Genomic DNA, 144,179 nt, shown 5'->3' on the forward strand with positions numbered 1-144,179 from the left:
TTTGACCACTTTTCAAAGAGATTTGGCCACCCGCACGATTTTGGTGACCACCTTTTTCGTAAAAAATGGTCTAACGCAACTTTCAGTGCTGCACTTCCTCTAAACGCGTAATAGAAACTTGATTTTCTGCGCGGTTGCTGTGCAATGATCAATTTGTGTTACAGCAAGTAATGAAGCGTCGATATGAAGAAATAAAGTCGTTGTCAACGAAATGTGGTACTAATAGTTGAAAGACGCCATTTTGGCCTAATTTTTACCCAAAATCATGAAGTATTTATTGCAGAGGTAAGTCCCACTTACCTCTGCAATAAAACTTCACTGACCGAAATAGACAAAAATTATAGGGATACACAAGCACCAAAAAGTTCCTTCTGAGATTCACAATGACTGATGTAAGTTCATGGTTATTGCATAACCAACATTTTCTTAGCATTACAGTGTAATTTTTAAAGTAGAAAATTGATAATGCATGATACATAACCGTTCATCGAGGATCGATTATCGTTCTTTGTCATTTCGTGCATCGTGCCTTTGTCGTTGAGGCACCATTGAAGCATGATTTCGGCACAATTTACGCACGATACTGACACCATTTCAGTATGTACGATGAAAGTACGATTTTAAGCACGATAAATGCAAAAACATTTAAGCGGAAAGAGAGAAGCACTATAATACATCGCAAAGAAAGCACTAAATTCTTGAAAGTTGGCGTTTTGTACGTGAGATTTGATTTACTGAGCGAACAAAGAACAAGAAATTATCCGCATGTACTTTAATATAAGTCAATGTAGAGAGATGACAGGCTACTATGTGACAGTAAAATATCAGGCAAAACCAAGAACTATTACCTGACAAGCGTTTGCTACTTTTGCAGTGACTCGATTCTACTTAATTTCGCTTTGCAAATAACATAGTCGCGCTTTAGGCACTGATTCCATTGATAGTGGCGGATCCCCCCCGCCATCAGACCTGAAGCTTGTTTGAGATTGAAATTCTTACATCGGCACAACGTAAATGGCAGTTTTGTTGTTGTTGTTGTTGTTGTTGTTGTTGTTGTTGTTTGTGTTTTTTTTACCGAAACGGGTGTCGCATTTTGCCACTAAATTAAAACAGAGTGTAACTTGAAAAGGGGGTCATTAGGCAACATACGACTTTTACCTCGTGCCAAAATGCTGTTTGTTCGAATGATTTTTTTTTTCTCTGGCGGGTAGATTATGGTCTGAAGGGTTGAGTTTTGAATGAGCAGATGTTATTTGCCGCTTATTTCATAATGAGAGGTCATAACACGCATATTGATTTTCTGCGATTGTTGCCGGTCGGCATGATTTGCCCTTTTATGATAGAGCATTTTCTTTGACCTCTTATGGAACGGAAAGCTCTTAATTGCGGCTAAGTAAGGGTTTCAGGTTGTTTGATTTTCTTCAAAGTGCCTCCTGGAATTTGAATAATTATAAGCGATTTTCCTTTTGTCCGTGAATGTGATGGTTTCCTGCAAAGTTTGCTACGCTGGGTCTAGCTCGTTAGTGTTTTTAGCAGGATGTAAATTCTCATGGATAGTGATGTATAGATGGATTGCAACTTAAACTGAAGCTACATCAACTATGGAGAATTGTGTTGTGACCCAGTCATGATTGTTGTTTAAGCAATGATTTTTAAACTCCAGCTTGTTTTTCTAAAGAGTAATGTGAGTCTCTGGGATAGGCGCGCGTAGTCAGTCCTCCCTCAGGGTCTGAAAAGTGGGGGTTGGGGGGGAGGGGGGGGTGCTTCTCTCCCTGCCCCCAACGCTTTTTTTCTTCTGCTTTTCTTTGCACCGTACCCTCTATCTGGACTCCTGGAATAGAATAGAATAGAAGGGAAATTTCATTAATTGGTATGCTATGCTACTTTTCTGTCCGCTTGTCTGCTCACTAACTGACCATTTCAGTTAGAGAATCATTAACCAGATCACTTAGTATATAGGTTGCTTAGTTGATAGGAGACACAACTGAACGCTCGCCTTAATGATCATTTCGCATTTGCCGCTAGAACGTGTATTTGAGTCGTCATGATTTCCCAAATTCCCGACACAGAGGGAAAAAAATCCCACATCCCGTGTACAAATTTTGATAAATCCCGCTTCCCGGGTTGCATTCAAATTCCGTTTCCCGTCAAGATATTTTGCGTCTTCCCGAATCCCGCACCGTAGTTTGGTCAAGTCCCGGATCCCGAAAATACCCTTCGAGACCCTGCCGGCTCCCTTGATAATAACTTTTGAATTAGTTTCACAGTCTTGCGACTGTTGTGTTATTGTCACTTTGTGATCAGGCAAGTTTGGACCCCCCCCCCCCCCCCCCCCCGACTCAAAAATTACGTTTTTTTATACCCTGTATACAGTCTGCTGTCTGCAGTCTTTTTACACTGACGTATGTCATTTCTCTCTGTCCCAAACGCTAAGCATCGACTTATTTCACGCAATTAAGAAGGAGTTATCTTTCCTCACCCAAGTTTTTTTTCTTCCTCATCTTCGAGCTGAAAAAAGTTTTCTTAGGCGAACGTACTTTAAGCAAATGGACAAACGGGGGCGATAGACTCTTCGACGGGTCGACTGTGCCATTATTTTCTCGAAACGCACCGAAAGTGCACTATGAATACATCACACCACACAAAAATATTCGAAAAACAATTCCAAGCAACGAACAGCTTCGAACAGATTTAACTTCGATCCGACGAAACGAACGACAAAGGAATTCAGGCTCGATGCACGTTTATCGGTTTCTTATGCACCATGCACGGTGACAAATTTTGATCTATTTTGTTACGATTGTGATAACAAACACCTTGCACTAAGCCATTCAGTATTACGATTAAGGTAGAAAATGGTAGAATATCAACACGTTATGGTTTTAAAGACTAGACAACCCTTGTTGCGGGTCAAACTAAAGTTTGATTCTCGAAAATATTCCGAAAAACGTAACACACCAGACAGCTTGATTGGGCGCTCTGTTTTAAGAAATAGTAATTGTTAACAAGAAACTTCTTGAAATGCAACAATACACAACACTACCAAGCACATTTCTGATTACCCCGAAACTGATCCAGTAAACTAGAGCATGAAATATTTTAAGCTTCTTACCCCTAACCAAAAAAAAACTATTTTGTTTTGCTCAGTGGTCATTAGCACTAAATAGTCAGAGCTAAGCAAACTAAAAAGACCCCCCTTAGAAGCCAACTGATATGGGTTTTATCCCATCAATCGAGCGTGCAAAGATGGTGAGTGTCGTGAATAAGGTCAAATACAACCGACCAACTTCCTTCCGAAAATACCACTGCACGTCCCTCACCCCTACAACAACCAACAAGCAAAAATGCACACACACAAAAATAAAAGTCATTTTTTCTTATGGTTTGGTCGTGCATGCTCAGTTTCGGGAAGACAAAAAATGTTTCTTATACATAACAATTGTCTAGCCTCGAGTTCGTAACTATGACCCGCTGAAAACGTCTTTCTAAGGGGTTAAGTCTCCAAAGCAAATACAGCCAATGATATACAAACATTACAAAAACTCCATCATAAATCTGGAACAAGGCGTCCGAATTACGGTGTGTTGTCCATAAAAATATGAGTAAGGACTATATGACTTTTAAAAGCAAGTCTGGGACCTGGTACTTTTCCACTTCAGATATAGTGAAGTGCCAGCCAGGAAAGTGTCCTCTGTACCTAATATAAATATAAAAAGAGCGTGTACCATAGGGGAGAAATAAGTAAATCAAATATTCTACGATTTTTTTGTCACAGATTATCCTGCCAGCTGATTGCTCTTTAAAAACACTTGTCACCCAGTTTAATTGAGATTATCGGCTTCAAAACGACGCTAGTTCCTCCAGCAGTCATTTGCTTCAAAGATAAAGTTTACTGCAGCAACTATGGAGTCGAAACGTCTCTTCACCTTTGTTATTCTCTGGCTGATTGTTTGCACCGTTTGGTTAGATGAGGCTGAGGGATTTCACGTACGTCTAGCGGGGAGAAAAAGAACAAGGCGACGACGTCGTCATTCCAATTCACTTTTAGGAGGATGGCATCCAGTGACCTCCAACGTAAGTAAATGGTACCGATAGACTGAAGCGTGGTAATGAGACTACATGTCTCAACGGACACCATTGGAAGGTATCTTTAATATCAGAGTATAGTAAAACTACCGAAGCTGTTATAGCGAAAAAGTTTTAACAATTGGAAAGCAAGGTTTTAGAAAAAGATGAATGTAAGGAAAAGTCTCTCCCAGGGGGGCAGGGGGGGGGGGGGGGGTTACCTCCCACACATTCTCTTACATAAAATCCAAATGATGTTCTCACAACTTGCAAAGTAATCAGCAAGGGTCTTGCCAGCGGACTTGTGTACTGATCATGCGCATTACGCCAAACATCATAGATTAACGGTTTTGAGAAGGAACAAAAACATGGCAGTCCAAGGCGGGACTGTTTCTCACAATTATATTTTGGTCTTTCGCAAATTTGTTGATTTTATGTCGCTTTTCATACATAGTATGTGCGTTTCGTTTTCTGTTAAACAGTTTCCCTCTGCAGAATTTGGATTGTGCAACATATAGCTGCGTATAGCTGATAAGAACTGCCGAAGAGTTGAGTTATCGGGCAGTGTTTTGCTGCAAACCTTAGGAAAGTTACGGTCGCTTCAAGGTGGAGAGCTTTCAGTAGTAGTTGCGATTTGTTTATTAGAATCGTTTTTCATTTTAACTTTGAATCCAAGGTGTTGACTGATCGTAATAAACGAAAAGTGCATGAAATGTTATGAAGTGTGAATGTTTATTCAGGTATATTTGATATGTATAGCTTTAAGCTCATATTTATGAGGCTCTCTTAAATATACTTACTTAAGATAAATTTGACACTTACTCCAGTAATTTTTATCAGCATCATAGCTTCTTTTATCTTCTGATTGGTGTCCTCGCCCGGCAAAACCGATGTAACCTATAAAGATCTATAAATCGATCGAGAGCGTTGTTGTTGGTTAAGATCCAACATGGTTCAGGGGCACCCAACGAGGATATAGTTCAAAACCACTTAACATAGCATTGTTGAACGTATTTTAGTATTTAAACGGTAGATATAGGCATATTTTTATCCCCTGAAAACTTTTCATCTGTTCGGATTTCCTAGCTGAAAGTCTAGTGATCCGAAAATTATAGGGATCAAAACTTACCTTTTCGAAAATTTCAGCCAGGAAAAGGCTCCCGAAAATTCTAGGTGGCCTTTTTTAGGGTAAATATCCGTTTAAAATGGGTAATTATACCATTTTGTAGATGTTCGAAAATCCTAGGAGAGGCAGGCAAGCAAGAAATTTTACAACAAATGTTCCGAAAATTCTAGTTCTCAAATCGTCTTCCGAACAGATATTTTCCCGAAAATTGCCGTTGGGTGCCCCTGATGGTTGCGTCTTAGTTTCCCCCGCAATTTCAGTACCAAAAGACAAATACAATATGCAGGAAAAACAAAGATGCATGTTATTTGTTATATTTTTAACATTTCCTCTCCTGGTTCACTTCTCGCTTCTATAAAAAAAAATATTTACTGTGGAAAGAAAACCGCAATTTTCAGCTGACCATCACGCAGGGTGACCGCTGTGCGAGTTGTGAGAACATCGTTTCTCGGTCCCAGACCTTGCCCAGACATTTCCCTGTTCATCTCTATTGATCAGATTTATAGTCCTTGCAGTAATTCTTTCAAAAAAACGATCTTGACATTCTGTGCGAGGTAATTTTGTGTAATCTTGCTACATGCTTGTGTTAGAATTTTGGCTAGTTCGTCATTTGCATCTTTTCTTAAACACGAACTCTTAAACACTTCAGCAACTGGGACGTCAATCCAAAAATATAATATAAATTACTCCAAGTCCTTCAAGTCTCCCAATTTTGGTCATGAACAACAAGCCGGGGTGTTAAACTATCAAGAAATGGGGAAATAGTTTGAGTAAACAAAATGACTTTTTTTTATGTTGTATTAATTAATCTGTTAAGTTGTTTTTTATTGTATTTTTAGATTGCATTGATGAATAAAGAAAGACAGAAACACCATCCCATCTGAAAAGACAACGCATTAAGTAGTTAAACTCTCAATTGGCGAAGACTATTGTGCTTTTAGAGAGACTATCCATGTAATCTTTTGCGTAAGATTTTGCAGATGTTTTAGTATAGTGCATGTAGCCATTGTAGGGGAGCTGGCAGCGAAGAACGATGGGAAATAAAATTCAATTTTCTATGCATCCAAGAAATTTTGATTTTGACAAAACCGTGGTTCGTATGTCCGTGAACCGCCTTTCATGTGAGCGGATGGGAGACGTCACACTTACTTACAATCTAAGTTAAACTTGATATAAAATATCCATGCTGTGGTAATTGACATCTGCCAAAATAGGGCGTCCATTGACCAGTGTCACAAGACCTGTCACGGGCTTAAGTATACAACTCCTTTAGCGCAATTAAAATCAAATCACAAGCACTGAAGCGTTCAATTATTTGACGGATAATTCTTGGCGAAGGAAGTTATTTATTTTATTTAGGTTTCATTTCTTTATTATTTCTTTATTTGTTCATTCATTGCCAACGAGCAGCCTCGGGAAGACGAGAGGCTGCGAGGGGGCTGCCTAATAAAGCCGCGCGCTAAAGTTCCAAGGCAGAGTGAATATCAAAGTGATGTAACAAAAGGTTGTAGGGTAACGTAATGCAGAACAGAGAATGCATTGTTTTCGAGCGAACACGTGATACAGAACAGAGAATCCACGAGCCGTGTGCGTGTTTGTGAGTCCGTGCTCATCCCGTCTTCAACCAGTAGTTGGGTCGATTCATATGCAACATAGGCGTATAGGTGTCGCATTTGCCCGCTTTTTTTGTTTGTTTGTTTTCTTTTAAGGCCTAACAACAACAAAAAAAATCTACATAAAATCTTTTCTCGTTGGCACGTATAGTTAGTATTTTTTACTCTATGTCATCGTCTCATACTCAAAAAATGACAAATAAGGGCTTACAAGTGCGCAGAGCGAAAACTGAGATTCGTCGGTAATTATTCCTACAAATATACATGTAGGATATCGAGAAACTAGGTGTTGTGCTCTGGGCAGGAAAAGTTTACACAAGATCAGTAAAGTGGAAACCTTTGAAAAAAAAAAAAACTAAGAACTTTCAAACCTGGCCTCTCTGAAATGTTTTATCAAGAAAAAAAACTGGCTTTTAAATCAAACTTTCTTTCATTCTAAATATTGGTTTCCGAAATCACGCTTGATCACGTCAACTAAGCTGGACAAGTTCAAGAAAACTTGTTGACACCACTGGAAAGAGCCCCTTAAAATTAGTTGATTTGCCAAATTTGAAAGTGATACGTCTTAAGCGAGCGAAAATATAGCTCCGGAAAGTTGAGAAAATTCAGACGTTTGTAAGGTGGGGTGGGGTACAAGTTTAATGTGCCCCTCACCATACAAACGTCTGTAACATTCCACGACTTTGAGGTGCTATAATCTCGTTAGTTTTTAACAAATCACTTTAAAATCTGGCAATTTACCAATATTAGGGCGCTCTTTCCAGTTGTGTCGACGGATTTTCCCTAACTTGTTCATTTCAAGAGCTAAAAAAACAAAAACAAAAAACACGTGTAGGCCGTCTGTTATAACTTGGCGCCACTTATTGGGGGATTTGGAGATGTCCTTGACCAATCATTGCATGTGAATCTACATAGACTCCTTATTCTGCATTATACTAAAGGCTTATAATCATTGGAGCCGATTTGCATAGGTGTATTCCTATAGATAACCGAGGTTTACTCATTAAGTGCATATCGCCGATTTCCACATAAGGTGAGTGAATTAGCTACAATTCTATCCGTTTAAGTTTCTAACATCACTTCTAAGATATTAGCAGGTAAGAATTTCAATTAGCTTTCTTTTCTTTAATTTCACCTTAGTTGATAACCCCCTGTAACCTCTTTCAAAATGGTAAACGGCCTTTCCTAGTGAGGCCATTGGTCAAAAAAAAAAAAAAGTGGCTCGATAGACCTTTCCATACTTCCATACGTGAACTCAGGAACAAGGGTTTTATTTTTCGAATATACATGAAGGTTACCTTTAATTAAAGATCAAACATATGCGGCTGTACATTTAACCCTGCCTAAAAAGATCTAGGAAAAATATTTTACTTTCCACTATTCTCATAATAAGAGGCATAAATCTTAGCAAAGATCGGCCATATACGATATACTAAATTTCCCTGAGCACCAGGTAGTTTGCATCGCAGACGGAATAATAATTTTTTGCGCTCAAATTAAGTAACCATCTTTCCAGACTATGCGTGGGAAACGGGTGTTTTTTAATTGCTTTCTGCTTTTGTTCACCTCTACAACTTCCCCTATTTTGTAAAGCTTGCACTGTGCAAAATAAAACCCCATTCAAGTGGGAGTGAACAAATAATCCTAAACTAATCCACGTTGATTTATTACGTAATGGCAATAGCGAAGCTCTAACCGTTATCTAGTAGCTAAGTGTATGGCAATTAAAATCAAATTATACAAAGAAGCGTTTTCTAAAGCAATTACATGCGATAATACAATTAGGTGTCTAAGTGCTTTCTCTGTTAGTATCAACTACTTGATACAGACAAATTACAATTTCATTAATGCAGCACTAGCTTCACTCATGAAAGTTTCGCGTTATCGCTTGAAGCTTTAGGTCACTTCCATTATAATTCTACACACTCAATCACGACATTTATGCATTCGTTCTTGGTGAAACTTATTGTCCATTGTAAAAGTCTCATTGTACTTTGCGCCATTAACCGGCTAAGAAATTATTAACGCCTAAAATAAGTACTTTACAAGCCGTTTTAGCTTGCGTAGCAAGCGTTTTCGTTTGGCTTCGGAGCAAAGAAAGACCGAGGAACGGGATTCTCGGTTTTGGCCACGCGAGAAATGAAACAAGAGCCATTTTTCGCGCAATCTTTGACTCTCGTTCTTCGTTCTTTGCTCCTAAACCGCACCGGAAACGCTTGCTACGCAGGCTAAAGCCGTTTAGACCAGGAAACTATAAACAATTTTAAGGTTTAAATAATGCTGCACAAGACCTTTAATAATGTGTCAAAAAAATTAATCACTACCGCTGCTTTCGACGAGCTTGATAGGGCCCTGATGTGAGCGGTTGCAGCTCTGTTCGCTTTGTCCATAACCCTCGGACGTACACGCAAATTCATACCCCCCAACGTAGTACAAGTGGCGTGGGGGTGGATGGAACCCCTCCCCGGAGTTTTGTGATATGTGTTGAATTATTTTGAAACGAATTTACCTCTAGTGGAAAGCTTTTGATCATCATAACAAGATGAGGTATATTTTATGGGTAGTGTCGCTGCTGGAGGTCTGTGACGTCACCAACAATGGTCGCCATCTTGGCCGCCATCTTGGATTTTCCTAAGAATTAGAAATCAGGTTAAAACCTCACCTGAATTTCATCCGATTGCTTCGAGTCGTTTCGCCTCTCAGCAACGTCTGCCGGGAAACGACCGACCGTTAATGCGTTCCAGTGACGTCACTACTACCCGAAACCGCGTAGTGATTTTGATTGGTTGATTGTCTAAACATTCGCATATTTATGCATAATTGTGCGAAATTTTTAGCAGGATCATCGCTTGATATTAAGCGGATCATCCCTGGTATGCTTGCGTAGAGTTCAAACTTTTCGACAATCTTTATCGTAAACAGCAAAATTGCCCTCGTCTTCGAAACTGAAAAGCTAAATTGAACTATGAATGAAGAATCATTGCGGAGAGTCGGTTGTTACGCCGCAAAATGTAACAATTGACGCAAAATGTAACATTAACGCGAAATGTAACAACTTTTGACGCGAAATGTAACATTAACCCGAAATGTAGCAACTTTTGACGCAAAATGTGACAACTTTTTAACGAGAAATGTAACAACTTTTTGACGCAAAATGAAACAATATTTTTAACGCGAAATGTAACAAGCAAAATGTTACAGCCTTGAGATAACTGAGAGACTCGGACATGAGCCTCGTAGATGAAGTGTAAATTGTCTGGTGGTTACAAAAACAGTTTATTCATAAAGTTTTCTTATAATGTCAAATAAACTTACAAAAGGTCGTAAAACAGGTGATAAAGTTACAAGTCATGTATAACCTTGGAATAGCAGTATGGACAATAACAACAACGCTAACTTATTAAACATAACGTATGGAAAATACCCCAAGCTATGCGAAAAGAATATGACTAGAAATGCGAACAATAACACCGTAGGAAACACGCACCACTCAGCAATTGAAATGCAAGTCCAAAGTAAAAGTTAAGAAAGGTAATCTTTCAAAAGAAAATTTTGAACGTAGTCAATAAGATAGATATGAAATTTCTCATTTCTTACCGGACTTCCAGTAAATGTGAGAAATTTCATACCAACCCAGTCCTACTGCCTTAAAACTTAACCATGCCAACGCCCATTTAACACGTTGATTATCTCACGCAGTCGGATGACTGCTCCGCTACACTTTCCCTTTAGGGAAAAGGGGAGGAGGTGGGTAAAAACAGACAGCATCGGATATAAACAGAAAGCGTCTTCACTGGACGAAAGTGTGAAAAGAATTATCAGTAATCGATACTCGCCTCGATTTCATACGGGCTCAACTCCCTAGAGGGAGTATGCTAAAAATGTACCATCCTAACCCATCTAATACGTCCTAGATGTTGTAACGCCAACTTTCTTTTCAGCGTCACACATATGTACAGAAAGATATACTAAACAACAATTCGTTCGTCTGTTTCAGGATTTAGTTACTATTATCGAAAAACGTTTTGTAAGTTTATTTGACATTATAAGAAAACTTTATAAATAAACTGTTTTTGTAACCATCAGACAATTTACACTTTATCTACGAGGCTCATGTCCGAGTCTCTCAGTTATCTCAAGGCTGTAACATTTTGCTTGTTACATTTCGCGTTAAAAATATTGCTTCATTTTGCGTCAAAAAGCTGTTACATTTCGCGTTCAAAAGTTGTTTCATTTTGCGTCAAAAGTTGTTACATTTCGGGTTAATGTGACATTTCGCGTCAAAAGTTGTTACATTTCGCGTTAATGTTACATTTTGCGTCAATTGTTACATTTTGCGGCGTAACAGTCGGTACGTTTTTCATTTAGAGCCGCTATATGGTTTTGGCAGTGATTTTGTTTATGCGAAGTCTCTGAGACCAAGGTTGTAATTCGACCATCTAGCTACTATTTCCAACGTCAAGTGTAATGATTCTGTTAAAGCAAATCATTGTGTTTTTGAACTAAGTGTTCCGTGTGTGTATTTATTTCATTGCGTGATTGCGACCGAGTTTGATTATGGAATTACAACGTTCAGAGTACTGCACGCAGTTCATAGTTTGAACGTTAAACATGAATTGCGATCGTAAAGAGTAAAGCCATTCTGTACCATGCAGACATTTTGCAAACGATATTTCTTGGTTTGCCACATGAAAATCGTGTTAAACTTTTTGCAGGAATTAAAGCAAAGGAGTAGTGACGTCACTGGACGGCATTAACAGCCGGTCGATTCAGACGTTACTGAGGGAGTAATAATGACTCGAAGTATATCGGATGAAATTCAGGCAAGTTAAAACCGCAAGAAATGTTTTTTTTTGTTTTTTTTTTTTTGTGCTTTTTATGAAAAATAACACATAAATAAGCATTCTGCGTGATTTTAGCCACAAGATTTACTTGTATTGTTGAAAGAAGTTGAAAAAACTTGTATTTTCCCCCAAAATTGGCTTGACCACCTGTTACTTGTGACGTCATATCTCATAACCATAGCTACTGACCATCACTAAACATGTCTAAATATCTGGGCGGGGGATGAACGAACAGCTACTGTAAATGTCAGGTGCTGATGTTCTATCCTTTAGGAAAAAAACTCAGAAAAACCTTATGGTCCTTACTTCCGAGGGTTAAAGAAGGCAACTGCTTCAACATGTCGTTAAGCATTTCCTGTCGACCACTTTTGCTTTCAGTGTTTCTCTCCTTCTTTGCCGCTTTTTTACTGTTGGAGTATCACATAAGGAGAGTTTCAAATGTTGTTAGAGACTAAGACCACACAAAAATTGCTATGATATTCAATATCTAAAAAACATTACGCACATGAATTAGAAGAGTGTAGGCTAACGTTTGCGCTCTAATGATTTTTTTAATATGACGATTCTTCATTTTTTGTGTCAACAAGAACTGCTAGTAGTAGTTTAGAGTTTATTCTCAAACATACCGCATGTATTCAAATTTGTAACTAATGAAATAAAATAATTCGCTTTGAATGTGGACAATGTGCTTCTGGTTGATAATTATTGATATCAGTGTGACGTCAGCTTGTATCGCTATTAATATCCACCAGCATATCGAATGAATATCTTTTTATTTCTCCATAATTATTTGAAATTAATTACAGTATAGACTTTAAGAAACTGAAATAACTATTGAGATTGAAAGTTAGGAAACCCTCACACAATGATCTGTTAAAAAGTAGCTAGGACGAGTAGCTCAGAAATGAAAGAGATGAAGAAATTCAATATATTACTAGTCATAACTTGATAAATCAGCTAAAACTCCCGAAAGAAGGTGTGACTTTACACTGACTAACAAGTTTCAATGCCACAGCCATCTTGAGCACCGGCGGAGTCACCAGAATCACGCCAAATTAAGGTGGATGTTTTGCTTCCTGTCTTCTCGGAATGTCTTCGAGTGTTGTCTTCTTCCTCTCCTTCCACTGAAATCTAGGGGGGTGGGGGAGAAGAAAAAATTTTATATCTGGAGCCAAATAGATGTGAGGAGTATCCAGGTTAACTCATATTGTCCATATTGTGGATCAAAATAGCGCAAAGTTTCTCTCTTTTCATACACCTAAAATTCTGAAAACATTTGCAGTCATCTACGGGCCCTGGAAACATTATAAGGAATCACCAAGACGTCTTGATTTGTTTTCGTTTGTTTTTTTTTTTCTTCTGTTGCTGTTGTTTGTTTGTTGTTGTTGTTTTTTTTTTTGGTTGGTTGTTGTTTCTCTTTTACTGGCAACAGCTGTCCGAGAAAATGACCACCTGAAACACAACTAACTTTGGTTTGGGAGAGAGTGGGGAGTACTATTTTCTACCCAACATCTTAAAAACTTGACAACGCTTGTCGCTGGTGTAATATCTGATAAGTGAAAGAGACAGAGGGAGCATCTGGTCCACACTTTGTTGTACAAAAAATGTGTATACATACGTCAGAGATCAAATTGGCCTTTCCTCCTACTCTTCGACGACGTCGTAGTAGTAGTCGTCGCAATTTTCTATCTCCTACAAATCCCGTAGTCTCATCCAACAGAACGATGCTAACAATGAGCCACAAGGTAATAAAGATGAAGAAACGTTTGGAGTTCATTATCATCAATGTCTTTGTCTCTTCTTTGTTTTTAAAACTACTTGAATTAGAGGCCAATTCTTTGTGTCTTTTATGATGTCAATATCCTCTAAACTGAGAGATCACTCGCGGGATGTACATGTAACAGACGATCAAGTCACACGGCGAGACTCTGTGGAGATAGTAAATTCTAAATAAATTTACTAATTCGTCTTCAATACTGACAGTTATTTATTATATTTGATGAACTCGACATTCGGATCGATATATATAAAGAAATTTGCATCGGCAGAGCGGTCGGTTCGCGGATTGGGCAAATGCTAAGCAAAGTTAAGGACTGGCCTAAATTTCGCCAGGGAATCGCGTTTTGCACAAATCAGTTCAAAAACAGGTCCCACCTATGAGGCTGTGTTGTCCAGACAATTAATGCACGCTAATGACATTTATGTTCTTTGATATAGACAATGCAACAGCATGGAATCAGCCTCCCCCATAAAAAAAAATCAAAAATCAAAAAAACTCGAATTGGCTACAATTTACAAATGATTTGAAACGGCGATACCCGCGTAGTAATACAAAGGGGCAAGATCGAAAGTCAATGCCTCCCTTTATTGGACTTTAGGATTTGAACAATTTGCAACTTTCTATAATGCCAATGAAATCATTTTTAGTATAAATAGCAGGTTATTCCATTCTAAGAGGAACAATTACTTAATTAATAAGTAATTGGCAATTACTTTCAGTGTTGAAGAGCCAAGTATTTCAGACCTTGTAGGGTGGACGCGATCATAGCAAGGAAAGATAGCACGAAAAAGATTTCAACCCATAGATTGATTTCCTTATACTTACTGCCCCTTGCTTACATGCAGTTTGCTTAGATAACAGCAAGTTGCGTGCCATTAAATATTAAGAGGAGATGCCAGTAAGAATCAATTCAAATATCGGGCCGCGGACAGAGCTCAAAATTTGATTTCGCTTATACTTTGTTCATTTGTAGGCTCAGGTACTATACAGATGATTTCAAAGTTTATTTGAATGAATAAGGTTTCGTTTGAAAGAAATTTAATTTTAACTTTAAACGGTATTTTTCGTGGTTATTACCTTAAAATTTGCCAACTTTCACAAGGTTATTCAGTCATTTAGTCCATCTTTCTAGAGTATCTTTACGAATATTCAGTTAAACTAAAGTTACTTTAGTCCATTGATTCCGAAAACAGCTGGCTAACGCTGCTCACAAAAAAATATATGATTTTTGAAGAAGCACACCAACATCCTTTCTGAATTTGGTTGTGTGGCTTTCGTCAAAACAAACATGTCAGAACATGCCGCGGTACGCAACGAATCTCACCAGAAAACCTTTTGGTCATCTTTTAACTTTCTACAACTTTATTTGTTTGGGACCTTTTGCACTTTTTTGGCAAATACTTCTTAAAGTGAGCACAATTTCGCCTTCCGCCATGTTGAAATGTCTTACATCACGGAGACAGGCAAAACGAAGGTCACCGCTACAATCAAACGGCACATAGTTTCACCACTTATCACTATAAAAATCTCTAATAAACTTTTAGACAGACCAAATTCACCTGTAGAAAAGTCCGATATAAAGAAAAGCAACAAGGAACCCACCAGACTTCGGCGGTAACTGTTTGCTATCGCGTCCGTTTGCGTGACCTCGCGCTGCGACTAGGCCAAAAGCCCATTAGACTCCAACGTGCTTCGCCAAATCTCACTTGTATACCCTTCCCCTTCGCTTGAGTTGTTAACACTTACCCGCTTCATTTTTAGTACGATAAGGGCCTGTTTACATGGAGGTGGGGGACTCCACGTAGGTGAGGTAACCCGCTTAGGTGGCGTAACCCGCCTGTCCATATAATCTCTCATTTTAACTTGATTACGTTTACATGATAGGTGGGGTGACCGGTCACATGTTACCTCACCTACCTGGTGTCCTCCACCTCCGTGTAAACAGGCCCTTTGTCTCATTCCATGGGCGCTTTAAACTCTCCATGACCCAGCATCTTTTATAACATTATTCCATGTGTCATGCAATACGCATGACAAATGAACACGAAAGGGAATTTTCCTCAAAATTCTTCTTGGCATTCTAAGAAACTTTCCTGACTTAAGAAAAGCGAATCATTATTAGGAAAACGTTCAAAATCAGAGGCTGAAGTTTTCAAATTAAAGTTATACAGGTAAAGAAAATGAGCTCAGCCTTAACTTTACCCCACACACACATCTAGAAATAACTGAAAAGTATATGATACACTGGAACCTCGCTCCACGGACACCCGGATATAAGAGAAAGTCTCCAGTGACCCGACAAAAAGTTCATATATTTTCTCTATAAATGACCCGCCTAAAACGGACACCGGTTAATAAGGACAAAGGACACTTTTCTGTTTCCCAAGTCACATTAACTCTCATAACAGTAAACCCCGCTTAACAGTTTCTTTTCTGCAATTTTAAATGTTAATCGGTCGTTCAAAGAAACGATTTAGGGTAACTAACAGTATTGCTCTCCTTCTTTTTCGTTACCAGATCTGTTACCATTTCGGCTGACCAAAAGTCGCGCAGCATATTTCCTTATCCTCTACTGCGAAACAAAATTGGTTCGCAATCCTTTGCTATTCGCTGTATTTGTTCTTGTTGCTCATTGTACAAAATCAAGGGGATTCCGGGTTAGAGTGGTTTTCGTTTGAGTGTCGTAAAACCAAAACCAAAGTAATTACTCTGGCCAATCACATAGGACACAGACAATACATTGAACCAATCAAAACTCGAAGTAATTACATGTGGCTGACGCAAAGCGCGGGAAAATGCATGCGAGCGAGTCACAATTGGCTTTGGTTTTACTTCTGATTGGATGAAAAGGTGGCGCGAATCTTTTAAGCCAATCGTATCGTGTAGAAAGTGCAAAACCAATTACTTTTCGACACTCAAATGAAAACCGCTCTAAAAGAGTGTACACTAAAAGTACAATATACAGTCTACCTTGTATGTCTTGCATATTGCCTTTTTTATTGCCCCCAAGCCCCAGCCCCCTTGTCCCGCCCCCGCCGTTGGATTTGAAACCCCTTTTTTATGTTGATGGACTTCAAACGTCATCAATGGTAGCAAGCGCAAAGATAGCTGACAATGGAAGAAAGTGGGAAGACACGACTAGTTATAGTGGCATAATTATACGATTATACCTTTGAATTGCTCTATTTCCTACTAGTTAAGGTCCTGCCAGGCATATTTCAGTTTGACATTAACTTTTCCCTGACAGGACAGTGAAAAGTCAGAGACAGCGAAGCTTTTTTCGAATTCTGATGGGGTTAGCCCACACAGCACGAGCTCAAAGACCGCTGAAGGAGCGAGTTTCTCTAGAGGGCTCTGCCAGAAAATTTTGACAATTTGAGATAAACCCGGAATTCTTGTTTGGGGGGTGCCGCCCGGTTCTTCAAATTTTGGCCCTATCTCAGACCAAAAATGACATTTTTCACACCCGTTTGCAGATCTAGCCTCTAAAAAAATTATATGTCAACATCCGGCTTAGATTAAAACGCCAACAGAAAAATTTCTTAAAATCGACTTCGAATTTGGTTATTTCTTTCTTATTCATTTGGAATTGAAACGTAATGAATACATTCATTCGCAGTCGATTCCGCGAAAACCCTATATACTCGATTCCAGACCGAACCTATTCTGTTAGTTTTCTGCACAGTAACACAAATTTTCGTCACCCAATCCAAGCTCATGCGGTCGGCAACGGGAAAATGGTCATGTCATGGACTTTTCTGGTGTTTGAAAGCAGACACCTCTGACTATATAGCCATAAGATCAATTTCTGTTTCGCACTCACTGAAGCTGTCTGATATGAAGTGAGCCATGCTGGCTCTGCTCATGCCTTGTATCCTTATAAAATTTTTGTCGTGTTTGTATGAGAAGACAGGCTGACGAGATCCCAGTTGCTCGAAAAGAGATCTCAGCTAGTGGGTCAACTACAATTTATCGAGGAGACAAGGCATGAGCCGAGCCATCCCAGCAAAGTGAAGGAAAACGGAAAGTGAACTCTCGATTTTTTTAGCCCCCTACCCCTTTCGACCCCTGCTACGCAGGCGACCGATCACTTCCTAATTGAATTCTCACAAGGAAAATTAGGAATTTGTGGGATGTATTCAGAGGTGGGAAAGATGGAGAATACCGAATTTCCTAGGATTTGCCGTTTTGTAAAATTGTTGGTAAATGAGGGTTTTCTTGCCGTGAAGACTGGTTGTAAATTGCGCGAAAGTAATTCAATTATCCGGAAGCTCCTCAAGAAATGTAAACATATGTGTATATACGGAAATATTGTTCATGCATTTTGTTGATGCCAGTCTCAAACTAATCCCCATTTTAAGCGACTTTATGCCAGTCCAAAATCTAACTTTTCTCAGTTTTGAAGGCATCTTCTGACCGAACCTTTATCTGATTGCTTAGTTCTGTTTTTAAAATCCCGTGTTGACAATCTTGAAGACAGATATACTATTTTCACAAGTGTTCTGTATTTGCACAATGGCTTCAAGCAGTCAAAATAAAGATTTCGTGAATTCCTTTCCCCCTTACTGTTAAACCCAAAGGAAACGGAATATAAAGCTAAAGATATCAGTGCAGAACTCGCTCACCCGTTATTCGAAGTGAAGATGAAGTCTTATGATGGTGTCAAAAGTCTGTGCGTGACGTGTAGAAAATCAATGTCACCATATCATGCATGGAATCGCAGTCCTGTATAAAACCATTGCCAAATTGCCGTTAGCTTTAAAAATAACGTAGAGGCAGTGACATTTGTGTATCACCAAGCTAAATCTCACTTGCACTTATAATTTTAGACTCATCAGTATCCAAAAGTAATACTCCTTTTTCACGGTACTTTCTCACAGTTTCAACTGGCGGTCATCGAAAAGTCCGCAAATTAGCAAACTTCGGGGAGGTCGTATCGAAAAACTTAAAAAGATCTCAAAGAAATGAAAAGAAGACCTAAAACATCTATCCTTAAACTATACAGAAAGCTTATTCTGAGGATCTATTTTGGCGTACCGACCGATTTTTAGGCAGGTCTTTTATGTCACTTTGGAGCCATTCAGAAAAGGCAACGAAGTGCCTCTCCATGGATCTTATACAGTAAGCAATCTGTCACTATAAACAATATCTAAATTTTACCAAGGGGCGAGCTATTTCTTCATAGTAAGCAATCATTTGTTGGCTTTATCCCGCTAACTTGAGAGAGCCACGAATAAAGTGAAATTTCATTTCATCATGTTGAAGAGTTCATTTTGGTTCAAAACGGACCCAACCGATTTTATTTAATTCCCCTTATAAACGCAAAAAATTAGACCAAATTAACCCTCTTTTGTTAACTACGATACAATATTCTATCAATGTAAAACGTATCAGCGAAAACGAATTTTGAGCTGTGTCAGTGCGATTTTGGGATTATCTCCGAGTACTGACGTTGACTATTCATACCCACTGCAGATTGCTACAAAATTTATTCTGGGCACTAAATTAAATTATTCTCACTCACCTCAGAATTAAAATATCTGTACTCCGGCTACGTTTCTGGTAAAGCGCACACGAACAAACCAAGAATTTATACCAAATTTTAACTGTATGTGGCCTTTTCAATCATTACCAAACCTTGCAATCACTTTCACTCTTATAAGCTAAGCTTAGTAACATATGTCGGAAGTCAATGTCATTGACAAGAAAAACAGGCGGTTTTATGTTTCTGAAGGTACCCTAGCCCGCCACCCACTAATGGCCTTGTCAATAAATATATCGCATTCAATCCTGTTCAGAGGCCAAAACAAGAGTATTCATAATCTAGACTCGTTAACGATGCGAAAGAAAAGGATGCTATCTCTAACTGCAATTTAAAAGACACTTCACGTTTTGCAAAGGAGGGTTACCTCTTAACTTGGAACAGACAAACCGTCAGGCCGGTAATTGTCCTTAGAACTAATTATAGATGTCTATTGACGTCACTATAATAAAAAGGATAGTTTTATTGCGCACAACTATCCTTAGAACTAATTATAGATGTCTGTTTACGTCACTATAATAAAAAAGATAGTTTTAACTGCGCATTTCCGAGGCTGTGTATCTCAGTGAAAAGGGGTACCGGGATCCTGCGGGGAAAAATTATGTCACTCTCTGAATGTTTTTTCAAAGTAGCAGTAAAGACTATCTGGGTCAAGTTTTACAAATGGCAATTTAATTAAAGTACCAACGGAAATTACTAGATTTATTTTAAAGGTAAATCTAGTGATTTCCGTTCGCAAAGCTCTAACTGAACAACTCCCGGTTTTCCCTATCAAATAGCTTTCTCAGTTACGGACATATTTGTCAGACGTACGAGCGGTGTAGAATTGGTCCTTAAAGGTGCACTGTCATATTAATGCAATGTAATGCAAAACAAATACCTCCTTAGCTTGTGTAAGCCACCCCCTCCCCTCACACAGACCGATACCTCTTCAATTCAAATGATTTGTAGCAGCTCCTGGAGCTACCAAAAATATTTGTATAAAGCTTGAACAAACACTGCACCTGGACTTTAACGACATTCAATGTGTCGAGGAAGCCGTTTAGTTAAGAAAGTTCAGAATGTTAAGCTTTTTCAGCCCACACAGTCTAATTCTGATCTCAGTGGTCGGAAGTTCTAGCAACATCTTCTTCATTGGCTTTAATTGATCCTTAAGGGTGCTGGACCATACCCCCACAAAACAGCATTTTGGTAACTTTTAGGATGTTAACCATGTTAACTGGTTCTGGAATTTTCAAATGAACGGCACTCGCCATTTTTTGCGAGGGAAGTCCGCCCACTCGGCAGTGAACTAAACTGCTGAGACTTTGCAATCGCTTCGACAATCGAATCATCCATCCATTCATTCCTTTTTTTTTATTTATTTTTATTTTTATTTTTTCAATCGACAGTATACAGAAATTTATAATACATTAAAGATAATACACATTTCTAACTAAATCTTGAAGAGTAGGCAAACGTGTGAGAAATTACAGTGTTTGAATGAAAACCTGAATGTCTAATAATTTCCGTAAAACGGCTGTTCTGAAATAATCAATAAAATATCAATTGTAAACTAAAGCTACAAAGCAAAGGATTGCGCTAATTTTTTTTTTTTTTTTTTGGCGGGGGGCGGGGGGTGGGGGGTGTACCTGTGCTTAAATTCTCCAGAGGCTTGCTTTAGATTTTCCATATATTTGTCTGTAATTTTTCCCCGGACTTTCTTACAGACAAATGTATAGAAAATTTTAAAAAGTGGTTCTAGGTCTTCTAGCGCATGTAACGCCCTCAATTCTTTTTTAGTAGAATCCTTAGGAGTGAAGCTTTAGTTGACAATTGATATTTTTTTCAGAACAGCTCCATTCTACGGAAATTATTCGACATTAGATTCTCATACAAATACTGTAATTTCTCACGCATTTGCCTACACTTCAAGATGGCGTCCAAAACCGTGACAAGGTCTGTTGTTTACAAGATCAAATCTTTAAAGTGCTAAAGGCAAGGAAGCCTACATAGAAGCCGGGGGCTTATAAACTATGGGCTTCCGGGATCAGAAAAGGATTCCCACCCCCTAGCGAGGGTGGGTCAGGGTTAAGGTGTACAGTCTAACACGAGAGCTGTCACGTTCTTACATGTACGTTAAGTGGTTCGTACTTCAGTTTAAGGTAATTTAAAACATACTTGCAACAAGCAAACCTTTACGTGCTACGACTGATTTGTGAGTCATTAACATAATTATACCCTCAATGTTACTGCCTTAAACACATTATTTACTAATAGATCACTTCATGGAGCCGATTAAGTAATCGGCTCCTGATCACTTCCTCTTACGCTGCTCCCTCGTTGTAGCCTTTTTGGGGACATTACAAATGTCAGGCCAACGACTCTAAACAATAATTGACATTATCGATTACAAGAGACTTGTCGAACAATATAATTCTGTATAAGGTTTTTGATAAAACGAAACACAGACATTAATATACAAACTAGAACGCGATAAGTTCTAATAGAGCGTTCAAGCCCTCAATTCCCTTCCCCTTCCCTTTCGAACGCCTGCCACGCAGGCTATCAAACTGACGACGATGACAGCATTTAACATGGCCATGCTACACCGGACGTTTCACAACGACGATTATCAGTGTAACACAGCGTCGCAGCATTGTCGCAACATTGTTATCAAATGGTAAAAAAGAAAGTTTCAACGTTGTTGTCCTAAAAATCGTCGTCGCAATAGTCTCGTATAACATCACTTTTAAACGACTGGTCATCCCCATTGCAAGAATCGTATCAAAATTAAATGAGTTTTAGCGATATCAAAAACACATCATATATATGAATTTAAAAAAATGTTTAATTTCCCTCCGGTGGAACTCACTTATTTGGCCTAAACGGGTATGTGCCGCTGAATAGGGTAATTGATTTTCATGGTCTTCAGTCGATCTCAAAGTTTAAACAGGGTAATATAATCAATTTCACTAAGCGTGTATCGTCACACTTTTTGGTCCCATTCTTTGACCCTCACTACGAGATTACGACAAAAAGGCTCTTTTCCATTTACAAGGGTAAACCAGTCGGATCACAGTTTGGGCAAATGGTAAGGAAATTTTCAGACTAGTTTATGGCATAAGAGGGTCCAGGATTCTTCAATCCCACCCGTCATCCGGGCGTAAATTTTGGCTCAATCCGTAAACCCGACTTTCGATCCCGAATCTCGCCCTATTCTGAATCCAAACCTTCAAATAAAACCGTATCCCTGAACCCGAAAAATGTATTGGGGGCCGTAAAAGAAAAATAACGCCGAGAAAGCCTGAACTTTAATTTAGTTTAGGGTCGCCGCTCGTCTACTAGAAAGGGAGAACGAAGCGGTATAACGTTAGTGTGTAAGTTCATTCGTAAGTTCCCCATCAAAAAATGTTAATAACTACGCTTCATGGATGGCGTGTAACGTTATTTAAGATATCGACTTCAAAAAAATCTGCCTAAGTTTGACAAACGGAGCGTGTTAGATAAAACGATGAGGAATATATATTTTTTTATTTAGCATTTCAATTTTTGAAAGAAGTTGGGGGGTGCCATAATAACATGAAATGCATCTTGCACATGTCGACAACAACTCTTGTTTGTCTCATGATGTTGAATTGTTTGTTGTTTGTTTGTATGTGAAATAAATTGAAGGGCGAGTTTTATCAAGGACACATGCAGATTGCCGTTAACTTCGTCCATAAAAAGGAAGAAGAAAAGCCATTTCGTTGTTTTTTTTTGTTATATATATATTTTATTTTATTTTATTTCTTTTTTTTTGGGGGGGGGGGGGGAGGGGGGACTAGTATTTTATTTCCATAAGACGATAGTTAGGAACAAGGCATTGAGCTGTATCTGAATTCATGAAATTGAAAATGCTTTCAGTTTTATGAAGCTCTATTAATATTATAGCTTTCGTGGTGTCAGTTTAAAGTTTAAAAATATATTTAGTAGAGGTGCCTCGCTAGGTGACCTTTTATTAGCATTAGGTGGTCCCCATAGCCAATATCTAAAAGAAATCCATTCATTTGGTGACTCTAATAAACACCAAAAAAAGCCGAATCACGCCTGAGGCCATCAGTATACAGGCAACCGAGGTAGTTCAAAGTGAAACTGAAATTTTGAAGTTCCTTGCCTGAGTTCTACGAATGCAGATAAAAAAGCTGTACATCAATATTTATATCTTGAGCTGGATTTTGAGAACATTAGGTCGCGAAATAGGCCTTTTCCTTCATCTCCAACATAAACCAACATAGTTAACATAAAAACTAAAAGTGTAACTAATGCAATTCTATCCCCCCACCCCACCACGTCCTTTCTTTCTCCTCGCACTTAAAATCATTTCTCTTCTTTTCTTTCGTCACTTGTGAATTTCGGTCGTCATCGGACGCAAAAAAGCGTTCCTTCTGGCCCTTTTCGACGCAGATGGCGCCAAATTTCGCTAAGTTTGTGTTTTTAAAAATCCAGCTTACTTTATCTTGTCATTATCATTAAGGTCACAAATTGCCAAGCCGGCGGCGCCGGCCTACTTTAATGCTTATAAGTAAGTCATAACAAACTATTTGCTTACTTATGACGAACACCTTTACGGTGGAACATAACTTTAATAGTTCCGTTAGCATTACTAGAAATAAAATGCAAAACATAACAAAGCTATTTCCCCAAGTTTCCTTCTTCGCATGTCAGTAAACAACGTAAATGATAATTACCAAGGTAAAACACATAACCTGCCTTAACCAAAGACCAATAATAGTGCATTCAAAACATAAATACTAGATCACCACATCACCTCGGGTGGTCTTCCTACACATATTCCGTTATTGAATTATAAGACTGAAATAAGATGAATCGAAACAGAAACGTAACTTAGCGCCTCAGGAGGTCTTGTTCGTGATCTCATGTAGTTCAAAACTCAAAGCAGTTGATGAATCATCACAAACTTGTTAACAGCCAGAGGCAGCATTGTTGCGAATTAGGGATATGGAGTCCAAAAAGTTATTTGTCTTCATAACGTTATTGTTTATTCTAAGCTGTGAGCTGTTAAGCCGGACAAGTTCTGATGCGTTTGAGGGGCCAAAACGGAGGAAATACAGACGACGAAGGCGACTTGATCAAAGAAGACGTTTTGAAAGACGGGAAGATGCTTTTGTGTCTTCCGTCTTAAGGAAGAACTTGCACGGCGTTTCCAATTTGGTACTGTTTTGTTTTAAATTAGAAATAACAATCACTATTCTATACCACTCTTAATTACCAAAATTTGATAGCCAATTTGATTTATGAAGCTCTGAGTAGGTTAAACTGAGAACTTGGCAATTTATTGGCCATTTGTTGGAAAATCACTATAGAGTATACTTGAATTGCTGAGTTACTATTCTGAAAAAAAAGTAAGGAAGAAAAGTTAAAGTCCAGATCCTGTGTTCTCTACTTTTACCTAAAGGATAAACTTTATTTTTATCTTATCTTATTTCCTCACTATGGAGTTTTGAATAACTAATCGTTGGACAATTTGTCAGAATTTTTTTTCCTAGAGCACTTCTTTATTCTAACTCCAAGCCTTAGTCCATCACAACCTCAGTGTTGTACAGCTTTTTGTTGACTATTAGCGAGCCAAACGAATTGTGTTTATCTAGGGGTAAAAGACTGAAGAAAATAAAGGGAAAAAAGCCACATTGAATCGAAAAACATTGCGGAAGATAAATCGCGCACAGAATGGAAGAGGAAGTTGGAACACCGACAAAAGAAAAAAATTACTAACTTGAATATAGTACAAGAAAGAATACCGCTTGCTTTGTTTGCACGTTTCCATGCGTAAATACAAAAGAACAGGTTGAATCAACCATGCTCAGTACTTGTTTACGACCTGCAGGTGGAAACGTGCAAGGTATTTGGCAGTAGTGGAATTCGGTTTATGACTATGGCGGTAACATCACAATATGCCGCTGTGATGTTACCGCCATAGTCATAAACCGAATTCCACTACTGTACTTTTTAGGTTTGACTATTTTCTGATTATTGTTTGTTCTTTCTTTCTTTTCTTTTTTTTTTTTCTTTTTTTTTTTTTTATGGCGGTGGGGGGTATTCTAATCATTTAGTTATTCTTTATGCCATATTATTTCCTTTTCCACTCTGCCACGAGCCCTATTTAATTGTTATAACTAATACAGACTGCATATAATCATTTATTTAACGGGCCTGAAGAAAAAATATCAAGCACGTGGAAATTTGTTTTGTTGATATAATTATATTAATTCATTTAATCGTTTATTGATACATGAAGTTTAAAAGATATGACAATTGTTATAATCACTGATCTGTGGCATTAATTTGTTTTTAATTTGTCAATTACATCAGGACACAAGAAGAGCACAGCGTCGAATGGCAAGCGTTCCACTTTGACTCCAGATCAGCTGACTTTAAACAAACGGAAAAGAGACGTACCACCGTATTAGAGAGGCATGATTTTTAAGTACACATAGGGTTGACATACAGTGTGGATTCAGACATGATAATACAAACACAAAGGATAAAATACTGGTTAAGAGAGAGTAAGGCGATGGTCAAATGATTTTTTTGTTGTGCCAAGTTCTCAGTTTAGATTCACTTAATCAAATAGCAGGGTTATACAGCCCGAAGGTGCGTTTATTAACACAAACTGTGCATCTAAACTAGTCGTGAAACGTCAATCCAACATTGCAGGATTTAATACTTAAACCGACAGCTAATATCAATGACAGCGTGGTTAAAAGCTAACCAGCACCTCTACAAAGATGATCGATAACCTGATGCTGGAATAGCAAAGCAGTGATGAACATTGGAGTACTGACCAAACTTTAGGCTGGTTTTTCACAACGGAGTCGGAGTCGGAGTCGTAATCAGAAGCGTAGAGCTTATGATCTAGTGAAAACAGCGTTCCGATTCCGTTTACGACTCCGTCGCTTACGTTCCGCTTATGATCTAGTGAAAACCAGATTGTGGGGGTCAGAAGCAGAAGCGGAAGAACTAAACCAATCACAAAGCGTGAGAACGTGCATTGTGATTGGTTTATCCTTCGACTTCTTCTTCCGACTCCGACAATCTGGTTTTCACTAGATCATAAGCAGAACGTAAGCGACGGAGTCATAAGAGGAGTCAGAAGAAATGGAAACGTGCTGATTCTTCTGACTCCGATTCCGTCGAGCTTATGACTTCGCTTACGACTCCGATTTTTGATCTTCGCTAGGTCATAAGCGCTCTTACCACTCCACTTACGACTCCGACTCCGACTTCGACTCCGATTCCGTCGCTAGGGGATTAACAGTGTAAAGTCAGATTAAAACGAGTAAAGTCTTATTTAAAGGAAGTTGTGATAATCAAAACAGACGAAAACAGACAAGTAGGGCATATCATATAAATTTTCTTGAAGATTTTAAAGACTGTAGCAATGAATAAAAATCGTTTAGTACCGTAGTCCAGTGTGCACTGGGCCTCTTAACTAAGCTTTTTGGGGTGATTTTTCATTTTTCACTTTCGGTAACAAAATACTTCTTACAACAAATGTATATCGGAAAATCGGCCCCAATCAAATTCTGTATCTGTATCTTCGTAGGTTCACAAAAGAAAAGAAAAAACGTTAAAAATCTAGCAAGTAGAATTTCAAAAAAAAAAACAGAAAAACTAACGCTGAAAAAAGTTGTCATGCTCCATCTATCTGCTTAAGCGATAAATTCGTACCTGGATCCTAGAGTTTCAGGATTTATTCTTTCGAATTCACACTTTTCCAGCCATTTTCTCGAGGCACACTGTAGCAGGAGCCGTGTTGCCTCAAAATTAACTACATCTATCTGTCATTTTTAGCATAAGTTCCCCTGACAAAATAAACGGCTAATTGTAGATCATGAAAAAAAGGAAACGAACCGTTAACTTTGACATCGACATACACAATTCATTTAACAGACGAAAAGGAGTAAAACAAAACAAATATTATTGTGCCTGACAATCGACAAAATGCCCCTCCATTCCCCATAACGGATAAAGCGCACGTTAGATACTCAAAAGAATTAAATAGAATTTTACTTAGCTTTTATATAGATTTCATCTAACCTGAGAAGTTAACTAAAATTAATTCTAAAAATAGATTCTTTTCGACTTCATCGATAATGACACTTTAAAATAACATGTTTAAAACAAAATGAGAGTTTAATGTTTTAAAACATGTGTCGATGGTTAAGCAGAAACAAATCATTTCTTATTCAAATTCAGAACTGGAAAAAATAAGAGTTTCGTTTATTTTGTCTCGACGCTTTATTATTTAAAAAAACGAAATAGGGCTGCTTACTGCATGAGGGTTACGTAATCAATCAAAGAATCGTCTTAAGGCCTTAAAGAAACTAGTTTGGTTGATCAGGGAGTGTTGTTATCCGAGAAAAATTTATTATCTATCTTCGGGCCTCTTTTAAATTGTCTTTGATGTCCTTTCTCTCCTTTAAGTGATTCCCTCCAAGAGTATATACTCTCCAGGCATCTCCTTTCCACTTGTTGGCAAAACTCTCTTAGTTCAGCATTGGTGTTCACCTTAGGTAAAGCAAAAAGAAGAAAGAAAGAAAAGAAAAGAAAATGTATATATATGTATTAATGACAATAGCAGGAATAGCCCGAATAATTCTAAGCCGTAATTTATTAATGGAATAAATTATCTTCATGCCTTGATCCCTTGATATTTTTCATAATAAAAAATAAATTAAATTTAATTTAAAAAAATAATTTTTTTCATTTTGTTATGAGAAAATTCAAGACTCGAGTTTGAAGAACCCAGATGACTTCCTAAATGCAAAGTTTGAAAGCCATGTAAAGGTTCAAAGTCGTATACGTCGAATACCCGACCTTAAATCAAACAAAACGGCCACTTCCTGTTCTTAAGACCATTAGAAACTTCAAGTAATTGTTCTTTATTTTCCGTTATCATAAACTGCAGGTGTGTGTACTGTGAGTTTGTTGAATGGATTGAACAATAAAATAAACCCGCACGCAGGCGCAGGTGGGGTTCGGGCAGAGAAGAACTGACAATACAACAAAAGGTTACTTTAGAGAAGGTAAATAAACATAAAAAAAACTCCATAAGTCGATGATCTGAATCAAATAAGTTCAAAACAGCTTTGTTGCAAAGTCTGAAATTTAAAACGTGGTCTCTTTAAGACGGAATAAAGTTAGGTTATTTCATTTTGACAACATCTGCCATGATCACAGTTTAATTTGTGAGAAATACAGAATTGATATTAACGATAAAAAATAAAGGGGACAAATCTGACTTAAACCTATATCCGAGGTGTTCTTTGTTCGGTCCATTTTTTGCAGAGTGCTTTTTAATCAAAAAATGAGGCTTTAAAAAAATAAGATAAAATAAACCATACTTTCCTTTTAAACTGGCCAAATTTGTAAGCCTAGGAAACGTTTCAGAAATTCGTTTTTAAAAAGAGAGGAAAAGCAAGCGATTACGCATCGAATGACGTTCAAACGCCTTTATGATATTTTATAGATTGCTAAGAATAATTGAATGCTTTTAAAATAATTCACCTGAAGATTTTAGAAAATATATTATACAATGATATTATTTAAATAGCTCTTTAGTTAATTTAATAATACGCCAAGAAACCGAAGCCAATTAAGGAAGGCTTTAGGTAACGTTTCATTTATACAAACAGGGAACCAGTATAAACAAAAATAAAAAGATGGTATCTTCAATCCTCAATGCGTGTATGAAAAAGGAAGAAACAATTAACGCCTTTCCATGACAAATTTTCCAAAAAACAAACATTCATGAACTGAACACCAGAGTAGGAATTAAAGTCAGTGACTCAACCGACAAGTATTTGTTTTTTCTTAAAAGTAGAACAGCAGGTTATATGAAGCTGTTAAATAAATCTTAATCTTAACATGAGTCTGTCGATGACATCCTTAACTGAAAATATTTGTATGTTGACAATCGTTTTCACTATACAAGTAAAAGGTGTTGGATATGTACATTGTAAGCTTGATGTGGGTATGTCTGTGATGTCAGTTTACATGTACGTAGTGATACTGCCTAAGTTTGTGAGCTTTTGTGGATAAAATCCTGAGGAGTAAGCATTTAACGACAACTTTTATGTGGAGTTACTTTGCGCTATCTACCTATTTTTCTAGTAGGAAGTATGTACAAGTTACTTCAAATACCTCTGGAGCTAAATCACGTTTTCCATGTCTAGTGTGCGCTAAAAACGACAATGATGGCGGTAAGAGAAGAGAAAACAGAAGTAGAAACGTCGTAGCGAAGATTTTTGTCTCCATGATCAATTACGTTTCCAATACTCGTTGCCAGCTTTCGTCTTACGTCAAAAGCGATAACCAATTGAAAACAGACTGTGAAGTTCTCAAAGCCAAAGTCCTTTTATAGTGTAACCTAAGCTGGCCGCAGGGTAAGAAAAAGCCAAGACAGGGTTCCGGGCCTCGTGATAACAGAATACTATTTGAAATATTCGATTCAATTATATTGGCTTCCCTGGATGGCGTGCTTGATCCCAGTTTCCCTCCCACTCACAGCGATTTCTCATTAATATTTTGAGCAAAAGATAGCGTAGGTAAAACGACACCAACGCCTACTTTGTATCGAAAGAATAAACTACCAAAAAAGGTATTTAATCAATAAATATTTTACGCTGTTTTATGGTTTATTTTACACTTTCCTTGCCCTCTTTGCAATGTTTGTAGCACGCAAATTACAACATTAACAAAATAACTGACAGAAGCACATCGGTTGTTTTAGAAATGCTTCTTGTAACTTGCTGTTTTAAAGGAACTTACAAACACCAAAAAATATGATACACATGTAGACAAGGGAACTTTTAACTTATCTTCTCCACTAGAAACACTATAACAAAAAGATTTTGTTAAGACTTTTTTGGAAATATTGTGATTGCCTGGGCTACATTAAGTTCCACTGAGATAAAATAGGACAGTACCGATGTGAAAATATTTTGGTCGCTCAGGCATTTGTTTTTAACTGTTACATTTATTTTATTTAGTTTCATGCCTATACTTTAAATTATTTAAAAATCACACTTTCTCAAAAACGTTAAAAGGAAAAACACACGTCGGGAAGGAAAGATTCAGTCAGGCCCAGGAAAAGCTATGGTGTATCGTAAGTACATGGTATTGTATGAAGGTACACTGATTTTATCTCTTATTAAAACATTTGCAGAAAAATAAATAACTTCTTTTGTCACAGCAGGGTTTCTTTAACTAATCCTTAAAATCTGCAAGATGTAAAGAGATTTTATTTTATACATTCACATTTCCGTAAAACAAATCCCTCCTTAAGAAATGATCCTACGATCCGCAATAAGACACTTCCTCTTGCTTCAAAGTGCGGCTCTGGTGCACGTATACTTTCAAAGTATCATATCGGATATGAAAAAACGTTTTCACCCACACGTTACTGAAATATACTCGTTTTCATGTAAATGCTTGTGCGCCATACTTTACTTTGATAAAAATGCTTTTCCTCATTACAATTTATAAGCTATTTTAGATCATTATAGAACAAGGTTCGGCAGATCAAAGGAAAAAAGGACATAAAAGACGGCACGACTTTGGTGTAAGAGTCATTTATTTTATTATTTGCAAAATGCAGGAGTGTTTTCCCGACTGGTATTCATTTTATACTTTCGCAAATCCCCACGCCTTTTGTTCCATTGACTCGCGAATTAATTCCAGCAGAACGCTTTGAACGTGAAAATCCTTACGCTCATATATTGTGCTAGGTCTCAGGTATAATCAAACGTCTTATTACGTAATACACGCCCTCTACCTCTTTCGGCATCAATTAGATATTTTCGATTCAAAATCTTTTGGATATCTGTATAAGCCAGATGAAAAAGAAAACTGCTTTTCCTCTCTTCTAATCTAATAGTCGATCAAGAATTCTAATCTAATAATTTACCAATCTTTAAAAAATATTTGGCGAAGGCTAAAATGACATAGGGTTATTTTACAAAAAACTAGAGAACATACAATATAACTGCAAAATGTGAAATAACAAAACTTTAGAACAATTTCAGATTTGAGAACTTGGGTATATCCTTTTCGACTGACCTTTGTCCCTAATTATACTAGGCGTCATTTGCTTAAGTTCCACGCTCATTAAAATAAAGCCTGATAAAAAACGGAAAATTTGATATAAAGATTAATTTATCACGTTTATTTAATAAGTGACATGAACCGCAACTGTAGTGGTTTCTTTTTTTCAAGTACTAGTGTCCTTTGGTTCATTCTTTGTTTCTTCATTTCATTTTTATTTTTTTGGTATTTATTAGAAAATATTATTTCGTATCTAAACACTGGTCTCGTTTAAAATCCTAATTTAGAGATTAGCCGAATAATTCGCTTCCTCTTAAAGATAGTTTCAGTAGATAACTATAATTAAATCAACGAAAATCGATCAACGTCTTCAATTTTATCCATGTTGTCGTTTATTGTGAGGTTTGTCGACTGATTTTTGGTATTCTAAAGTTTTGCAATGGTGATTAGGATGCGGGGAGTTAAACAAAACAAAAAATCGCCACCTTTTTTCTAAACTGCGGACCCAAAGTTTAGGCCTTTTCGGAAGAGATCCTTCCGATTATGAGTAAATCGTACTATCAAAATACACCAATGGGTAGTTACTGGGCTTAACTTATAATCCCCGCACAGTCAACATCGATCATGAATAAAATGCAGCAAGAGGTCTAAACGTCATGATCAATATCAAAGTAACTATCATGCAACAAGGGTTTAACCTTATCACACACAAGCTATGCTTACTATAGTAACGGATCTTTACCCCAGCATCGTTTGTTAAACAAGGAAAGCAAGAAGAGTTTAAAACACACATAATTATTTAACCGAGGCAAAAATTTTTTGAAAATTAAAGGGAAACATTCTATGAAGATAACTGTTTTTAGTCAAAAGTTTCGCGTTATTTTCCTTTTGAAACTCCTTTAAGCTTGTAAAGTTAAAAGTTTTAAAGCAAATGTTATGGATTAGCTCGATTAGTGCAAGTAATTTTAGTTGTACGTTTAATTCATCCGAAAAAAAAAAAGTATAAATTGAAGTTCTTATTAAATGGGGCGATGCAACTTGAAGTAAAGCAACTTTGCGAAGCCTGATAATGGAAGAGGTTAAACCTTAGCTTGACAAGCTTTTCCGTCACTCATTGACAGCCAAAGGTACTAACATTAAGTGCAGTTTATCGCAATAATAATTTCAATCAAAAAATGAAAAGAAGCAGAACTCTAATAACTTTTATTTTCAGTAATTCTGGTTTTTATACAAAATGTATGTTGCCATGAAAAAAAGGTGAGGAAATTTCCTCAATAGCACTTATACAAAGGCAGGTACTACTTTTACAATTAGCCTGTTTAAAACTAATAGTTTCACTTGTGGTTTATTTTTCTAGAATTACCGTGGTGAAAATAAGGGCTGGAGTTTTTTCATGATGAATTCTTTAAAACCAAACATGTTGTCTCTCTCTTTGCAATTCCAGGTAAATTTATTTGTGTCTTATAATGGCCCTTCTTAAAGTTAATCATTGAAAGCAACGCTAGTCATTTGATGTTTACTGACTTGAAGCGGATTTAGGTGTTAACGAGCATTAATAATTGGAGATGCGCGAAAAAACGGTCAAACATGGTCGCCTCATTTAAGTGTTTTTTTGTATCTTGACATAATTGTTTGTTACAATTTTTATTAACAATTTACATTAAGTACAATCTCTTTCAACGGGCTAAGCAATAAATTAACACGTAATAGAATATCCAGAAAAGAAATTATTTTCCGTAAAGAAGGAAATAAAGTTAAGTCGATTATATGGTTTAATCGTTTACGCCGTTGTGTGAAAAGCAGGTCGATTAATTCGAGCGAAATCGCCAAGTTTTTCTCAGAGCTTATAAAGTGCGTTCAAAAGCGATTTTGTTAGAATCATCTCCGAGATAGAGCTAGTCAAGAGTCATTTCATTTATCGGCAGAATGACCAAGATAGGCAGTGTAGTGGCCTTGTCCTGTTTTCTTCTTCTTTGTCAACAATTGAGGCAAATTGACAGTTTCGCAACCAGTTTGATGCCAGGTCAAGGGAAAAGAAACCTAGCTTCCGGTAATGTTTACGACCCGGAAAACGAACGAAGTAAACTTTGGGGAAAGGATGTTGGTAAGTAAATGCCTTGCTATTTAAAGAGGGCAGGCTAGGATTTGAAGGTAAACATGTATATATTTCACAATAGCAGCTACAGTACTAATTTTGGTCAATTAAACAAATAAAAGAAAAAAAACGGTTTTAAGGTTTTGTCATAAATCTTCTTGCCCTCTTTTGGGGTTTTATCCTCACTAGCCGGTACCCTGGTATTAGTACGAGGCGAGACATAAGCCTGTAAACTTGTAAAACATGTAAAATTGACTTAACTTTCGACATTTGAATTTGAATAATCATTTGATAGCACTGACGTTTGTAGTTTGTTGACAACAGCAATATCAAGGAAACGAATATCTGGGAGTATTTATAAGTAAAGTCTAAAAGTCGAAGGTCGGAGTAAATTAAGCAATTTGGGGTTTTTATTATTTCAAGTGAATGATAAAGTTAATATTTTAAAGGAGCTCCACTCATAGGCCTAAGCGGTATATGTGGAATTGAAATTTCCTACTGACAAATTATTCCAGAGGACTAGCTTCGTTTTTTCCTTTTTAATTGAAATTTAGTAATCCCAGTGGGTTATAAGCAACATTAGTATACACACACTTAGAGCTCTTCGCGATTCAAGCAGTCTAAAAAAAAAGCGAAACAAAACAAAACTGAAAAAAAGTCGCTTTCATAAACTGGGTGTTTGGCCAAAGTTTCAGAGTAAAAACTTTTTGAAAATATAAGAATATCGTGGTATGAAGGAACGAAAAGAGTTGATGGTGTTCGAACAGCGTAATTTACTGTAGCTGACTTCTTATATACTGCAAACAATGTTTACCAATACAGAGCAAAATTAACGAGGCTGCTTTGTCACTGTTTTCGGGATTTCCTCGCAAGACCAATTTTGCCCATAGATAGAAGTTAATTTATGGAGAAAAAAAGGAGAGCAAATATTTTCGAAAATTGTGCGTGACAGCAAGTTAATAAGGTAAAGAGCACTGCAGATAATTAACACTCACCTCGATCGTGGCCGCTGTTGACAGCATTTGCAAGAAACGACAAAAAAAATCATTCACGGTGGGTTAACGGAAGCAAATAAAGCTATTAATACGTTTCTTCCCAGAGAGAATAGTAATTTAAACTTTCGACGCTTCCTTTTAAATCACTGATGCTAAAGCTTTCAAAAAGATTAACTCAAATTATGACTTGCCATGTTTGAAGATACTGTAAAGATCCAACTTTCAACCGTCGTCCGGTTAGCTCAGTTGGAAGAGCGCTGGTCTGCTGAACGGAAGGTCGTGAGTTCAGACCCCGGTCAGACCATCAACCAAGGTCTTTAAAAAACTGGTGAGATCGTGCTAGCTGTGAAACCTCTTTCTCGGTTCAGATGATCGCGTCATTGGGCGGTGACTTTCTCAAAAGAAATGTACAGAACTGAAAAGCGCGAGAAGTCAATAGCGGGCAGAGTGGCTGTGATGAATTATCCTCTGGAACAAATCTTAATGTGCCTTTTCTGTAAAGACGTTCAGTTCAGTCTAAAAGTTGTGGGGAGAAAAAAAAATATATGAAATAGAAATTTCTTTAAAAAGTCGAGAGTTCTCTGTTTTGAACAAAGGAGTGTTTAAACGATTTTGACGCCATTTTATTTTGTGTGTTGTTGTTTACAGACTACAATCGTTTGGCCAGAGTTCCTTTCGCGGCGCTTCTAAGTGGAGAACACCATCAATGGCCAAGATTCGGACGATCAGTGACCAAGAAGAAGCGACTTTAGATGTATTGTATAACTTGAAAATAATTCAAACAATTAAGAAGATGTCATCACGAGTTTAGACGAAAGAAATGTGTAGTAAAAAGAACAAACTTCAGGAAAAGATGTGTTTCTTATTATTATCATTATTTTATTTTCGTTCTCTGAAAATTTAGTAAAGCAGATAAACATAACAATCTTGGCACCAAAAAAATATATTAATGGTCAAAATAATTAACGTAAGTTGAATGCTTTGGTAGCCTGTAAAATCCCAAGGCACCAGGACTGCCCTCCCCTCCCTCCTCCTCCCCCCCAGGTTCCCCCCCCACCCCTCCCCAACGAAGGCAGAGACCAGTTGTTTTAATGACAATTTATTTCTGGAATTCTTTTTTATCACGACAAAATAAAGAAACCATTGGCTTCAAAAAGGTGTCTTAGAATGCTATGGCATTTTAAAACTATGCTTTTGATTACTTTACAAATTCTAGAAAAAAATTGGTGTTAACTAGTCAAGACCAGTTCTGTAAACCCATAAACTCATCCCCTTTTATGGCTGCCTCAACAACCAATCAAAAGCTTTCAAAATCCAATGATGATTTTCTAGAGTAATAAGCAGATGCTTCTAGTTTATCCTTCTAAACATTTAGACAATTTACAGAGAACAGGTTAATTTTAAGGTGAAGGCTGAGTGGGTCGTAAAACCGTCGATGATTGATTTCCTACTTTTATTAAGAATTCAGGAAAGCAGATTCACCGTCGGTAATATCATCTTCTTCTGTACCGCAGATTCGCTTTGCTCTGGCACAATACTCCCTCTTCCTGATGACTGCCTACGGAAGTAGAAGTTAGATACTCGCAATGTTGCTAGAAATTCTTATTACCAGAAAAACTGTATAAGAGGAAACCGCCACTAGGACAGACACTCAAAATGCCTTTTGGTTTTTGCTCTTAATAAATCCCCCTTTCTATTACGGTTCTTCCCAATTTGTTATAATTTTACCCATCACGCGTCTTTCTGTTCATTAACTGATTATAATAATGAAACTTATGCTGTATAACAAATGCTCACGATGTCTGAGCTTTATCTTCAACTTCCTTTAATCAATTATTAATGATTTTTTCAAATTTAAATTTGGTGGCAAATAAAAGCATATATATAAAACTGATGTTCGCTAAGATCTTTAAAACACGTGCGTCAAGATATATAAAATAGCTCGTCGACTCTTCAAAAAAAAAAACAGGATAGAAATTATTTCTAGGGCTGCCTTCTTTCCGGCTTGTAATTAATGTTGCGTGTTAACCGCTCTGTTACCAGAGGGGAAGAATCAAAATCTTACGAAATAATTAAGTCACAATTCACTGCAGGTTTTTTTTTCAGTCTTTGACCTAAAATAGAAGCACTGGAAATCTTTGTTTTGGCCTGTAAAAAGAAGATCACTAGGATCGACGAATGGAACATCACCTTAGGAGTGGACCTTTTACCAACGCGTTCTTCGCGAAATGGAGGCCCCCCTTGAACCGATCCTGTGGCAATGATAAGCACCAACACCAATACGACAAAAAGCCAGGCCTTCTCCATGCTTGGTAGTTTTCGTTAATGTGTAGATAGAATCTGTGTGTAGATATAAAGACCGGAAACTAAAACCAAAACCGTTTCAAGCTATCCGTATTAGTTAATAACGAACACTCGAGTGAAACTGCTTATTGTGATGTAAAAGGAAATCACACAGTATCCAAGTCCGTCTTCCTTGTTGAAGCTTTGACTCGTCTTCTGCTAAATAGTAGAATGTTTACAATGAGTATTTCTGATTTAAGCTGAAATCGGTCTAAGTGACTGAGATTTGTTTTGGTTTCGTTGAAGGCTGCCTATACGCACGTTTGTTTAGAATAATAATACGTAAATTGCCCTCCCCTAAAAATGTCAATTCTTATAAAGCTTTTTTTCATAAGCCGGAAAAAATATCTACTCAAAGCGAATCTTACCTGAAAATTGCAGTTTCCCTCTTGCCCAAGAGGAAAGGAGTCGTAGAGCCTCTAACTTAAAGGACTTTCAGTTTGGACTACAGAGCGTTGAGTTTATATACCTTCTAATAACAAAATATACACAGCCAATGGCCGATCATTTCTCATTTAAACCTCCTTGGTGCCAAACTGGTCGGACAACTGTAATTTCAATTAATGTGATCGCGGGGGTTTGTGAACATTTCAAGCCCTAATTGTTATTGATGATCGAAAGCGGGCATTGGTAGATAAAACAGGTAGAACAGGTCTTTAAAGCCTAAGATATTAAGGTGTTTTAATTCCAAGTTTTAAGTTTTAACCAATACATGGGCAAATGACTGATTGTCTTGATTCGATCCTTCTCTTCGTTTCAAATAACTTCTCATTGTAGTCGAAAACTTCGTGTACTTGAATCTTATATATAAGAAAAAATGAATAAAAGCGGTCTTTTACGGCGCCTTTGTAAAAGTATCTTGCTGATTACAATCGTGGACATAACTGATTCCGAGATTCCAAGCATAATTAAAACAAGAGAAAGAACTGCGGCACATTAATCAACAATTAACTGACAGTTGATTACCTTGCATCCCATAGCGCTATTAAAGAAAATGTAAGTTTGCATTTCTTGATTCAAAAGAGCTGTTTCAGAAAGAACAGGCCTTAAATTGCCAACTAGTTGAGATTGTTAAAGTTTAAACAAAATTGTTCTTTAGACTAAGCAGTTATTTAAGGAGAAAAGTTGAAATGAATATGTTTCAGTTTGGTTTTTCTAGGTTGCTCAAAGAAGTCAAACCTTCACATTAAAAACGATTAAACTATAGAACTACCGGTTTTTCAGTGCTAAAATAATTCCTTCAATGACAGGTGTGTCTGTGTAATCCAAAAGTCTTTTCTTATTCTCCCGTTTGACTTAATGGCTTTGAAAACAGTAATTTGTTCGGAGGTATAAGCGTGAGTAATGAAGCCATTAATTAATAAAAAGATAACATATTCGAAGTACTTTATGGCGAGTTGTATGCAGACAATTAAAAGCTGTTTCTGCTATTCTTTTTTTTTTTTGTTTTTCGCAGGGAAACTGATTTGGCTGATTGAAACGGCCCTTCAAGTTAACTTGGGGAGTTGGTCATGGCGTTTTATGATCAGTTTAATTATACGTTTTAATTTCACTGACTTTAAACAATAAGACGCTTAAAAAGTTTGAAACTGTGGGACGGAGTTTGTACCATTTCGCTTTGTTTATACGCAGTTTTAAAGACTACTGAGCTCAATAAAATAATTGAACTCAATAACACTGCATGTGTAATTTTCGTTCGCTTAGATGTCCTTAAGTGTGAGCATTGGAAAAGAGTGAAAAGCAAGAGGACTTTTGTGCTTTTCATAGAATGTTCAAGCCAAATTCCTTCTACTCATTATTTTGAAGTTTATTTAGTTTCGCAGCCGTTTAAATGATGTGGAAGTAAGCTTTTGTAGATTATGTTTTACTGTTTTCCCGAGACAGGCTCAACTGACAGCTGAAAAACAGCGTCACTGTTCTAATTTCTTCGCTAATGAGCAGGTGTGAAAGAAGCGATAAGCGAAAGAAGCAACTCTAAAACGTGAAAAGACTTTCACTTACACGGCAGTGTAACGTTATATAAAACGCCATAAATAATATAAATTATCACAGTCATCATCCTTTCGATTTTAAGAAAAAAGCTAAAAGAGGAATATGCAGAAGATGAGACCGCGTTACAGTTTAGTTTTTGAGTTTCCAAATCAGTCATTCATTCAACTACCGATTAAAGTTGACTCACTGCTAGCTACAAGTGATTAAAACATTTTTAAATTAACAACACGTTCTAAACAAAAGCCAGAATGGTAACTTTTTTCAGGTGAGTAATATTCTGTAGTCACAATATAATCATATATGTGATAGTTATATACCAGTAGTAATCCTAGACTAGTGAGTGCGTTCTTAGCTTTACCATCGAGCATTACATGTTGTTTAAAGGAGGGTAACATCATGAAAACATTTTTTAAAGAATGGAAATGTCTTCTATGCTATCCACCAAGAAAGATTGACGTGAATAACAATTTCTTAATTCACCTTCGATAACAAACGTCCAAAAGCAAAGGCAACTTCGAAAAGTAATACTGGTTTCCTGAGTCGTGACACAAATTGAGGTTTACAACGATCATAGCAATATAGGTTTTTAGGGTATAAATTATTTTGGCATTGTGCGAACTGTTCATCTTCATTCAGTTCGTGTAGGACAGTTCGTGTTTTAAACTTATATTGCTTGGCGAGATGGTCTCGTCAACAAAATCCCACGCAGCAACAACAACAATACCTTTTTTCGCCTTGTACTTAATTAATTACATACACACTTGAAAGAGAAAAAATATATATATATATATATATATTGATTTGTACTTAATAAGGCAAGGAGCTGAAATAATCCTAAGATTTTCTAGCCAGTTCTCCAGAATTTAAAGTTTTATAGAATTGAGATAGAATTTATTTCCAAAGAAGCAGTTTTAAAATACAATGTATTAAGAAAGAAAGAGTATATGCTTAAGTTATGTTAACTATGTTGTTCTAACAGCAAATGAGGTTTCAATTGTTTTTGGAATTGGTATGTGTTTAGTTCTTTAAGAGTTATGGGAATTTTGTCCCTCGTTCCCTGTCTTTAAGTCTTCTCATTAGCTTGTTTCAAAAACATCATCGTATTTCCCATTTAAGAAATCAACTAAACGTTTTAACTCCTGAAACCCGTTGTTCAGATTGTCTAACTTTCGTTCTAAGGGTTCTATTGCTTCTTTTAAAAGATTCCTAATCTCTTCTCGTGTAATACCCATTTTTGCGGCGTTTTGGACGGAAGGCCGTTCAAACCCACCGACCGCCATCACGGCAAATGTATCACATGAGATAAAGCGTTACATTTATGAACATAGGAATACACGGGTAAGATTCCGCAAACTTTTCCGTGCCGGTGAGAAATAAAACTGCGGATGAATGAATAGACTCAAACGTACGGATAAATTCTTCAATAGCGCACAGACGCCACGAATGTTATCTGGTGTTTCTTTGTGTCTTTGTTGAGGACGTTTTTAGCTCGATTTGACCGATGTAACATCTGCAACACCGCCGAGAAAGGTAGGGAAAAAATCACCAGCCCAGAACAACTTCAAATTTCATTCCCTCACCCAATTTCAATATCTCCGTGCTTTCGACATCAGTTGCGTCATCTGGTTGACCCTGAACTAAGAACGGTGATGCACATACAGGTGTGACGTAATTCAAAATGGTGCCAACAATGCAGACGAAAGATAAAAAAAACTTGGTTGAAAGGTCACCTTGGGGATCACAGGAAAACCGAGTACCACAGGTTTCTCAAAATAAGGAGTTGCGTTCTCCTTACGCCGAACGCAATGATTGATTATTTCTGTGTTATTTCGAAAATTTATTTCTTTTAAAACAGCAACTCTTTAATAAGCAAAATATGCATTGTATTATGCATAAGCAGAAACCAAGTAATTGGAAGAGTTGTAAAATACAATTTAGAATAAACATGCAAATAAAGAAAATGGTAATATTCTTACTACTTGTAAAATATTCTTTGCCATTAACATACATGTTTGTGTAGCGAATGAGTAAGAGGCCCTCTAAAAGAATATGAAATCTAGACTAAGCCTCAAGCAAAACAAACAAGCAAACACAAAATAATAGCTTTGGTAGAAAAGGTAGCTCAAAATAAATAAAAAATCTTCCTAAAACGCAACGCGACTGGGACATAGAGACTCCGAGGCTCTCATAGTACATGATGTAAACGGCCTCTTCCACTTACGTCGCTTCTTCATTGATTGCGAAAGCATAAATGCATATAGCTGTATTCTTACTGAATCGTTGTTTATGTTCTATTCATGTATCGATTTACTGACTTATTATTTTTGTGAAAGGTTTGAACCCAGGAGTCGTTGCAAAAGTAGGTTGAGTTTTCAGGATCGTCCGGGTGAACGTAGTCCTGAATAGGACTGTTGTTGTCGACAGTGACTGACGTTTCGACAACCTGTGCGGTAGTCATCTTCAGAGTCAAAGTGAGTTGTATCACGTCAGTTGATGGTATTATACTCTAGTTATTGATCTGATTGGTCAATTACGTAGCGATGTTATTGGTCATCTTTCAGTTAAGCCGTGATGTTATTGGCTATGAAGACTCGTAATCAGTAATTGGTGCGTTTCGATCCGTATATTGTCACAGTTAAACACTCGTCTATTGTTAGTCAAATTGTCATTCTCTCGTAGTTAGTTTTGCTTGATCTGGTCAATAAGTCGTTTGTACGGCGCTGGTAACTTTTGGCTACGATTCAGTGGCGTTTGTTCTAAGGTAGTATCCCAGCTTTCTAAAGTAAGACAGTAAGACGTTGGTAGAGTACGTTCTACATGTCGCAGAGTCCCAGTTAATTGTTGTTGTTTTTTTCTTTGTAAAAAATTCTTTAAGAGTCTAAATCATTAGTATCTGGTTCTTTAATCATGAATATATCAAGAAACTTAACAGACTCTTTCCACCACAAAAAAGGAGTTGTAACACGAACTTTAGCTAAATTCAGGCTTGCACAGCCAATTGAACAATACAACATAAAAAAACGACATATTGACGCATGAAAGAAAGGTTGAACTAACGAAACAAATACTCACCATGATGGAAACGGTTTGCAAACCGTTGTTGTTGTTGTTATTGTTGTCGTTTTTTACCGCTCCGCTTAACAGTATATCAAATTTCAATCTCCGTTCTTTGAAACTTTAACTTTAATACTGGGAATAAATATATTAAGTTTGTCACAACGTCATGATTTGGTTATTTGCAAGTAAATCCAGTCTGACACAGCCCCATTAAGTCAGCAAAATACTTACCGATTTCGTCGGACTCGTTGCTAGGAACAAAGTTAAATTTGGTGCAACTTCTAAAACTCCGGAGAACTTTTTTTTCTTTTGTCTTTTAGGCTAACATCATTCCATTTATATATTCTGCGACACCATTTAAGTCGTCATGGACCAATCTGATTAAGCATCTAAGACGTCCAGATTTTCATGTTGTCCAAACATTGACAGATAACTGCAGTTATTTTTTTATGAGTGTCAAGACAATTCCTAATTGTTAATGATTAAACGAACTGAGCTTTGGCAAGTGAATAACAACGCCGACAATCGTTTAGGTGTTGATTCCTTGCGTGTGGCAAGAAAAATAATATGGAAAAAAAATTGCCCATGGCTGCTTAAATTAGTCCTCTTCGTCTACTTTATTTATTTATTTATTTATTTATTTATTTATTTTTCAGTAACTTTTAGCGACATTCGTCTAGCTAATAGCGTCAATAAATCCTTCTTTACTAGTTATGGTGATCTTCATTAACTGATTTGGTGGCAAATTAATCAACAACAAGCGACTTATGTCAACTATTAACAAAAAACCTCTTTATGTGTACACCCGTTCAACCGGGCTGGAAATAACCGAGCTGAATCTTTTTCATATTGTTCATATGAGCACGTTTTCTTATTTTCTCATGTATAAAAAATACAATATACGCGAGAAAAACGGCAAATTCTAGGTTTCAACAAAAAAAACAGAGCTGAAAAAGTCCACAGAAATGTGTGTCAAGCTTTGCGTCGAAAAAAATTGAAAAGCGGTGCTTGATGATAAATGACCAGAGGGAGGAGAGACAGGTTTGGGACGTCAAGCTGTTTTATTCCTAGCTGAAACATTTTGTTTCGTTTTGTTTCGTTTTGTTTTGTTTTGTTTTGTGTGTTTTTGTTTTTGTTTTGTTTTTTTGTTTTTTGTTTTTTTTGCGGAAATACGAAAGAAGGGAGTAAAAAAGGAATGTCTCAGATTTTCTTGTAAAATAAATGGACATCTACGTTGAACGCTTTAAAACCACCTTTATCTTAAATGTGCAGTTTTTTTGTAACAAGTCACGATTACTTCTTTCATCATAATCATAAGCAATTAAGAATGGCTCAATGACAACATTTTCACTGGGAAGAGAATAGAGAAGCATATAGATTTTATACTTAATTGCCTCTTTAGCATAAAAATGAATGATTTATGATAGCTTGATTATGAGATATATGATCAAGCCAAAGACTTTAAATGATGGTTATACAAAATTTCTCGAAGTAAAATCACTTCAAATTCAGTTATCTTTAGGGAAAGTCTTAAAACAGATTACTTTTTCGTCGGTGCCGTTCTGAAAGTGAGAACTTTCTTAAAGGATGATTGAGATTACTTGACTTAAAAGCAAGGGTAAGAAATCAAAGGAAGACAACAGAAACTAATCAACACCAAAAAACATTAACAAAAAAGGTTTTTCGGCATTCTTTGAAAATGCTTGAAGGCGACAGACTGAAGGTGAAATTTAATTTATTTTTAAAAGCTGGGAGTGTCTAGAAGAATAGGGGCGCAATATCTGATATTCAGCATGTAATGGAAAACTCAACTTGAATGAATCGAAGTCATCGGCGATTCCTGTTTAATCAAGCACACAGACGTATGGGTGAAAATTTCATAAACAGCACTTCTCAAAAGTTAGTTACCATTCTCTGGCGAGACATGAGTCACTCCTCACGACCCCTTTTATATATAATTAGTCTAAATCTAAGCGTTTTATTGCCATAAGAGATACCCATCACACATCTTTACTGTAGAAAGCCAAGAGAAAAAAATTAAAAAGGTAATCCTACTGAACAGAAGCGCTAAAACCAAAACAGTTGTCCGTGAGACGTCACAAACGATATTCGATGAAAAGGCGCTACCGTCAATGGCTTCTCGTTTCTGATTTGTGGTTTACATCGAAAGATTTTTTTTCTTTCTCTCTCTCTCTTTTCATTGCTGGTTTATTTCAAAATTTAGCTCGCACAATTAAATCCCCGACAAAATAATAATAATAATAATAATAATAATAATAATAATAATAATAATAATGAATAATATGTTCCCAAATACGTCGAGGATAAACGTGAACTTTTATAGAGTAGTCAGTTTTCCAGTCTGGCTGCAAAATGATCCACAATGTTTAACTAAAAGAAGAAGGAGTAAGCCTTCCTGAAGGTTAATTTGTGCTTTAAAACGGGAACTACCTTCTCTTCTGATAGAAAATGTTTCGATGAAAATAATAGTTTGCGTAATATGGTGACATTTTCACGAAAATTACATTCTTTGTTTTACCAATTTCCTACGTATTAAGTATCAACCACCATGAATTATTTTGCAGAGAGCCTTCGGTGATTTTAAAAACGTAGAATAGACGCCTAGCTACTAACAGTTCATTGCAGGTTCTTTATTTATTTCCTTTTTATTTATTCATTCATATTCTTGATCAAAAGAAAGAGCCTTAACGCGTACAAAACTATCTTAAAACACTTTTTTTTTCCTTTTAACTCGTCTTTAAACTAATGTTTGAATGAATAGCTGCCGTTTACTACTCTCCCCCTACAGGAACACTCGAATAATGAAACGGTCAGTTCATGCAATATAGTATATCGCAGTCTTATGCCGGCTTAATATTCACATTTGATCCTCTAGCTAAATGGCTTCTTTCTTCTTTATGTCGAGGTAATGGAAGTTATTCGGGGCTGAAGTCTGCCAGGGCAGGCTCATCACTCAGACTGTCTTCGACAGGACTGCAGACACGTCTAGCTTTTGCACAGTACTCTCTCTTCTTGATCACAGACTGGCAAAATGAAAGTATGAATTTAAACCACAAGTCACGGGAAAATATTGAACTCTTTTAGTATTAGGGCTTTGTTGCGATAGACTGGCTTAGGAATTGCGATCAAAAAGTAAAGTAAGTAGTTGCTTGTTTATTTTTCTAGTTTTTTGTTATCATTATTACTATTATTTTATTTATTTATTTATTTATTTATTTTTTGCTGTTGTTGTGATCTTTTGGCCTTTGCCTTTTCTTAAAGTGTATAATTTCTTCCAAATGATCTGTTTTTCTTTCAAAAAAGCGATTGAACTTTCGTTTTCCAGTTGATGATAACAAATTTAATCCCTTTCTTTCCAAACAAAATCTGAGCCTCAGTCTCTCTTTTTTAACACAAGATTTGTCTTGCATTTTCAGTACAAAAAAAACAATGAGTTAACTGTCATTACAAAATCTATCTTTTTAACGGGATTGCCGATTTTGCCTTTTCCAGTAACTGATGGAAAATTCTACCTTGAAACTCCTTTTCTTGCCTTGTCTGAGACGCATATCTGGCGGCTGCTCCCCGTGACATACAATGGCTACGGCTGCCAACATCAGAAGTACAGCGCAGAGAAGCTTCTTATTCATTGTCTATCCCCTGAAATGAAAGCAAATACAAAGTGTTTGCCTTGCTTCTCATTGTTTTCCATTACCATGATTTAACTACTAAATACTGAAAATATTGTGACCATCCCAAGGAAAGAATTAGCCGTTGAAGTATATTATATATTATGTAAACTGAATGCCTAGCTAGGTGAAAAAATCAATTTACCAGAAGATTATAATGCCAACAATGAACTTAACATGATCAGTCTCCAATAAACATTTAGACTTTCGACTTACCTTGTCGTCCAAAGTGCTTCTAAAGAAAAAGGAAGGCAATACTCTTATTTTTACAACGTTGTTGTGTGGTTCTGTCATCGAAAACTCCCTCTTTTTATAGTGACTGGCATAAAACAAATAACCAGCTGTGCGTATGCCCCAATCAAACTTTAAGTGAAGCGCCAAGCGGCGCCCACAAATACCAGTTGTTAACATCGCCGTCATTAAGAGGGCAAGTTTTTCGACGCTCCTAAGACGCTTTGTAAAGGCAATAATTGGGCCATCATTACTATCCCATTTTTAATTTATTTCTAGAAAGGAATAGACGAACTATCAACAAAGGAAAGAAGACAGCGAAACAGGCTATAAGACTTTCAGTTTTAGTCTTAACTAAAAACAAATTCTACTCAGTGGTCACAAAAATATCGGTCGTCTTCTGCAAGACGCCCAGTTGAGTTTTGAGGGCACTGTGAAATCTCTCATAAGACTCAATCATCTCTAATCTTTTTTGTGTGTTTTGAAGTACAGAATAAAGGATGTCTTTGCGCAGGATCAATTCAGAGGAGTTTAAAGCACCGTGACATCGACAGAAAAGGGAGACAGAAAAAGGAGACAGATTTCTCGGGTTTTTTGCATCGTCGATACTATTTTTTATGTAAAAATTTAAACTTCCGGCCAGTTAAAAATTGTAATTCTCTCGAAACAGACCAGACGTAGTGATTAGCATTCAAGACGCTTATTTAGCAAAATTGAGAGTATTCTCGCCATTATATGTTTGTCTCAAAGCGCCAGCTAGACTTTCTCATGGGTAACTGAAACCTCCAGTTTGTAAAAAAATTAACAATTTTCTTAGCAAGCACACTATCGTGATTAAAACAATAAGCAATTAAACTTTTGAGGCATCTCGTTCACCTGTACTAACTTGTTAGCACAGATTTACCAAACACACTGTACTCACTTTTTATGATGGCCAGAACTGCTTTCTTTGTAAATAAATATATCCCGGGCCTTTGATACAATGTCCTGTACCAAAGAGCTCAATTAACAAAAACGTGCAGTGTGTTTGTTAGCACTGTTTACAGATTTTCAATGCATTCAATTTTTGAATGAATAATAAAACAATTATTGAATTCGGCTTTCGTATCATCTGAAGAATAAAGGAGACCACAAGGCACGATTTCTTCTTTTATCGTCACCTTTCTTCTTCTTCTTTTTTTTTTTTTTTTTTTTTTTTTTTTGTGTGTGTGTGTGTGTTTTTTTTTTTTTCAAATAAAGCCTTTACACTCTTTAAAGTGTAAATTTATCAGTAGCACTTGGAATGTACAAATTTCCGGTGAAATAGTATTTTCATCACGTTTGTGAAAGTGAAATGAACACTTCTGTTGGATTGGCATGGGAACATCCCAATGACAAAGGAGCAAAAAGAGTTGATCCTTAAAATGCCTCTTTAGCATAAAAATAGATAATTTAAGATGGCTTGACATATGCTCATGCCAAACACTGTAAAATTACAGTCATAAATTTCTTAAAGTAAAATCACTTCAAATTGAGCTTTGGAGCAAGTTTTGTCATTAAAACAGACTAATTTTTCGTCGGTGCCCTTCTTATAGTGAAAGGATGATTGAGCACTGATCTATCTGCAAATTACCCTCCTCCAAACAATGGTAAGAAATCAAAGGAAGACAACTGCAACAAGTAATAAACATCCCAAAACAACAACAAAAAAAGGTTTCTCGGCATTCTTTGAAACTGCTCCTAGGAGAATTCTACTTTGACAAAAACAGAACTTGATTTAAAAACCTGTATCAAAGAGCTTTAAGGTATGCTTAAGCGCTAAACCAGAAAAACGGTTGTCTGACGTCACAAACTATATGCAATGAAACGGCTCGAACATTGTAACGGTTTCTCCATTCCGATTGGCTGTTTACATCGAACAATTTTTTTCCTCAATTTTCAAATTTTTGCCCGCATAATTAAATGCCCGACAAGATGATAATTATGGTGTTATATGCGCAAAGAAGTTAAGGATACAGGTCAACTCTTATCGATTAACCAGTTTTCCAGTTGGGTTGCAAGATGATCCAAAATGTTTAACTAAGAGAAGTAGGACTAAGTTTAATTTGTGCTTAAAAAACGGAAGCTACCTTTTTTTTTCTGTAGGAGATGTTCGATCAAAATAATAGTTTGCGTGGTATGGTCACATTTTCACGAAACTTACATTCCTTGTGTAACCGTCATTCCTATGCATAAAGTGTCAACCGTAATGAATTATTTTGCAGAGAGCCTTCTGTGATTGAAAAAAAACAGATAGTAGACTGACCAGCTATAAACAGTTCATTGCAATTTATTTATTTCTCTTTTATTTATTCATTAATATTACTTATAAAAAGAAAAAAGAGTCCTAACGTATATAATACTTTTTTAAAACAACTTTTTTTTTAACTTGTCTTTAAACTGATGTTTGCAAAATTCCAAGCCGTGTTGGATGGATAACTTCCGTTTATTCGGGGTTGAAGTCTGCCAGGGCAGGCTCATCATTCAGGCTGTCTTCGACAGGACTGCAGACTCGTCTGGCTTTTGCACAGTATTCTCTCTTCTTGATAACAAACTTTGAAAATGAAAGTATAAATTTAAACAACAAGTTACGGAAAATATTGAACTGTTTTAGTAGGGATTTAGAGCTATAGAATGACTTAGGAATTAGCTAACAAAAAGTAAAGCAAGTAAATTGTTATTTTATTGTTGTTATTATCATTTTTTGTATTTTTGTTGCCGCTGTTGTTGTAGCTGTTCGTATCTTTTAGCCTAATTGCTTTTTCTTACAAAGAAGTTAAAATTTTATCGGAAAAATCTATCTTCCTTTCATTTTTTAAAAGAAGCGATTAAACTCATCGTTTTCCAGTTGATGATAACAAATTTAATACCTTTCGTTTCAAACCAAATCTGTTACACAAAGTTTTCCTTGCCTTTAAAGTTAAAAAAAGCTATGAGTCAACTGTCATTACTTAATCTATCTTTTTACTGGGATTGCCTATTTTCATCTTTTACCAGTTACTGATGGAAAATCTACCTGGAAACTCCTTTTCTTGCCATATCTGAGATCGAAATCTGGAGGGGGCTGCGCCCCGTGACATACAATGGCTATGGCTACCAACATCAGAAGCACAGCGTAGAGAAGCGTCTTGTTCATTGTCTTTCTCCTGAATTGAAAACAAATACAAATTGTTTGCCTGGTTTGTTGTTATTTTCCACTGCTATGTTTTCATTAACCCTAGACTTTAAGAGGAAAATTTTGAACATTTTGTGACCATCCAAAGGGAAATAATTCAACACTTGAGTAAAAGCCGATGAATTGACCAATACAATAAGGTGTGTGCTTAGCCAGATTTAAAAAAAAGTCGGTTTAACCAGAACAAAGATTATACTTCCCACAACAAATTAACATGATCGGTCTTCGAAAAACACTTATACCATAGGAGATTTTCGAAAACGTACCTTGCCGTCCAAAGTTTTTCTAGGGATAAAGGGGGCAATACTCTTTTTACAACAATGTTGTCGTGTGTCCCTGCCATCAAAAAGTTCCTCAATTTATAAAGACTGGCATAGAACAAATAACCAGCTGCGACCCAATCAAAGTTTAACTAAAGCGCCAAGCGGCGCCCACGAAATACAAGTTGTTAATATCGCTGTCTTTAGCAGGACAACTCTTTTGGCACTATCAAGACGCTTTGTAAAGGCAATAATTGGGCCATTACTATCCAATTTATAATTCATCTCTAGAACGGAACTGACAATCTAAAAAAAAAGAGAAGCAGAGAGAGAAAAGGGTCACAAAAGAATTCATTTTTGACGTTAACTAAACGAAATCTTTTCGGTCCAAACCGTCATCATAAAAGTCGTCTTCTGCAATTGCAGGCCTTAAAATTGCCAACTCAGGGATGTAATAGGCTGCCTAACACCACAACTTGAGGTTTGAAGGCACTGTGAACTCTCTCAAAAGGTTCAAATTAACCTTTCTAATCTGTTTTGTCTTTTGAAGTAAAGGGTAAAGGATGCGGAGAATCAATTCAGAGGAGTTTTAAGCATCTTGAGATCCACAGAAAAGCGAGACAGAAAAAGGATACATTTATAGGGTTTGTTTCGCATCTCAGATAACATTTTTTATGCAGAAATTTAAACCTCTAGCAAATTCAACCTTTGAAGGGAAATGCAATTCTCTCGAAACAGACCAGACGCAATGATAAGCGTTGATTCTAGACGCTTATCATATAACATAATTGAGAGTACTCGTGTCATTTATGTTTTTGTTAGCGCCAGCTAGACTTTTCTTGGTTAACTGAAATCGGCAGTTTGTAAAACGTTTAACAATTTTTTTAACAAGCACACTATCATGATTGAAACAATAAGCAATTTAACTTTTGAGGCATCTTGTTCACCTGCACTTACCTGTTGGTACAGATTTGCTAATGTACTGCACTCACTTTTCATGCTGATCACTAGAATTGCCTTAACCGAAGGGTGAGTTTGTTTTTGTCAATAAATGTATCCCGGGCCTTTGATATAACGTCTTGTACCAAAGAGTCCAATAAACCAATACGTGCAGCGTGTTAGGACTGTTTACAGATTTTCAATCATTCTTTTAAAAACAATTATCTCGAAGCTAAAGGTAAAACGCGAGCTCTGACTGGCAAAAAGATGACTAGTGAGCGAATTGGCATTTGAATCCCAGTCTTCATCGTTTGACTGTTTATTTCAAAAAGTTAATGATGTTATTTTATTGGGACAAGATTGAAAAGCAAACACGTTTAACTTTATTTATAAATTGCGCATAAATAAAGGCCTCTTTGTGTGTGCGCGCCAGGTCAACCTGGCTAGTAACCCAGCTGAGTCCCTTTCGTACTTTTCATATGAGCACAATTTCTTATTTTCTTATTTTATTTATTTATTCATTTATTTCGTAGGAAATGGGGGATTTCTCTGTACCTATGCTGGGCCGATTTCTTACACAGCCTACTGAACACATTACAAAAAATAAAAGTTAAAATATACGCTCCTTGCCGAGCGAGTCACTCTGTTTAACCGAGGACACACATGTAAGCAGTTACAAATGTAATCGAATGCATTGTTACGGATAACACTTTCTTTACAGCGATGAAGGTACAGCGAGAAATAGGGCAAATTCAATTGAAATGTTTCAACAAACCTAGAGTGATGAAAAAGTCCACCAAAATGTATGTAAAACTTTGTGGAAGAAAGCATTGAAAACCGCGCTGAATAATAAATGAAGCAGAGGAAAGACAAACGGTTTTTAAATGTCTAGCAGCTTTATCCCAAGCTGCAGCAATTTGTTCTTATCATTCATTCAAAATATTTCGTCGTTTCTGATTGGCTAAAATCCCACGCATAACCAGCTAGTGTCGACTAAATTTGGAAGAATTTTGCGATACTGAACTCATGACGTCAATCGTGCAGCAAATTTGTCAGCTAAGTGAACCATGACCGAGAAAACCTCCTGGGGACGAGTTTAAGTTGCTTTGGTAGTGAGTACAAAATGGAGGAACATTTACTGCGAACTATTGTCTAAAAACATAGCAAGAATAGTAAAGAGGACGTGTCGACCGACGATATGTGCTATTTGGAGTACATTTGCAGAACTGAACAGCCCTTTATCTTCTAAACTTCCCGATAAACTTGCACTATCGAGAGGAACTTAACATCGAAGGAGGTAAGCATTAATTAGCTTCTTTTCAAACTAGGAATTGTTTTGAATGAATATTAAAACAATCATCAAATTCGGCTTTCGTATCATCTGAAGTCTTTTTTTTTTTTCAAATAAAGCCTTTACACTCTTTAAAGTATAAATTTATCAGTAGCACTTGGAGTGTACAGATTTTCGATGAAATAGTATTTTCATCATGTTTGTGAAAGTGAAATGAGCACTTCTGTTGGATTGGCATGAGAACATCCCAATGACAAAGGAGCAAAAAGAGTTGATCCTTAAAATGCCTCTTTAGCATAAAAATAGATAATTTAAGATGGCTTGATATATGCTCATGCCAAACACTGTAAAATAATAGTAACAAAATTCTCAAAGTAAAATCACTTCAAATTGCGCTTTGGGGCAAGTTTTGTCATTAAAACAGACTAATTTTTTGTCGTTGCCCTTCTAATAGTCAAAGTATTATTGAGCACTCATCTATCTGCAAATTACTCTCCTCCAAACAAGGGTAAGAAATCAAAGGAAGACAATAATAACTAATAAACACCATAAAAACAGCAACAAAACAGGTTTTTCGGGATTCTTTGAAAATGCTCCTAGGAGACGCAATGATATACTGATATGAAATTCTACTTTGACAAAAACAGAACTACCTGTATCAAAGAGCTTTAAGGCATGCTTAAGCGCTAAAACCAGAAAAACAGTTGTCTCACAAACTATATGTAATGAAACGGCTCGAACATTGTAATCGAACAATTTTTTTCCTCACTTTCAAATTTTTGCCCGCACAGTTAAATGCCCGACAAGATTATAATTATGATGTTATGATGATATATGTGCAAAGAAGTTAAGGATACAGGTCAACTTTTTTCGATTAATTAGTTTTCAAGTCGGGTTGCAAGATGATCTAAAATGTTTAACTAAGAGTAGTAAGAGTAAGTTTAATTTGTGCTTAAAAAACGGAAGGAACCTTTTTTCTGTAGGAGATGTTCGATCAAAATAATAATTTGCGTGGTATGGTTACAATTTCACGAAAATTACATTCTTTGTGTAACCATTTTCCTATGTATAAAGTGTCAACGGTAATGAATTAATTTGCAGAGAGCCCTCAATGATTAATGAAAAAACAGATAGTAGACTGACCAGCTATAAACAGTTCATCGCAATTTATTTATTTATTTCCCTTTTATTTATTCATTAATATTACTTATAAAAAGAAAAAAGAGTCCTAACGTGTACAAGACATTTTTAAAACAACCTTTTTTTTTAACTTCTCTTTAAACTGATGTTTGCAAAATTCCAAGCCGTGCTGGATGGATAGCTTCCGTTTATTCGGGATTGAAGTCTGCCAGGGCAGGCTCATCATTCAGGCTGTCTTCGACAGGACTGCAGACCCGTCTGGCTTTTGCACAGTATTCTCTCTTTTTGATCACAAACTGTGAAAATGAAAGGATAAATTTAAACAACAAGTTACGGAAAATATTGAACTGTTTTAGTGGGGATTTAGTGCTATAGAATGACTTAGGAATTAGCTAACAAAAGGTAAAGCAAGTAAATTGTCATTTTATTTTAATAGTTTTTGTTGTTATTATTATTTTTTGTATTTTTGTTGCCGCTGTTGTTGTTGCTGTTCGCATCTTTGGGCCTAATTGCTTTGTCTTACAAAGAAGTTAAAATGTCATCTGAAAAATCTATCTTTCTTTTATTTTTTTACAAGAAGCGATTAAACTCATCGTTTTCCAGTTGATGATATCAAATTTAATACCTTTCGTTTCAAACCAAATCTGTTACATTAAGTTTTCCTTGCCTTTAAAGTTGAAAAAAGCTATGAGTAAACTGTCATTACTTAATCTATCTTTTTATTGGGATTGCCTATTTTCATCTTTTACCAGTTGCTGATGGAAAATCTACCTGGAAACTCCTTTTCTTGCCTTGTCTGAGACGCAAATCTGAAGGGGGCTGCGCCCCGTGACATACATTGGCTACGGCTACCAACATCAGAAGCACAGCGCAGAGAAGCGTCTTGTTCATTGTCTTTCTCCTGAATTGAAAACAAATACAAATTGTTTCCCTGGTTTGTTGTTACTTTCCACTACCATGATTTCATTAACCCTAGGCTTTAAGAAGAAAATATTGAACATTTTGTGACCATCCCAAGGGAAATAATTCAGCACTTGAGTAATAGCCGATGAATTGACCAATACAATTAAGTGTGTGCTTAGTCGGATTAAAAAAAAAAAGTCAGCTTAACCAGAACAAAGATTATACTGCCCACAGTGAAATTAACATGATCGGTCTTCGAGAAACACTTACACCATCGAAGATGTTCGAAAACGTACCTTTTCGTCCAAAGTTTTTCTAGGGATAGAGGGAGTCAATAGTCTTTTTACAACAACGTTGTCGTGTGTCTTTACCATCAAAAAGTCCCTCAATTTATGAAGACTGGAATAGAACAAATAACCAGCTGCGACCTAATCAAAGTTTAACTGAAGCGTCAAGCGGCGCCCACGAAATACCAGTTGTTAATATCGGCGCTGTCTTTAGCAGGACAACTCTTTTGACACTATCAAGACGCTTTGTAAAGGCAATAATTGAGCCATTACTATCCAATCTATAATTCATTTCTAGAACAGAATTGACAATCTATCAAAAAAGGGAAGCAGAGAGAGAAACAGGCCAGAAAAAAATTCATTTTTGACCTGAAATAAAACGAAATCTTTTCGGTCGAAACCGTCATCACAAAAGTCGTCTTCTGCAATTGCGGGCCTTAAAATTGCCAACTGAGGGAGGCAATAGGCTGTCTAACACCCCAACTTGAGGTTTGAGGGCACTGTGAAATCTCTCAAAAGATTCAAATTAACCCTTATCTTTTGTGTGTTTTCAAGTAAAGGGTAAAGGATGTCTTTGCGCAAGATCAATTCAGAGGAGTTTTAAGCATCGTGAGAGGAACAGAAAAGCGAGACAGAAAAAGGAGAGATTTGACGTTTTTTTTTTTTTTTCGCATTGCAGATCATATTTTTTATGTAAAAGTTTAATTTCTGTCTGACGTCACAAATTGTATGAAATGAAACAAAATGTTTAACTAAAAGAGGTAGGAGTAAGCTTTCCTAAAGGTTAATTTGTGCAGCTCAAAAAACGGAAGCTACCTTCTTTTCTGTAGGAAATGTTAGATAAAAATAATAGTTTAGCGTGGTAGGGTGACATTTTCACGAAAATCACATTCTGTGTTGTAACCATTTTCCTACACACAAAGTGTCAACCATAATGAATTATTATAATCAGTTTTAAGCATCGTGAGGCCGACAGGAAAGGGAGACAGAGAAAAGGACAGATTTGTAGCGTTTGTTTCGCATCTCGGATAACATTTTTTATGCAGAAATTTAAACCTCTAGCAAATTAAAGCTTTGAAGGGAAATGCAATTCTCTCGACGCAATGATTAGCATTGATTCTAGACGCTTATCATATAGAAAAATTGATAGTACTCATGTCATTTACGTTTTTGTTAAAGCGCCAGCTAGACTTTTCTTGGTTAACTGAATCGACAGTTTGTAAAACATTTAACCATTTTCTTAACAAGCACACTATCATGATTGAAAAAGCAATTAAACTTTTGAAGCATCTTGTTCACCTGCACTCACTTGTTGGCACAGATTTACTAATATACTGCACTCACTTTTCATGCTGGCCACTAGAACTACTTTAACCGACGGGTGAGTTTGTTTTTGTAAATAAATGTATCCCGGGTCTTTGATATAATGTCCTGTACCAAAGAGTCCAATAAACAAATACGTGCAGTGTGTTAGGACTGTTTACAGATTTTCAATCAATCTCTAAAAACAATTATCTCGAAGCTCAAGGTAAACCGCCAGCTCTAATTGACAAAACGATGACTAGTGAGCGAATTTGCATTTGAATCCTAGTCTCCAACGTTTGACTGTTTATTTCAAAACCTTAATGATGTTTTTTTATTGGGAAAAGATTGAAAAGCATACAAGTTAGGTCAAGTTAACTTCATTTAAGGCGTTCCAAACTAAATCGTCCTTTTCCAATTTTGTAAAATTCCGCTAAAAATGGTGATATTCTCTATTTTTCAGCTCGTTCTTTTTTTAAAATACAAGTTATTGCCTATTATTCTGACTTAATAAATTCACCTTAAATCAAACCCGCTCTCCTTGGTCAATTTCTGGCGGACTTGAAAAGGATTCCGCAGGATATATCACGGTTTCACTTTTTTCTCATGAAATAACAGTTTGACGTAAGTCCGATTTTCCGACTTATAATTCTTACTTTTTTCTAATTAAGACTACTGTTTCTTTTAGTCGATCTTATTTTTATTGTGGCCGACGATGGATATTTTTTGAGTCCGATTTTCGGACTCAAAAAATAAAGGTTCGAATTCCTCCCTGACTCGAACTAAATTTCCTTCCCCTTCATCACCCTGATAACTATAATTATCCGCTAAGCCGAACTGTTTATCGTTTCCCTTCAGAGTTCGAGTTACCGGGGTTCTAGAGTATTTTTATTGGGATAACCAGCGGGAGTCTGTGGGTCATCCATGTGTCATCGGATTCTATGTGAACTGAACTTCGTAGATCACAAATTCGTTGGAAAAGCCATTCACCAGATAAAAAATTGGATTTAGATTAATTGTCGATTTGTTTTGTTTCAGGAACGGAAATGCGTTTTAATATAAAAAAATCTATTATTGGATTGGCCGAAAGGAGCACACCCACATAAAGTTCGGCTTATAGCGAAGTCAAGGGAGTTGAGGATTAGTAAGTTTTCCTTCAACTAAACAAAGCTTTATTGGAATTTAAACAATGGTATTAAACGCACTTGAAAGAATTCGTCAAACACGTGGCGTGGAGATAAACATCAACTTGGAACTGACAAAAAAACGAAAAAAATTGTTTTTGCTGTCTTCCTTGCTTGTTATGACGATGGTAGCTTTTTTTTATAGAGCCGTGGCGGGTGCGATGTTTTATAATAGTAAAGAGCACTCAGTGGCTTCCTCTTCTGCAGAGAGACTCCCGGAGGACAGAGGCTCGTAGCCTCGCGCTCTTAAAAATTCAATTTTCGTTCTGCCGTACCTTTAATATGACGGTTTTGAAAGCCATCTTCATGGGTAAAGGGTCTTGCATGGGAATGTAATGTCGGATGATTTTCATAGAATGGCTGTTCTAAGGGAAAAAGATTTGTAAACTTAAGGTGTTTCGATACAGTTTTTCAGAGGCCATACCGATATTTTTCAATCGCCTTAAAAGTAGTTTTTACCTTGTCCGATCGCTATAAAATTTTCACCAGTAATTGGCTATGGATTGAAATTTGTGAAAATGTAGTTTTAAGTAAAATCGATATTACTATGACAACAGTAAACAAAAAACTTTGAAATTGATAAAAGCCGAATTTTGTGTGATCTAGACCTGCTGCTGAAAGTCCAACTCTAGGAACTTAAAGTTTGGTGTTTAGCAGACAATCTCCGTAAGAAGTAAAAAATTCTGTATGTTTGAATTCGAATAAAACGAAAATATATTTCAAACCTTAAATTTTCAATAGCCGTGATAGTTTATGTAATAAAAACGTTATAAATGACTCAAATTATTCTTACGTAGCGTACGAATGATGCTTAATATCATGTTTTGATACTAGGAAATTTTGGTGTACTTTCGTTCATGCGATCGTGAAAACTAACCCATTTTCTCACCACCTGTATAAGTGCAACTTCATTCAGAATTTGGACTTTTAGCGCTTTCTTGTATATCTCCGAAACGACTCGAACGAATTTTTTTCAAATCTATTCACATAATCTTCATAATGTATATAAAGATGTCCGAAAGTCTCATTAAGATTGATTCACTGCAACACCTTGAAATTTCAAGACAAACCTGTCCTACCAACCGGTCAAAAATCTGCGTTACAACATTCACTGTTTTGACGTTATGCTAATTCTTCCAGAATAATGCGCACTATACATACCTCCATGACTAGTACATCTTAGTTTGAATTTATCGCATCTTTTGAATGTAAAATATTGGCAATACTCGCACTGAAATGTACTAGTCATGGATATATGTATTGTCCGCATTAATTTGGAAAAATTACCATAACGTCAAAACCGTGAATGTTGGAGCGCAGATTTTTGACCGGTTCGTCGGATAGGTTTGTCTTGAAATTTCAAGGTGTTACAGTGAATCAATCTTAATGAAAGTTTCGGACATTTTTATATACATTAGGAAGATTATGTGAAGAGATTTTGAAAAAATTCGTTCGAGTCGTTCCGGAGATATACAAGAAAGCGCTAAAAGTCCAAATTCTGAATGAAGTTGCTCTTATACAGATGGTGAGAAAACAGGTTAGATTTCAATATCGCATGAACGAAAGTACACCAAAATTTCCTAGCATCAAAACATGATATTAAGTATCATTCGTACGCTACGTAAGAATAATTTGAGTCATTTATAACGTTTTTATTACATAACCTATCACGGCTATTGAAAATTTAAGGTTTGAAATATATTTTCGTTTTATTCGAATTCAAACATACAGAATTTTTTACTTCTTACTGAGATTGTTTGCTAAACACCAAACTTTAAGTTCCTAGTGTTGGATTTTCAGTAGCAGGTCTAGATCACACAAAATTCGGCTTTTATCAATTTCAAAGTTTTTTGTTTATTGTTGTCATAGTAATATCGATTTTACTTAAAACTACATTTTCACAAATTGCAATCCATAGCCAATTACTGGTGAAAATTTTATAGCGATCGGACAAGGAAAAAACTTCTTTTAAGGTGATTGAAAAATATCGGTATGGCCTTTGAAAAACTGTATCGAAACACCTTAAGCTTCACGGCAAAGGATTGTACTAACAGTTGATGGGGGCCGCACCTCTACATAATGCCCGGTTTACACTACACCATTTTTACCGTACCAAAAATACCGTGCCAAAATTTTTGGGCCCGCATAAGTCCCCTAGAGACATGCGCAATTCAATTAGAAGCAAAGATGGACAACGAAGTCTTTGTGCTGTATCTCTTAAAAAATGCGTTTCACAAAGTTCAAAGCTCAACTAAGGACACCGAAGAAGAATCGTCTAGCATAAAAAAAAGAAAGAAAACAAGGAAACCTTTGATGTTTCTTGCGGCTATCGATAGGAGCGTTTGATCGCTTTTTTTCATAATTGTACATAATTCTTTTACGTCGCTTACTTTCCAAGAACGTCTGCGTGAGTTTGGTGGAGAACGAGCAGCCATCTTGAAATACACGCAAGAAAACCGCTAGCCTGTATGAATTAAGGCTCAAATTTAAAGTGTTTACAGTACTTGGTCTATCCGAAAGGTGCAGATTTTTTCAGCACCCTTCCATTTTCACCCGTGCTCGGACTACCTCGCCGAAGGTCCCAGCACGGGTAAAAATTTTGGTACGGACAGGTTGTTTACACTGCAAATTTTATCCGAGCCGAACCCTTTTTTTGGGGACCCGTGCCATTTTCACCCGAGCAGTGCCAAAAATTTTCTATAGTGTAAACCGGCCTTAAATCTGTCCGGTGGCCTGCTTTAGATTTCCAGACGTCTGCCTAAATTTTTCATGGGAAATTTTAATCGGAAGGAAGAAAAATTTTTTAAACACAACACTGTATATTTTCAAGCGGTTACCTAACCGTCAAGATGGCCTCCAAAACCGTGATTACCGTAATGATTCGATTTAGCGCCCTTCTTGCAATAAGCGCCCCCTTTCGAATAAGCGCCCCCATTCTGCTAAGATCCCCTATTCTAATATTATATTAGAGTACGAGTACGTATCAACCGAGGTTCATCTTCCTTTGATTGCCCACAAACGAACGGTAATGCCACATTACAAAAACAGTGGTTCTATGTCCATGTGAATGCATAAACTCTTCAAGCGTATGATCTCTTCGTCAAATTTTGTGTCGACTGCTCTGCTCATCATTCTGGCGAGGAAGGATCTAGGGACAACAAGTCCGTTTTCCAGTCCCCTTCATCCAGTCACCTTGACTTGCACTTTGTCCTCACTGCGGGCTTTTTTAAGAAAGGTGAATGTAAGGAAGGAAAGTTCCATCGGCACATGCCCAACAAGTTTGTTATCAAGGTAAGTCCGTCACGTTAGCTGTCAGTATTAGTTACTGTTACAGTTTCTGTTACTGTTCGTTTTTAAAATAAATATTCAAGTTTCTTTTAAACATTCGGATGTTTCTCAAAAAAGAAATGAGTCCTGTCCCGAATAAGTGCCCTCCCTTGAGGCAACAAAAGTAAATAAGCGCCCCGGGCGCTAAATCGAATCATTACGGTTAGACCGTTTTTTTACATGTCTCGCGATTAAAACACAGTTCCAGCCGGACCGAGGGAAAAATTGTATAAAAATGATCTGAAGAGAAACAAAAATTAGTATTACTTCGAGTTAGCATGAGGTTCGAGTCAGTAGCGAGGGTTCCAGTTATGGGAGTCAACTGTATACATGCATTTCATTTTTAAAAGATTTTTCTCTTATTCTGGGTTTTAGAATATTCCGTATATTCCGTGCTTTGTTTTAGAATATTCTGTAAATTCCGTGTTTTAGTATAGTCCGTATATTCCGTATTTTAGAATACTCCATCTATTCCGTCATTCCGTTCCGTCATTCCGTCAGTCCGCCATTCCGTCGAATTGGGTCACCCACTCAATGCGTGATTTCCTCAAAGTTTAGTGGACTTTTTCCTAGAAGTGAATAAAAGCCCTAGGTAAATTTTTACATCATTGGAAAGAAGGACATTTTTACTTATTAGGAAAGTTAATCATTTTGACTCATACCCCATAGGAAAAAGTTTTGTTGAAAATCTGCGTCGAAATGAGGTTTTACTACAGTGAAATATTATTATTATTATTAAAACTTTGCCCGGAATTCAAAATAACCGTTATAATCCTGTTATTAGGCTTAAATCATTTGTCTATACCTCCTACGTACAGAAAGAAATTTAAAAATCCCTGAGTTCTTTCTGCGCTTTTGAGAAGCAAACGTCTTGTACACTTACTTGAGTTACTTGTCGACGGATTTTATTTTGGTCATTTTATGGCGATAGCCACTCGTTACAGTTTTTGAGAATGTTCTGGAAAAGAGAATTTTTTTCAACAAAGAAATTACACCACATTTATTGACTCACTATAAGGTGTCTCTGGGCGAAATATGAGGATAGGCATTTTTTCCATCATGTGCCACCTCTCACTCGGTCACCGCAAAGTCGCTCTTAAAACCCCATTTACACGTGCTAAAAAATCGGCACGGCACGCCAAATTTTTGGCACCGTGCCTCGTTTACCCGTGCCGAGACTACCTCTGGGAGGTAGTCTAGGCACCCCTTAAATTTTGAGCACTGGTGCCACATTACATTTGGGACCGATACGTTTACACATCGAAAATTGGGAGTGCTGTGCCTTAAAATCGCCAGCACAGTGCCAAAAATTTGGCGTGCCGTGCCGATTGTTTTAGCGCGTGTAAATGGGGTTTAAGTGATTAATTAAAGAACCTTGAACGCAAAAAAATTGCCTTTTTTGTTGCTTTTTGCATCAATTAAAATCATTACTAAGAAGGGAAATTGGCTTCCAAAATAAACTCCTAACCTAACTGATTATTTAGTCCAGGTAATCTTTCAAATTGTACACAATTGACCTTTTTTTAAACGCAAGTCTGTTGCACGATATAACTCATTAATTGAAATCCGTAAATTACCTTTCTTTCCTTCATAATTAGTGGTTTTCTGTGGGTAGATAATGCTTCCGTGACATTTGTCATAAAACCGGCAAGAAATTTTCCATGCAGTGGGTTTTCATCCGTATTTTATCTATTTCCTTATTTCATACATCCTTACTTTTCCCTATTATAGGAGAGTTTATATAATTTAAGCTTCACGTATACGGCAAACGACAAAGGTCAGATTCAAGTTAAATAAGAAACTTTCAAAATAGAAAATGAGCGGATAACAACAGCTCAAAACGATTGTTATGGATAAAAAATTGTGTGAAACTATTAATTTATGTGACTATAGAAATAATGAACAGTAAACGACAAGTAAAGAGGAAATTTGGTCACGTGGTACAAATTTGCGTTTGCCGCTTGACGTAATCGTGATGCTTAACCCCTATAGTGACCAATTTGCGTCCATGAGTTGGCCTAAATCATAGTTAGTAGAGGAGACAGGGGCACCCAACGACAATTTTCGGCAAATATCTGTTCAGAAGGCGATTTGAGATCTAGAATTTTCGGAACATTTGTTGTAACATTTCTTGCTTGCTTGCCTCTCCTAGGATTTACGAACATCTAAAAAAGGGTATAATTACCCATTTTTAACAGATTTTTACCCTAAAAAGGTCACCTAGAACTTTCGGGAGCCTTTTTTCTGACTGAAATTTTCGAAAAGGTAAGTTTTGATCACTATAATTTTCGGATCACTAGACTTTCAGCTAGGAAATCCGAACAGACGAAAAATTTTTAGGGGATAAAAATATGCCTATGTCTACCATTTAAATACTAAAATACGTTTAACAATGCTATGTTTAAGTGGTTTTGAACTATTTTCTCGTTGGGTGCCCCTGAGGGGACTGGTTATAAAAGCCGGAAAGCATCAACGCTGAAAACTACGGTGCTGTAGTTTTTGTTGGAAGCTCCCTGGCCGTACACAATCCTTTGTTTTTTGTTCACAAATTTTGGCTGCATGAGCTGATAGTTGTGATTAAAACAATGAGCAATTAAACATTTCCGACATCTAGTTCACCTGCTTACTTGCTAGGAGAGTTTGGTAGAACCGCTCTATCCGGCAAGTGAAGTGTTCTTGTAAATAATTGAATGCATTCTGCCATTTAACGCCCTGCAGAGATTAGTCCAAATACATTAGTATAATTTATGCCGTTAACAGCTTGACAACTAGCCTAAGAAAACAGCCGATATTTGGCGAAGCTACTTTTGGTTTCCCCTCCAAATGACGTCTGAGAAACCAGCGCAGAAATTCCACACTGATGGAGCGTCACTACCCAGATCTGGGTAGCGCTTTTGATTGGTTGAATCAAATTTCCCACGCGGCACGACCAATCAGACGCACTACCCAGATCTGGGTAGTGACGCCTTATCAGTATGGAATTTCTGCGCTCGTTTCTCAGACGTCATTTAGCGGGGAAAGCAGTGGTAGCGTTGCCAAATTGTCGGCTGTTTTCTCAGGCTACTTGACAACCACTGACAAAAATTATCTGAGCGCAAGCTGAGAACATGATGACTACACCGTGGCAAGCGTATTTGCATTTGAACGAGTCTCCTGCGCTTTAGAGTTTTACTTTTATGTAAAAACTTTTATTCGAATTGGTATATTGCTACAGGATTAAAGAGTACCAAACAAGTTTAACTTAATAAATCGGCTATGGAAAGGAAAATTCTGAGGTTGCGAAGTCTAAGACGTATTTCCGTTTGCGGTATTTGAATCGAGTGTCTTTCTGCTAAATTTGATTCGTACTCGTGCTTCTCGCGCGTCGAGTTTAGGTTGCGGTCTCCTGAAGTCGAACGCAATAACCTCTACTCATTTTTAGTTAATAATTCTTATTGCGGTGTTACTGTTGAACAGGTTTGACAGTGCAGCCTAGCTAAACTAACAAAGAGGTCCTATTTTTGCTGTATATGATGACTTCCTTGGACACAAACGGACTTAGTGTAAATCCCATTTACACCTCCATAGGAGTCAATGACATTAAACGCCGATTTTACGAACTCGCTGTTCTATCATTGATTGCAGAAATGAATTCGCTTTTTTATCGCATTCGCTTTATAGAAGTCAAATTCCTGTTCCTGTTTTGGTGGGTCGGATTCGACACGGAGCGTCAGTATAAGATGAAACTTTTTGGCCTCATAGCGAGTTCATCTCTCAATGTTAAAACGTATTAACAAATTAATCCATACGGGAACTCTCTTAACGAATCGGAGCAGCAAATTAAATGGTTAGAAGCCGAAAAAAATACATTTAATATTTGGAAGGTTTACTTTTTGATGAACCGAACATACTAAATAAATCTTTAAAATTTATGAAAATCCTCATAATGGCAGCTACTTCCTGATTGGTATGATCCTCTTGCTGCATGTCCTGTTAGGCGACTGTATTCCACGGAACGGCAAAAGAGATTAGACTTTTGGCCTCATGCAATTTAAAGTAACCTGATATCGTAAACAAATTTAACTCATATGGGAACCCAATCAAGAAACTGTGGAAGCAATTTATGTGGTTTATAGTCCCGCCATGAATTCTATAAAAGGTCCATTTTCATAAACCAAACGCTATAAAATTGAAATACGCGATAAAAAATAAAAACGTCTTTTCGACTACTTTAAGTCTACATGTACAAACAAAGAGTCATCGCTCAATACACAATAACTTGGTATCAGATGATTGCTCACACGTGCGGTATTAACCGATTTCCCCTGTGGGAATTAGGTATAACCAAGCGTAGTCCTGCCTTAATTTCCTCAAAATCTTTCCTTAGAAAGTGTATTTCAATTAATGAACTAAGTACACTTTGTAAACGTAGAAAAATAAAACAATTTTCATTAGGGGAGCTTGTTTCTGATTCATAGGATAATTGCGAGGCCTTAGGCAAGAGTATGGTTTTCTCTTTCCTGCTCTAGATTGGTCCATTGTTTAATTTCAAATAGCCTTCCCTAACATGCTGGCTTGATAACCAGATAAAGTAATTCGAACGTCCACCTCCTACAAAAAGCATTGAGAAAAAACGACTTTTCTTTATTTAGATAATAATAATCGCTCATTATATCATGAATGAACCGTCATCAAGAGATCCGGAATTCATTTCCATCAAAATAAAGACACACTTCAAAAACTTACACCTGGCAAACGATATTGTTTGTTACTGACGATTAATCTTGGAAACTGCTTTGGCAAGTCATTTATCTTCAAGATACTATCAGGAGTGTTCGTTTAATACACGTATATCATCCAACGTGAAGTTTTAGTCGAGATGAACAACATTAATACAAGCTTCAAAAATTCCACTGAATGGAACGTCCAAACAAATGATTCATGCTTCTATCTGACTAGGTTTCTTATTTATCAAGAGCCATTGAGAATTTCTTTTATTATCAACTGTGCGTTAAATGTATTCCTATCTATCACAGCCATTGTTGGAAATACGTCCATCCTATGGGCTTTGAAGCGGTGCTCCCCTTCACTCCGCCCTTCTATAGTGACCAATTTGCCTCAATGAGTTGGCCTAAATCATAGTTAGTAGAGGAGACAGGGGCACCCAACGACAATTTTCGGAAAATAAAGACGATTTGAGATCTAGAATTTTCGGAACATTTGTTGTAACATTTCTTGCTTGCCTACCTCTCCTAGGATTTTCGAACATCTAAAAAAGGGTATAATTGCCCATTTTTAACAGATTTTTACCCTAAAAAGGTCACCTAGAACTTTCGGGAGCCTTTTTTCTGACTGAAATTTTCGAAAAGGTAAGTTTTGATCACTATAATTTTCGGATCACTAGACTTTCAGCTAGGAAATCCGAACAGATGAAAAATTTTTAGGGGATAAAAATATGCTTATGTCTACCATTTAAATACTAAAATACGTTTAACAATGCTATGTTTAAGTGGTTTTGAACTATTTTCTCGTTGGGTGCCCCTGAGGGGACTGGTTATAAAAGCCGGAAAGCATCAACGCTGAAAACTATGGTGCTGTAGTTTTTGTTGGAAGCTCCCTGGCCGTACACAATCCTTTGTTTTTTGTTCACAAATTTTGGCTGCATGAGCTGATAGTTGTGATTAAAACAATGAGCAATTAAACATTTCCGACATCTAGTTCACCTGCTTACTTGCTAGGAGAGTTTGGTAGAACCGCTCTATCCGGCAAGTGAAGTGTTCTTGTAAATAATTGAATGCATTCTGCCATTTAACGCCCTGCAGAGATTAGTCCAAATACATTAGTATAATTTATGCCGTTAACAGCTTGACAACTAGCCTAAGAAAACAGCCGATATTTGGCGAAGCTACTTTTGGTTTCCCCTCCAAATGACGTCTGAGAAACCAGCGTAGAAATTCCACACTGATGGAGCGTCACTACCCAGATCTGGGTAGCGATTTTGATTGGTTGAATCAATTTTCCCACGCGGAACGACCAATCAGACGCACTACCCAGATCTGGGTTAGTGATGCCTCATCAGTGTGGAATTTCTGCGTTCGTTTCTCAGACGTCATTTAGCGGGGAAAGCAGTGGTAGCGTTGTCAAATGTCGGCTGTTTTCCTCAGACTACTTGACAACCACTGACAAAAATTATCTGAGCGCAAGCTGAGAACATGATGACTGCTCCGTGGCAAGCATATTTGCATTTGAACGAGTCTCCTGCGCTTTAGAGTTTTACGTTTACTTAAAAACTTTTATTCAAATTGATATATTGGTGCAGGATTAAAGAGTACTAAACAAGTTTAACTTAATAAATCGGCTCTGGAAACGAAAATTCTAAGATTGCGAGGTCTAAGACGTATTTGCGTATGCAGTATTTGAATCGAGTGTCTTTCTGCTAAATTTGATTCGTACTCGTGCTTCTCGCGCGTCGAGTTTGGGTTGCGTTCTCCTGAAGTCGAACGCAATAACCTCTACTCATTTTTAGTTAATAATTCTTATTGCGGTGTTATTGTTGAACAGGTTTGACAGTGCAGCCTAGCTAAACTAACAAAGAGGTCCTATTTTGGCTGTATATGATGACTTCCTTGGACACAAACGGACTTAGTGTAAATCCCATTTACACCTCCATAGGAGTCAATGATATTAAACGCCGATTTTACGAACTCACTGTTCTATCATTGATTGCAGAAATGAATTCGCTTTTAAATCGCATTCGCTTTATAGAAGTCAAATTCCTGTTCCTGTTTTGGTGGGTCGGATTCGACACGGAGCGTCAGTATAAGATGAAACTTTTTGGCCTCATAGTGAGTTCATCTCTCAATGTTAAAACGTATTAACAAATTAATCCATAGGGGAACTCTCTCACCGAATCGGAGCAGCAAATTAAATGGTTAGAAGCCGAAAAAAAAAAACATTTAATATTTGGTAGGTTTACTTTTTGATGAACCAAACATACTAAATAAATCTTTAAAATTTATGAAAATCCTCATAATGGCATTTACTTCCTGATTGATATGATCCTCTTGCTGCGTGCCCTGTTAGGCGACTGTATTCCACAGAACGGCAAAAGAGATTAGACTTTTGGCCTCATGCAATATAAAGAAACCTGATATCGCCAACAAACTTAACTCATATGGGAACCCAATCAAGAAATTGTGGAAGCAATTTATGTGGTTTATATATAGTCCCGCCATGAATTCTATAAAAGGTCCATTTACATCAACCAAACGCTATAAAATTGAAAAACGCGTTAAAAAAGAAAAATATCTTTTCGACTACTTTAAGTCTACATGTACAAACAAAGAGTCATCTTTCAATACACAATAACTTAGTATCAGATGATAGCTCACACGTGCGGTATTAACCGATTTTCCCTGTGGAAATTCAGTCTAACCAAGCGTAGTCCTGCCTTAATTTCCTCAAAATTTTTGAGAACTAAGCACACTTTGTAAACGGAGAAAAATAAAAACATTTTCATTAGGGGAGCTTGTTTCTGATTCATAGGATAATTGCGAGGCCTTAGGCAAGAGTATGGTTTTCTCTTTCCTGCTCTAGATTGGTCCATTGTTTAATTTCAAATAGCCTTCCCTAACATGCTGGCTTGATAACCAGATAAAGTAATTCGAACCTCCACCTCCTACTAAAAGCATTGAAAAAAACTGACTTTTCTTTATTCAGATGATAATAATAATCGCTCATTATATCATGAATGGGCCGTCATCAAGAGATCCGGAATTCATTTCCATCAAAATAAAGACACACTTCAAAAACTTACACCTGGCAAACGATATTGTTTGTTACTGACGATTAATCTTGGAAACTGCTTTGGCGAGTCATTTATCTTCAAGATACAATCAGGAGTGTTCGTTTAATACACGTATATCATCCAACGTGAAGTTTTGGTCGAGATGAACAACATTAATACAAGCTTCAAAAATTCCACTGAATGGAACGTCCAAACAAATTACTCATGCTTCTATCTGACTAGGTTTCTTATTTACGATCAAGAGCCTTTGAGAATTTCTCTTATTGTCAATTGTGCGTTAAATGTATTCCTATCTATCACAGCCATTGTTGGAAATATGTCCATCCTATGGGCTTTGAAGCGGTGCTCCCAATCACTCCGCCCTCCTTCGAAAGCTCTGTTGTGTAGTTTATCACTATCTGATTTGGCTGTTGGTGTCCTTGTTCAGCCCTTGTACGTGGCTTACAAAGTCGCCGAAATGAGCGATCACTTTCGAATCTTTTGTATCGCTGGAATTGGATTCCATCTATCTGCCAATGTGTTTCAAGCGGTTTCTTTTCTAACGGTGACAGCCATATCGTTGGACAGGCTATTGGCGCTGTATTTACAGACAGCATACAATGCAAAGATCTACCAAAGGCGAGCTTGGATTTTGGTCTTTCTTTTGTGGTCTTCAGCAAGTCTTTGGGTGGTCACATGGTTCATAAATATCACAATTTATCAGATATTTAACGTTACCAGCGTGTGTATATGCCTTGTAATCTGCGCATCGGCTTACATTAAGCTTCAGATTCGCCTTCGAAAGCGGCAAACTGTAATAAAGTGTCGTCTTAGGACTCATGACCAAAATGAACCACAAGGAATTGTGAAGATTCACACACCACATCTTCATTTGTACCGAAGATCTGTGACCACGATGTTTTACATTTACATTTTACTGATTCTGTGCTACGCACCCTACTGGCTGATGTTCATTGTTATACAAATAACTGGTAGGAGTTCTACAAAAATTGCTGCCCTAAGTTTTTCAATGACGCTCCTATTCGCCAATGTGAGTGTTAATCCGTTTCTTTACTGTTGGAGAATTCACGAAGTTCGAAAGGAAATCGTAAGGATACTGGATAGAATGAGATGTCGAAAACAACCTTAAATTAATAACTTCCAACATGATTTTAATGGAGATTTTGACGCCATCCGATGTCATTAGTTTACACCTTAAACTTAATGAGGCAGGACTTAACTAACACCGTCAATTATAATTGTCAATTGCAAGGTCTAACAGTCTTTCATTAGTAAAAGGAAGAAGCGACAATTTTAAACTATGCTGTTTTTCGCTTTAAAGTGCACCTTTCAATAGTGCGTCCTAAAGAAGGAATCCCGATTCCTTTTTCCAATCAGATTTTCTTGATCCCCGACCTATTACGATCCCAACAGTAGCACTTTTTTCCAATTTTAAAAATTTCAGTTGTCATCACTTTAGCCACTCAGGACAACATTTTAAATTAATTCCGGTTTGGAATAATAATCAAATAATACCTTATACGCCTTAATCATATTTCTAAGAACACTTTTAAATCTGATTGGCTATCAGCAGCCCTGATTTTCTGTTTCTTATTTGTAGGGAAAAAAAACTCTCAAGATCTCTTGTGTTTAAAACATGCATTCAAATTATTACAAACTACCTCAATTTTTGTCGTAGTTACAGTTGACTCCCGATAATTCGAACTCTCGCTAACTCGAACCAAAGTCGATTTCCCCTGGATTTCCTTCTTACATTTACTGTAATTTTACCCTCCGTAACTCGAACCCTCGTTTACTCAAACCTTAGCTTCTGCTAACTCAAAGTAGTTTTTGTTTCCCTTCAGATCATTTCTATACAATTCTACCCTTGATAACTCGAACCATGTTAAAACGCGTGACCAGACAGGGAAAAAACCGTGTACTGAAATCCGAAACATTGAATTTATTTCAAAACAACCGAGTCATTCTTTAATTTGTCTTTACTATTTTGTCCCTCCAGTTCAAATTCAGTGTCCATCCCTGTATGCTTTGTTGCTTAATTGCATTCCCTCCCCATCCATTTGCTTTTTTCCCCACTTCCGGTTTTTTGCTTCAAACTCCCAATCACTCGAACTCCCAACAATTCGAACTTTTTTCGATTTCCCTTGAAGGTTCCAGTTATCGGGAGGCGACTGTATGATTAATTGGAAACAGAGTTCAACATTTGTTTATAAACAAATGAACATGTGACAGATCTTGCTCAAGAAATATTGAACAGTACCGGAGAATAGTAGGTAAAGCGTCCATGGGACGGCTGGTGGCCCTTACATGGTCGCATTACCGAATAGTAGGACAGAGAAGGAAACGCCCAGTCCAGTCCAGGCCTTGGGATATGTGAATTTCACCAAAGTTATTTTTAGACCAATTAAACGCTTCAAATTAATCTCAAGTTGGTTTCCGTAGAGGTCCGCAAACTTGTATTCACTGCTGTCAAGAGAAAATTCAACAGTCGCCATAATGATTGCATTTTGCAATCTTTACTTTGAGAGGCGGTTGCCCGTGGACTTGATGAGTTTTCTAACAAACGATTGAAATGTGCGGACGTCTTAGGACTTGAACTTCCGTTTAGAAATACACATATCCCACCAACGCCCTCCGATTCACTCTCTTGACAGTACCTCAGGCCATGTTCAATTTTGAAATTGGAAAATTCAGCACCGTGAAAGTTGAAGTCGTTGAACGAGGACAGAGATGAGCTCTATTTCGCCCAACATCCTTTAAAAAACTTGGCGAGCCGTTTTCAAAAGAAACAAAGGCCTGAAGTTGGCCTGACGTTGGCCTGGCTAGAAGGGTGTCTCCATCATCGAGAAGTTGGTGACCTCGCTAGGCTGGTCACCCCCCTAGCCGGGCCAATTTAGTTTCTCGTGTAAACGGTACTCCAAATTTTGTAAGGAAATGTAGGAAACGTTGGCTTACCTAAGATAGTTTGGATAGGTGACCCTTTTGTATGGGGCAAGGTTTTTCTACGTCCAACAAAAGATCTTACCACAGGACGTGGTATTATTTTGGTTCTATAGACAACAACGGTATACTTCAATATATTTTATCTTCATCTATGTTTAAAGCTCAAATGTATCTTCGTGTTGGGTTTTCGTGACCAAAAAGGAATGATTATATGTTAAAATTTCTTTTATGCATATACCGCCCTATTTTCACCAAAACAATTTTATTGACTTTATCCAACAAAGATTCAGTAAATAATAACAAATATCTAACTAGTAATACGAGAAACGGAAACAAAGAGAACACAAATAAATAAGGATTCTAAGTCATCCCTAATTAAGAGAAGCTTAAGTACTTGGATTTATAGCAATTAAACAAGGCGCGAAGATTTATGTTTTCATGGAACACACCAAGCATTTAGAAATAGTGCTTCACAAAGGCGTATTGTCAAAGCAGCCGTTTGTTGAATAAATTAAGGCCCGTCAAGATAAAACCCCAAGATGAGAAAATGATGAAGAGTTACATTGCATAGCCTATAATATCACGAATCAGCTGCATTCAAGAGACACACTCAAAAACTAACTAGTTTAAACACGACTATGATCCTTCGCACAATTGGCATCAATTAGTCATTCATGACTAAGGAGCCAGAGTTTATTCGTCTTCCTTTGGTAAATCAGTCGTCTCAGTTAGTGTCTCAAAAGACAAGGTCGCTCCTTCATTAACTACACCTTCACTGCCGTGGTTAAAGTCACTCGAAGATTTGGTGGATAAGTTGTCGTGATTACGCCACACTTTGCCTTCGTTCATTCCATGGTTCTGCTCCATTTGTTTTAGCTTGCAATTTTTATTGTTCTTCTTGCTTTTTCTTTTGTTGTTGCACAAATCAAACTTTTTTGGACAGTTAAAAGCTCTTTTTGCAGCGTTCCTGAATTCCTTGCTCAGGAAAGAGCTTACTACAGGATTTAACACGGCGTGCAGGAAGGCTAACAAGTCTACACAAACCATAAGAATACCAAAGGGGTCGTAAGATTTCATAAGAGGTACAACATGCAACAGTTCAATAACCGTAAAAGGAGTTAGACAGACGAAGAACACTATCACTACAACTAGAAGCATCCGGATGATACTACGCCGCATTTTCATGACGCTACAAATATCGAATCGTGATCTCTCACGATATCTCCCTACAACGTCGGAGAGTTTCTTCGAAACTTTCGCGTACGTAAAAATCAAGATCACAAGAGGAACAAAGTACAACAAAATGAACTTGGGTACGTGATAAGCCAGAAAAACTGGCAAGTAGTCATCTGGGCGGCTCTGCATGCATACTTGTTGGCCGCGGTGTGACATTTCGACGGAACTGAGAAAAAGTTGTGGTAGCGACAAGATTAACGACGTAATCCACGCTAGAAAGATGAGTCTCCCACATTTGAATTTAGCTTCGTGGCCCTTGAATCGTATGGGTTGACATATTGCTAAGTATCTCTCAATGCTAACAATGGTCAAGCTTATTATAACAACGTAATAAAATACATGTAGCACATAACGATGGACTTTGCAAAGGCCATCCCCTGATTCCCAAACGTCCTTGAAAATGGACACTCCTTCCAAGGGAGTTTGCAATGCAAAAAGCAAGTCCGCTGCAACCATGTTGCAAAGCAAGTTATTGGTAATATTTCGTAGTTCTTTCGCTCGCCAAAACACGAATAGTATAGCTGAGTCCACGACGAAAGCAAAAACAAAAAGTACAACATAAGTGATAAAAGCAAGAGCGTGAAGCCAGGAAGGTAAATCGTCAGCATACAATTCTTCTGTGGAGCTCGGGAAACTTGTGGTCGAAAGCATTGTTGTTGCATTGCTGTTCAACACCATACTAACGTCGTTTGTTCAACACGAATGATAATTCTAGAGCATCGGGACCAATATCACACACAAAAATCAAAGTGAAGTTTCGGACGGCTTACACCAAATTTTACTGTGGTACACGGTCTCTCAGCTTGGCTCAGACTTCCAAACAGCATGAGACACTCAATCGGCAGTGAAGCAGCGAATGAAGGACAACAGCTTCAGGCTAGACTTCTTGATAGTTCGAAAGGGTCGCTCTGCTGACAATTACGCTATCGTCACCTCCAAGTTTAAGTGTAAAGCACGAAACAGCTCGCTCCTTCAAAGTCACGGCACCAAACTGCAAATTTTAGCGCCAATTCTAGGGCAGATTTGTTTGCCGATGCCAGTCTATAAGCGCTCGAACGACTTCTTTTTGTTAATCCTAATGTGATATTAAGCGTGGGAAACACATGATTTACGAACTGAACAAATAAAGTTATTCACTACGGATATGATTCAGCATTGTTTTGTTTTAAATGCTTTGCCTCGGTAACCATTAATGGCCTACTTAAAAATAAAGTTCATCTTAACTTTGAATTACCTGTATGTCGACCTTAAGTTTACGTTTTGGCTGAAAACGATGTAAGAAGTTTAACTAAACTCAAGTAACCTCAAGTCCAACTAACAGTATGTGTGAGGTTTTAAACAAAACAAAAAGGCCGTAAGGACAACAAGGTCAAGGGTGATTTCACTTTCATCATAATGATTTACTGAGTAAGGCAATATTGTGACGTCAATCAGCACTAAACGCTGATGACGGAGCACGAAAGAAATCTAATGCAGCGTCCACACAGACGCGTTTTCGCTAGACAATGTTAACATCTGACGTGTTCACACGGGTTTGTGATGAAAATGAACGTTTTTGAAAATTACGTTGTGGAAAGTAAAGTTTTAAGGAAGCAGAGGTCAATAACCTCGTCAATAACAGGCAAAAACGGAAAATTCAAGGAAAAGCTGGGAACGTAAACTTATCACAAGATATGGATTTTTATGCCGTGGTGTAGAAGGTGGAAAACGCTATAAGGCAAAATACTTTTTAAACTTTTGGGGGGAGGGGGTTTGTCTGTCTGTCTGTCTGTCTGTAACTTTCTTTGTTTGTTTGCCAGTTTTGTTTTCTTGTTGTTGTTGTTGTTTCTTTTTTACAAATAAATGGCAGAGGTTTCGTTCGAAACATATTTGTGTAGAAGTAGTGCTGTCAGTGTAGTAGTAGTAGCAGTGAACAGTCAGTGAGTCGTCGTCATACTATAGTAGTTGAGTAGTAGTAGTAGTAGTAGTAGTAGTAGTAGTAGTAGTAGTAGTAGTAGTAGTAGTAGTAGTAGTAGTAGTAGTAGTAGTAGTAGTAGTAGTAGTAGTAGTAGTAGTAGTAGTAGTAGTAGTAGTAGTAACGTAGTAGTACGTAGTAGGCCTATCAGAGACAAGATTCTAAGTACATACATACCCATACATACATATACATTTATTTGATAAGCAGGTTTGAAATAAGCAACTGTACAGCTGATGTGGACCGACTACTACTAAGTCTAGATAAGAGAACAAAGATTTCCAATACAATTATTTAAGATAAAAGGACGTCAGTAACCAAATAATTTAAAAATATCTAAATTCAGGGTTCTTATTATAGTTCCTTTTGAAAACTGATGTCCCTAACGTAGGTCTTAATCGATTTTAACTTTCTTTTAAAAGAGTGAGGGTTTTCAAGCTGTTTGATATGTTGCACGCAACATATTAAAAGTAAACTTACAGTTTTAATCAAAATGAGTTTTTCTATGTCTAGTTTCAGTAATTTGACTAAGACACCTCTTTTTGACTTTTTTCATCAAAATGGGCAAATGGAACGATCGGTTGATGACGAGTCACGTTTCTGCAGTAGGTCTTGGACGTCTCTAAGTAACCAAATGGATCTTTCCTGAATTCGTGAAATAAACTTTGGTTCACATATTTGGCAGGTGCCCCCTGTTGGATGATTTGAATAAACTCTTGCCAAGCTTTTCTAGTTCCTCTAAGCGATCTTGGATAACTGCGATGTAATCGGTTTTCAACGGTCACTGGAAAAAACAGCAGCGGTTGTCCACCAAATTTCAGCTCCACTGCTGAACAGACATTTTTGTCGGTAAGCCACCAGTTCACTCTTTCGTGTGTGGTATCAAATGGGAAAATGTGGCGAGCGGCGCGAGCTTGAAAGGCGTTAAACACAGGGTCAAAGAAGATCGTTGGATTGGCCACGGAGGTGCTGTTGGTAATTCCACAGTTGGTTTTGATCTTGTTTCGAACTTTCTGCCCTTCTTTTTGCTCCTCAAAGTCAACAACACCAACTGCTGGTTCATAATCTAAAAGCCAGTCTCGGAAAATTCGAATTGGCGAAAAATGTTTCATATCCAGGGTGGCATCACTGTTAAACTTAGACACATCGTCGTCAGTGAATATGAAGTATGTATAGCCTGGCCTTCTGTTCATTGCAGCAAAAAACAGCTTATTTCGTCTGCGTAAGAAAAACAAATGGTCGTGAAACAATTTCCTTTTCTGTCCAATTCGTGTCAGTCCGATACAGCTGAAGCACACGTGTATGTAGATGGAAGAGATGCGTGCTCAGTATGAAGAAGGATATAATACATGTCACAGTTAAGAAAATATAAGCTAAGTAGTGGCGAGCCATACTTAACAGAACATTGGGGCACGTGCGGTACAATAGAATGAAATTAAGTTTAGACAAAGCAGAGGTTATACTCGATTTTGAAACGTTTACATAGTTTTAAATTGCTAACCTGACACTCGGAAACAATTTCAATTAACAACCTGTATTAAAGACCTTTTCGCTAAAAATAAGTATGCCCGAATTTTCATTTATTATCATTAGTATTAGGATGATGATGATGATGATGATGTTACATTTTCGTTAAAAAGGAACGCACATTTATACTTTCCTCCGCCTACGTGGCGTCAAGATTCTCACACCGCCAGCCAATGTTTATTTTGACTATTGTTTGTTTCATGTGAAAGATCAGTGAATTCGAGAGCAAAATCTAAACAAAGCAAACAAAAAACGATTGAGTAATATTGAAAATTATTTTCCGTTGCCTAGCAGCCTGCGTAGCTGGCGGTATTGTGTAGTAGTAGAGTGAGATTTAGCGGCGGAGAGGAGGATCGAATAGTATCCCATGATGCATTTTTCCAGAAGCATCACGCAATATCGCAGTCATAGCAGATTCCATCTTGAAATAAGGTCGTTTTCTCGTCGGCTTTTTTGTCACTCGATTTCCAGTAAAAGTTAAAAATTACATTATTTCGTTATTTGACATGATTTCTCCGATTTGCAATGGCTTAAGAGCAAAGTTTCCACTTAGTAACATTTGTTTTCACGGTTTCAATTAGTCTTCCCATCACAAAGTGTTCAGTGACCCACAACCGGGTCATGAATATTCAAGATTTTTTGGAATATATGTTGAAATCTTCCAAATGTGGACCTCACGCCAGCAAAATGAAGTCCTGAATATTGTACAGGCCAAGAAGTACCCAGAAGTACCCAGATTTTGAAGACTTTTTTGTCGACCAAAGATGGCTGAAATTTCGAATCTTTTATCACATTTCAACGCCATGCGTCATAATACATGTTTAAAGCCTGATGAAGCTACAATCTGTTGGGCGCTTTTGAGAGCGCTTTATGCCGAAGCAATCACTTTGTATTTTCAAAGAGGTTATTTTTAAAAGGAATTTGACTATAATTATTTTAATTCGAAGAAGGAGCGGTGTATAATGGTGTGTTTCAGTGTGAAAAGAACCCAGAGAAAGGTACCACGCAGCATGCAAGCCGGCACAACGTAAACTGAAGCCTGCTCAGAATTTGAAAAAAAAAAAATCAGAAACTTTATTTATTCAAAAGAACAGATCAGTATTCTGGCCAGGAAATTTCCTTGATGATTGCTTGAGTCAGAACCGGGTAGACTGTGCTTCAGAGAATTGTTTGTCGCATCAATAGGTTAAATTTTATTTGTAACTGCCATTGTAAACTTCAGCTCCTTTGAGCGCGATGCTGTAATAAATTCTCCTTTGGTAATTAGCTTCACAGCGTAGCGGATGTTTTGTTGGAACCACTTTATAGATCAGTCATAGTTTTGGTTCTCCTCTGGCCTGGGTTCTCCTAGTGAACCTAGCGAAGCTTATCAATTGCGAGTCTTATAATTTGTGTTTACAGTGCGACCGAGCGCGGCACAAGTAGTTCTCGACAGATCAGTGAAATACATGTAAAACCCTTCTCAGTCAAAGCAACGCTGAAATTCTCCTTTACAGCACAGTGAATATAATCCAACTCGATAATCTCAAAAGCAGAAGCTGCTGAACCGAAACATGTTTGGAAACCATCCACATCGAGCACTGCGATCGATGTTCACTTCGCGCGTGCTGAAGAGTACTGATCATGATGTGTCACGTACGCAGTGATAATATAACATGAATTGAGGTGCATCATGGGATACTATTCGATCCTCGTCTGGGCGGAGCCATTCGAGTGAGAAATATCGCGTGCCAGAGAACCATGATTTTTCGAATGCCGCCCACTTTTGTCACCTTAGCTGACCCCAATTAAATCAGCCAATCAACGAGAAACCTGCAACTTGAAACTTCCGATTATTTTCGCGCGAGACAGTTTAGAAATACTAAGCGTTGACAGGCTAAACACGACTCCTAAGCTCGTGATAATGTGAAACGTGACCTTGTGAGTTTGCTTGAACAGAGGTTTTTTTATTTTCTCGGCTCTCGCGCAAGGGTTACTAGTACTACACAGTGTATCATTCTAAACTTTGACTGAGTAAATCGTTTTTTGCCACACTAGCCTTAACATTAAAAGGTCATGAAGCTGGTTTGTTACATGCATACTGAGTAACCATTTCCTGTGGTTTATAAATCTGTAGGTGTTCCTGATAGGATTTGATCTCGGATGCAGTTGTAAAGTGTTTTAATTTTCTTTGACCTTGTTTCTTACGGCTAAATAAAGACAATTCCAGCGCTGTGAAGTTTAAAGACGCCGTTTCGGCAATTTGGTCATCAATTATTCCACCACCCAACATACCAGACACCGGAAATGCGAAAGATTGCCTCGAATTGCCACCCACAAATTCTTCGATCTTTACATTAAAAAACGTGACTTGACGACTTTATTTGATTAGTTTCACAGTACCGGATTGTTTTCTATTTCGTTTTGTTTGTATAGAGCTTGTTTCACTCATCTGATTTCTTCAAATTTGAGTTGCAATCTATGTTTATGGTCCTATGATCAATTGGTTCACTTTGATAAAGAAATTAATGCAAACGTCTATCGTCATAGTCTCTGGGAGTATTATAAACGCTTCCACTGTTCATTTGAATGGCATTTGACACCTCATATGACGTTATATATCGAAACCTGTATTAGGCGGACACTACAGCATTCCCCTAGGGTGTCCGCTTAATATAGGTTTCACTGTATTCAAATACCGGGGTTTTCTGGCAGGCGGTATTTCAACCGCCTCGTCCCTACTCCCTTTTTTTGGAACACGGCTCCGCCGCCAAAACTTTAATCTCGCATCCACACAATACCTAGTCTCCTTCGCAGCCGTTATTAGGGTCGTCACTCGTCACGCAACGCTCCTCCCCGAGGAGCGTTGCGTGACGAGTGACGACCCTAATAACGGCTGCGAAGGAGACTACACAATACCGCCCGCTACGCAGACTATTGCCTAGCGTTGGGAAGAACTGAAATAGACGGATCTGAATTAGTTATTGGAGGTTGCCAAATAATGGATGACATCCAGGATGTTTTAAATAGCTTAAATTAAGTATGTTTTTTCCTGTCCGAACTCGAGTTTCCTTTTTGTGCGTCGAGAATTTATACGCATGTACAAATTCCAAGATTTTGAGCCTGGAGTGTACAAGCAATGAAAGCGATAGCAGTCATTAGTATTTCCCATTACCAAATTGGTGCATAGTAATTTTCGGACCTTTTGATTGGCTCCCCGCATAACTAGGATTGTAATTGTGATTGCCACCGATACTTGAGCACTGAAAGACGTTTTCCTCCTAAATACATTGAAGACACTTTTTTAGGCTATCCAGAGCAAGGGATGGCGCAGTGGTGAGAGCGCTCGCCTCCTACCAATGTGGCCCGGGTTCAAATCCCAGCGTCGACGCCATATGTAGGTTGAGTTTGTTGTTGGTATTACCTCCAAATCATTATTTATTTATTTATTTATTTATTTATTTATTTATTTATTTATTTATTTATGTATTTACTTACGTTTTGACCTCTAGAAATGCCTTCTAAGCAGCGGTATAAAATTTTTACCTGTTCGGTCATCCTAGCGGAACTTGAGTCTTTTCGAAATTTCAAGGGCTTCAGTATTTTTTCTCCGAAAATTTTACAGGCAATTTAAGTTATTACGAAAGTGAGAATTTTTTTCTGATTGGTCTCTCCATAACGTTTTTGAACTCGAAAATTTTAAGTTCCCTTTTTTGTGCGAAAAATAGCCCAATCTGGTGAGTGAAATGTGAAAATTAATTTTTCACGGAAAAGGTACCTCTTTCGTATACGTTCAATAGACTAATGGTACCCCTTTCATATACCTCGTTTAGAACTTTGCATCCCTTTGAAATGCTGTAAATGCATTGTCATTTATAATAATTAATCACAAATGTAAAACGTTTTCCCGACTTTATAAATCCATAAAATTCATCTGTTCGGCTCCTTGGGCCCTTTCACAGACCCAAATGACAGATTTCCCTACCCTTTCATATACTTCAACGAGTGAAATCCCTTCCCTTTCGTATACCTGAAGCCTGAAAACGGTACCCCTTTCTGGCGGAGCCTCCCCGTATCGGCCATTATAGGGAAAACACCCCCTCCCACCGCCCCAGGGGAACCGGGTCTTTTTGGTACACCAGGAGGAGACGAACCACTCGATGCCATGCAGCGCTTCCTTTATTAAAGTTAAAGAAATATTTTTGTACAGTTAATTCGCCATGCCAACGCACCCTTAGTAAACTTTATTTACATGTATGTAGATACTAAAATAAGCAGGGACCTTCAGTTTCAGTTCCAGTTTCAGCCTTTCCGTCGTTGGATGTAAGCCTTCCCCATTGACCTCCGCTGTACCACGTTTTGCGCAACACGATGACGGTGTCTTACGAAACTCTCTAAATCGTCCCTCCATCTCGTTCTTGGTCTTCCTCGGTTCCTTATGTGTCCCCGGGGCCTTTAGAATGTAATGCAGGTTGTCCAACAGTTGTCTGTTCTTCTCGCCACATGACCAGCCCATTCCATCTGAGTTTGCTTATAGTTTCCATAATATCTCGTACTTTGGTTTATTTTCTCGAATCGATTGAGCTGTTTTAAGCAGAGACCTTACATGCAATTAAATTACCCCATTAGGTTCCTCGAAAGAATATTCCAAGTGCCAGTTACCAGATACGAACTGAAAAGCGCCTCGGAAGGAGATTTTTTTAATACTAGGTGTTTCCTTAGTGAGAACATGAGTCGTTTGCTTTAGAACTGGAAGTGGTTGCTAAGTAGGAGTTACAATTAAACCTATTAATAGAATCACTTTATTGGAATCAAATTGGTTAAGGTGGCTGAACACTGTTTTGGCAGTTTGTGAGTATATTTCATTTGCCAAATTATGGCAAGAGAAAGGTTGCAGCTCAAAAGCTGAAATTTGTCAAGTGAAAAATATACTGATAAAAGATTTTGATTGGCAGCTAAAAGGTGCCGTTTTCGTAGTTTCCATGGCAACATGAACGATTGAATACAACATTAAAATTTCACTTTTGCTCAGTTTACATAAAATTCGCTCATTAGATTTTCCTATAAACTTGCACACAGCTTACTATAATTAATCATTACCATTTGAAGCTTATTTTACTAAGTTTTAACAGACGGGTTTTTAGATAATCAATAATATAATAGTGCTGTAATTACTATATGTGTCCCAAAAGTCGTCTGTTCAACTTCCTTTTTAAAGTTCTCATTATTTAGAATACGATAAAATTAAAAATTCTGCCAAATATCACAAAATTTTAATGAGTAGATTTTGAGAAATCGTCTAATGTGTACCATTGCTTTTATCACCGCCATGTTTGTTTGTCTAATTTAAAACACGCCGTCGCGCGACTTACCGCTGACCGCCCACAAAACTGTGTTCAACCACCTATTGTAATATGAAACTTAAAGATAAGAGAAAGGTTTGGAGCTAACAATTAGCAAGCCGGAACAGCGACGGCAACAAGAAAATCATAAACATAATAGGTTTAGTACGCAATTAAAAGAAGAGCCCTGCACATGCAGCACATTTTATGGTGCAATAATTGCTTTACCTTCATACGATCACTGCGCGCATAAAACCACGACCTTCCTGATTTTTAATGAGGGTTGTAATCATAACACAGTGGATTTTCCTTTCCCTTTCTGAGCTTAATTCCGTTCATTTAAAATTCACCTACAAGAATATTTGCCTGCAACCTCTCTTTGGCGATTTGAAAAAAAAAAAAGAAGATGTTGTTGAGAAGAGAAACAATTCTTACTCAGATAGGTAATTTTACAGTTTTATAGCAATTTTTCGGTTTTCCATTTTTTAGTTACTTTGTAAAAGAACTCATTATAGTTGACTGGTAACTGTTAAGTCTTGCAGGAATAAAAATAATGAAGCCTGTGATCTGACACTCAGCAAAACTTTGGATTGGATAATGCCGTTAATAATACTGTACCGTCTCACGAATCACCGACAAAAACTCGATCAGTTTTTAACAAACGTTTGCTTAGTGTTACTCCAGCGAATGAGGGGAGAACGAAATGAACTTGCAGAAGAGCTAAAACGTAGACGGCAATCTAGACACTTAATAAATTCCATACTGCATATGAAGCAGCGGTGAATCGAGCCGTACAAAAACGGGTTGATGACGTGAGTAGCGAGTACCAGGTTCGCACAGAGAGAAAACAGCCATGGATACTCCGTCACGAGTACCTCCCAGGTCTGATAAAAAAAGACGCGGAGCAGGTGAAACACGTGAATCGGAAGATGGCACAGCGCGAAGATCGCTATAACGGCTATCATTTTGCGAATCACACATTTTCGTTGCTTTACGAAAACCCGCCTCGCAGGAGGAAGCCTTTTACCGTCAATAGCGCGCAGTTTAAGGACGATCTTAACATAAATGACAAAAACAAAAGCTAAAGGTACTAAATACAATAGAACAGCGTCAATTGGTTGGAGAATTTTCTCAAAATTCGGTTGTGGCCAAACTATGTCGCATATGTATATTTCCTCCAATTTATCCTCTGCCTCCATCTCGCTAGACAAAAACTCTTTTTCCTCAATACCATCAAGGGAATTCACATTAATGGTTTGGAGAAAAACTAACTGAGGAATGCTAAGGATGAAAGCAGCCACCCAAATCACTATAATAAGATACCTGACAAGACTTTGTTTGATCGAGTTGTAAAATGTTATAAGGTATCTCTCTACGGCTATGGTCGCCAGGGTCGCAAGCGAAGCATACATACAGATATGTGTTAAGGAGAAAACCCCCTTGCAGAGGAGGACCCCAAAGGGCCAATGAAACTCCATAGCCTCATACACAAGGTAAAACGGCATAAAAACTGTTAATACTAGTAGGTCAGCCGCAGCTAAGTTAACCAATAACGGTACAGCAGGCGACAGCGAACCGTTGGATTTCTTCCAGAGATAGAAAATTGCCAAAATGTTGCTTGGAACGCCAAAGACGATAAAAATCGTTTCTACCACCATCTGTAAGGACATCTGGAAAGTGCTGTCGTTCTCCGACGGAAGTGTCGGTTTTGCTTCGAGACTAGGAGACGGCCCGTTAGATTCAGAATCCATCGGGTCTGGATCAGCGTGAAATAGTCCAAATTATGCTGTAAAATATTATTTCAATGTGATGAATGTAAAGACTTAAAGTAGCATAGCAGCAACCTAGACTAAAGTTTTATTATTAGGCGACGTTCACACTCTAAATCAGAAAGATCTGTTTTAGCCCTAAAAACAGGGCCGTTTCGGTAAGTAAAATACAGTCCTATTTTTGGGTCTAATTTGGCTCCCTTAATTCAGGGCCAATACAGTCCAATTAGCTAGGGCTGATTTGGTCCCAGGACTGAAATGGGCCCTACCGTGGGCTGGAATAGCCTTTTGATAGAGCTTTTTTGGCCTAAATTGTGCTCAAATGGCTCCAAGAAGGGCTGAAACAGACTTTGGCCTGCAGGGCTGAATTGACACTTTGGGGCTGAAACAGATCTTTTTAATTTACAGTGCACATCAGCTATAGCGGATAGCTTGTCGTGTAAATGACGACCTGTTCGACATGTAACTCTCCACTTTAGAGCGGCGTGGCGCAGCTTCGCTCCAGTACAAAAATCGCCGAAATCACCGTTCTTATCTCGGTGTGAACAGTAGCCGCCTTATCCAGGGTGGTTTTCGTGCATGCGCAAAAGCTATTCCAGTATAGTGTGAACAGCCTAGACAAGTTTGACAGGGCGATCTGTGAATAATATTCACAAATGTAAATCCTAAATAACTACTTGAAAATGTTACTTTTAAAAAAGGTTGTTCATCTGCCCTGGCAAAGTCATATTATATAATCATCATAAGACAAATTCGAAAACTCACAGCAAAAACAGAACACATCTAATGTTTCGTTCGACTTGCTCAAACTTCATTAGCGATGTCAAGTCAGATTCGCTTAATTACTTAACAGAAAGGTTTGCTGAAGAAGTATATAAAAATATTTGATTTGTTTAAATTGTTTTGCTGTAAGGTTTTTTATCTGTTTAATGATGTGGCTGTATGTGAGAACCAAAAATTTTACCACGAAGACGTGTTCGCTTCTTAACTACGCCATACAATATTTTTGTTTGTTAGAAAATATTTACAAAAGAACTTCTAAGTACAAACTACAGAGAAAATGCTGCTGTTTTAATTCAATTTAAATTTAGCTCACCTTCAGTGAAAGGGTTTTTAAAAATGTTTTGGACCAGTTTGGGGGAAATTGAAAATAAGCAGTTTAAAGTCAGAAAGGATAATGATGTAGTGGTGACAATCAACTCATGTCTTCCAACGCTATGAAAAGAAAGAAAAGAGAGCAATTTACCTGACTAGTATTTATCAAGCGAAAATTGTCATTCTTCTACATTTTCTACTACGAGAGAACGTCTTCCAACTGACTTTCTTCCAAGAACTCTCCTTTTTGATAGAGAAATACAAACGAAAGTCGATTGTTTAGACAGCAGGCAGAGCATCAAGGCTCTCCCGTATTATTCAACAACCAGCAATCAACAAAGACCATTAATGCAGAATTCTAAGTGCACTTAGCGGATAAGAGACGGAGATGGAGAGAAAGATTTACATTCAAGGAATTTAATTTCCGTTACGTATTTGCAAGCAGACAAACGACGTCTGAAGACGTTCATCCAGGTCTGGTCTGTTTCCAAACTCTTTACACCAAATTTTCTCTTTTAAATTCTATGTTTAATCTTCTCTGGCGATTTCATCCTTAGTTTTAATAAAAGAAAACAGGGATCAAGCTAAAAAGCAAAGGTCTTAGAAAGACCGGTTTTGAAAAAATGTCTGCAATCAAACACACAGTGTCAGTCTAATTAAAATACTTATTAGGAAATAGTTTTTGATTGTTTAGCGCTTGCTGATCTTCTATCGATAAACGTGCCTACTATTAGACAATATATGACGTGAAAACAATGTACTAGCGAAACATCCGTTCTTTAGCTAAGTAGACGATAAGATTACCGAAGATTAAACACACAATTAAAATTTACGCTGACAGTTCAGCACGCTTGATTGTATGGCGACCTGAGACAATTAAAGAACTAAAAGTAAAACACAAAAAGGGCCCACCTGTTACTTGTATTACGCTTTTTTTAAATTTATTTTGAGCACGTACAGTGTCGTCGAAGAGTATATATACATGTAAAGAATAACATTTTAGGAATATAAAAACAGAAAAAGAAATCAAATGACTAATAAAAAAAGTACCTATCTATAAGTTGTTTGGTAAGCGTTGATCGTTGTTTTTTTCGTAATATTTATTACAAATAGGCGCTACCCACAGTCTCTCAAACTTTGCAGTAATGAGCAGTTGAACACTCAAACGGCCAAATATCCCTCAGCGGGAACGAAAATAGGAGAGTAAATGCCCCACCCGGGATCTTCCCCCGTAATAAAAAATGGTCTGCAACCTTTGCCTCTTCTTTTTCGCTAGAACCCATCACCTCCTTTAGCTTGATGAGGACTAGACTGACTAATAACGCCGCCTCAAACCATACGGTAGACAATTTTAAATTTAAAAAGTTATTCTGATTTTTAAAATTTCCGTGTTTTTTTTTTTTAAATAATTGTAAATTGATTCCCTTTTCTACCAATTTACTCACTCTCGTTTTTAACATCTCTTAATTTTTTAAATCTCTAGAATTTTTAAGATTTTTTATCATAATCACTATTTGTACATAGGCTATTTATCCTGATTGTTGTAGTTTATTATTGTTAATTTTGTTTTTAGAGGGCCACTAGGGAGAATACTCAGTTTCATAGTAATTGGTGTCACCCTCTTAAGATGAAGGTTATATATTCTTTGTTAGAGTTGTCGAATGCGACTTTTTCACAAGTCCGAACACATAATGAAATCGAGAGTGATCGTCGGTGGTATTGAAGCATGCTGCACGCGGCCAGCAACAAATTTTTAATACGTCCTACCAGTAATAGCCTGGGAACAAAACAATACCATTAGATATGTGATTTCGATGGCTACGCTTGTGGGCCGCGGACCGATGGAGGTTTACTGCCTTTTCAGTCGGTAACGGTGGGGAACTGGTGAAGGGGCAACTTTTTTAACCAACAAATACTTCCTAAAAGATTGAAAAAGACCTTAAGATGCGGGTAAAATTTATCGAATGATTTTGCGGCTAATAAGACAAGCAGCAGCTGCAGCAGCAACAAAACACATTTAAAGTTCGCTCTCTGCCGGTGTCAGGCTTGACTGGTGACACAATGATTTGATCTCAAACAATGCGCGCGAAAACATCCGCCTTAGATTCAAAGGGACAAAAGATCAAGAGCAAATTAAGATAACAGTTCAACAAGAGAAATTGCATAATTCTAGACCAAGGCCTTAAAAACTGATTCCTGTGTCCGCTTAAGTATATTTTGAACACGTTCCCTTGTCGAAGAAGGGCAGTTTTTGCTGCTTTTGTACTTCTGGGTTTGATTAAGGCTGTTCTAAACACATATGGGTTGGTTATTTAAACGGAATTTGCCAGTGTTTAACAAAACCGCGTTCTAAGCCATTTTCAGGTTGCCCCAACGCTTTTATCTAAACACTATTTATCGAGACAAATTTCATTAAAGCGAATGGCGAAAGGAAGAGATCTGGAAGTCCAATGATTTCTTGAAGCACGACCTAAGTTAGACTTCGTTTAAATAACCCACCCATACTATACTTTCTTGTTGGCTTCGCAAATATTGGCTAAGTGACGAGAAATGAAGAAAAGCTAACTAGATTACACAACAACAACGTCTTGTAGATTTAAAGAGTTAAATCATCCGACATATCGGAGACGGCAAAGCCGGAGGAGGGATGACGATGGAAGCTTAAAAGCCCCCCTCCCCTCCCTACTTTGTCCATAGACTTACATTAACCTTCCCCCCGCACCCACTCCGGCACAATAGAGTCTAACAACGACTCCGTTGCACTAATGGGAAATCGACTATTTGTTATCATAAATTATTTCCCCCACGATTCCTGTTCATGTTGCACAGGGTCACTAATAAATCGGCAATAGATTACCCAACTGAAACGACTCCTATAGAGCAACCATGGACTCGCGCCTCGTTCGGAAAAATTCGCTTTTCTAAGACGTCGCCGGTCCGTTGCTAACCAGACTACAAAAGCCGACTCTCGAAAGACTTCTGACACGATCGCATTACGATCGCTCAAGTTCACTGCGGGCGACAAGAGGACCCCGCAATGCTAATCTCCAGTTCGAGGTAATGGCACAGTTTTTTTCTTCAGTGGTGAAAATTTGCAACACAGGATATGACCATGAATTTGTATTAAGACGACAGACTTCAACATGAGGTTAATTTTATTTTTATTAATCCCTCTCAGAGTAAAATAAAATTTCGACCGACACGTCTCTTTTGAGATCCCTTCTAAAAACCGTTTCACATTATTCATTCATTTCAACGCAGCAGTCGTCAACTATATCACGGAGCTTTAGATCGGTAAATCATAACAATAGATGCCTATTACTGCTGAGTTTTTCATAATTTTACAGGTAATATATGACGTAAACGTCGATCTAAACGAGGGACATAACTAACCAATGAGATACCCTCAGAGATCTGTTCGTTGCAACGAATATCTGTTACCATGTTTTCAATAAGACATCCACTGTATTTTCTATACATTGAGAGCGAAATCTCACGAAAAATAGCTAAAAGAACATAATGTTAATATGTATGACCGTGGATGACTGGCGAGTCAGTCTTAAGGTTCAGTTCGTCAAAGGAAGCAAGAAATATTCTTGGTTTGCAACCACACGCAAAGGAAGCCATGCATGTTGGTTCACAAAACAATTCAAATCTCTTTCACAGGATGTGTATGATAGAGAAATTAGTTTCCCGTGCAGTGAAAAGTTATAGCTCTTGTCGACCAACAAGCTTCGAACCAGCAATAGGTCTCCTTCAGGCTAGAAGGTACACGTATGATTTGTAGTATAAATACACCACATGTACTAAATGAATATATATCTACTACCATCACTGCGACAAATATCTTTTCCCTGTCTCTCCTTTAAGTTCAACCTCGTTCCCAGGGTTCTCTCCTCGCAGGACGAGTAGGAGAGAACCTAGGAACTAAATTTTGTTTCAAGTTCTCAGTGTTGCAGAGGCTGTGTTTCCTTTTGTATTTGCTGTGTTATTTACACTTTCTTTTAACGTTTTAATCAGCTATTTTTAAGATTCAATCGATTTGGTGACAGTTTCCACTGTTTGAATTTTCATAAATTTCGTGACTCAGCTTCAACAGCCCCAACAGCGAGGCAAAAATGGACAGAAGTGACAACGGACAACACCATCCAGACATACTATACATGTACATATTAAACATTACATATCAATACTTATAATTATTATAATTGTCAAATATTAACTATAATTTATAATTATAAATTATAGTTATAGTTATCATCACAAAATATGATGAAAATGAATAACTATAATAATTATAATTATTGATTAAATTATAATTATAAATTATGATTACAATTAATAATTATAATTGACCCATATTTATTATACCATTGAGCTAATTTATGCCATGAAGACAACGAAAACAATGAAGAAGACGATTAGAACGCAGAATATTTTGACAATTAACCATCTGTTGGATGTCACTGATTGGAAATATTTGAGAAGTTCTCCATGCGCCGCCTCTACATTAAGTTCTGTTGCTTCCACGTTGGCATCAATCCTTAAAAAACATTAAAACCAAAATGGTAAATACTTTGAATGTTAATTATTTAATAGAATATTTTGTGAAGTTAACCTAATATGTTGTATATACCTCCAGTTGTAATTTTAGTCTTTTTCAAATAACAAAATCCCTTGTACTTGAATTTATATGTAAGGTGTTTCTTTCTGTATGTTTTTGTATTTCTTCTTTTCTTTTTTTCTTATGTAATTCAATAACGCCTTTAGTTAAAGTCTTGTCCTGCCTAGATTAGCATTATAGCTATTTGCAGGACATGAAGTATTGTAAACTTTATATTTCTTTAAATAAATACATTGTTGTTGTTGTTTGTTTATTGTGGAAGTGCACGTAGCTACTTTAGCTAGGTTTAAGGAACTCCACTTAAATAATTGGAAACAAAATAATTTAAATAGAACAGGAATTAAAATCCTACCTGGCAGGAGGCAACCAGTCGGATAATTATAAGCATGACCGAGGATTAAATTTGGGACGACCCAGAAACAAATTCAGCTTGTGGTCAGAGCTTTCCTGCTAGCGGAGGTCTCTCTGGCGGATGTAGGGGAGGGTTAGACGTCAGTTAGGAGGGTCAGTTAGACCAAGCCGAAAAAATTTTTTTGGAGACCGCCCCTACCTTCCTTATCTCAGGGTCTACGTTGTAGATGTATATTCCTAAGTATTGTACACCATTTATGCTTACTGCAGCAGTATAAATGGAACACAATACAAATACGGTTGCCACGATTAATCATCAACGTGCCATACGGAAATTTCATGTTTTCACCAGTCGCTGAAAAAACTGGCCATTGTAGAGAGGTTATTTTGGCAGTTGGGGACACGCTTTAGTGGCTGTTGCCGTTGTAGAGAGTCAATGTACGGGCCATCTGCCGGGACAAAGAAGTGGTTGTTGTAGAGAGGCGGTCGTTGTGGAGAGCCGGGTGACCGTTATTGGAGGTTCGACTGTTGTTGGGATTTTTATTTGAGATGGTAGTCAAAACAGAAACCAGCCTTAACAACGATCAGTTGGGGGGTTTTAAAAGGAATACAAAGTTAAAGTAGTCATGCACCAGACCTTTCAATCTGTTCCTCCTGCTCCTTGACCATGTGTGCAAGTTCTTGGAATATACTGCCCAGTTCTACTATGGTTGACTCAATGTTTTCCATGGCAGTTGCCCGAGATTGAATGTACTCATCCTAGCCAAAAAAAAGCAGAAATACAAGTAGTTCGCTGTTGTCATTCTTTAATTTAAAATAATTTATTGGTAAGATGGAATCAGGGTTCCACCATAAAAAATCCAGCCCTACTAAATTAATCATAAAAGTCACGAGAAAAAAAATGATCGCCAACTTGAAAAAAGTCTTGATTGTTCAACAAAATTAATTCTTTCATCAGTAGAAAAGAAACGTATAGAAAACAGTCCATAGAATAATATTCGAAATACAGTCACACCCCGCTTTTCGAACAACCGCTTTATAGTACGGACACCCCATACACTGTATTACCAACAGTTTGCACTGTTCCTGGGGGAAAGGAAACCCTTGCATTTTCTCTAGGAGGAGAAGTCGTTACATCACATTGCCCTGGTAGCAAAATTTCTGGATGACAACAACCGAAAACGTCACTTATAAAGTGAATTTGCACTGTTTTAAACTTCATCGATCTTATTCAATTTCATTTAATTTGTCAAATGTTGGCGAAATTTTCTGGCGTTGTGCTCAGCTATGTTGTAAAGCGGGTGCGTGAAATTAGGAAGTTTCATGTCGCAGTCATGCAACGACGGCTAAGAAACGTACACAAAAGCGTGATGCACGTGCAGAGTTGTTTTTTTGCGGATATAAACCCATTGCCTTTTTCCAGTTCCCTTTGCCGTCGCCGGCATCGTTGCCTAAGCTCCATATTGTTGTGATCCAGAAATTTTGCTACCATGGTAACGTGACGTCACACTTCTCCTTTTAATACAGACACCCCATCAATACGAACACTTTCTATGGCCCCTCAGTGTCTGCATTTAAAGGGGTTTGACCGTACTGATTATGATAGGGCCGGCACATATCGTGAGACAATTGTGGGGCTACTAAGCCTACTATGTAAGTGATCCACGTCGATGGCCGCTAAAATACCGGGTGATATTGATGATATTAAGGTTTCAAGAGTTAATTCACTGTGTAAACTAACCTGTTGTTCAACTATCTGCATTTGACTCATGTCATTAGACATGTGTGGTCTGCTATCTAAGTGATCGATATCAATGGCCACTGCATCACTGCCTCCCCTTGCTGCATTAGATCTTTGTAGGATGGATCCCTGTATTGCTGTGGCCTGCAGACCGTCTACTGCGCTACCTTGGGAGAACTGCTCTCTTCTTTCCTTCTGCTGTTTAAGGTTCTAGTAAAACAAGGGGATTCAGGTTGTTAAGGTTACCGTCAACTTTCAGAGGGTGCCTACATGTGTATCAGAAGACCTTTGCCTGGACATAGTACTTTTGAATCATTATTGAGGGTTCTGGGTAACTGACCACCTACATGTCCTTTAAGCCAACATTAACACTTACTTCTCACTTAGGGTAAAATGCTAGCTTAGAGGGTGGGTAGTTTCCCCTACATGTGTGTTAGAAAACCTTTGCCTGGACAGTACTTTCTGATCATTATTGAGGTTTCAGTGTAACTGATTACCTACCCCTCCCTTAAGCTAATATTAACACTCAATTCTCACTTAGGGCAAAATGTTAGCTTAGCGAAGGGGTAGGTGGGCAGCTTCCCCAGACACCATAATTGATCCATAGAATGTCATATGACTGTACATTTACAGTGTAAATTATTGGCTCTCACCTCAGTCCTTACTTCAAGGACACCTTTAAAATCTTTTGACATCCTCGCCAATTTTGACTACAATGAAAAATAACAATGAACAAGTCAAAATTTTGCTCATAAAATGTAACAATAGTACTGTAAAGGTATAATGCTTTGAGATTGGGGCATTGCTTTGAGTCATGTATAAAAATTTTGTCCTCAGATCAGGTTTTAATGCATATGAATTCTAAAAAAATCTTACTGTACACTGAGCTTCTGTAAATTGAATACCCCCAATTGGTTTTTCTGTAAACCCTGTGTAAAAGTAATTCATTGCACGGTTTTCAATAAGGTCTTAAGTAGGTAGCAAAAGCTTTGGAACAGGCAGAAAACGAAATAAACTCGCACCTTGCGAGTGCCAAAGGCACAAGATGCTAGGGGGTGGAAAAATTTTGAAATCTGGGACTTTAAGAGTGCATTTACAGCATTCCGGAGCAAAACTTGGAGAGTGTTTGAACAGAACAAAGACAACATTAAATTCTGGTTTTTGGGGGAGTAATTTCCAAAGAATAATAGGTGGAGAGTTGACATGAAATAGCTGGCGAATTTTGCTGGCTGCCTGCTCTTATTGAAAACCCTGCATTGCAAAGACTGAACCTGTAGGGAGAGCACCACTGTACTGGAGTGGGTCTGTAAATGTTTCCCTTGTGAGCTGGCTTTGGATCTCACAAGCTGAAATAGAGACGAAATGTAAATAATGAATGCAAAAAATAATTATAAATAAAATATAATAATAATAATAATTAATAAATTCACACGAACACATGAACAAAATTAATATACCGTTCAACAAGTTACCTTGTGCAAGAAAACACTTACATTGTACAAAAATTTGTCCATTTAAAAACAAACAGAGCAAATGTTATGATAACTTCCTGTACAGGCGAGCATTTGAATATCAAACCAAAGTAACAAACTTGTATTGTATTACTTAGGACACAAATGCAATATACAGAGAACATACAGAGTGAAATAGATCTAATAACCAACCTCTTGTAATTGGGCTATTTGCTGATTGAGGCTATTGATATCCTAAAACATAAACAAAGAACAACAATGTTTTCTGTTGCATAGCATATTGTTATAGCTTCGGGGAAAAAAAACAAAACAAATATATATTCTCCCCCAATGAGAGCTTTTTTTCATTTCACCTCTACATATTTCTCTAAGCCCCAACTCTGCTAAAAGTTGAGTTTATATTTATAATCTTGAAGATATTGGCAAGTGTACAAATATGTACAGCAGATTGATTAAATAAGAGAATTGCTAAGTTATGCATTAAATTAGGTATGTTAAGCATCTCTAGGAGAACAACGGCCAGATATTAGGTAAAAACTCAAAATGGCAACTGCACAACACATGTTGAATCAAACAAAACAAAACTTTTCATAATCATGGACAAAATTCACTCCATAGCTTAATTATAATAAATTTTATTTCTTGACTACCAATATCAATGACTCAAGCATCCTTTCACTATGATTAAAAAATGGAGGTTGGCTGGTAAAAAAATCAACTTTTGCTGAATGCGTATTGGTTCCAATCTACATGTACAGTAAAGAGTGAAGTGACTGCCTTCAGGAGTTCTTTTGGGTACAGTGTACAATGTACAGTATGTGTAAACTCCACACACATGAACATGTACAGCTGTATGTTGATGCTCATAAAGGAGTCACATACACCTAGTAATAAAAGCAAAAAATAGCTTGCTAAAGAGAACACATGTATACAGTTTTTGTTATGACTGTTGTGCACTAACATGTAAGCATGAAACAACATAAACTGTTTTGTCAAAGAAATTAGAGCGTGATTTCTTGCAGTGAAAAAAAAAATTGTTTACAGTTTCTATGGAAACTGTTAACATAAAAATTAACTGAAAAAATAGACAAACAGTTTAAGAGTTGATGCAGGAGTACTTAAGTCAATGCTGAAAATGACTGTTGATGTTGACTGTATGCAACTAAAGACAGCACAGCTGTAATAATCATTATAATTAAAAAAACAACTACGTACTGGTCTGTACCTGCTTTATTATATAAGTCAGCTCTTGGATTTCCATTGGTCTGTCATCAAACAAGGATTTTTTCTTGGCCACTGAATGATTGAAAAGAAAAAAAATAGCAATGTTTTCCCGCAATTTTGATGCCATAAGTTACATTTTATATTTGCTCCATTGAACATTAGATGTTTATCAGGGCTTCTGATATTTCGCAGAAAAAAAGCAAAATTTTGCAGGATTTTCTGGGGCAAATTCGCAGAAAAATTGGCCGAATTCGTGGGATTTTCGTGGGAGAAAAGTCAAAATTCGCAGAAAAATCCGCTGATTTCGCCGGATTTTAGCGGAAAAAAGTCAAATTTCGAAGGATTTTCAGGAGCAAATTCTTACAAAAATCGGCCGATTTGACGGGAAATTTCGGGGCGGAAACTTCGCCAAGAAATAATCAGTAAAAAACAGCCGATTTTGCTGTTTTTTTTTTAGACAAATTTTGCTAAAATCGATCAATTTTGCGTCAGTATGACCAGCGTTGTTTAATGTTTTTTTAACAGGGATAATCATTTGCTCTTTCAACAACAGTTTGCTCGTTGGTAAAATCCAACTAGTTGGTCAAAAATATCAAGCACACAGCACTTTTCGCTACCAGTGGGCTATAACATACAGTATAGCCTAGTAATAGCTAAACCAATCAGGATGCAGCATTGATAATAGACCACTAGTTGGATTTTACTAATACACTGTATATTATATTTTTCATTATAGTGAACTACAATGAGAATACACATCCCCAGTGCAGTATGTCTGTAAATAACAAATGCAGCAACACTCAGTTACACCGTATTTTCCAATCATTTTTACATCTTTTTTGCAGAACTCAACATCTACTATTATTGTGTGGGTAAAACTTACCGGAGAATTTGTTATGAGACTGAGTTGAGATCGTTAGAATGCTGCATCTGAGTTATTTCTTGACAGTGGACTGATTTGTCATTTGAGCTGTAGTCAATGACAGTACAGAACATGGAACTGATTTTGTGATGGTGCAATCAATTAATTTTTTTTTTTTTTTATCTTTATCTGTCTCTAGCACATGGTTTTCCTGGAAACTTTACCAGGAATACATTAAAACATTTAAAACTTTCAATGTTATTGCAAAAAAAAAAACCTTTTCCATGGTATACTTTGTACTATTGTAAACCATAAAAATGACATCAACATCTAATCAAAACTTCGCAATGAAACCACTCACCAAGTTTTGAACATTTTGATATCATTTCTGTGGAAACATCATTTGCCACGGAAAATTATTTTCTATTTTTCAAACATACAATCATTAAGACTAAAGCTATGAACAAACTTACAGATAGCAAGCTTTTCCAGTTTTGCAAATGTGTTACTGATGTCCTTGCCAATGTGTCTGAAGAGCAAAATGAGAAAAGTACAGTATAATAATTATTTTGTATCATAATTTACTATCTCATGCCATTGTTTAAAATTAACTGCAAAGTATAGGTTACATGTTTGTGCAGCAAAATGATATCAACCCACTAGCATACAGTGTATATATGTATGTTTACAAAAGTGTTTAATTGAATAAATCATTTATTTTATTCAATTTCTCAGATTGTAATAATGACTAATAAGATTAGTGATTAATTAGTTTATTCTGTAAGATCGCTTAGCAGATATCAAGCAAGTTTGGAATCATCAATTGAACCTGGCATTCATTTCCAGTGATTTAAATGTGCATAAAACACCATACACGATGTGTTAAGCACTCTTAATGTAGGGCTTCTGATATTTCGCGCGGTCGCGGACCCGCGAAATTCAGGTATTACCGCGAAATCCCGCGAAATTCTCCCCAAAGCGCGAAATACTGCGAAATCCGCCAGAAATATTTCCAAATACTTGTCGGCAAAACATGTTTAATACTTATCTTGGCCATTAGACCTGTTTTATTCACCCCAAACGTCCAAATTTATCTTGAAACTTAGTCACTGCAACGAGTAAACAACATCCCAAAACTACCAGGCGTTCTTCAGGGTTCATACAAAACATTGCAACCATTTTTCAAGGACTTTTCAAGGACCACATTAGATTTTCAAGGACAACCTACTAGGAATATAATTTCACAGATTGTACAAAAATGCATATTCCCAGTATATTCTAATAAGACTTTAAGGCTTTAACTGTTTGCTTCACCAAATTCTATACATTTTTCAGTTCACTTGTTTTAAACTGATAGTTAATTATTGCATAAAACATGGAGCACTTTATGTAAATGACCTTTACATTCACTGAGCTACGATTTATATTCTGTCTTGGACAACCAAAAAGCATCAAAAAATCCTTTCCAAGCTACTACATTTAAAGTTGAAGAAAATTCAAGCTCTTTTCAAGGACTTGCACAGAAATTTAAGGACTTTTCAAGGAAAAATGGAATTCAAGGACTTTTCAAGGACTTCCCCTAAAATTCAAGGACTTTTCAAGACTGTGCGAACCCTGTTCTTAGATTAATGATGCGAAAAACTAGGCACTAATCATAATGTTAATAGCTTTAGCATTCGCTCATTTCTCGAGCGAATTGTTTTTGAAAGAGCAAATGATTATCCCTGTTAAAAAAACAACGTTAAACAACGCTGGTCAAATTGATGCAAAATTGATCGATTTTAGCGAAATTTGCCAAAAAAAATCCAGCGAAATCGGCTGTTTTTTACTGATTGTTTCTTGGCGAAGTTTCCCGGCCCACCGAAATTTCCCATGAAATCGGCCGATTTTTCTAAGAATTTGCCCCTGAAAATCCTTCGAAATTTGACTTTTTTCCGCTAAAATCCTGCGAAATCGAACAATTTTCCGGCAAATTTTTAATCTTCTCCCGCGAAATCGGCCGATTTTTCCGTGAATTTGCCCCTGAAAATCCCTTGAAATTTTGCTTTTTTTTCTGCAAAATATCAGAAGCCCTGTTAACAGTAGAATTTGTATCATAAGTTTACAAAAAGAAAAAATCAATACTTTCTTACTTGGCAATGACAAAAAACTGGCTTTTTTGAAAACCATTTGGTCTTTGATGATCCAATCTTCCACCAGTAAAGTTATTTCCCTGAAAAGCAATGTAACATGTAAGTACATACAGTAAGTACATAACTGTGTACAGTCAGGCAGGTTCCAGATGCAATCTTTTAGATTCTGCTTCTCCTTAATTTGAGTTCTTTTTCAAATTAATTTTGGCACCAACAGAACTCTGATGCTTCTTGTATAACAGGATCTTCAAGGAAGTTTCTTGGTAGATCCAGTGCTAGATACATTTTTTAGACCATTTAGACCCACAGACAATAGGTGTCATTACCTAAGGGTACTGTAAAATTCCGAAAATAAGCCCCTCCATGTGTAAGCCCCTCCAATTAATATAAGCCCCCACACCGGTAATGCAAAAAACCCTCCGTTAAATCGCCCCTCTAAATATAAGCTCCCCGGGGGCTTGTACTTGGAAAATTGCCCTCAAATACAAAGTAAAACAAAGCAAAAACTCTAAATTTTACTTCTTACTTTACGGCTAGCCCTATCAATTTTGAAATGCAAATTTCCCTCTATATATAAGCCCTTCTGAATATAAGCCCCTCAAAAAGGGCCTTTGAAAAATATAAACCCCAGGGCTTTTTCGGAATTTTACAGTACTTACCATTAATTTTACTTGAAAAAACTGGAAATTTTGGTTGGAAAATAAAATGGTTCAAGCCATTCTGCTTGGGAGGCTTCAGAAAACACGAGCTGTGATATGAGGTGATGCAATTTTTCCATTTGCTTCGTCTGTTAAGCTGGTTTGGACATACTTTGGAGTAGGTAGCTCTCCCATCACATCAAATTTTATACAGTAAAAAAGATTTGCACCCAAGGTGGTTTGTGTAAAATTAATGATAAGTATACTACGTGGACGTAAACCAATCAGAACTTCTGAACAGATTCTGGCCAGAACTTTGTCATAAGTATAGAATATTGGGGGCCATAAAGCAGATGTTTTCTCGCAAAACATTCAGCGGAGGGATGATGAGAGGTGGCTGAACCTGGGACATTCGCGTTCCCATAAATACAAGTATATTGATTTTTTTTCTTCACAAAATTTTGTATAAGTTCTGCTTTTTATTCTTAAGGAACGACTATTGGTCCTGAGGGAAATTGAAAACAATACCAAATTTTATGCCAATTTATCAGGACCTGAACAATCCATGAAAATCGATGATCGGGAAATCAATCGATCAATCGATGACAATTGATTAATTACTGTTGATTAGCATCGATTGGCATCGGCCCATCAATGATCAATCGATAATCACACTTAGGTGGTCGCGAACTTCATCGATTGCCATCAATTGGCACTAAATTCATGTCTCCGTATCTTCAGGTATCGCGGGAGTGTACGCAGATCGTATATTATTTTTAAACCTCAGTAGCAAAGTTTGAGAATATTTGTTCATCGATGTGGCTCCTTGAAAAACAGCACAAATAATTAAGACAATTAACATATCTCGTTGTCAGTAGTACAAACTTGATTGATTTAGCTTCGAGTTCATTGCAAAGATTCAACTGACCTGGGACGCAGAAACGTCATATATAACAGAAAATGTGTGCATTAAATTGAACATATTTTACGAATACTTAGCTAAACTGTTGGCTCCAAACGTTACATCACGCATAAAATATTTCATACCTTGCCTAATTTGCCAGCTGTTTCATTGAAGCATAACAGTGGCGTTTGTTTTTCTTACACACAAATCCGTAGTACATTTCTATGAATTTTAAACTCGCACGAAACGTGTGGGCGAATAAACAAGTTTACGCATTGCTACTCGCTAGTTTTTTCCCAAATAAAAAGCAATGATATCAGAACTTTATTAGTACTCGATGAAATTGGCAATTGAAATGTTTGACTGAATAGGTAATCGATTGATATTGCATATTGATAACAATCTATTATGTTAATTCATCGATTCCCATCGATTATCGATTGATATTGATAATCGATGATAATCAATAATCACAAAAATTTTTGTGATCAATTGTCCATCGATTATCAATATCAATCGATTAATTGATATCGATTGTCATCGATTGTCATCAATTGCCATCGATTATCGATTTCATCGATTGTTCAGGTCCTGAATTTATGGGAAAGAAAATTGGGGAATGTGAAAATCATAAATTTACATGCTAGAACCAACTTTGCTTCCCATGGGAAGTTAGCCCCACAAAAAATTCCTCACATTGAAGATCAATTAATCAGTGATGGCAGTTATTGGGAGACAATGGCTCTCCAGGATACCAAACCATTATCATATACTTTATTATTATCAACAACTCAGGTCATGCAACCAATACTGAACATACATTTGACTGCAACCGTGACTATGATATTATATAAAGCTCAACTGGAATTTTCAGAGATGTAGGGAGAATGATTGAACACCGCAAAATTTTCACAATGCAGTTATGGTTGCGTGGAACTATATTTTCCAAAACAAAAATGCACATGAGACACCGCACATTAGACGATGACTTAAACCTTTCAAGCTGGTACAAAATTAATCGCTTCACGAACCGTGATTAAGGAAACGTCTCAGCCTGGCTCTATAGCGTCTTCTTGTAGAGCCGAAATTCAGTTAGGGAAAAGGACGAACGATATCTCAGTGGTTTAAGTTTTAGCCACATAATTATACAACTCCGGCATGCACCGGCATTTTCTTGTTAAAAATTATGCTTCACTATTAAGGTTTATTTTCAACCCACCTGTCTTGATTGGAGTGATTTTACGGCGGAGATAAACTCCGATGTTCTGTCTCTACATGTCGTCATGTCCGCTGCTGCTGTGTCAAAGCTGATTTCGCTTGAAAATTCCACTCGAGTAAGATCGTTTTCTTCACCGCTCGACCTGGTTCGGCGGCGTCTAGCGATCATGGGGGCTTTACACCAACGCTGTTATTATTCCTCATCACTCACCAACAGAATTTCCATATTGCAATATTTCATAAAAACAATGGTTTAAGTTATAGTTTCAAGTCCTGAGTTGATTAGTAGGTCTAAAACCGAAGAGAAAAACTGAATTTTCCGAGGAAAATTTCGTCACTTCTGTGAAGGAAGCAGTATCTTTCTGAAATGGTGACGTAGAGCTTTGAGGATTACCGCTGCAAATACATGTATATTTGCGGGCTCACTGGAAAAACAACATTTCTGAGAAATGTCATTGAATCGACAACTTCGAACGGAATTTGTGGAGAAGTTTGTGCAAGGAAACGGTTAAATTATGTTCCTTACCAATTCCAGCGATTTTTGTGACTCTCTGGCTACTTTCGATTGCGCGCAGGACCTACAGTGATGGCGAAAAACCAAGCGATATTTCCAGGAACCCAAGTATCTCCGCCAGAGTTTGACGATTTGGAACAGAACTATGGCCGGTCTATCACCTTTTACTCCTTCACTAACAACACGAACCCAGCTACGATTGTTCCTGCAATTTCACATGTTACTCACCTGAGTTTAGCAATCGTCTTCACGACTTTGTTTGCGCTGTTGTTCTTGATGATCATAGTTCAACTTTTTCTCATCTTGTACTTCGGTCATCGAAGATTATCGTACCAGAGCGTCTTCTTGTTCATCTACTTGATTTGGGCAGCTCTGAGGACTACCCTTTTCTCATTCTATTTCAGAGATTCTGCAAAGGCAGACTCTTTGCATGCGTTTCCTAGGTGGCTACTATTTGCTCTTCCAATCTACTTGCAGTTTCTAACGCTGTCGGTTTTAACTGTTTACTTGGCGAAGGTAGGAAGGGTTTCGTCTTGTTTTCACCCTGATCTTAAGCCTAAGTTTAAGTCAGTTAGAGCACAGCTAGGGCTTATTCACTTCAGTCCAAGTTCGTACCTGTTAATTCAGTTTTCCTAGGTCCCATGGGGTTTAATACTTCCATGGTGCATGCCAAGGTACATATGAGGCCCCAACTGTTAAGCCCAAAGTTCCATTAGACTACCCGTACCTTTTTTTTCTCTACATCAAAGGCAATTCACCCGCAGAAAGCTGCCCCAAAATTTCTAATCCAAACGCTCCTTGGCTCAAAAAGGTCTTTTCATCCCCCCATCAAAACTCAACCTATACATGTAGATACATCCCCACCTCCTCAGGTTGAAAGGAAATTTGTGTATGTTGGCCATTCATGTATCTGTTCACTGAGTTCCTCTTGAAGGCTGTTAAGCTTTAAGGGCATTTAGGGAAAGTTCATTTAATATGACAAGGGGGGGGATGAAGATATTGAGGGGGGGTTCCGAAAATTTTTAGACACCCGAAGGGGGGGCTCTGAAAAAATTGTTGCGCTAGGAGGGGGGGCTCCGAAAATTTGTATACTTCAAAACCAACACATGACATCATCATACAGATCGGATGGTTTTCAACTCAACAATTTAATGACCTGTGCAACTCAGCTATTAGTTATATATCACGTGGTTTACAGATATAACAAATGTAGTCTCAGTAATTATTACACTCTTGTTCATCCCAAAAATGCTTTAGAAAATTGTATCACAACTGTATCTCAAGTTTGTCATAGTATAAACCATTGAAGACAATAACGATAAATATATTTAATACAGTCTAGCGATCTTTTTTCAGGGGAGCAAAGGAATTGAAGGAGGAGGTGGGGGGGGGGGGCTCTGAAATTTTTTCGACTACCAAGGAGGGGGCTCCTAAAAAATTGAACCGCTAGCGAGGGGGGCTGCTAAAATTTCAAGCTTCGAGTTTCAATATCTTCATCCCCCCCCCCCCCCCCCCCCCCTTGTCATATTAAATGAACTTTCCCTTACCTAGTGTACCGGGCACAGATGACGTAAAACAAAAGAACAAAAACCATGAAACCATACCACGCAGATTTTTCCCTGAACACAAAACAAAGAAGTCTTTTGTTTTAAATGTCATCTGTGTCCAGTACACAAAGTTTTGATCGCTTCAAGTGTGAGCCACTTTGACCAAAAAAAATCTGACCATATAATGTTTACCCTGCTGGAGTGGCATTTGAGGCTGTGCTGTGAGAAAAATTAATGATAGGGACAATGTGACAGCAACAAGAATTTCCAAAAAAAAAACAATAGGTTTAATGAGCAAGCCAACAACTTTTCATGTGGAGCACTCGTTTTTGGATGACTATGGTGCGAAACTGCCTAATTTCATGTTTTATGGAGAACGCGAACAAGCAATGACAACATTTTTTTTTTCTTTCTGAACTTGGATATTGCCCCTTATTCAACTTCTGGAGGGTTCACCTACATTTTACAAAGTAAGTGGGTAGGAATAATCGCGATATAGACTGAAAGAATACAATTTTTACTTTTTAAAAGACGTTCTCATAGCTGTCGGGTTTTTGGATTTTAAAGCCCCTAATTATTGTAGGGAACCCAGTGTTTTGAACCTTTGAAATTCAGTGTGGGGCCCAGCATAGGTTTGCTATTAAAAACCTAAGATTTCTTAGTTTCCTGAGAGCAAAGGTAAATGGTACCAGGAGCCGCTGGGCACTGCTAGAGTAGAGCCTTGTTATTGATACAATCATGTAAATAACATATGTCTGGTAGATGACATGCAAATGAAAAGATTACAAGTGTTAAAATTGTGTCATCTCTTGTGAGTCATTAAAAGATGATGATGGATGTTTCTTTTTGGGCAGGTTGTGTTTAGAACAAGAAGAACATCTTTTGAGCCAGTAATGTTTATGTAAGTAGAAAAATGTATTGTGCTGCAAAGTCAAAAGAAAAAAAAAGGCCTGTCAATGATTCAGAGAACTACCTAACACGTTGTAGTTACACAAATTCATTTTTTTGTTACAAATTCGTTTCCGACCTTCTACAGAGCTGTTGATAAAGGCTGGGTGCCAGGGTTTATAACCTTGGCTACTATGACCTTGATCCCCAGCTGCCAATTCATACAATGTAGGAAACATGGAAGAAAAAAAGGAAGTTCCTAGCTGTTCAATTTTCTGTCTACTAATTGCATATACGTGTCCTCAATGAATTGAAATTTTAGTGACAGCCCACTTTCTTTCTAAGAATAATTTATGAGATATTATATTTGTTTATTATTTTTGTTCAACAACTTTCTCAGGCCATCAAGGGTCAATTATTATTAAGCTGCCTCTTTTGAGTTTCTGACAAACAATCTTTGCAGATGTTGGCAAACATTTTTGGATGCAAAAAAATAAAATAATCAATGTTAAAACATTCATACATCTATCCATAGCTTGATGACTGTATCCTGATTTTTTGAACTGTGTCAACTGGGAAAGGCAAATAATGCTTCAAATAATTGGGAGGTTTGAAAGATTGGGGTTAAAATTGTAGTTTTTGACCAATTAAGGGATGTTACATGTGGGTTTGGTTAAAATTTATTGGGAGCTCCAAATCTCTGAGGGTTTGAGAAAGTAATCAGGATTTTACTGTACTCTCTCACCCTTTCAGCAATAAGCTAGTAGTTAAATTCCCCTGAGAGTTGACAAACCTTAGCATTCAGCCCAAAAGTATATATATACAACTTTAATCATTACATTCATGCATAAACAAAATCTTGTTGACTAACTGCAACCTGTCAAAAAACCATTCAAAGAAGTGTAGCAGGTCAACAATCAAATTTAAAGTTGATTAGAAATTGGCTGTGTCTCCAGGGACACGTCTCCTTGCCCAGAGACAGCATTACACCTACACGGTGTCTTACTGTAGCTTTGTTTCCTTCAACAGGAGATATCTGCTTGTGTCATTTGTCATGGTGAACGTAATTTTCTTGGTCATCAACATCGCAACTGCAGTTGTTTGTCCATTCCAGGACGCTCATCAAATTATGGTTATAGTGAGGGTGGTAGTTAATGGTCTCCTCTTTGTTTTGGTGGGAATTGTGCTCTGTGTTTGCATTATTAAGGTTTGCATTCATTAATATAATAATTGGTTATTTATTCATGACATGTATTTAACCCTTTAAACCCTAAGATCAAAATGTGAATTCTCATATGTTGTCCCTTTAAGGGGTGGCGAATGGTACCTCGAAAAACGTGGGTCTCAGAAAATTTTGTCAGGATCTCGAAATCTCGGAAGCGTTTATGATAAGTCTCGAAGTCTCGTTTTTTCATGGTTAGTTTTTACTTTTTTGAGCCTCGAAACTTTTTACCAAAGAGTCTCAGGCTCGGATTTCTAACTAGGTTCTCGGTGTCTTGGCGAGTCTCGGATTTTACCATTCGCCACCCCTCCTTTACATTTCCTACAAAAGTAGTGGGGAGAAGTTGGTAAAATGTCAAGCAAATTCATCTTGTGTGGTCATGTCTATAATTCTCATGAATACTCTGTTTTACTAAGCATTGATATTACAAGGAGAAATTTGATGCTGATCACTCTTAGGGCTTAAAGCGTTAACGCACATTTAACAGTTATTGAATGAGGCTCACACCTTCAGCTATTCCTCCCACATAAGTATAAGCATTACCAGGAAAATTTTCTTTATCCTACCACTACAAACTAAGCAAAGAAAACAGTGTCTAGGATATCGTGGAATGAGGTGCAGATGGTTATTAGTAGAACAAGATTTTTATCTGAATTTTTGAGTCAACTTTTTTTGTAGTTGTCATATTTCTTGCCCTGTTTGAATGAATCATGCCCATATGGAGATAATTTGAAAGATCTCTTCCCTTGCATAACAAAGACGTTAAGGTTGTCTATATTGGTTAAAACTGATGATGTCACAAGCCAGGGGTAGATCTGGGAATTTTTTACTGGAAGATCGGATTACGATAAACACTGTTGACAAGTTGTTCGAAGCTCCATCCCTTAGTACTTTCCTTACTACATATTATCCTCCCAAAATTATAATTTTGAATATGCCTGAAATTTAATTCTGCCAAAATGTGATGTGGCATGTTAGAAAAAAAAATTAACCAGTTGAATTGTGATGTCCGATCCTGTTGATGCTAGAATTTCGGTGTCAAACAAGTGCTAAAAAGAAGCTTTATCTCAATGAGCATACCTATTTTTCTTGCAGATAACAAGAGCTCCAGCTCTCAATTTGTTAATCGAGGGACAGGTACATGTTGGTGTTTGTTTATATTTTGGTTGTTGTTGCTGTTTTTTTTTTTTTTCATTTTTTTTATTGTGTGGTTTTTTGTGGCACATACAGTGCAGTTTAAAGTAATACATCAACTAACATAATTGTGTTTTCTAAAATCTGCATTTTTAAATTTAATTATACAATGTTGAATTTAAGTTCTGTTTACTAAGGTTAGCCCTCTCCATCAGTCATCGATTTGAAAAAGACTCGTTCTTGGTGATTTTTAAGTGAGGTGTTTTTGCACACCTTGGTATTATTACTTGCTGTCAGTAGTGGAGGTTAATTTTTTGACTTTTGTTAATACTGAATTAAACTGAAACACTGACAAAATAATGGATTACGTATAATGGGTTCAAAAAATTTATTTACTATTATCTTTTATACGTATGTTTGGTTTTCCTCTTTGTTTTGGAAAAGGTTAACAGTCATTAATTCCCCTTGACACTGAGTCGAGGGACCAAATGACACATGAGCAGCATTATCCATAGGCAGATATCTGCATCGACATGTTAACGTCTCTGTGACATGTCCTAAACTGAATATTTAATGCGTTGCAATCACTAATTTAATATGTACAAGGTGTGCAAAGGTGTAAAGTATACAAACATCCGTGCGATAATATGGTGCAACGAAGAATGTGATACATAGTTGTGTAACAGACGTAACAGCCATAATGACCTCTACACCAATCAAAACTTCGAGAAGAAGAAATGGCTTAATACCCTTCCACTTTAAAGCAACCTTAAAGATAGGTGGATATGCGGATACTCAGGCACTATGTATCCGCGTGTCCGCGTACCGGGTATCCATCGATATCCATTTTGTCACTACCTATCCGAGTTAAGTATCCTCGTATCCACATAGTAAATATCTTTTAAATAATATTCACTGCGTATCCGCGTGTCCGCTTCGATATACACTTAAGGCAGCATATAATGAAGCTTATAGTATGTCTATAAAAAAAAGATGTCAAGAAAGAAATACCAGACGGTGTATAGCCCGTGCTTCTTGTAATAACTTAGCGTAGCAACGCGTGTGATCAAATGACAGATGTTGGTACATATTCCACCCGAGGCTGTAACCTCTAATAATGGAGGAGAACCAGCAGAAGCTTGATCAGAGAACAAATAGCTTTTATTTTCTGTTCAAGTCCCTGTTGTTTCTACTCAAGCTCCTGAGTTTATTGTTCAGGTTTCTCCATCTGTGACGTGCAATGGACTTTTATTTGAAGTGTTGAGTTTCCCTTGTAAAAGAGCTGTCAAGTTCTCTGAGACACTTTTTGTGCTATCTTTTGATTTTTTCCGATGCCTTACCGGCGCGCTAATTTGCGGCTTCATGTCTTCCTTCATATTCTTCTCTTTCAATGAAATTTTAAAGAAAACAATCTGAAAAAAAGACTTAAAGCAACAACAAATCAGCGATCACTCTTCCACTTCCTCTCTTTGAATCCGATTGTCGTCATCCAGCCACTGTTGCTTTATTCGCAGGTTTTTTATAATCACTTCTGTCTGCCCGCTGCAGGGTTGTCCCTAGGATTTCAAGTTGCCGGGTAAATACAACAAGTAGGCGGGTAATCAATCAGCTAGGGATTTCTTTTGGTTCTATTTTTCTTCTATTTTCCTATGGAAGGCCACGTTCTTAGTAGCCGGGGGAAATCCCCGGCCCCCCGCCTCTTAATGACAGCCCTGGCCCGGGCTGCTGAAAATTTCTCAGCATAGTACCGCTTGTGATAAAATGACAGATGTTTATACATATTCCACCCGAGACTGTTACCCCCAGCAATGGAGCAGAAACAGTAGAAACCTGAAGAGAAAAGAAATATATATATATTTTTCTGTCCAAGTTCTTTTTTAAGCTCGTGGGTTTTCTGTTCATGTGACTCCATCGGTGACGCGCAGTGGACTTTTTACATGAAGGTGTTTTCCTTTGTAAAAGAGCTGTTAAGTTCTCTGTCAACGTTTAGTGTTTTCCTTTGATCATGAAAAAAGAAGACATAAAAACGCTGTCGGAGAAGAAGAGAAGAAGTTCTTTTTCCGATGCCTTACCTGCGCGGTAAGTTTCTTTAAGTCTTGCTCCATATTCTTCTCCTTTAACTTTATCGATCTATCCAGATCGCTGAATTTTCGTTAACACTCTTCCGCCGCCTCTCTTTGAATCCGATTGTCCTTCTTCAGCCACTGTTGCTTTATTCGTAGGTTGTTTATAATCAATGCAGTCTGTTTTGTTGGTTCGTAGAGCTCTCCAAGCAGCTTGTCGTCGCTGTACATAAACTAACTATGCTATCTTAAGTCGACGGAATCTGTTTTCGACTAAGGATAGCATAGCCAAGGTACAATCTTTGGCTAACAAAAATAAGATGTATCTCTTGAGGAAAAAGCATGGAAAGACCTAAACTACCAACAAGTGCAGTGTGAGCACTGAAAATGCTTGATTGAAAAATGAATGTCCCTAAATTTCTCGCTAAATTTTTTTCATATTTTTTGCCAAAAGTGGGGGTTTAATTCAGTGATGTCATAAACAGTTGCTCATGTTGATTTCTTCTGCGCGCTTAGGCGCACGCGCGCAGAGTTTTTTCTTCAGCGATACTTTTTGTCAGCACTAGGGCGTCTGTGGTATTATTAACCTATTCTATTGTGGGGCTAGTATCGCGTAGTCAACTTGTTTCTCTTCCTGTTTACAACAATTGCTGATGGCGCCATCCATAGCTTGTGAGTTCTTCATTTCGAGTAGCAAGCAAGGGAAAGAGCTCGCAAGCTAGCGGCAACGCTGCAACTCATGTGCCCCTCACGCGTGACTTCGCACGGTTTACCCCAAAGGAGAGCTTAATCACCGTCTACACCATCTACCAAGTGTGACGTCACGTTACCATGGTAGCACTATTTCTGGCTGATAACGAAACTGACGGCGACGGCAAGAAGAACGGCAAAAAATATTACGTTTATATTAACAAACAACAACTTTGCACGTGCATCGCGCTATTTTGTACAATTCTTTGCCGTCGTTGCACCACTACGACAGGAAACTTCCTAATTTCACGAGCCCGCTTTATGGAGTAGGTGAATACAACACAAAAATTTTCTTTTTTTTTTTCTAAACTTAGATACGGTCCTGTCGGATTAAACCCAACATTTGACAAATTGAATGAAATTAAATAAGGTCATTGAAGTTTGAAACATTTCGAATCAACTTTATAAGTGACATTTTGGTTTGTTGTCATCCAGAAATTTTGCTACCATGGCAACGTGATATAACGACTTCTCCTCTCTATTAATCACCAGTCGGCGCGGTAAAAAAGGACAGATATATATTTTAGTCGTCAATCAACTGACATTTTTGAGCTGTCTAAACTGCTTATTTGTGGCCTGCAAGCAACGACTTAATCTCAAAAAGGCATAAAGGTCGCCGTTTGAACAGTAAATCCTCTATTAAGCCCTCCCTTTTAGTGGAAAAAAGTTCTTAACCCCCTTGTTTATAGTCCTCCTCCGGGCTTTTCCAGAAACTTTAGAGTGGACGTAAAAAAATTTCAATTGGTTGGTAATAGATTAGATCAAAAGGAGCGGAAAGCCTTTCACACGGCTTAGCTGCATGTGGGATTAGGTATGGTTCGGGTTAGTTTAAGGGGCCCTTAAAAGCGTATTTCAATGCGTTTTGAGAGACCATTTAAAGAATTTTAGCAACAAGGGTGTCACCTTTATTTACCTTCATTTGCTTTGTTTTTCGTATGTTTGTTTTTAGTGAAAAATAATGTTGAGAAACAAATACCACCGAATTATACCCCGCTTAAAAAGTTATTCTGTATGAGCAGCCGGCGCTTCCGTGGCAACCATACCGTGATTTTTGCTGGCTGCTGTAGCTTCTGGAAAACACTGGTTACACCGAGGATTTCTTTGTATAGAGGTTCGTTATGTCGAGGTCCCACTGAGTAAGTTTGGTGATAATTTCCTATTTCATAGGGAGCTACAACACGTCAAGGAATTCTTCTTTGCGTCTTGGTTGTCCTGTTGTATGTATCCCGAGTTATTTACAACCTTGTAGCTGTTACTGTGCCTTATGATGTATCATCGTTTGGATTTGGTTGGATCAATGTTTCTGATGAGGTACTTGTCACAATTTCATTCGTATATAGCCTCCCACGTGGACAGTCTTTTGGCTCGTCACACACTTGAATCGAAATAGCCTGCGAGCAAGCTCTTCGGGCGCGAAAAGGAAGGAGAGCTTGCAACTACCTCTGTAATTTAAATTCCGGCTCCAATTTCCCTGTTGCTCCCAGTCGACAGAGCGGTCAGATTTCCGCCAATCAGCGCGAATGTAAGCAAACTTTGAAAAACACGCGTCAAGGGTAATGACGACATTACTAATGTCATCTCTGCCAATCAGCATTTCGCATCGACTTTTTGATGCAGATATTCAAATTCCAGAGACGTAGTTACAAGCTTTCCTTCCTTTTCCCGCCCCGCCGCCAGAGCGCCCCGGAGAGCTTGCTCGCAGGCTAGTATTGAAACGACTCTGTATCGAAAACACCGAACTCCTGTTATAATGCCCGGCCATGACGGATAGAGAAATTTGAGGAAGGCGTGCGACATTACATGATTTGTAGAGAGCTATTTGTTGATTTTTCTCAGCCCATCCCCAGGGATCAACCCCGAGAACTTACGCTTGGGAGGCTAAGTTGGGTCCACTCGTTCCTACTAAAATGTCTATTTTATACCTCGATTAATCACTCAGTGGGGGCCTAAAAGTACTGTGAAACGACCAACAAAAACTTCCAACTTGTTCTTCAGCATTGTTGCAAAACGAGTTAAATAGCGATGTTGTGGGTTTACCACCCACGATTCAAACCTGTCTTGTAGCAAATCAGGTTTCCAGTTGTTGCAGAAAGAAGAGAGTAGTTCTACGTTTTGTAACAAAATGTGTACATCGTCATGATGCTCCTTTTACTGGCCTAAGGTAAACTTGACGTAACTCCAGTGTATGGCGTGATCCAATAAGAAGCCAGTATTCACGCTACTTGCAAGTCATCCGAGCATAACGGTGCTTATATCTCCTCGAATTTGTACCAACAGGCACATTCTTAGCAGGTTGACATTTTTCATCTTGTTCTTTCTGGATATGACAACCTATCCCATAAATTCACAAATATATAATATCTTGAGGTCATCACTGCTCTTCTCTCTAATTACACGTGCAAATTTTACCTTTTTACCCTGCAGAATGAAATCCGATACCAAACACCTGGTCCAGGTCAAGACTCTGAAAATGTTCGTGATTATAGGTTCATTACATTTGGAGTGGTGCTGATCGTTTGGGAAGTTCTTCCCACCTTTATGGTTTTATGGTTTTTTCGCGTCCGACGACCTCAAATTGGAGACATGGTGATTCACTCTTGTTCTAATATTTATTTTATAATGCTTAAACAAGCAGCAGACAACTCAATTTCAGTTTGTAGCTCCCCTCGTTTGCTAGCATAAGTTCTTCCAGTTTTCTCTGGTTTTGCGTCGGTGTTCAGCTGCCCTAGGGATTCGTCTGTCGTGAATTTGCATAAAAGTAAGGGAATGTACGCGGTTATTATCATTATTCCAAATATTTATCCGTCTATTATTGCCATAAATTCCCCGGTTAATTCTTCATAACCAGCTAACATTATCCAAATTTGTAAGACTTACATCATTAGTCCGATTATATTTCTATTATTCGGCGATTGACGTCACGCAAAGAAGGTAGCTTGGCGGCCGTTGTGCATAACTTCAGAAAATCTCACACGCCATTAATGTTAGTAGCCCGACGCTACGCACGGAAGAAACAGCGCAATTACAAAAATACGTTCATTTATCTACTTAACTGCAAACGAATATGCCGCAGAACGTAGGATATGATCAGCCATTTTACCAACTGAACAGCTTTGCAGATTTATCGTTCACGAAGAAATTCACTCAAACAAGTATTGGATCCGGCTTTCGTATGATATGAAAAATAACACTCGAGATCTGCATTACTGTTCGTATCATACTTAGCCTCATCCGATAATTGCTTAATATTTGCCATGGATGCCTTGTAAACATACGTGTTCTGCTAAAATTTTCAGGGACCCTCCGCCATTGCGTCGCAGAGTTACGACAAAAAGTCTTATTTCTTTGACAATCCTAGAAGATATGACTCGGACGAGGATCTGACCAATCCGCATGTGTCTTGTAGAGGGTAAATCACTTATGTATGTTACCGTAGTCAGGTAGTCAGTCGAGAGAGGGAAAAAAACGAGGCGTAGGGTTCTAGCTTTTCTCACTCAGTATAGAGCTGCAGTATTTTTTTCTGTCATTGTTATTATTATTTTTCGACGTGTAGTTTTTTTTTTTTGTTTTATCATATTATGTATTTCCAGGAGCCCATAATCCAGAGCGAGCAACTTCCATGCGCTCGTGTCACGGCGTTTTCACCCGACAGACCAGGTTATTTTTAGAATGGTTTGGCGCGAATTTTGAATACCTTTTAAATTCCAAAAACCACTCAGCAAAACCTACAAACCTAAACATAATATTTTTTGCTTTTTGATGACGTTTAGTTTTCCTTTTTGAGATCTTCTACTTCGAATTCGCTCATAGACATTTCGGAGATTCTATTTTCGCGGGAAAAGTGCCCTAAAATGTGTCTAAAAATAAACTGGTCCGTAAAAACGCCGTGACATAGGCCTAGTATGGAAGTTACTTGCTCCGGGTTATGGGCTCCTGGTATTTCTTAGTTTATCCATTTGTTTTCTGTGAACGCTCGGTATTTCCTGTAGACAGTAACCATCGTTAATTTTGAAAAGCAGTGGAAAGTCAGAGAAAGTAGAATAAGCAATCAACAGTGTCAGCATACAAATTTCGGGAGGGGGAGAGGGGGGGAGAATACGACGAGCTCTTCTCGCCAGTCTCCCCTACCCTCTGACCCTCACTTACTTGTGCACCACAATCCGAGCGAATTGGACTTCTCACGGGTCCCCAGGAAATGCCTACATTGCAAGCTAGTTTCCCTCTCCCCCAATAAACCGCGGCGACATAACACTGAGACAGTGACTCAAGTTACGCCCTATCTTTTTATGTTTGTTTTTCAGTAATTATAATATTCCAGGTGTGCTTAGTCCCTCACCAAGTGTCAACGGCACTAGTCGAGCAGCGCGATCCTACGGTTCCATCTCAGGCATGCGCAGTGGAAGCTTTCAGAGAAGCAACAGTAACTCAAACCTCTATATTCCGGGTACCACACCTCCTCAACTGTTTTCGGCAGGGTCTGGGTACCAACCAAGTACGTTAGTAGAGCAAAATGAGGGATAGTAAGATAAATATCTTCGGAAGATTGAGAGAGATTGTTGACAAGCTTGAATCACGGCACTCGCCTCAAGGCTTAAAGCCTGGAGGAGAGCAAGGTACATAATCTTGTATTCAAATTTTGGTTGATGCGCATGAAATATTATATAGAGGATATTACACGGTGGCGCGAAGGTATCAATTTTATTTTCGAGTCGCAAAACAAAGCGAGTGAGTAAAATATTGTTGTGCCACGAGAAAATAAAATTCATATCTTCAAGCCGCCGTGTAATGTTCTTTTTATTATATAGACAAAAAGACATAGAAAGGGAAATTACCTAAATTACGTCATGGATAAACTCACGTGTGAGATTATGGAAAATAAACCACTCGGGTCCCAGATGTAGTTTTTATGAATTTTACGAGTGGTATATTTTCCAGTAAAACACTCTTGTCTATATAATAATTTATCTGTTGTCACTTGTTAATAGTTTAAAATCTATAGTAGGATCTTCTTCCATTCCTTGGTCCAGCCATGTCGTAGAATAGAATGTTAGAATTCGTTGTTCGTTTCCTGTTATCTGCTTAATTAAGTATCACCGGTTCCTGAAGAGCAGTTTTGAGCCTTGTCGAGTAAGTGTGATGTTAGCTTTTCTCAGAGGTGACATGTAAGAAGAGGTTTTGTCACTATGTTAAAACAGTGCGTGAGTCTTGAAAGCAAAAAGTGTCACCACTTCAGTCGTTCCCTTGAAACTGGGTTTAATATTTTCCAGGTTAATAACTCGTATTGTCATAGAAAAAAAATACATATCACACTCATTCCATAGTATCGGTGGTTATAAGCAAAGAGAGTATATTTTGTTTCAAGCTTGCTAAGCTTCAATTTAGAGCTTTATCAGGTAGCAATGATTGTAATATACCATAACATGTTAATCGCAGAATAATTTATTGATACATTTGAATAACTTCGTGGAATCAGGGCACATACTGCTGCAATAAACAAAAAGTTATATACTGCATAGGTAAGTAAGGGCTTATTTACACGTATGACAGACGAATACGGTTGTGACAAGAATGGATACCCCAAAGTCAGATTGTCATCTTCGCTCAAAATACATGATAGGAGTCTTGTAACTTAAAGTTGTAAATAAGAGAAGAAAGAAAACAGAAGACAATAGTAGGTAGTATGGAGGATTTGAACCCGCATCATTTGATGTATAATACATATCCGTATCCACTACACCATCAAGGGCTAACTGCCGAGACCGGTTAATTTCAACGTACTTTACATTGCGTTGATCATTACATTATTGAAAGGTAACCGTTTTTAGAACAGTGCAATCACTATACTTCGGTGCTAAACCCTGTATTCAACTCTTTTCCTTGCACAATTGTCTCTTACTCTGATCTCCCCACTTTTCTTAAAGTTCTCGTGCCCAGTAAAATTGGCCTAATTATAGTACTAGCGTGGTCCAGAGTATAGCGTTGTGTAATAAACATAAGATGTCCACTCTAGTCACAACCAGACGAATGTGGTTACAACCGTAGATGAGGACATAAACGCTGCCGTTAACTTCCGGCGCAAATTTGTTATAATGGGCAGCCCGGGTTGCCGATACTCTTGGCTCGATGCTCAAGCCATTTCGTAGCACGGTTGAACTGGGAAGATCCGAGAGTCAGATCGCCCATAGGTGTACGTCACACTGGACTACACGGGAGTTCCTTGTTTATGCTTGCAACTAATAAGGCCTCGTCGACACGTATCCGGATATTATCATTGAGAACGTTTTTATTTTTCTCCTTTTTATTAAAGTACGCATCCACACGTAGCGTATTCAAATCGTATGAGCGTTTAAGCTTCGGCCTAAGCGACTTCAAGATGTAGGTGTAAATAAGCCTGAAGTAAACAACTGTGAAATAGTTTAAATATTATTCAGCAAATGTCTAGTTAGTCCCATCAAAAATGATATAACGATCTCTCCTAAGGGTGAAGAAGTCCAAGACTTAAAATAAATTAGTTAGAAAAGCGATTTACTATATTTTGAATCCACCATCAAATACAGTCTGTTTGCCCCCTCCCCCCCCCAAAAAAAAAACAACAACAACAACAACAACTTTGCATAAACTATATTTTTCAATCGCTCTTCGGAGGACTACATATTCCCAAGAGCATTTGAAATAATAACTTATGCCATATTTTGGGGAAGGGAGGGCGGGGGGGTGGGGGGGGGGGGCAGAGCGTACTGTGCATAGTCAATAGACAATTATTTAAATAGAAAAACAGTTTTCATTTTACCATTTTACCGCGTCTTACGGTAAACTAAGAGTTGGGAAATGCTTTTTTTTTTTCTTACTGCGCAATTGGCCATTGATCATGGCTTACCTCTTACTACATCTGTACTTCGTGCACTTAAAGTGCGACAATTATTAAAGTAAGATTGCATATTAGTTGACTTAATTTACCTTTCCATCCAGCACTAAATTAGATCCCATTGATTCATCCAGTATCGGCTGTAACTAGTTTCTTTTCATTATGTATAGTCGTCTGTTAGATTTTAGTCCTTAGTGAATTACTTAAGACTGCAGGAAAGTACTCATAAACTTGTTTGTAGTGGTGTAATTTCATCCTTGGTTAATATTTTGTTTTCCTTTATTTTTGATTGTGACTAGTGCGGTCGAATGTTTTTCTTTGGAATTTTATAATACATGTATTGAGTTTCAAACAAAGGAAAATAAAATTTAGGCAAGAGTAAAATGAGCCACAACATGTGATATCTTTTTTTGTGATCTTAGATCACTCATTTTCTTAACTTTAATTATAGTTTAGTGAGATAAATGTATATTTCTATCCCTATAAAGAGAACTTTTATATAGAGAAATAAAATGAGAGTCCTTATGAATTGTGCAGAGCCATATTTGTTCATTAAGACACCAAGTTTGAGTTAAAATACCGAGAGATTACATGAAGATTTTAGAAGATTGCTTGTTCTGTGTGTATTTGCGTGTGCCCGTGCCAGAGAATTCGTGTGGCCCAAATAGGCTGACACAAATGGGTTCTTGAAGGTGAGTTATGGTCTCGAGCCGTAAGTGGAAGTTCACCCGTTCTTCACTCCCAAAAATCTAAACCTTGTAAATAACTGTCAAGCTTCCTAAGTCTGTATTTGAGTGTCACTTGAAGGTGATTTATGGTCTCGAGCCGAAAGTGGAAGTTCACCCGTTGTTCACTCCCAAAAATCTAAACCTTGTAAATAACTGTCAAGCTTCTTAAGTCGGTCTTTGAGTGTCACTGGGACTCTTTCACTTTCTTTCTCTTTTCTTGAGTACTTCGTTATTTTCCTGATCATTTTCATCTTCTTTCTCAAGGTGAAAGCGCTGGGGATAACGTCAGTGGAAATAGTGGACATCCCTTTCATCCATTTACTTACTTCATCAAAGTCAATAACTGCAGAGTTGCCAAACGTGCTTTTCTGCTTTGCGGAGCGCGAACACTCTGTTGAGGCAGTGTTGTTATTAACACTGGCATTTGCCTTTTTCATCCATTCGCTGACTTTGTCGAAATCGACCATTTTCGCTCCTCGAATTTTGGATGTTAGAGTAATGGTTCCGTCTGATTTTACGGTACAACTTGCTAGAGCGTTATTGTCATCAAATGTTTCCCTGAAACCAACGCTAGTTGTGAGTGAAGGAGTATGGGTGTGGTCGACTTGAGACTTAATTGTATCCCCCGCAGCGAATCTTACATGTCTCACATTTTTCTCCCAAACTAAGTGCACCGTACTATCATTGTTGCTCTTCAGGTTGGGGAAATCACTTCCGCCTTCTATTGGATCACAATATATGAATTTGTTTGAATTGGAGACATTTGTTTGAACTGAAACAGTCGATGCAGCTGCAAGTTCTTGGCTTCGGCCTGCAGCCGAAATGTAGTGAGGTTCTGGCTCATTCCGTCGATCGCCTGAAATGTCACTTGGTGGCAACGCCTTTGACCTGTGTGACACAGTGAACGATGGACGGGCATTTGGAGTCTCCCCTTGCCCGTTGAATGAATTGCACGAAATAGTAGATATGTTATGAGTTGTGTCCGGTGATAGAGAACTTTGGAGATGTTCTGACGACTTCCTTTGATCTTGACCCGAGCTCCAAGAGGGTAGTGATAATGTAGAACCAAGTGGGTACACAGAATAACGAAGTGTACCTGGGAACTCATTTTGAACTTCGGCTTCCTGGAGACTCTCATTTTCCCACAGGGGATTTGATTCTGAGTGATGTCCAAATGGTGGTACTTGTAATTCCTCTGAGGGATTGCCTGTTACGTAAGTTAAGCCTTGTGAAACAGATGGTATGCCATAATCAACTATATTGCTAGAATCTCTTGCTGGAGAAACCAGTTTGGACATGCGTAGATTTGGTCTCCCAGATTTACTTTTCAGTGGAATTGCCGATTGTTTGGCTTCGTTTTCACAGAGGTTTTTGGGGGCGCATAAAACTTCTCGTTTAGGACCTTTTCCCGATATTTCAGCTCTGCTATTTTCAGATGGAGAATCCTCACATTCTATGCCTAGAAAGTTATAAACTTTGAATAGTAATGAATTAGCCACTTCTATATCGTCGCTGTCGTTGGCGATACTTCTGGATTCAGTCTGGGCTTCATTTAAAATTGCCATGAACATGTTGCTTGCAATTATCATAAAAAGAAAAATAAAAGACTGAGAATACAGCCTGGCAAATACGGCATTCACCTGCTCTAACTCCGACCAAGGTGGTGGACGTCCAAGACTCAGGTGGAACAGATAAATTATTACTCGCTTGAATGATGAAAACATGAACACGTTTTTGCCAAACAAAAGGATCCCCGTGTGTCCATATGCGAAGATCAAGATGGCGTATACTACACAAAAGCTTATGACCGGTTTCAATGACTTCTTCATCGTGAGAAACAGTTCTATGATATGCCTGATGACCTTCAAAAGTCTCAAGAGTCTGAGAGCGGCAACGGTAACTGCGATACAGATCATATACTCTTCAATCTGGAACCAGAAAAACGCATCATCAAAACTCATGAAAGCGAACGGATTAGCCTTGACTTTCCGCAGAAGTCTTAGTATCTTTATTTCTCTTACGATAAAAAATGCCATGACTAATGTTGCGCTCATAACTTGAATCATCTCAAGCCAGTTCCATATTGATGCGAGGTATGACCACTTTAGCTTATAAACCCTAATGCATTCACTCACCAGATAATAACCAAGAACAAAGGCAAAAACAAGAAAAACGACTTGAAAGGCACCGACAGATGCAGGATTCTTTTTAAATAATGGCATGACCTGTATATCAATTGATGCTCCTAAAAAGCCCGATGGAAGCATCTCAAAATATATAATCACCTTCGCTAATAATTCAAAGGGTACGTTGAACATAGAAAGCTCGACTATTACAACTCTGGTTTGACGATCTATCCATTCGTTGGAATGCAGATCTTGTAGAACCGCGGAGGCAGTTTTGCTATCATATCCTAAATTTGCAACGTAACCGCCACCACTATAAAGGGCGTGCTGTCCTGGACTTTGGTAGGCACCTAGCTCCTCTTCAGTCCTATATTTCCAGTTTTCTGTGCAAGCAATGTTAGTCAAGTCTAACAAGGAGTTATTCAATAGTTCGTTCCAACCCATTTTGTCTTCGTTACGCTCGTCGTAAAAATTGTAACAGGATGGAATGGAATCAGCAAACTCGTAAGGAACAACACAGGAATCTACATAAAAAGAAAGTAATGATCTGAGCAAGCATTTTTACTTGGTTAATCGGAATCAGACTAGCTTAAATCAGAGACTGTTAAAATGTCAGGGTCATTATTATTAATTGACAATTGATTTAAAAGTAGTATTAAAGTGCAGAAATTCCATACTGATGAAGTGTCACCACCCAGATCTGGGTAGAGCTTCTGTTGGTCGTTGAGAAATTTGCTTCAACCAGTCAGAGGGACTGTCCAGATATGGGTGGTGACACGTCATCAGCATAAAATTTCTGCGCTCGTTTCCGAGACATTAGGCTGATTAGGCATTAGGCAGTAGAACGGGAATGTCAGTTGATGACTGCGCGCGCAAATCAAAGAACTGGCTTGACCAATGGCAGAGCTGCAAATTGCACATCAGAAGTCGAATTTAGTCTTTTCAGCGCGCTTTCCCGTCGTCAAGGACGTTCCCGTTCTGTTGCTAAATCAACCTATTATTTCGTGGGGACGTCGCGAAATGTCGGCTGTTTTCTCAGGCTACACTGCACCCCCTGCGACTGCGACCCAATTCCGCAATTTCTTCCACTACGCGAGACGACAAGCATCTGGTGCCTCCTCCCCCCTTTAACTTCCCAAAGGTGGAAGGTTGCTTATTGTTGCCGATAAGCGTCAAGATTAGTGAATCAATTTGTACCTACCTTTTAATACTCTTAGTTGTCTGAAACTTGGCATGCCGATCAGAATAGACCGTTTGTTTCCAGTATACTCTGTGATTGTTTCTTTCTGTCCATTATACCACTCGCTTGCAAAGGTTGCTGGAATCAACACATCTTCAAACCATTTCCATAAGTGAGGTTTGTCCCTTATCTACAAAAGAGGTTGGGTTTAATAGAACTTTCGCAGACCATCCATCAATGCATAACACCTCATTAGTAGTTACCAACATTTTTAAGTAATGGTACTATGCCGGTGTACACATCTGAAACGTCCCAATGAGTATAACTCAAGTTCAGTGCCTACTTCTCTCTTTACTCTCAAGGCTTGGGTTTTGAGGTCGTTGTGTGGTACGAAATACCCGTGACTGCATTAACGAATGAACTGCGTGAAATCTAAGATGCAAACAAGAGTGGCAGTTCCAAGCATCTGTGCAAGAAAGGTTTTTGTAGCATTTACCTTAATACAACGCAACAGCAATAAGTTGTTCAACACTTGCTTGGAGGTAAGGGAATGGATCTATCTACCTAGGCAAACTTGGAAACGTCATTGAAACGACGCTTAGGCATATTCCCTAGCCTTTCAAGCAAGAATACTCACGCATACTTGAACGCAATGTGTTTCTTACTTTAGCAGCGTTTAACGTCAGCCACACGGTCTTGGCACGCCCAGCAAGAAAATGGACACGTGCACGAAAAGGAAGACCAATCAACCCATTATCGAAGTAATCGCATGATCCATGGTGCTGACAAAAAGGACCGCAACCTCTGGCAAGGAGATTGCTTCTTAGGGATGCTATTTTTATCCTTTAGTCAGCACCATGGATCATGAGATTACCTCGAGAATGGGTTGATTGTTGCCTAGTCGCTAGGCCTCATTATTCCGCGTGGCCAAAGCCTTTCAGTTCACATGGTCCAAGCGTCTCGGATACGTCACCGAAGAGAATTGACCGAGAGGGCCTGGGAAAACGCCGTACAGGGACTAGGCAAGATTGATTTGGCAAATCATTTCTCGCATCATAAAAAGGCTGGAATCCAACTTAATTCAATTGAGCGTTATTTGTATGGGCCCTGAAAGTAAGATGATATTGTTCAAGAAGCGGCGTCTCTTACCTTATCAAGTTTAACAAGAACAGTCCTTGTGGATTCAGCCATGCGATATCGATTCTCACTTTTGTCACTATAGCATACAAACATGAGGAGAGTTATGAAGACACACGAAAACGCTATGTCTCTCATAAATACGTAGGTCTTTCTCTCAGTAACTCTGTATTTCCGCTTACGCTCTACGTCGTCCTCAGACATAGTGAACAGCACTTGGGAGTCACCACATTCGACTTTATTTGGTTCATCATGGTTCTCTATTTGCTTTCCTCTACTTGCGAGTCGCAAAGCCAGAAGAACAGAAAAAATGACAATTTTGACTGGTTGGGTAACAAAAACGTCTTCAATGGTACTCAAGAAGACTGAAGAAAGCCAACGTGCTGAAGTTTTTCCTTCCATCTGTATCGAATAGAGAATGATGAAAGTCCCAGCTAGCAATGAACCGACGACACAGACAAACCAAGCAATGTAGACAAAGAAATTGGGGAGCACGAACTTTTCATTTCCTTCGTAAGCAGCGCCAGTGCCATTAGTAATACGCGTTCTTGAACGTCGACTCTTACTAAACATGAACACAACAAGGAAGCTTGGAGGAAAGGAAATTAAAGCACTGAAAACAGAAACTTGAAATTCTCTTTCAGTCATCTTTAAAGGACCCACATTTATAGTTTGCGTTGTATCAGTATCCCCAATGTAAAACATTATAGACGTTAGCATTCCCAAAAGCAGAAAAAACCAACAGCAAGTCACTCGTTGCACACGAGTAAACGTATCCCTAGGCTCTTTAGTAGCAACAGAGAACCAAAGGTGGTCGTTTGCAAGGCCACATAGCCTAGCATTGTTAAACTCGCTTTTGAAGTCACGACCCTTTTTCGCGTTCAGGGCAAAGAGTTCTAATGTTGTGTTTCCATCGTCTTTCTCTAAGGCGAGCCAACGATAGCAAGGGAAAATCCATCTGGAGTTTGTTTCGATTTCCGTTATGGAAATGCTGTTCAGAAACCAAGAGGGGCACTCTCCAGAACTGTCATGGCCAATACGGATTTTCTGTAAATGTCCAAGCTGCTTATCAACAGCAAGAAAAAATTTGTCAGTGTTACCTCGACTAAAAGTACTCTCGCTTTCTTGTTGGTCGGTTTTTAACTCAATGACGCCGCTGGAAGATTCAATTCCGTGCAAGATCATGGAAACATTTGCCGAAGTCCCAGAGTTTGCCCACGCTCCGGTAGTTACAGAGACGCTATATCGATAAACAGCGTCTTCGGTTGAGGGCATGGATATAACTGCGCTTATCTAAAAGGAAATTGAGTAATAATTAGTGAGATAAGGGTGTTGATCAGGAAGACACAACTTGAAGGGGTTGCTGCACCTCCGGCCTTGTAGCACGGTGGTGGCACAGGACTACTCGCGAATGTGGTAATGAAGGAGTTCGGCCTTGCTTTATAGGTTACAACCAGCTGAAGAATAGTTGACACACTTTTGCAAGAGTTTCGGTTTTCACATTTCTGAGCGCCGCGGAGAAAAAATTCTTACAAGCACAAGAAATTTCTCCTTGAAAGGTGTCACCGAAAGTGTTGCATAAGATCTTGGAATCTTTTAAACTTTGGAAGAGGGGGCAAGAATCTTGCGAAGTCTGTTATAGACGGAAGACCATTTTTGGCTAAGAGTTCAAGTGCCTAAATCTTTTTTGCAACTCAGTGTAATTAAAGTTTGCAAACTCGTTTTAAAGATAAATGAAAGCAAAGATGTGTATAGGTCTCACAAAACGCATTTCAAATTACGTTCTCTAATTATCTTCTAAATTTACCTTTTCTAAGTCCCTTTTGTCAGCTCTTCTTGCAAAGATTAATGAGATCAAGTAAACAAGAAATACGAGCAGTACTGACACAAGGACCAAGACATCGTAAAGATCGTTAATTGTTCGAAAACCCACTTGAACTTGAGAGAAGTCCATTTTGCTTGGTTGCACCAGGAACGAGCCCCCAAACGAAGTGAAGTGATTGCAAAGGCATTGTATTACAGTTGGAGTAGAATTCTTGCCAGCCTGTTGCATTAAAAAAAAATCAAAAGTATACGAAACAGTGTAATCTGGGACTTTTAAAAGAGTCCTTTGGTAAAACATTTTAAAAAGGGTAGTCTTTGGTGTGAAAACGAACGAAACGAATTTACTAATAATGACACACAGATGGGCGTTGTAGTATAACATGCTCCGCATTAAATTACTTAAGTTTTCTGAGGGTTGTCCAATATGCCCGCACGATCCGTACAGATCCTGCGGATCGAAAGAGCCAAACACACTGTTCCCTGGTATAATAGTGAGATGCAGCCTTTTCGTGTAATCAGAATATTGACTGTCAGCGATGCTGACGGTTTTTACGGAGCGTACGATCCGTCAACTGCTCCTAACGGTCCGTACCAATGCGGCAGTATTGGACGAGAGGTTACTGAGCTTTCTATTTGGTAATATATTATCAAGCAAAGGTAGCTGAAATCATGTCACGGCCGCAAACGCTTTAGGTAAAAAGGGAAAAAAAAAACAACCATAAAAACAATAAATAATAATTAAAAAACTCATATGGTAATAGCGTTTCATGGTCTCCGCGCTGGTTTGGGAAATACTACAACTAAGTCGGCGTTGGGCTAACTACCATACTTACTTTACAGCCTTCACTCATCCACACTTCTTTGTCTTCAGACCAGTAAAGACACCTTGCCGCGTCTACTTCCAAGGTAAAGGTAACAGACTTTTCAGGATCGTATTGAGGCAAGGAACCCGTGCTGTTTTCAACCATTGGATGCTCTTTCGGCGCTTCCTTGAACCTCACACATTGATTTTTATAAGAGTCTTTCATTTTTTCGAGAGATCTGGCAACTCGCCTCCTTCTTAAGTTCTTAAATGGTTCACCGTTCGTAACGGAATTCAGCGGCGAGGTGGGACTCTCTTCTTCCAGCTTTTGAACAAGACCGATGAAGTATTGTCCCGGTCTTTCAGCATTAAACCAGAAGTAGTGGCTCACATTACAAAACTGTAGGTCGTTTTCGCAAGTTTCTTTTTGCAAAATTGTAGCATGATCGTAATTCGTCTTCGTTGGCCTGCCGCCGTACTTGACATAAACTTCCATTAGCGCTTGCCTGTGTAGTGACAGCAAGATTCTTAGAGATGTACTTTCATGATCTGTAGTCACCACTCTGTACATCATAACATCTGGAACTGTGTAGGTTTCCACAGGAGTCGTTGTTTTATTTGGAAGCCTTTTCAATGGGACTGCCAGCGAGATGTTTTCATGCAAATTTGAGACTTTAATGACTTTACCGGCTTCGTCCTTTAATACTAGGCTCACCACTTGAGAATTGATGTCATCATCAAACCGGTGCACAGCGTAGGGGTTCATTTTGTAGTTGATAATCTAAAAGAAAACGAAAAATGGGGTAATTGTCCTGACAACAGGCTTACTGGAGCTGCATCTCAGGTGAGCTGTCTCTGTCAAATTGTGAGCGCTGCAATGATCGAGCATAAGAGAACCCTTTCACACTCAGACAATCAAGGAAATATGTTTTACATAAAGGATTTAAGAATCTCAACTGGCCGGAGGCAAACCAGAGTTAGCTATTCACCAGCGTGGTCGAGGATTTGAACTCGGGAGTACCGAGAACAAGTCCAGCCAGCGGTCGGGATGGGACTCGAACGCAGAGCGTCTAACCGCTCCGCCAGTCTGCTTCGTGCAATGAAATCTCTTTACTGCCTGGTAAATTTGTTTATATTATATAACCACGCACTAGCACATGTACCCTTACTTGAAAAGCAACCTGCTGTGCATCGCCAAAAATTTCTTGGCTCATGCTTTTACTAAGATATGGGAATGTCACGCTGGTTTCATCTTCCTCAAAATCCCAAAGGCTAACGTCAGTTGCGTCGTGAACTCCAACGAATACATCTTTATGGAGTGTTCTCATAGAGCTGTGTTTCTCGCCTGGAAGTTTGGTCGAGATTTCAGCGTCAGAGATTTTTTCATTCAGCATCAAAGCACGTCTCGAAAGCTTTTTCATCTGCAAGAAAAGCAATGAGACGAAATATCCTTCGTCGACTGATTCCATTGGCAATGCTTTTTTTCTTTAAAAAAGCAGAGAAACAACTAGGACGAAGGATAATTTGCCCCCTAATTTGTCACAACTAATCGTGATGTGAACGAACTACAGGTCTGCAGGTATAACGTGTCCTAGAAGGATAAATCAGCGTCTATGGGATACACTAGGCCATTGTGTGAACGGATATATTGGCGCTATCAAGTATGAATACTTTTAACCCTGTTCAGACCCTGGAGCACCCCAAACGCGCCCCCCCTCCCTCCCCCTCTTCCACTCACGAAAAAGTTGAATACCTTCACAACCGTTCAGGCTATAACACCAAACTTACCAATTTTTCCTAAAAATTATCTTTGAACAATTTAAAGTCGTCGTGATATGAATGTCAACATTGACGTTGACATGGCAACTGAGTGTTGGCTGTCATGTTTACAAAATTTGCAGTTTTTTAAAAAAGGTTTTAATATATTTGTAGCATTATTTTATTAACTTTATTGAAACTGTTAATGAAGTCCAGCTTTTTTAGTGACTATTTTGAGAAAAAAAAACATGAGTTAAAACGACCAAATGGCAGATGCTGAGTTTAATTTTCAACAGTGTTCATTTCTCTCGGAATTCCAAGTAGATGAATTTTTCTCGTAATAATTGTTTTATTATACGGGTTTTAAGTAAAATATAACACAATGAAATAATTCAAAATGGTTGTTCCAAGATGGCGGATGCTTCCAGTTTCTTGTTTAGTAATAAATGACGTCATCGTGACATCACTGCTATTGTTAAAGATTGTTTGTGTCAGCCAACTTCTTGACACCTTACTATTTAAGTGTTTTTCTTTTTTTGTCTATTTTGAGGGAAATTTGGATTCGAACTACAAATCCAACGATATGACGTCATGATAACGTCAGATTGCTTCATTGTGTCAATCAAGTTGTGCCCACAAGGTGAAAATGATGAGTACATTGTTCCGTGTAATTTTGCCGTGGCGTGAGCGGTTTTGAAGTTATAGAGGGGGGCTTCGCAGGAAGGAAAAAAATCCCGGTCTGAATTAGGTTAATTGTAACAGTTCAAAAAACAACCCTAACGTAGTTTGTACCCTTTCAAAACCTTTTAAAAAAGAAGGCCTTTGTCGTCTATTTGCAATCATATCTTAAATGTTATGTCCAAAATTTATTGCATCAAACTTTCTCGAGGTGTCTCACCTCCTCTCTCTCAGTAACGTTAAGCGTGTCTACTTGTGTTGTTGCTTGAAGAATGTTCCCTGAGCAATGCAGTAACATCCTCCATGAGTCCCTGACGAGACCCAGGTCCTTTGCTGCCTCCATTTTTACTCTTGTTTTCGCAACAGATGCCCACTTATCAAGAGAGCGTAATGCAGTTCTCTGAAATTAAAAGGGAATTCATGGATATAAGGAATGTGCGTTTCAACATCGCAAGGTGTGCGAATGCACAAATTTTGAGACAGTGAACAAAACTCCGTGATGCACCTTTCCAATGAAACCTCCTCAGTAGTACTTTCACATGGTGCTGTCTATATGTAGTTTATGGTTCTAACTTTTGAGTCTGTGAACGAAATCCTGTGGTGTGACCTTTCAAATGAAATCTCTTCAGTATTACTTTCATATGGTGTTATTTATCCAGTATGTAGTTCTAACTTTTGAGATTGTGTGGAAAATTCTGTAGTGTGACGATTCAAATGAAACCTCTTCGGCAGTACTTTCACACGCCATTATTTGTTCCTCAGCATTCTATATAATGAAATTTTGAAATTCTGTGGAACTTTTTTTGTTTGGCCACCCTTAGCAGTGCAAGGTTTAATGGTTTCGTATAAGATAAACCAGAGTTCTGGAATACCACTCTATCCTCTCCGGTCCCACTTTGCACCATTCCTTCAGAAAGCAAAAGCCGACTACACTTTTAAAGTGCACTTGTTAAAGGAAAATTACCATGCTCTCTGGAGAAACTCCAACGTCTGAAAATGCAGTGGCCTCCTTCAGAACCGACAAAAGCTGAAGAACCGTCTGCAGGTTTGTGGCTTTTACGGCAAATAACCTGTTTATTATATGTTCTTTGAGCTGCAAAGCGTATATAGAAAAAACAACGGGCATTAACAAGGTCCTGAGCAAAACAAATTGGTTGATCAACGATACCGGCAGAGAAGGGTGCGAAGTTGAGTTCGCAGTTGTCAAGGTCAGACCCCCCACAGTCACTGAATGGCTTGTTCTACGATAAAGTGGGGATCACAATTCAGTGGCGGATTCAAAAATTGTTTCCACCATGGGATCACAAAGGTGGAAAATTGGTCATCCAGGCGAGTGTAGTACTTAATAAGACGATTGTTCGTCATAATGACCTGACTAATCAGTTAATAATATAGGTCGTAGTGTTAGTGATTGCCTGTCAATTAAGCCGTGATGTTATTGGCCATGAAGGTTACAAATGTGACGACTCGCATAAAAAATGTCAGTAACTGTCAACAATAGCCTTGTTATTCAAGACTACATCCACCCGGACTATCAGACGCACCTTGTCGAACTGGGTTACCGATGCTCTCCACCTGTTGCAACTCTCCCTAAGATAAACGCAGTTGGTACTGGCACTTTCTATGGAGGGTCATGGGAAAGTCCCTTTTTAGACGTTCAACCTCTGTATACGACCACCATTTCCTATCTGGCTAACCCTCTTTTATATGATCAAATTCGCATGTGCCTGATGTGCTTTGGTGCCCGTAATAACAAAGTTTCACTGTGTTTTAACAAGAACTAGAAACAAAAGGTACAAATACTGACGATGACATACATTTTTAACATGATCATTTGTCAACCATGCCATTTGTGGCTCGTCGATATATAATTCAACAAACTCCAATAAGGAATGTACCACTTGCCACGCTCCATAAGGTTTTCCATTATCAAGGTAGTTGTCAAACAAAGCTTCTGTCTCCTCAAACATTTTATATACATGGTCCGTTTCATCCCAAAATGATGGTTGCACAACCTGTATAATAGAAACCAAACCAAGCTATTTAGCTGTTTTCTACAGTGCACAATGTAGCACGATGCAGAATATCCAAGGCAAAATAAGAAAATGACGAGAGTGTATCGCCTAACGGAATTCGGAATCCGGGAAATTTTTGCTGGTGGAATCCGAAATCCTGTTCTATAGAATCCGGACTACAGCTTGAGGAATCCCAACCCTTGGAATTCGGAATCCAAGTTCCACTAGCCAAGAATCCGGAATCCAGTGCCTGGAGCCCGGAATCCATTGCATGGAATCCAGAATACAAAATGGCCTTCTATCCCCTTACGTGGAGAGAAGTGTATCTAAAATGTGTATATCATGGATATTTATACGCAAAGGCGTAGGATTAATTTTAGAATTAAGTAACACAATAACTAGTGTTGATGCTTTGGTACAATTTTATCCTTGGTTCAATTTTTATTTAACAATGAACTTAAACCAAGGATAATGTAGTGCTGCAGTCAATGCCGCTAAGCAATCCTTTATGAATGGTTATAGCTGATGATGATGATGATGATGATGATGATGATGATGATGGTGGTATAATGATGATCATATAATAAGAGCTTACTTTCACTGTGAATTCAACCTCGGTTCGAGCTCCTACTGTGTTTATTATGATTGCCTTTATTTCAGTTTCACCTGAAATAAACTCAGGCAACTGGACTTCACTAAATGGCATGGCTCCATGCGATAGCATGTGGGGCGGTGTTTCGTCTTCCTCCCTATGAACATAGTAGAACTCGTAAATGAGTGGTTCATGATCATCTCTCCAACCCGTACACGAGACATTCAGAATAACCCCTAAAGCTGCTCTCTCCAGTTGGGTGCCGCTGCATGCTCCACCAGAGGGCTTGGAGGCTGTTTCGAATATGTAGGCGGCCCAACCGCTCGTCCCATTTGGTAATTTTACATCTAAAGTCAGCCGATAGGATGAGCTTTCGTGGAGTTTGTCCTTAGCGAAAACAATGTTCTTCTTTGTTGTCTTTGTGGCGGTGAGAGAATTCAAGGTTTTGTTAAGGTGCCACACTGTGATGGAGGCATTACTTTCCGGTCCTTTTCTGTACAATTTCCAAGTGTAGCTGATGTGTGGAAGATGGAGAGAAAGACCAATGGCTTTGGCTTCTAAGGCAAATCGATGGCTGGATACGACCTTCAGTTTGCAGTTATATTTGCATCTGCAGAAAACGAAAAACATATATGAGGTTGATTGAAATGACTTCAGGAATTTGTGACAACTCGCTTTGCTCCAGTCATTTCTCTAAGTTCTTTCTTTTTTGAGATTGGACCTTTCGTAGTTTACTGCGCATGTCACACGCATCAATGGTGCTGACGGCTGAAACGGCAATGTCACATTATGTTGACCACTGAATTCCAGCCATACGCGTATGTTGACGAATAAATTAGGGTATTTTGATTAATAAATATAATTGGTCTTTCTTTATTCCCACTCAATGAAAAATAAAAAGTTTGATTTATGATGTTGTAAAAACGAAACTTAATGCCTGGTCAAAGTCTCTACTGAATCTTTTAATAAATCAATGGATCTTGTTCACCTGATGTCGACTGTTATTGCATCTTCATTTACGGCATACACGGTCTGCATAAAATCAGCTGTAAAGTTGCCTCGACGCCGATGATCTCTTCTTACAAGCAGTTTGATGTAGTAAACATGTTTCTTCGAGGGATGCATCAAGCAGGCAGTACTTCCATTTGTTTGAAAACCTACTGGGGTTCGACATGTCGTTTTGCGTTCCTTGGCCTCTTTGGAGGGATCTGTTACTTTATTTATGTCTTTGAAAACTCGGGGAAGTTTCCCTCCATCAAGACAAATCCAAACGAACTCCATGCCAGTATTGCTACCTTTCCAATCATGAGAGCCCGATCCATTGAAGAGCATCGGGTATTTTGAAGAACGAAGGCTTTCGTATCCACCAGCAACCATAGCCACAAGATGTCGTTCCTCCACTTTTATGAACCCAAAGTCTCTTCGTGCTGTAGTTATACTGAAAAGTGAGACTTCGAGCTCAAGCAATTTAAGGCCCCTAGACAATAATTCACCGCTGCAAATCCAGGTAGAGGAGTTTCCTTCAACGAGGGTTCGATTCTGTGAAATTGTGCGCGGTGAACCTTGCACATCTCTTACGAACCAATTGAAGGAAACTTGCGCTGACACATTTCCCCCATTTTTTACGGTCGCCTGGAACATCCTTTCTTCGTCTTGTTTTATGACATCCGGGTTGAATAACTTTTTATTGGCCTGGTATATATATGCATCTGGCAGAATGTCACCTCCTATATCTGAAGATGACATTGGAATGGTAAGGCAATGCAATTTTTATAAGCTTCTGTTAGTTTAGCCAAACAGTTGACAGCCTTGGGAACCTAGAACTTGACGAAAACTACGTGAAAAAGACATACATATTTTGAGAGAAAATGCAAATTCTATGTTTACAGCGCAGCTATTCTTCAAGCATCGATGTGTATCTTTACTGTATAGATTGTGGTTGTACCTAGAACGAACAACTGAATGATGATCTCGTTTGATATCACTACAGAAATATCTAAGAATTATGCAAAATTTGACTCCTTTTATTTAAATAAATCCATACGTTTCTTTTTTCAGGCTTATTCCCTTTATGACAGCAATTATTCAAGTTCAGCAGAATACAAGCCAGGGCGCAATCTGAATAACCAAAAAATCTTCTAAAAATCATCTTTCTTTTTCCACATCACATTTTCTACAACTATGTTATTCCCCTGGTTTCATTATCAATTCGTGTAATTTTTTAAGAACCCACACAAACAAACACATACAGTCAAACCTCCTACTAACGGCCAACTCTCCACAACGGCCACTTCTCTACAACGACAACCTGTTTCGGCGGACGGACCATACGTCGACTTTTTTTTTTTTACCGTAACTTCTACAACGCTGATAACGGCCACTTTTCTGGAACGATCACTTTCTTAACTGTTCCCAAGGTGGCCGTTGTGGAGAAGTCCAACTGCGCAGCCAAAAGTAGAGCACAAATAAGTAGAGACGGGTGCTTCTAAGAAATGAAATTATTACCTTGACAGTTGTCAATCCCCGAGTACGCTTTTCCGGTGAAAATGCAGTAGCACACACAAGGACCGTCGCCCGCTTCTATGCACTTAGCTTGTGCAGAGCAATTTGTTTGTCGTGTAACATCAGAATTATTTCTGGATGAATCTATAAATAAAATGTGACATTAGAAATACGATTGCTTTAGAAACTAAGCGTCACCCGAAATCGCGTAATCCATCAGTTGTGGCGGATAATGTATATTAGACAAGTGACATTATTTCTATTAGACAAAAGTTAAATCGACTCGGCAAATAAGCTTTTTGCTTGAACTTCAACAATCATTCAGTGTTATCTACATCAATTCTAGGATAAAATCCCCTTGCCTCCTTAAGGTACATTTTTGGTACTTGTTTTTCCATGTTGGTATTGTTAGTAAAAAAAAATCCAAGGGCTTTTCCATCTTCAAAATGTTGTAATAGTAAGCTACAAAAAAGTCAAAATGTTTTGAAGTGTAGAATTTACTGAGAGTTTACTGTAATTTTGTTTTTCTTATTTCTAGCCGCATACAAGTAAGATTGCCGAGGTCGAAGGCTGAGTCTTTCTGACGCACGGGAAGTTAAAAAAGCGAAAACAGCTGCAGCGTATTAACTAGTGCCATGTATTGAAAAAAAAAGGCGGAGTTACGAAATAATTATTTTTAGATGCAAAATGTTTTTTTTCAATCTTTTGTGGGGGGAAAAAAAACTTACAGAGTGTAGGCGAAGTAAGTCACACCTCGTACAAGGGTTTCTACAATCTGCGACAAAATTAGTTGAGACCCTTGCCCTAGAACCTCTCTAACGTTTTGTCAACTCAAAAAGGGAGTATAAATCTTTCACTCCCCCACCCCCTGTATGCAATGTTGTGCCACTTTCGAGATACCATTTAGAAAACAACAAACATCACAATTTTGAAACGAGGGGGAAAGGAGGTGTGTGGGTTATTTTGTTCCCCGAAGTTGCCGCATTTAAGGACAATGTCTTAATGTCGCCGACTGTAAACAGGCACTTTTCGTAATAGAGGTGGGGGACCCCAGGTAGGTGAGGTAACCCGTTAAGGTGGGGTAACCCGCCTCGCCTGTCCATATAGTCTCTCGTTTCAATTTGATTGCGTTTACATGATGGGTGGGGTGATCCGCCACCTGCCCGGTCTGCCAGACCAAGGTAACCCTCTCAGCCGGAGTCAGGTTTTACCATGTAAACGTTTCAAGGTGGGGTAACCCATGACACATCAAATTCGTGCCATATCCACTTTGTTGGTGGCTTTACATCAATAGAAAGCCATAGCACTGAAGGTTGTAGGTGGAGCAGCAAGTGAGTATAGAAGAACATTAATCGCCAAAACACGTGTTTTGCCAGCATTTTTCTTGTTCACGTGCTTAGCGACCATTCAGTAATCTTGAGAAAGTACAGTGCACCCCGTGGTGGCGTGGTTGTAAGATTTCATGTAAACGAGGGTTATTTTTTTACCGATCCCCCACCTCCATGTAAACAGGCCCTTAGTTTAGGGAGCAGTCTTAGCTAAATGAAGTTATGAAGTAAAGTAAATGCCTGTGGCTCTCATCCCAGCCTGGCCCTTGGTATAGGACACTGCGAGAATCTGAAAAAAAAAAGTCAAAATAACGGAGACTTATTATATTAGACTAACTATTTTCTGATAGAATTTACTTTTTCTGCCATGAAGACAGTTTTCGTCCGCGCGTTGTTCAAACACCAAAGTCCCTAGATTTTGGAATTTAGTGCTTCATGTTAATCAACTTCCGCTTATAAAAGGGGGAAGTGACATTAGGGCGGGGGGGGGGGGGGGGGCTTATCACCGGATGTATCTTTTTGTTTACATGTGAATGAACCTATAATATGAGAATGAACCATGCAACCTCCCATGGTTATGCAGGTCAACACGCAAGAGCTGCCATATTAATCCTTCAACCCTCAATATATCCACATGCAAATTCTCTTGACTGACCCCCACACATTTCCTCAGAAAGTGAGTAAAAGAATATTTTAAAGGAGCAAAGCATTTTTATTTCGCCAAAAATTTTATTACATCTCATAACCTTTAATCTTGATCATTAAGTTTTGATATTGTTAGGAAAAACGAAAAGTTGGTCTTGGGGCTTTCAAAAGGGGTTAATACAAGCGATATCTTGACTCTACTTCCCAAATAAGGCCCCAACAAAAATGGGTCAATCCAAAACAAAAACAATAATAAATAAATTAAAAAGAAATAACCGGCGCAAGCAAAATCTGGTTGTGTCGTTTCTCTTCTGGATAGGCTGTTCCACTCGCGTTCTGGCCGCCGCGGGGTTCTGGGTGACAAGTTTCTAACCAGAGTACATGAAAACGAGTTGCAGTCAGTCATAATTTTTTCTCTGAAAGGACTGCAGTTAGGTAATCTCATGAGCTTCAAACCTTAGATAAAATAATACATCCAGTTTTGATGCACCCTCAATTTCACGCGAATAAGTCGACTATTGAAAATTTCGATATTTTTGGCACGATTCTGTCCAAATTCACCTGTTTTTGTAACTTTTTTCAAAGTTAAATCGGTTGTAACGTCTTTTGGATAACTTGTATTTAGCAGAACATTTGCAGATAGAAGCAACACCAGCAAATGAAATTAAATTACGCAAAAAAACTATAAAATGTTAGTACTATACTTACCGCAGTAACTTCCAAGAGAAGTCGTGACATCATTTTTCTAGCATTTTCTTCACGATTATGTCATAGTTTTTACAGTTTTTCTTCTAACCGCTAAAAATAAAATTTTAAGAGTAATGGACTCTTGGGAATCCTTTGGGAACATAAACACCGTGGAAAGGCAACTGTGGTTTAATAAATAACCAAATGAATTTCAGTTCATATACAATTTTTGGTGCTGTGTTTTCAACGCAGGGTTGCAATCCCCAGGAGAAGAAAGCGTGTATCTTTAACGGGTTCCAAAGGATGACATCTCAGCTAGCACACGATTTTAGGTTAGTTACCAAGTGTAAGATCCCCGCTCAGTCAGTTCACTTTCTATGTAATAAAAATGGACTATTGTAATTGGCCTTAGGACGCAAGCGGCGGGTATTATGTCTAAAAAAAAATAAAACAGTAACTTTTTGTCTACGCAATGCACAAAGATTGATTACTCTTTTTCAAGTTTACATTGAAAGCAGAAGGGCATATCTTAATTAAAACTGTAAGGATAAGACCGCTTTGTTTTCGATATTCAATAAAAATGTATTCCTTAGCTGAATCCTATTTTTAGGAGGAAACTTTTATAAAAAGCTGATGCACAAATCTTATGGAACAGCTGAACTGTTCTCACGAACATTTAGTCTACTTTTGATAGTTAAAAAGATGACTTCAGGCTGCTCATCAATACTAGGGAATCGTTTTTAAAATACTCTTTGTTCGCAACCTTCAATTGTTCACCAAATGTTTTATTTAAGACCGTAAACTCGTCGATCAGTTTGTCTAGCAGGCAATTTTTGAAGGAAAAAAAAAAAAGAATAATAAAAAAAAAACGTAATACAGTGGGAAGAAATTGTACTTCGGTTGTTGTTTTTCCAGTAAATGGTACCGCCGTATACATTCAATGTGATCATCAAATCCATTTCCCCAATTAAATCTTCAAAAAAAAAATAAAATAAAAAAATATTCTTCACACTCTCACCTACAGTCAAACCCCGTTTACGGAGAGCCGTTTATTACGACACTTTCCATGGCCCGTCAGTGCCCCTATTAACCGGCTTTGACTGTACTAAATCAGATGTTCTTGCAGTGATGCAAAACATCCATTCCGGAAAATACAAAAATTACTACTGGGTTACTGTTCAAAGCCAAAAAGCCTAAGTTAAGTGTAAGTTTTGTTCTTAGGGGCAGAAAAAACTCTTCTTTCGAGATTCTGCTTAATGCCTTATAAAATATTAATCCAGTTGTGAGTTTATAAATTAAAAATTAAGTGCTATGGGAATTGCAACAGAGAAAGACGGAGGGTACCCCAAACACTCGATTTAAAACTGCACTACGGCTCTCAATTCATTAAGAAATCCAATATACTGAAGGCGTTCTTGCAACAAAGCCTTCTGTATTAGTTTTCCTCAACAAAGCTGATTCAAAACAACCATAGGAAAATACAAAAAGAAAAAAAAAATACAACAATTGGGGGCCTTTCGTTACGACCTTTGTAACAAACAGACATTAATTATTGCAACTGTACACTGGTTTAGGTCAACTCAATAAGTACCCCCACAACACAATATACACATCACACTGAAACTAAAGATGGAACAGCCTGTGTTTATTTCTCTGTAGTGTTAACGATTCGTGGGCTTTCTTGATGGCACTTGGTAACAGACTGGTATAAATTATTATTGATGTTTTACTAAAATACAATACCCTCGATAATAAGCGCTACGGCCAAAATACATTTTTCTTTATTAAAAAGTAGAATATTTCAAAATGATTAACTAGTTATTCCATCACACAAGCTTCGTTTAGTGTAATTTAGTTACGAAATGATATTCGAAAGTTGACTGTAACATATATTCCTTTTCATTCAGTCTTGTATATAAATGAGTGAATTAAAAACATCAAACTGGGGTATTAAAGGCAGTAAATTTTTCCTATATAAATGTTAAAGAAGTTTTCGTTCCTCTATCAAGATTTTTAGAAACACAGTACATGTATTGTCTATCATAATAATTCTACGATAGGAAATTCTATTTAACACTTTGTTTCTAAAAGCAGAAGTACAAAACATAGATAGCACATGATAATAAGTTTGGCATGAATAATCGGCACTCATCCCAGTGTCATACACGTGTATACAAATTGCTACCTTTTAGCTAGCATGTTTTGCTTTCTATTTTCTTCTTAATAAGGAATTAACAAGCAAAGGCAGTTCTTCATTTGTTTATATTAAAAACTCTATAATATAAATTTGAAAACGAATGATACATGATAATCACAGAGAAGCGGCCGTGTGCAATAGAGAAACTTAGCTTAATGATTCCAGTTTATTGTGATCTTCAGTGTGCACTTTAACTTGACTGAAGATCCGGTGCGTTTCGTTCAGCCAATCCAAGGTAATATTCGTACCTCAGTTTTTAGCCTTTCCAAATAAATTAAAAGCCATGGGTGCTGTTCTTAGCAACAAGAAGTAAATAACTCATTCCTCTTACAAAGCAAACAGCACAACAATTACAATTTACAAAAAAAAAATCTCCCGTAGGCTTGAATTATAAGTCACTTGAACATCTGGAGATGGTTCTTGAAATTGTCTGTACCAGAGGCCTGTTTCCGTAAAGCTGAGAGGTCCTTTGGTTTATACTTCAACGTAAGGCATTCCTAAGCAAACAAAGGTATTGATAAACGAACCATACCTCGCGCGCGTATGCTGATTGCTCCCGGCGAAGACAGCTGGGTCAGAAAAGGAGTGAAAGGGAGGCGGGGGGAGGGATTACGATAAAGTGCAAACAAATTAAAGAAAAAATTACGAGTTGGCGTTGGGAGTTCTTGAGGATGGCTAAAAAACATGCACGCAAAAATTGCGTCGAAAATCGTTTGGGGTCCTATGGTACACGGTATCAACTTACAGCACAACTTTGTCGGTCTAAAAATAGTGGTTGCGAATCACCCCATGTAAAATTACCTTTAGACAGAAAAATTAGGGATCTTAAAAAGAGAAGATTGTGGAAGTGGAATTTTCGCATAATTGGTCATTGTTTTTCCCCAAATGTTTGGGAAAATCGCCTTTGCAAGAGTGAAGACACTTAACAACACTAATTTGGTAGCAGCAAGGTATATTTAAAGGAAAAGGACTCACTTAGTGTTGATGTGAGTCGCTCAAAAACGCCTTTTCTTAAGTTCCCTAGTAATGACATGAATGGAAATAATTCCATGAAATGACTCATATTTTGAACTGCGGATAAAGATATGAAAGTGGAAATAATCCTCGCAGTTGAATAAACAACCTAAGCGGTTTTTTTCCCAACCGTTTAGGTTGTTTATTCAACTGCGAGGATCATTTCCACTTTCATACTCCCTATTTAAGTTGAGTAAATCACTTTTGAGCATGCGTAACATCAAGCTCAACACATACCGATGGTAAACTCCGCAACCATATAATTCTACTCGCATTCCAATGTGATTATTCCAAGATCGTGGAACAATTCTAATCCAGCGAGTTATCTGAGGCATCTTTAGTTTATTCTGGACCACTGAACTTGTGTCAACATTTCCAATAAAAACCTGATGGGGTAAAAATGAAATCGTCGAAAATGAGAATGTAAGGATTACAATTAACTGCGAACAAAATCGATAACTTGGACAAAGAAGAAAAAAGTTTTGAGTTCTAATCTAAAAGTGACATTCATACTATCCTGAATAAAATACTGCTTGTTATCTTTTCTGCTTGTTTTACTTTTGAAACCAAGCAGCATCAAAGAATTTTTTCATAGGTTTGGATGGATTTTTTTTTTGAGTTTAAGACAGTCACGATGACAATGTGCGCTATTCACTATTTACCTAAAGAGTTTGCAAGGAACACTTTATGGAAAGTGATCTCGGCCACTTTTCAAGTAACTGCAAATTTTCAACACCGCAAACAAGAGGTACCCAATTACAGGTTATTTGGAATCATTACCAAACTCACAACTGGCTTTAGACCCACTACGTCTTTCTTCGGTGAGTAGTCATTTATTACTCCATAGATTAAAAAAGTTTACAGAAACAAATTATTAATTGAGACGTCTTTCTTTTTAGATTCTTGCATTATTTTTGTTTCTTGAGCTAGGAAAGCTAATCTTGAGCAATAAACGCGGTTTCAACTAGGTTTCCTCGCCACTTGTTATCATATCTTAATATATTTGTATAGGTAATAGCATGGTTTGTAGTGATATTTGGCATAAATACCACGAGTCATATTTCAAAATTGTTATACGTAATTTCACGAGCCGTTAGGCGAGTGAAATTTGAGACAATTTTGAAATATCACGAGTAATATTTATGCCAAATATCACGTACAAATCATGCTATTATTTGTTTATACTACTACCCGCAAAAGGTTTCTAATTTTCACATGTAGGTATTTCAAATTAAGCTGAAATACCACTGCTCTAAACCAATCAAATTGCAGAAATTTCTCATGTAGTAGTATAATATAATTTAAACTACTATTCTTGTATAACAGTAGACAAAATTGCAAAATAAATTTAAAATAAAATTATTCCTTAAGTTTAACACTGATTTCATTTCCAATCGTCTTACCCGTTTCCTTCCTCGTTCCCTGTATGTGTACCACCTCTTACCATCACGTGATGTCAAGAGCACGTAGGTCTTTACCCATTCCTTTGCGCCCTTGCTCCCATACCCCTGAGTTGCCACGGCAGTCACTGTATGGGTCCAAAGTAAGTCAATTTGTAGCCATGGTGATGGGTCATTTATCTGCGCTCTCCAGCCTTGAGGCCATTCATTGAGGTGCAGCCGAGCGCGTGACGAGCCATAGCGTTGGTAATTATTGTCCCAGGCTGAATGGGCTGATAGTTGCTTATTTTCGATCAGTCCATTTTCCATTCCCAATGGGCTGTCACATTTTTCTGTGGGAGAAAGAAAACATCATTATCAACATGATTTTTTAGTAAAAGAGTAAAAAAAATAAAATAAATAAAATAATAAATAATAATAATAATAATAATAATAATAATAATAATAATAATAATAATAATAATAAGTTAGCTACTCTGAGCATACGGTTGGATAACCTCCCGGACAAAGAGAGCAAGAGCAAAGGCTCTGATCAGGAAGCAATGGTCCTGTGGATGACTAGAACAATCAGGGTACAAAAGGAGTGAATGCAAGAGTTTCATGGACGAGGACGTGAACAAGCTTGTGAAGGAATGCTACTTGAGGAGTGAGCCATCTAGAAGCGGGGAAGGGAAGCGTATGTCAAATATCTGGAGAAATGATATTGGTGTATTTGAATGTAGTAAGCAAAGGCTTGCCGACCAGGTAAGTACAATTAAAGTTAACAAATAGCTTTCTGACCTAGAAATGGAAGAACTGAGGAGGGAAATTGACCAATGTGGTGCATCAAATGAGCAAATGACAGAAGTTGCTCCAGAGAATCATGGAGACATTACAGATCACTACAACTCTTTACAACCTGAGTTTGAAGATCCTCAATGAATGAAAACAATACATACTGCCGTATCTATCGGATCGAAAATGCACAGGGATGGACTAGATGATGAGTACATCAATCTGGCGCTTGAAATACTAATTTGAACAGGGGAGTAATACAAAACCATACAACTTGCGTAGGCTAGACGGACGAAAAGTGAGGCAGAAAGTTCAGGAGCTAGATGACGTTTTGAGTTATATTACAACAAGGGACATTCTCGAAACAAACAATCTGATAAGGGCAGCTGCGTTTGTTGTTGGGAGATCGTTGGGCGTAAAGAAAGGAAGAACAAAGGGCGCCCGAAAAGAACCACCATTGAAACAAAGGCTAAAGAAACAGATTGATGAACTCAGAGAAGACATTAGACCGCTGAATTGTATGTTAAGGAGGGGACCTACTAAGAGGAGAGTTCAAGGTGTACTAGAACATAAGTATAAGACCAAGGAAACGGGCCTCCAAGTTGTCTTAGAAGAGTTAAAGCAAAGAGTTACTGCAAAAGCTACAAAGATCTAAAGCGTCTGTCGAATTGTAAAGAAGGTGTGCTTGTACCGATCGTCATTGGTGCCAATCAACTATTTGTCATTTTTTGGAATGGTCTAGAGTTCACTGTTTTAAGTAAGCAGCCAGTCTAATGCGGGAGCTCCTCTTTTAGGATTGGTTAAAGTGGTTATAGGGACTAAGTGGAGCGAAGATTCTTGTCCAAGGAAACAAAGCGATGTCAAACTTGCACATCCCCTATACTTTGTCTTTGCATGTGTAAAACAAATGCAAAGACATCGTTTTCTTGATTAATCCAATTGCTCTTCTGTCGCTCCCGATGCGATCGCTCTCATGCTTAGGTTGTTTATACTGTACAACTTCAATCAAGGTCGCTTCTACGGTTTAATGTCACCTTCGTCTGCCTTACCTGCACATTTTGTAACGTTTCCCTCTTTAATAGGATGAAGTCCATCGGGGCATAAACATGAGAAACTTTTTGCTTTTAATAAACACAAACCCGAACAGCCATCGTTTGCAACATCGCACGGATTCTCGTATTTGAGGGCTGAAAAGGAAGGAAAAATTTTTAATGAAAATTCTTTATACGTGTGTTTTTTTAGTCGCAGGCAATTTCAAGCCACAAAATTGCTGGCGTTATTTTTTTTAGAGCTGATCTTTTCTCAAGCAAGATATTTCAAGTGTAGATTCAATACCACCACAAACAGCAAGGCCTTTTAGAACATATTAAAAAAAAGTGAAGTGGCACCTCTTTATTGGTAAATTAAAACAATTCGCTAAATAACAAACGAGAAGGAATCTGTGCCGAGTAATCTTTTGCAAAGACTTCTCAGATTGTGACCGCGCGCAGGTCAGCAATTGGCCTATTTTTTCCTGTCCTCAGAAACAGTCCCAGAAGTCTTTGCGAGAGTTAACTCGGCCCAGTTTCCTCGCTTCTAAGGTGGCGATTTTACAGTGATGTGGGCATTCCCGCGTTTTGGGCATCCTCATTCCGAAAATCCTAGTGATATGGGCATCCCATTTTCATATTACCTTAGCGATTTGGCTTAAAGTTAGGGTCAGGGTTACAGGGGATGCCCATATCACTAGGGTTTTGGGAATAGGGATGCCCAAAACATGGCGTAGCAGCAAATTCATTGATTTTCATAAAAGGCAAAGAACTGGGCAATAAGAAGACATAAGACTGTCTGTGCTTTCAAGAATTACCAGACGTTCCCTTTCCTGTTATTGTCAAGCCAAGTTTTTCTTTCCTACCAGGATCATTCATCAGTAAACACTAAAGGAAAACATAGATATCCACCTACCCGTTTTTTCACAAGGTTGTACTGCCTTGATGTCAAAGATTTTTCCGCTACTACCTACGAATGATCTAAGAGGTGCATCTCGAGTTTCAGCGCTTAATCCCATTCTCTGGATCCTTCCCTGTCTCCAGTCGGTCCAGAACAGCGTTCTATTGAAGTTGGTTATGCCAAATGGATAGAGCGCTCGACGAACCACTTTACGCATACTCAGATCGCCTAAATTCACACAACAGATCTCCTTTACACCTGCATCGCAATAGCACAGTTCATTTGTGGATTGCACAAGAGTCAAGCCGTTTGGAACTTTGAGTGCCGGAGATTGCACCAATACTCGGCGATCGGATCCATCCATGTTTGCTACTTCTATTTTTGGGCGATTTCGACCCCAGTCTGCCCAGTACATTTTCCTTAAGTAAAGATAAAAAAGGAAAAGGTAATTAAGAATATTCCATTGTTTAAGAAAGAGTTCACTCATGCCAAATTTTCTGAAGCCATTTCGCTTAAGAAGACCAAATTCACACAAACTGCCTCTGATATTCTGGGAACAAAAAACTGAGTGGTATTGTTAATATTAGATTTTGTTCTCTCCTCGTAGTATTCTTGCAATTCCTCGTAATGCGGTCTTCTGCACCGATTGCTCCCAACAACAACTGGTATCACCTCCACCTTTCGCATAGCCCACATCGTTTATATCTCACGCTTGAGATCATGATACTTCTTAATTTTTTCACTCTTCTTTGAGTAAAGTCTGCGATCAGCTGGTACGGTAACATCTATTATTTTACGGACTCTATCCTCCTTTCCCACAAACACAATAACCGGTCTTCTAGCCTCTATTATGTGGTCGCACTGTATGTTGAAGTCTTACAACACTTTGATTTTATCATACTGATACTATCATCATCATCGTCATCGTCATCGTCGTCATCGTCATCGTCATCGTCATCGTCATCGTCATCGTCATCGTCATCGTCATCGTCATCGTCATCGTCATCGTCATCATCATTAATATTATTGCTAACACTCTCAGATAAAGGTGTTAAGTCTGGTTTAATTGGCTCCGGGCAACAACCAGATGCCTAGGGAAGCCAAGAAGCATCCTTCATTTTACTTTTGTTCCCTCATCTACATCTCCAACACTTTCTTAAGGATCCTTGCTGACCCCAAAAGGGCACATCTCTGAATCAGTTCAATGGATGTGTCAACACCATTATTGAGACAGTAAACACTTTTAACAAAAAAGAGATCAACTACAGTACAACGGCTGCATCCCCTTAGCGGGATGGGAAACAACAGACTAAACAGCAGTTAGTTACCTCGTTGTATAGTTGCTTCCTTTTCTCACCACATTTGCGATGTTATCGGAAAAAGCTGAATTCACTATCGTTTTGGTGAGATGCAGGGCATTCAAGAAAAGGTCACATAGGACAATATCATAGGCTATTAGACTTTGTTTTTCGTAAAGCCTCTGTACAGCCGCCTCTTTTTTGAGGGAAAGGGTCGGCTATACACAGGCTACTCGTCGTAAATCTGTAGTAAAGAAACGAGTCTCACCCATTGGGCGGATCGACAATGATGGCTCGAGGATTCCTCAGATCTGACGAGATGAGTGTCTTTCTTTGACTTCCATCGAGATTCGCTACCTGAATGGCATCCAGGCGCGAATCGGTCCAATAAATATTTCTTCCTAGCCAATCAACTGCAATTCCTGTCAAAGAACAACGCATGAATACTTTACAAGGCACAACATTGAGTTACAAAAGTACGAGCTAGTTCAAATAAACAGTAGTCAATATAGGCTAATATATCCAACAATCCTTCATTAACTATAGATTCTTGTTTTAAATTTTTGGTTTAGAAAATTGGTACTGAATCTATGGCCTCCTACAGCTTGGCGCGTTGCCCAAACGTAGCGCGTTGCCCACACGTAGCCTGTTTCTACACTTAAGAATAAAATTTGGCTTCTATGATTAACACTGTGCATGAAGTCAAGCTTGCTCTATTCATTTTATAACTCGATGATGCAGTCCGTGGTAGGAAGTGCTTCTTACTAGTTTAGGTTTAAAATCTTTCGCGTAGTTTGGAAAACAGAAACCCAAGAGGGATTTAATCAGAACATTAAAACATAATTTCATTGGAATTGTGTCAAAATAATCGACTAAAACATAACAAGCGAACTGATTTGAAATGTACCGCTCCTCGTTTTGAAGGTGCCGCTAGTGTAAGCGAAAACATTATGATATTAGCTCATAAGTTGAACAACTCTATGACAAAATTTCCTAGATTGTGCTCCTTCAAATTTAAGCTCTATTGAAGATGAAATCTTTATTTTACCTTCGGGGCTTGTAGTTTTCCCGCTGTTAACAATAACCTCCATGTCGCTTCCGTCATACTTTGCCCGCACGATAGTCCCTTTTATGACCTCCGTCCAGTACACCATCTGCTCTACGCAATCATAGTCGACGCCTACATGCACAGCTCCTGGGCGCTGGTAAATGATTCCCACATCGTTGGGTCGAGGAGGAAGGGACAAGCGTTGAATGCTGTTGCCTTTGCTATAGATTAGTGATGCTTCGCCATCTAAAAAAAAAAAAAAACAATACAAAATTTGCTAAAATGAGCTGCCTTGGGTAACCACGACCGTGAGAAAGTATAGCAACCCTAATACAAGAGCCTTATTAGCGGAGCTCTCGAGCGCGAAGCGCGCCAGCGGAGCACCATGGGTAAGGAAATGAAGTAATCTACCCATCCGAGAAAATTTGGTAATCACGTGACCGTACACTGACAGCCGACCGGCCCGCCCGAGAGACTGTCCGTCCGCACCAGAGTCATACCAATGTAAAATAACTCAATCAACAGGTATGGTAACCCAAATGCAACTCTAGGTTATTTTGGCGGGAAATCGCATGGCCACCGGCGTCTTGTAAAGCAGAGACAACAAAAGAGTCAATTAAGACGATAACGGAAAACGGTAAATGTTTCTGCATTCGTGTTGTCTAAAGTATTAGGCTTAGATAAATCGTCATGTCCACAAATTTGGAATATAGAGCTAGAGAAGGACAGGAACAGAGAAAGAGGGCGGCAGGCTAGCGACGGTTAACGAGAAAAAGGGCGACAGGGATTTAGAGCGAGAGATAAAAAACAAAGGAGACATTTTTTGGTTGGAAAAACAACATGAAAATTTTGTAGCGGCGGTGACAAAATGAGAAATGCTAGCGGCCACCAATGCGAGGTGAAAATGAGCGGCAGTGAAAAAAGGTGAACGGGAACACGTACGACATTTCCTCCATAAAACGTGTAACTAAAAAATTTCTGGAAGTTTCACGTTGTAGTCGTGCAAAACAAAGGCAAAGAAATGTACAAAAAAGTGTGCTGCACGTGCAAAGTTGCTTTTGCTAATTAGACCTATTGTTGTTTTCACCTTTTTCCGGCGTTGCATGCTTTAGCCGCTTAGCATTACACGATTTTATATTTTGTTTGAACAAACTGTAAATATTATCGAGAGCTTCGCTTTTAGCCCTGGCTAAATCTATATATTATCGGTGCTCTTCGAGTCTTATAGACTATAAGAGTAAGTATAAACTTTGTATGCAGGGGCATAGCCAGCCCATAGACCTGTAGGCCCGGGCCTACAAATTTTTGGTTTGATCACTCTACCGTTTGTAATAAATTATGCGTTGTTGGGATGAACTAAAAAGCTTAAGAGCTCAAAGTGTTGGTGAGGTCAGTGCGTACTAGTCAAGCGTGTAATTTTCAAGATATGTAGAAATGAAAGTTAGCCGGGTCTACAACCAGTCAAAAAGCTGACTACGCCCCTGGTATGCAAAAACGAAGCATCTGTAATTCTTATTACCAGAAGCGATGTTACAAAGTGCTCTTTCTAGAATGGTCGCAAACTCAAATTTTTGTAGTGTCGGTATGGACAACAGCATAAAGCAACAATTATTTTTCGTTACCCGCAGGGCTCGAAGTAACTACAGGTCAACCAACAACGTTCCGCCAAGATGACCATTCGTCCGGACAAAGTTTCCGTTTTGCCGGCCATTTTGACCGGCCACAACGACCACCACCACCACCACCATAACAAAATATTCTTACACCATTACGTTTTAAGAGGCTTGTTAGGCTAGTGTTATCTTTAGCATTTTGCCTGGTCAGAAGAGAGACGTGACCGTGCTTTAAATTTATTTGCCCGGTCAACACGACAAGAAACAGTCCCAAATATATTTCGAGCCCTCTAACCGAAAAACATATTTAAGAAACATTTCTTCACGCACTTCTAAAACCTCGACAACACACACAAACAGTCTAATTCGATCATTATATTAGATTATACTTACGCCATTGGCATCTTTTGCCCGAAAAGCCAGGAGGACAAAGACATGTATTGTTCTCAGTGCATGACCCACCATTCAGACAGAATTTGCATTCCTCTGTTAAAAAAAAAAAAAAAAAAGTTTATGTACATTACTCGGAAACTGGTTATTTTAAGTTCTAAGAAAAGTCCCACACTCTCTCTGTTTTGAGACTCCTCTCTACGAAGACCACCAACGAAAGAAAAACTGTGAAAAACGCCATCCCCGTTATACAATCCCCCCCCTCCCCGCTTAAGTGCCCCGACTACCCTTAACTCTTTAAGTGCCAAAACCTACCCCCCGCGATACACGTTTTTCTTAGTAGTAACAAATTTTATGGTAACAATCTGACTATCATTTGTTAGGGTCGCCAATTGTAGGGCGCCTTGAAACGAAACCTCGTGATAAAAAAATACATACTTTTACACGTTTGTCCAACCATTTTGTACCCTGGTAAACAATGACACATAAAGGAACCTGCCATGTTGAAGCAGTCTGCCTTATCAGGACACACAGTAGGATCTTCACACTCGTCTATGTCTAACAAGAAAAGGTGACAAGTAAATATTCGCCTTGTGCGTAGGCTAAGGCCCGTTTCAAACGTCGTGCTACTGCCGTGCCGAACTAAATTGATCGAATTAAATTCGACTTAAGCACGGCAGTAGCTCCACTTAGCTTCAAACGCCGAGCTACTGCCGTGCCGAACTCAATTCAGAAGTTATGAATACATTAGAAAACATTTAAAAGTTTGCTCAATCATTTCTTTATTTTTGTATTTTGTTTTCGGCAACTGAGAACAGCCATTCTATTTGACTGAATCAAATTCGACGTCTGAAATCAAGTCGTGCTAGTGTCGTGCTGCAGTCGAGCCAGCTTAGCACGGCAGTAGCGCGACGTTTGTTGCAGATGTACATGCGAATTCACATAAAATGATTACGATACATTTCTTTAGGGAATAAGTTGAGAGAATTTTACAAAAGATCAAAGCATTTTTCCTATGGGGATTATTTTATTAACTCTCAGAAACCTTTTCTCTTGATTATGTATTGAAATTCTTAAGAGAAAATTGATTTTGATCATTCTTGGGACGAAAAGGGGTATAAAAGGGTCCACAATCTCAGAGAGTGTCAATTGAGAGAGTTAACTCTCACTCACTCATCCTTTTCATTCGGGCTGGTTGATAAGGTCGCAAAGAGAGAGTAAGAATACCATGAATAATCCAGATGTCATAACATTCTCCCGTGACAAACATAGATAGATAACCGCATTATATGATCACAAAAGGAAAACGTGGATACACAGCGGTCGGCCAGACAACTATTTTGAAAGAGCGGGTCAGACAGCTTCCAAATGCCGAGAGAATTGTGGGAGTTTTCAAGGACATGCTAGATCAAGCGGTCACAACGTTTAGTGTATCAATCCTCACAAAAG

At 38.0% G+C, this 144,179-nt stretch overlaps 6 protein-coding genes and 4 long non-coding RNA genes across 11 annotated transcripts in view; 2 read left to right on the plus strand and 8 right to left on the minus strand.

Moving 5' to 3' along the window:
• Window positions 1-12,404: 12,404 nt before the first annotated feature.
• LOC140944016 (uncharacterized) lies at window positions 12,405-19,103 on the minus strand. Of its 2 annotated transcripts, none has more exons than XR_012166657.1 (3): window positions 18,953-19,103; window positions 13,267-13,576; window positions 12,405-12,779 (listed from the first exon to the last, which is right to left on the minus strand). It is a non-coding gene; the product is annotated as an uncharacterized lncRNA (long non-coding RNA). The 2 variants fall into 2 exon arrangements; XR_012166658.1 differs by lacking the exon at window positions 18,953-19,103 and adding an exon at window positions 18,054-18,147.
• Window positions 19,104-35,236: 16,133 nt separating this feature from the next.
• Window positions 35,237-36,979, minus strand: LOC140944111 (uncharacterized). The gene is made up of 3 exons (XR_012166667.1): window positions 36,859-36,979; window positions 36,338-36,487; window positions 35,237-35,705 (listed from the first exon to the last, which is right to left on the minus strand). It is a non-coding gene; the product is annotated as an uncharacterized lncRNA (long non-coding RNA).
• A 7,256-nt stretch (window positions 36,980-44,235) lies between these two features.
• LOC140944192 (uncharacterized) lies at window positions 44,236-45,529 on the minus strand. The gene is made up of 3 exons (XR_012166676.1): window positions 45,445-45,529; window positions 45,073-45,199; window positions 44,236-44,583 (listed from the first exon to the last, which is right to left on the minus strand). It is a non-coding gene; the product is annotated as an uncharacterized lncRNA (long non-coding RNA).
• Window positions 45,530-47,751: 2,222 nt separating this feature from the next.
• On the minus strand, window positions 47,752-48,981 carry LOC140944215 (uncharacterized). Its single transcript, XR_012166682.1, has 3 exons — window positions 48,919-48,981; window positions 48,494-48,623; window positions 47,752-48,031 (listed from the first exon to the last, which is right to left on the minus strand). It is a non-coding gene; the product is annotated as an uncharacterized lncRNA (long non-coding RNA).
• Window positions 48,982-67,066: 18,085 nt separating this feature from the next.
• Window positions 67,067-68,200, plus strand: LOC140944340 (melanocyte-stimulating hormone receptor-like). Its single transcript, XM_073393505.1, has one exon. It carries the CDS (start codon window positions 67,214-67,216, stop codon window positions 68,198-68,200), a length of 987 nt encoding a protein of 328 aa, XP_073249606.1. The 5' UTR covers window positions 67,067-67,213.
• Window positions 68,201-70,155: 1,955 nt separating this feature from the next.
• LOC140944081 (QRFP-like peptide receptor) lies at window positions 70,156-72,483 on the minus strand. The gene has a single exon (XM_073393195.1). It carries the CDS (start codon window positions 71,926-71,928, stop codon window positions 70,708-70,710), a length of 1,221 nt encoding a protein of 406 aa, XP_073249296.1. The 5' UTR covers window positions 71,929-72,483; the 3' UTR covers window positions 70,156-70,707.
• An 8,216-nt stretch (window positions 72,484-80,699) lies between these two features.
• On the minus strand, window positions 80,700-81,893 carry LOC140944087 (neuropeptide Y receptor type 6-like). The gene has a single exon (XM_073393201.1). The coding sequence runs from the start codon at window positions 81,801-81,803 to the stop codon at window positions 80,700-80,702; it is 1,104 nt and encodes a 367-aa protein (XP_073249302.1). The 5' UTR covers window positions 81,804-81,893.
• Window positions 81,894-87,288: 5,395 nt separating this feature from the next.
• LOC140943640 (syntaxin-5-like) lies at window positions 87,289-98,452 on the minus strand. The gene is made up of 10 exons (XM_073392761.1): window positions 98,084-98,452; window positions 95,323-95,402; window positions 93,664-93,719; window positions 92,330-92,400; window positions 91,297-91,338; window positions 90,904-90,978; window positions 90,286-90,342; window positions 89,633-89,842; window positions 88,529-88,650; window positions 87,289-87,459 (listed from the first exon to the last, which is right to left on the minus strand). The coding sequence occupies exons 1-10, from the start codon at window positions 98,249-98,251 to the stop codon at window positions 87,300-87,302; spliced, it is 1,041 nt and encodes a 346-aa protein (XP_073248862.1). The 5' UTR covers window positions 98,252-98,452; the 3' UTR covers window positions 87,289-87,299.
• Window positions 98,453-98,517: 65 nt separating this feature from the next.
• Window positions 98,518-110,880, plus strand: LOC140943340 (G protein-coupled receptor 137Ba-like). Its single transcript, XM_073392422.1, has 8 exons — window positions 98,518-99,112; window positions 100,998-101,044; window positions 102,061-102,238; window positions 103,349-103,390; window positions 107,368-107,511; window positions 108,625-108,786; window positions 109,497-109,609; window positions 110,502-110,880. The coding sequence occupies exons 1-8, from the start codon at window positions 98,669-98,671 to the stop codon at window positions 110,719-110,721; spliced, it is 1,350 nt and encodes a 449-aa protein (XP_073248523.1). The 5' UTR covers window positions 98,518-98,668; the 3' UTR covers window positions 110,722-110,880.
• Window positions 110,881-133,027: 22,147 nt separating this feature from the next.
• LOC140944341 (uncharacterized) overlaps window positions 133,028-144,179 on the minus strand; it is a 67,469-nt gene continuing 56,317 nt past the window's right edge. Inside the window, exons 42-50 of the mRNA XM_073393506.1 lie at window positions 143,169-143,288; window positions 142,734-142,826; window positions 140,728-140,973; window positions 139,948-140,101; window positions 138,397-138,800; window positions 137,502-137,639; window positions 135,682-136,010; window positions 134,516-134,664; window positions 133,028-133,761 (exon numbers count right to left, since the gene is read on the minus strand). Of these exons, the coding sequence (XP_073249607.1) occupies window positions 133,746-133,761; window positions 134,516-134,664; window positions 135,682-136,010; window positions 137,502-137,639; window positions 138,397-138,800; window positions 139,948-140,101; window positions 140,728-140,973; window positions 142,734-142,826; window positions 143,169-143,288 (1,649 nt within the window). The 3' untranslated portion in view covers window positions 133,028-133,745. The remainder of the gene's footprint in view (window positions 133,762-134,515; window positions 134,665-135,681; window positions 136,011-137,501; window positions 137,640-138,396; window positions 138,801-139,947; window positions 140,102-140,727; window positions 140,974-142,733; window positions 142,827-143,168; window positions 143,289-144,179) is intronic.

The sequence above is a fragment of the Porites lutea genome, chromosome 7, assembly GCF_958299795.1.
Source record: "Porites lutea chromosome 7, jaPorLute2.1, whole genome shotgun sequence".
NCBI classification, from domain to species: domain Eukaryota; kingdom Metazoa; phylum Cnidaria; class Anthozoa; order Scleractinia; family Poritidae; genus Porites; species Porites lutea.

Bases quoted from the DNA above. Each gene is read 5' to 3' on its own strand.
- LOC140944340 (XM_073393505.1), top strand. From the start codon at position 67,214: ATGAACAACATTAATACAAGCTTCAAAAATTCCACTGAATGGAACGTC.
- LOC140944081 (XM_073393195.1), bottom strand. From the start codon at position 71,928: ATGGTGTTGAACAGCAATGCAACAACAATGCTTTCGACCACAAGTTTC.
- LOC140944087 (XM_073393201.1), bottom strand. From the start codon at position 81,803: ATGGATTCTGAATCTAACGGGCCGTCTCCTAGTCTCGAAGCAAAACCG.
- LOC140943640 (XM_073392761.1), bottom strand. From the start codon at position 98,251: ATGATCGCTAGACGCCGCCGAACCAGGTCGAGCGGTGAAGAAAACGAT. The intron at 91,339-92,329 runs GTACAGACCAGT...TTTATGTTTTAG, and splicing joins TGACTTATATAATAAAGCAG to GATATCAATAGCCTCAATCA. The intron at 87,460-88,528 runs GTCTGGTGCATG...ATGTTTTTTAAG, and splicing joins CAGGAGGAACAGATTGAAAG to GATTGATGCCAACGTGGAAG.
- LOC140943340 (XM_073392422.1), top strand. From the start codon at position 98,669: ATGGCGAAAAACCAAGCGATATTTCCAGGAACCCAAGTATCTCCGCCA. The intron at 99,113-100,997 runs GTAGGAAGGGTT...CTTTTTGGGCAG, and splicing joins TAACTGTTTACTTGGCGAAG to GTTGTGTTTAGAACAAGAAG. The intron at 101,045-102,060 runs GTAAGTAGAAAA...TTCCTTCAACAG, and splicing joins TTTGAGCCAGTAATGTTTAT to GAGATATCTGCTTGTGTCAT.